Genomic DNA, 144,179 nt, shown 5'->3' with positions numbered 1-144,179 from the left:
AAACCACAATTATTTTTGCACCTACCTAATAAATACTTAAAATATTTCTTAAGATTATCGAAAGTCACATTCAAAATCTGACAATCATTTTTTTCCTAGTTACACATGATAGGACTTCAGTTAATGTGTTTTGTTTGCCAAGGACAAAAATATCAACACTATGTAGTGAATTCTGCTTTGTTCAACATTAAATTATTGTGATCACAATAAGTGTTACATACAATGGAAACTTCTTTACAGACATTCTTCTTAATAACATGGATACTGTTCTGCAATGAAAAAAATGTAGACATGGTACATATTTGTGCATATATTTTCATGTGAAAATTTCCTCTTCATATCTAACTCTCAGACTAACAGGAAAGAATAACACTATACACAGAAAGGTAAACCTAAAGAATGTTCTTCAGAATTAATTAACTACAACATGCAAAATAGAAAACATGCTTTCCAAAACAATTCCCAGCTCTAATTAGTCCAAGAGTGAGATAGAGAGAGAGACTACAATGGAGTAGAATACAGTTTTGTTCTCTCACTCCTTGCTTTCATTCATCTTTCTATTTCATTCCTTGAACAAGCTGTAATAGATGGAATCGTGTCCCCCCAAAAAAAAATTCACGTTAAAGCTCTAACTCTTAATGTGACTGTACTTGGAGACAGGGCCTCTAAAGAGGTAATTAAGGTTAAATGAGGTCATAACGGTGAGGCCCTAATCTGATAGGATTTGTGTCATTATAGGAAGAGACAATAGATATCTCTCCCTCAGAGGAAAGGCCATATGAGGACACAGTGAGGAGCCGGGAAGAGTTCTCATCAGAAACCAACCCTGATGACACTTTGATCCTGGACTTCTGGACTCCAGAACTGCGACAAATCAATTTCTGCTTTTTAAGCCATTCAGTCTGTAGAATTTTGTTATGTCAGCTAGAGCAGCCATATGTACAAACGGAATTCAACCATTATAAAAATGTCATGTAGTCACATAATTAGAACATCAGTGAAAGCAATAATTTCAAAAAAGGTAGGTTTAACACAAACAAATCAATACCCTTAATCTACCACCTAGTGGACTCCTTTGCCTTTGACTGGAGCTACACATATGGGGTCCCCACCCTTGGGAATGTTAATGTTGAATTGGCCATTAAATATCAGTTTTCATAGTTAAGATTCTGACCAGTTTTTGTTATATTCCTAACAAAGTTAACTTTGCCCTGTTCTGAATTGAATTACCCACTTCTCGCTCTGGAAAGAACACTGGTTTTGGAGAAAGCACGACTAGAATTCAGGTTTGTATTTTGCAACTCACTCTCTATGTGGAAAAGCATTAACTTCCCAGAGCCTTAGACCCCTTATCTTTAAAACAGGGGAAATAATACTGGTCTCATGAGATTTGTTGTCTAACCTCTCAAAAAAGCTGGATTTCTTCTCTAATGGAGTATTATTTTTCTAACATTCTCAAAAGGGAGAAACCTCCCCTTTTCCTTATAAAGATATTCTAAAGCCTTTGGGACTGGGGGTGGAGGAAAGCCACTTTTTTTTATTGTGTTGATTACTCTTTCCCCAAATACTGTTTAAAAACAAAAACAAAAACAAACTACAGTTTCAGTTGCTTTGAGCAAGGCTGTTCATTATTCCATTAGAAATGATTCTTGTGCATTTTCACAATGAACGAATTAGAGTGGGATTCATTAGGAATTTTCAAGATTGCCACTTTTCTTTGCATTCTTTCTCTCTGCCCTCTGCAAAGATGCCAACATACTTAGTGTTGTAAAAAGTCAAGATGCCTGTGATTTCTTGAGCCCAATACTATGCAGAACATATGAAACACAAACCATAAATAACTTTTGAAATGACGCTTTTTGAGATAATGCAGTTGTGTGTTTTAACAAATCCAAGTTAGAATAATTTAAAGGTCTTTTCGGACATCCAAGGCCAGCACTAAGCTGGCTCTGTGAGGTCCAGCTCTGACTGAGCTTGGAGACAGGAAAGACAGCATTCATTCATAACAATATTTTTAGAAACATTTTATTAAACTTCCAAAGCCTTCTAGGCACATTTGCTTCATCTCCCACTTGCTTGGTGTGGAAAGGCAATTACTCTGTGGTGACAGTGCAGGGAAATCTGTAAACAGTTATTACATTTCAATTAGAGCTGCAGGAAACTCTATATATTTGGTTTGCAGGGAATTAATGCAAATCTTTTTTGATGTTTCAATTCACAAGGGGTCCTACCCCACACATTTGGCTCTCAGCAACAGTCAGACCCATTCAAACATCAAAGACTCTTTTCCCAGCATAAAACCTTTGGCCTGGGGTTAAATTCTCCTAAAGTATTGATCTGTATTCAAATTCTCAAGTCTTCTAGTTACACCAGAAATTTTGCCAAGGGAAGTCTGCCTTTCTAGTATGGAAGAAAGATCTGGTAAATCTTTTGTCATAAAACATGTACTTGATCACACTTGGTCTTGGTTGAATGCTTATAAATCATTGACACAAGAATTTTTCATTATTGGGTGACCAGGTGGCTCCGTTGGTTAGAGCGCTAGCTCTGAAAAACAGGGTTTGTTGCTGGTTCCATTCCCACATGGGCCAGTGAGCTGCACCCTCCACAACTAGATTGAAGACAAGCAGCTGCGGCTGAGCCGCTGGAGAGGTGTCTGGATGGCTCAGTTGGTTAGAGCGTGAGCTCTTAACAACAAGGTTGCTGGTTCAATTCCCGCATGGGATGGTGGGCTGCGCCCCCTGAAACTAAAGATTGAAAACGGTAACTGGACTTGGAGCTGAGCTGCACCCTCCACAACTAGATTGAAGGACAATGACTTGGAGCTGAAGGGCCTTGGAGAAACACACTGTTCCCCAATATTACCCAATAAAAATTTTATAAAAAGAATTTTTCATTATTGATTACAAGAATGGCAGTGAGATGGAAAGATAGGAGAAAGTAAATGAATATGTATTAAATACCTACAATGTTCCAGTCACTTTTCTTGGATTATCTCTTTAAATTCTTGCAGCAACACTGTAAGGTAGGAATTAGCTACCACATTCTCCAGATGAGAAAATTAAGATTAAGAAACATGCCCAGATCCACTAGGTAGATGGCGGTGCTGGGAACAAACCCAGATCTCTGTTTCCAAAGTCTATGATGATTCTTCTGTCTCCCACTGAGCAGACATGTGCAGAATATGCTTAACATTTTTCCTTTCCTCTTCATTTCTCAAATTTGTCTTTCAGAACAGCTTTGTTGGCATGTCCACTCTTCGTACTAGTATCCCTGACTCTCTTTAAAATTTCTATGTTAGTCAAAAGAAAAAAATGCAGGTAACAAAGCCAAATAGGGAAGGAACTATTTCCCTCACTCCCAAAATGTGTTACATATGGTGGTGGGGGAAGGGAGAACAAAACAGACTGTGAGCAGAATTCATAAGGAGGATTTCACACTTCCATCAGTTACAATGAAAGATAACATACGGACTGAACATTTATTCTAAGCAACAGATTTGTTTCTAGTTACTCTCCAGCAGTTGAATGAAAAAAAAGAAAGAAAGAAAGAAAAAAAATTCTTCAAGAGTCATCTGAAAATATGTCCCAAATGCGAGAAGTAAGGTTGATCTTTTTTCAGACTGCAGAATTAACCTTTAGAAACTTGAGTCATGATGATTCAATTTACATGTATTTATTGAGCTATAGTCATGATGAATCTCTGTTGGGGATGACATGCTGTCTGTCCTCAAAAGCTTAAGTTTTATTTTTTGAAGGAAAGATATCTGTAATAGACTTATTGCACTTTTATTCTGTACTGTTATCAAGTGATGACTTTTTATTTATTTTAATCATTATCTTAAATGGAATCAGCCTTTTCAATATCACGACAAAGATAAAAATTTGTATCAGTAAATTGGGATACCTTCTTGTTCCCCATCATTATGTTTATAACCCATCATTTGCCTCATGTCACCCAAGTCATTGATTTGAATCTGGAAAAATAACTTTGGGCATTGCAAAATTTTTCAGGCTGAGAAAAAATTGAAAAATTAAGTTTAAAATTGAAAAGTTAAGTTTAAAATCGTTCCTACCCTCCAGGCTCCTGGCATATAAAAGTATTAACGACGTGTCTAGGTTAGATTTTTAAACCACATGAGACTTAAGCAGGATGAACCTCTTCAAAATACTGTGATGTTTTGAAAAAGGAAAGCAAAAGAAAATGAAAGAGAAAGCCTATAATTGCCTTCAAAAAAAAATACACATATGAACTTTTCTCCCGTGCTCAGGCAAACCAGTCTTATAAAAGGGCCCTATTCTGTTCCTGGACCTTCCTTTATGTTAGCCTCACTTCTTTTAAAGCTAAGTTGAACATTCTTCACCTTCGAGAAGCAAACTCATTCTCTGACAAACTCATCCTTCTTTCCATTTAGACTTTCTCCTTTTTCCAATTATTGTCAGTATGTGCACATGAGGTTCTATCTTGTTTTGTAATTGCTCCTTTAAATAGCTATTTATCTGACCTTCTGGAAAAAGAAATTTCTTTTGGGAATTCATTTTACTGAAGGTTGATCAAAGGGGGGGGAAGGATTATAAAAATTGCACTGCTACAGTCTGAGAAGACAAACGCTTATCAAAACATAAAGTGGATTTAGGATGAATGTGAAATTATCATAATATCCTGTCATTAAGAAAAATAAAAGAAATCATATTTTGAATGGCAGTAATGGAGGGAGACTAAAATGACATTTTTTAAATAAATACATTTAAAGTTGGAGGATCCAGTGTGGATTTTCGTGTGCTGGTGGATATGTTGAAAATATTCCCTTATCTTGAGATGGCTATTTTCCAGGCAGCACAGCCTTCCCATGCCTTACCTTTCACCTCCCTGAAACTGTATCACAACTCTAATACTATATGCTATGCTTAGTCTTTGAAGACATCTCAGTTTACAAGAGCCACGGATTTTAACCTACCTCATAGAGTTGCTGGAAGGACAAGATGAAATGAGGGATACAAAAGGGCTTGTATGGTGCCTGACGCACAGAAGGAACTCAAAAATGTAAGCTGTACCTGGTTCAATATACCTACTTACATTTCCTAGCTTTGTCTGCAGAGAAGGTCTAGAATCAGCGAGACGCCAGGACCAACGAGCACAACCATCACTCAGGCCTTGTTTTAGAAATATTCTCCAATAAAAAGAACCAGGGCTCCTTGGAGGAAAAAACAAACAAACACACAAACAAACAAACAAACAAAAAACCCAGATGATTCTAAGGCTGAGACAGGGAAAATTCAAGATAAGCATGGAGTATTTTGTGATGTTAAAAAAGAAGAAAGTGAGAAAAAGAGGCAGTGGGGATCATGCCAAAAGGACATAGGCAGCAACCTTAAAGTTTCCAATAGTAAAACCTGGAACAATTTGAACATTAAAATAAATAATAATAGTATTAGATTATAACCCAGATATTAAAATATATACCCATGAACCTATGTTGATATAACTATATGAGAGGAGAAGGTAGAAATTTTCTAACAGAAAAAAAAATCCAATTAATTAATTTAGAAGTAATGAGGAAGATAGAAAGCCACCATCATAATTCCACACTAAACTCCACTGATAGGTGTTAACAGATCATCCTTTAAGGAGAAACAGGATATTTGCATAGTCTCAAAGTATCTCACCCAAATTGTGTATTAATTACTGTGATGTTTTTAACTATGTCCACAAATTCTTTGAAACTCTTCTCTCTAAGAGGTGGTGCTTAATTTCCCTGCCATTCAAGAAGGGCTGGACTGAGTAAAGCACTTTTTTAAGAAAACTTTATTGGGGAATATTGGGGAACAGTGTGTCTTTCCAGGACACATCAGCTCCATGTCAAGTCATTGTTTTCCATCTAATTGTGGAGGGCACAGCTCACTGGACCATGTGGGGCTCGAACCACTGACCCTGGTGTTATGAGCACTGAGCTCTAACCACTTAGCAAACCGGCCGCCTGAGTAATGCACTTTTTAAGAATAGAATTTGGAAAGGGATAAATAGCAACTTCAAAGTGGAAAAGCCTTCCAGAGAGAACCTTCACCAAGAAATCCTGGTCAACCTCACCAGTAATAATAAGGCACAATAACATCATGAAAGGGAATATTACTTCTTGTGGTATTGTTTCCCCAAACCATAACCTCAGTCTGATTATGAGAAAACATCAGATGAATTCAAATTGAGGGACATTCTACAAAATACCTAACCAGTAGTCTTTGAAAGTGTCAAAGTTGAGAGAGACAAGGAAAGACTGAACAGTAGTCACAGATTAGAAAAAATTAAGAAGACAGTAACTAAATGCAATGTGGTATCTGGACTGGATTCTAGAACAGAAAAAGGACATTGATGGAGACACTGGGGAAATCTGAATAAAGTCTAGAGTCTAGTGAATGGCCCTGTATCAATGTGAGTGTCTTCGTTTTGACAATTGCACTATAGTTATATAAGATGTGAACATTAGGGAAAGCTGAATAAAGGCATTACGAGAATTCTCTTTACTATCTCAGCTCTAAAGCTAAAGCCATTTAAAATAAAAATGTTTAATGAAAGTTGTGATTAAAAGAGATAATCCTTATAAAAATACTTGTAAATTGTATATGGTCATCATTATACAGAGGGTGCCAAAAAAATGTATACACATTTTAGGAAAGGAAACATCTGTATTAAAATTGTAATACAATGAATGATGCTAGCATTCATTTGATTAACTCCGTCTTTTGAGCGAACATCATACTACACATTGCTACCATAATTCAATGCAACTTTGAAAAGTAATCCATAGATAACATCTCTTAAAATGTGTACATTTTTTTGGCACCCCCAGTATTAGGCACTATTATTATGTATGAAGTGATAATGAAAAACAGTGCTTTAGAAGGTGATAGTATGCTTCACGATTGGGTGGTTTAAATTGATCGGTCCATTTAGCCAAATCAACAAAATAGTTGAAGTGAAGATAGTTATCAGGCCACCTTGCAAAATCCTTACCTCTATGATCCTTGCCTCTTGGTCTTTACACCCTTCTGGAGTCCCCTCCCACACTGAATAGGACCAACTTGTATCCACAATAGAATAGGGAGAAAATAATTCTGTGTGATACAAGTCTAGGTCATTAAAAAAATTAAGGCTTTCACCGTGCCATGCTGATGTGATCGCCGGGGAGGAAGTCAGGCATGATATTTTGAGGACATACAGTCCACAGAGAGGCCCATGTGGGGAGAAACTAAAGTCTCTTGCCAACTTCCAGCACCACATGAATGAGCCTGTTTGGAAGCGGGTCCTCCAGGCCCAGCCAAATGTTCAGATGATATAGCCCCTGTAGATAGCTTGTCTGCAACCTTGTGAGCGACCCCGAGCCAGAAACATCCAGCTAAGCCCCATCTGAATTCTTTACCCAAAGAAATAATAAACGCTTCTTGTCTTAAGTCTTTAAGCTGGGGGGTACTTGTTATGGGACAACAGACAGCTAATATGGCAATCTTTAAAAAATAAGCAGTAAACATTTGTCTAGTAAATTGTGGCATAAAGCCAATAGTCTGAAAATAGACAAAACCAAATGGACTTTCTGGTAGGGGCTTAATGAGAAATGTATGTAGTGCATTCTTTCTTTTCTTTCTCTCCTATTCTCTCTTTGTTTTATTTTTATGATAATCCAGGTTTGGATTTATCTAGAAAGTAGGTATTTGCCACTTTTCCATTACAGCGATTGCCACATAACAGAAGGAAGTATAGCAAACTGGAAGCAAGAGCCTAGAGTTAATACCATCTGAATACACCAAGAATAACTTTCATAGGACAGACAGGTAGCAGAAAGGATTAGCGGTGTGAGGATTTGCTTCTTTCTGTTGCAGATCTTTTTTGCTGTTGTTTTGTTTTTTTATTGTTTGCAATCATTAAAATATCAGGTGTCCTTTTCTGGAAATATTATTCAGGAATCACAAACATCATGTTTCGACACTGAGACTTTGAGTGGAAAGGGTATAGGTTTGAGATTTAAGGTCTGGTTGCTGCTTTGCCATTTCCAGACATATGGTTTGGGAGAGTTTCAAATTCTTCTATCATAAGTGCTTTCATTTGTAAAATGAGGAAGTAAAGCAGATACTATCTAAGCTTCCCAAAGCTTCCTAAGGTCTCAGGACTATTTTAGAAATTTAAAGTGTCATAGATATTGCTTCTTACGAATGAAATAATTTAGCCTTGCTTAATTCAATTAAAAGCTGTAAATGTCCCTGAAGAATCAGTTCTCAATCACAGTTCTCAGTAAACAGGCATAACCACAGACTTAGCAAATATTTAAATTGAGTGAACCTATCTTTGGTGGGTGCAAGACCAAACCTTTGTCTCATGGAACAGCCTCTGTTTTGTGACACTGAGGTTCTACACTTTATCCTATATAATTCTTCCCGAAATTGGTATTTTAAAATTGAAAAGCAATTTAGTGTGTTGTATAGCCCTGCTATCTATTAGCACAGGCCAACACTAATGACACATTTTTAATAGAATAATGGGCAGTTGGGCATCTAAACTTTACCCTCCTATGCATCATTTTTGGCAGCTGTGCTTTTTATTCATCAGTCTGATTGAAACTGCTTTCCTGACAGAAGCAAAGACACTCTTCTTTGTTCAGGATTTCCATAAAAGGCAAAATGGAAGTCTTTGCAGACAGACTGGCGTGCCTGGATACATTTATTTTCCTAGGCTTCCAGCCACAACAGTGAGCAAACAAACGCGTCTTACCTACGTCTTTCTGTCCACCATAGGATAGCAAATTTATTAAATAATGCTTATTTGCTTTGACTTCTTTCTACTCTGCTTTAAATCATTGCCCAAACTTGTAGTTTCTCTTGTAATTCTTCACCTGTAGCCGTAGGCTATTTGAGCAATGTATGGCTGTGTGTGTGTTTGTCTGTGTTATGTGTGTACACATACATTGTCTATGATGTTGGGAGAGGAGGAGTAGACTTTCTTTTGAATCCTCTTTCTTTATAGAGAACAGACCTCAAAGGGTTTCCTTTCCTAGCTTCTTAACTTCTCTTCCAAGCATAATGATTCTAGACAGACCAAACAACTGACCGGTGATCCATCGTGTTTTAATCATTTACAGTCGGATTCCTACACAGTCGGTGGGGCCTGATATTTGGTTTTGAAGAATGCTTTTCTGGGGAACACATTCAATCCAGCACTTCTGAGCAATAAATTACCTGTATATGGAAGCCCTTGACAGCCTCTATTATTTTGCACGTTGAAAATAACGGATGATTTGGGACAATGCTCTCTTTTGAATTAAAACATAAAAGGTTCAAGTTTTAGAGTTCAGGATAATGAGGAGGCTTTCAACAAACAGACTAGGCCCAGATCTCCCCAAGAGAGGAAAGATTTGGGGGGTGAAGACTTGGGGGTGAGGAAGCATAAGCATTTGTACAGACACATTACTTATTTTTCTTCAGGGTTGGGAAACTCAGTTTGTGTCTTGCACTGTCCCACATGCTCAGTCAACTATATAGTTCTAGTTACACGAACATGAGGCGAAGCAGAGTTCTGTGCAAATATCATAACCCTCCTGCATCACTCAGGAGAAATCTGTGGTCTCCTGTCTAGCTGGTGAGCTAACCTCTACCTATCCCCAACTGGGAGGTGGGAGGTGGAAGGTGGGGGTGCTGCAACTGTTGGCCCTGTGGATAGATCACAAGGGACACTGATTAACATCTGTTTGCACATTGATGTAAATCAATCATCATATATCAAATTATAACACAATTGTTTAAAGGCTTGTAGAAGAAAGAAACAATTACTTTCATCTAAGCAAATATGTACACATAGGCAGCCCCAGAATGGAAAATCATCCCAAAGTAATGATGTGACTTAGAAATGGGAATATCTTTTGCCATATAAATAATGCTTTAAGTAGTGGTTAGGTTTTCAGGCTATCCACAAGTGATCTGAATTTCTAGTTATGTAAAACTAGAGTCTTAAGATTTAAGTTTAAGATAAGAGTTAGGATTACTGTCCAAGAGGCAATATACTGTATGGGTTAAGAATCAGAAATTCTCACTTTTGAGTCTGGGCTGCCCCACTCATTTCATTGGTAGTATCACCTTGGGAAAGTTTTGTGACCTCTCTAAACCCGTTTCCTAGTTGGTATATTACAGAAATCATCAAACTATGGCCTGTGGGCCAAATGTTGCTTCTCAGCTGTTTTAGTATGACTTGCAAGGTAATTTTAAAAATATTTTTAAGTGTTAAAATCAAAGGAAGAATAATGTTTTGTGACGTGAACATTGTATGAAATTTACATTTTAAATTTTGTGATCCATAAATATAGTTTCATTAGAACACAGACAGCTCATTTGCATGCACATAGTCTGCTTTTTGTGCTACTAGTAGAAAGTTATGAGAGGGATTGCATAGCTACCAGAGCCTAAGGTGTTTAATCTATGGCCCATTACAGAAAAAGCTTGTCTAACCCTGCTCTAATGTCTACTTTGCTGAGTTGTCATAAAATTGAATGTTATATGAAATGTTTAGTGCAGGGAATTAGAGTGAGAAAATGCTGGGCTAACGCTGCTCCACAAAGATGAGAAAAAAAGACAAAACTGGGAAATAATTCCAACATACTAGCATTTCCCTTCAATTTACATGCATGATAGTGTCTGAGGGGATTTATAGAAAAATGGAACTGTCCCAATTTTGTCAACCTAGTTTAACCTAACAGCAAATGATCTATAAATTTCCATCAGCTAATTCAGCATTCATTTTCATAAAAGGCAAAATATCACCATAGATAATACTTCTTTGTTAGTTATTATTTTTGTTGTTATTCTTATAATCAAATATTTCATGATGGGAATCTCAATTTAAATAAATAGAAGCACATTAACGTGTCTAATAATGAAAAAACATATTCCAAAGATACATTTAGGCTCAAATTCTTCTTTCCTGAAGTAAGAATGATGAATGAAATGTAAGGATATAATCCAGGGTAGAGGTTATTTACCTCTCTTCTTAACAATATTAAAAGCTACACTATATTGAGTCCTTCCTCTAAGTGCTACATAGAAATTCATCTTTAATTTTTTCCAATATTCCTGTGAGATTAATAAGAAACAGGGAATGAGTATGGTTAATTCCACTGATGTGGAAATTGCATACAGATGTAAGCCAAGGAAGAGCATGATGGCACCTTTTGAAATGTATCCCTACTCTCCCCACTTTTGTGCAACCACAAGGGGCCTATAATTAAGCCAGGACTCATCTCTAATGGAAATATGTGGCTCTGCTTCTAAATGAGTTTCTATTGTAATTGTAATTATTATTATTAAATAAATAACCATCGTAGATGTAGTACGAATGCCACTATTGGTAGTAATGTTCACTTCGTAGTTCATTCACAAATACTTATGGCCCACTATATAGCATACACTGGATGACGCCCTGGGTACACAATAGAGAACGAAATACTCCCCACCCTGTGGATCTTGCATCTTAATAAGAAGAGACAAACCAAAATCAAATAAAAAAGACTGAAAATAAACTAGAAAATATCAAGAAATATTAAGTATTATGGTGGACTACTGTATTTTGCCGGGTATAACGCACACTTTTTGGCCTAAATTTATGAAGGAAAAATAAGAATGTACATTATATCTGGGTAGTGCTAATTCCGTATCTATATAAATGTTTTCAATTCTTTTATTTATGTTTATGAGCTAAAAGTGTAACTCTAGAAATCAATAATGATTTCCGTATGCAAAATAATGCCCTGGAATATGAAAATCGGTCTTGTTGAACTTACAACAAATTTGCAATGACCAAGAGTTCTTGGCCTTCTGTGATGTATAAATATCGTAAATTTGTTACCAGGATATAAAATTTCTTGTACCTTGTATCTGTTCTTGTGTTTTGTAATTATTTGTTACATAAATTTTTTTGTATCATATGTTTGAAAATAAATGCTAAAATTGCTTTTTAATACCAAAAAAAGTACCTAAATGTAAACAAATACAAATTTGAATTCAAAAATTAAAATGGAAGATTACTTTCCCTGAAAGTTTGGGCCAAAAACGTGGGTGCTCGTTATACACAACAAAATACGGTATGTGATGAGACTGACCAAAAATAATATTTTTGATAAGGTGGGCAGATTAAAATAGGGTGTAAGACTTCTTGTTATGACACCAGAGAGATTTAAGATTATAGCTCAAAGATCCTCTCAGCTATACAAAATGTTTGAACAATCTGAAAGGCCTTGTCCAAAGACCCTTATGCTCAACCCAAAGTAGAGTGAAGCCTGTCTCAAAGATATTTGTGGGTGTGGCTTTGTCTAATGGCATCAACTACAGTAAGATTTATAAGAAACCCAGAAATCCTTTAATAGAATTATAACTGTAGAAGCACCTCTAGCTTTGACTAAATAGGACAGAAAGCATTTACATTGAAGAGTTCTCTGGGTCCTCAAACTTTCACTGGCAGAAAACAGACTAAGAAACTACTCAGCTGCAAACACAGGCCATTTCTAAAGAAAAGAAAGATGACTCACCAAGAGATATGGAGAGCCACTTGCAAAAAGGAGAATTGAGCCTAATCAAAGACTGGAAACAGGTGCCCAGTTGTATTTCATAGTTGTTATTCATAGTAACTACTATGGGCCTCTGTTTTGCCCAGTTTTAAATTATAATATCCAATGTCAGGGTGTGTACAAGGGGTGAAGTTGGGGGTGGGTCTAATAACTTGTCTCTTAGCTCATAAGCCTTCAAATCAGGAGAAATCATTCTTGAAAAAATGTAACTGAAGAATTTCCCCTGAGAACCTTCCTCTTATCCCATACCACTTCAAACTAATTTAGGTGATGATACATTCTGGCCGTGAGCCTGAACCTGACCTGATAATGAGAAAAGACTTTTTGGGGTCTTAGGAAAGGGTAAGTTCATTCTGTACATGGGAGAATTGTCAATAATTAGGGTCCAGAATTTTAAAGAATTCATACCCCATGAATCCCCCCAATTCCTAGTAGCCATTGATCTTTTTGCTGTCTCTGTAGTTTTGCCTTTTCCAGAATGTGATATAGTTAGAATTATACAGTCTATAGCCCTTTCAGACTGACTTCTTTCACTAAGCAATATGCACTTAAGTTTCCTCCATGTCTTTTTATAACTTGATAACCCATTTCTTTTTATTGCTGAATAATATTCTGTTGTATGGATGTACTACTTTATTTATCTACTTATCTTTTGAAAGACATCTTGGTTGTTTCCATTATTTTGGCAATTATGAATAAGCATTCATGTGCAGGTTTTTGTAAGGACAAAAGTTTTTAACTCTTTTGGGTAAATACCTAGCAGCACAATTCCTGGATCATGTGGTAAGTTCAATTGTAGCTTTGTTAGAAACTGCCTAACTGCCTTCTAATGAGGTTGTACCATTTTGCATCCCCACTGGTAATATATATGAGTTCCTATTGCTCCACACCCTCATCATCATTTGGTATTGTCAGTATTGTTAATTTTGGGGATGTTTACACAGATAAACATGTCATCTGTGAACAAAAAACAGTTTTATACTTTTTCTTCCTGATCTGTATACTTTTATTTTTTCCCTTTTCTTATCTCATTGCACAGGCTAGAACTTTTGTGATGTTGACTAGGAATGTTGAGAGGGGCATCCTTACCTTGTTTTCAGTCTTAAAAGGAAAGCATTTAGTTTCTCACCATTAAGTATACTGTTCGCTGAGTATGTTTTGTAAATGATCTATACAAAGTTGAAGAAGTCCACCTCTATTCCCAGATTGCTGAAGAGCACATTTTTCTTAATCATAAATGGGTATTGAATATTGTCAAATTCATTTTCTCTATCTATTGGTATGATCATATAGTTTTTCTTCTTTAGCTTGTTGATGTGATGGATTATATTAATTGATTTTCAAATGTTGAAGAAGTCTTTCATAGCTGGGAAAAAAATCATACTTGGTTGTATTGTATGATTCTTTTTATATATTGTTTGATTTGATACACTAGTATTTTATTGAGAATTTTTTGCATCTATTTTCATAAGACATTTGTCCATATTATCTCTAGTCTTTCTTTCTTATAATGTCTTTTTTTGGTTTTGGAGAATCCAGAATTTTGTCCTCATTTATTCCTTGATAATTTCTTTCTTGCTTTGAGTATTTATCTTATGAAGTCCAATTTGAGCCTAAATTATTTACTTTCATATGTTAACTTTTTAATTTTGTTTTTTGAAAAATTTTGCAACTGCTCCTTATTGCCATTATTTTTTAAGTCTCACAGCGGTGGTCCTTGGTATTACCATGTTTATAAAAGTAATTGTGCTGGATAATTTTTAGGCTCTTTTTATTTAGAAACATAGATGCTTTAGCTTTGGAACTTTTTCTTGTATTATTTGTTTACTAATTGCCTCCCTTCTGTTATCTTTTTTTGGAACTTTTTTGGTCAGCCTTTGGACCTCCTGGGCTGATCTGCTAATATGCTTACCTTTCTATGCCTATTGTAATTTCCATTTAATTTTGTTCTACTTTCTATGAGGATACATTGGTTTTATCATCATCTAGTTCTTAGATGAATCTTTAATATCTATTTTCGTATTTCTAATTTTCAAGAGCTCTTTCTAGATAACTGATAGTTCCATCTTTATAGTATTCTATTGGATGCAATGACTTCTCATTTATCTGAGAACATAACTTATAGTTTTAGCCATATTTTATATCTCTGTATCCCCTCTTTTCTATGAGTTCTCTCTCTCTCTTTTTTTTTCTCTTTGTTGTCTTTATTTTGGGGTGGGACTTCCCTCAATAGTCAGGGATTTTTGTTGTGTTCATTTTTAAAGATTAAGGCATTTGAAGCCTGAATGCAAGCACTGTGTGAGGAGATGGAACTTTCCAGCTGACGGGCTTCTCCTTGAGAGTGATTTCTCGGGAATCCTTTTATTTCATAATGGGAACCCCACCCCAAGACTTTCCATTTTCCTCAAAAAAGAACCATCCAGTCTCTGATGGCAACGTATGCCACGCAATAGCAAGAGGCTCGGGCAGTACAGATCAACATGTAGACGTTTACTTAATCTTCTGCTTTCAGTATGGCTCCTCTCTTCTGCTTTCTACTTTGTCTACTGTCCCTGAGCCCAGCGCTTCTTGTTCTACTTCAGAATAAACCTGCATTCCACTGCCAGACTTGCGATGGGTGAGTCCTTTGTCTGTACACACCTAGGGAGGTCTTACATAGCTGTCTCTAGAGGCTTCCTACCATCTTCCTGGTTGCAGCACCACATTTTTCCACCTGGTCTGTGTGATATTGTCCAGGGTTCTGGAGAGGGAAGAACTAAGCACAGTTCCCATTGCCTTTCTCTCCAGCCATCACTTTCCCCACACTTTCTCAGCTCTACTAACTCTTCCATTCACTTTCCATTTACTGCAAATGGTTGCCATTGCAGTCTATTACTGTCCCCTTTTGCATCTTTTTCTATTGTTGTTACCATTTTTGATTACTTTCATTTTAATGAGGTTTTTGGGAGAGAGCAGAAATTAAAATCATGCATTTAATCTATGTTTAATCAGAAAGCTACTGGATCATTACAAGTATATAAAATGACATTTTAGAGGTGTTATATTATTTTATCCCAAATATACCAAGAACATATGATTATTAATCCAGACATGCATGCAGTTAATGTAAATAAAACAAAAATTTGTCCTAAGCATTCATGTTATTAAAGACTTCAATTTCTAAACTATATAATTTGTGTAATTCTCACTCCCTAAAATGGTATAGTAAATAGAGGCAAAATTATTTCCTAGTTGTCTAATATTGATAATTGATCTATTCCCTATAATATCACTTATATGAGGTCTTATGAAAGCATATGGAAGCTGAACTTAGGAATATTGGAGCCCATACAAATCATAAACTGGGAAAATCCTTTTTATCCTTGATTCTACCCAGAGCCTCTCATGGGAAAACTAGAAGTGCAAAAATGTAACAAAGGATATATTTAGATCTCTGGGTGTGCAATTAATTTTTCTCAATATTTTTCCCATATTGAAACCTCTCTTCAATCACAGCCTCTATTTTCTCTTTTGGGGAACTCCTTCTTCCCACTAAGAATATGCAGTCATTCATGTCCTCCTCTCCTCCCCTTTCTGCGTCAGTCAGGTACAGCCCAATTGCAGAGTCATGGGAAGAGTTATGCATGTTGTGCCCTACTTATAAGGGCAATAGGTCAAGAAGGTCAATGGGGACTGAAAATCAACAGGGTTCTGATTGCCAAACCTGGTATTGATAGGGCTGCCTCTCCCCAGATGAGGTGCCATGTTCTAATTCACATGAAGACTCAGTTTGGACGAACAATAGTTGTTGTCATGCAGATCTCGTCTGCATCTTGGTTGTCTCAACTTGTGATAGACAGATTCTGCAGCATCATCTTTGATGTGGTTCCTACTGCCCAGCCCTCAGGTTTTCCTGGGTCTTGTTATTTTTCTACACTTGACTATCATTAAGATTGTGAAACCCTGTAACAGCTCAGTAAATTTTACTTTAGCTGAAAAAGCCAAGGTTGATGACTATTGCTTGAAACCAAAACTGATAAGAAGGACGTATGAATGCATGGATGGAATAGTATTACCTATCATTTTTTGGGGGGAGGTGGGGAGAGGAAGGGGAGAGGTGTGGAGCAGAAAGGGAGTATGATAAATTGTTGATGAATGTGAGCTCTGGTTCTTTGTAATATTCTCTATCTAAACTCTCTTTCCCACTAGCTCCCTACTTACCTGCCCACCCTGATCCCAACTCCCTGACTTGCAGGCTGGTGTGAGAGTACCTTGTGCTTTAGGCCTAGAACAATTGCTTTGGTTGGCTTTATCCTGGTGATGGCTCTGTCAACACCAATAAGAACAGACAATAGAAATAGGAGCATGCAAGACAGTGGGGATGTGAGCATCAAAGCAAAGAGCAATATTCAGCTTGAAACAAGATCACTGGCTTTTGATGTGGGGCCTGGGTGGGAAGGTGGATCTCAGACCACATGTTTTTAAAGGATCAAGAAACCAAATAGCAGTACTTTTTTAAAAAAAAATTGCTTTTTGTCAAAAGGCAGTGAAATGAGAGTTTACAAAATGAAATAAAAGAAAATAATCAAAGTTTTTCCCCTGAAGTCTGAGTTGCCACAAAGACAAAAGAACCTGATCAAAATGAACCATTTTACACACACACACAGACACACACACACACAAAAAAAAAAAAAAAAAAAAAAAAAGGAAAGAAAGAAACGCAATTCAGATGAACACACTAAAAAAACAGTGGCATGGGTGTGGCTTCTTAAGTAGTGCTACCCATAAAGGGAAGAGCAGATAAGCAAATTCAATTTGGAAAATAATGACCCATACTATGAACTGGGACTCATGTGACAAGCTCTTGATACAAAATATAACAAAAGTATTTGTCATAAAGGCTTATGCAATTGGAACCTTTCAAAATGACAGAGCACCTGCTGTTTTCTTCAGTTTCTTCTTCTTCTTCTTCTTCTTCTTCTTCTTCTTCTTCTTCTTCTTCTTCTTCTTCTTCTTCTTCTTCTTCTTCTTTTTTTTTTCCCCTAGTCAGTAATCCTCAGTGGACAATAATATACACCAAGGAATTTATTAAGGAAAAAATAATATTTACAAGTAGATGTAACAGCCACCTGTCTGTATTTGAGAAGATGAAAGCACAAAGCCCGTGGAAGGAATGGAGGATGAGCTGTGTACTGATGTTGGGTGTATGAGGAGGTACTCCCTGGTTGGCCCTTCATTAGATGCAGTAGGAAGATGCTGTGATAATTCACACAGAAGCTAGACTAATGTTTTCTCTACATAATTCAGTTCACCTCTAAGTTATTTGTGGTCCTGTCCATGGATACATGTGAAGTTAGCTAAGTAAATCAATTCAGAAGACACTAGGAAACCACACAGCTGGACTAGGTGAGAATGAAACTGACGACCTATAACACACTGTGATTTAGTTTGCTGAGGCACAGATTTGAATCATAAGATTCATAACTGGAGAGCCCAGAGAGTCACTGGTACATTTTTTTGTTGTTCACTGCACATCTTGAAATAAACAGTACCTCTTACCTTTACATAAAATCAAGATTTTGTTTCACTCCAGGAAAACAGCTGGATGGTAATTGCCTATGTTTAGAGAATAAATTTGGAATGACAGAATTTCAATTGGGATCCTTTGGAGCTAGTTCCAAAAGATAAGTTTTTATCCTCCAGACTAGCTGAAATTGAAGGTAGATTTTGCACTAAATTTTAAGAGTATGCCTGTGTTGGTGTAACTTAAAATGTTGTCTTTCTAATAAACACCACATGCATTTGATGGAGCAAGTGCACCAAACACAGGCATCTGTCCTCCGGAGGAGCTGAAGTAGGAGTCCTGAAAGGGCCCACCAGGGGGACATGGCACATCTACTGTGAGCCCCACATTGAAATTCAAAATGGCAGATGCTTCTATTTGCAGGTGTAATTTGCAGGACTGTGGCTTCTCACGTGACAAGTGGTTTGATATTCAACAGGGATTCATAATTCCTAAGAGCAATTGCAGATACGTCATCTTCGAGAGTGATCAAAATGCTTGGTCCTTTATTAGAAATGGTCAAGACAATGAAAGACAATGGTTAGTTGAGCTGGTGTTTGTGACAGAAGTTGAGATTAAAAAGTGTAATATTGAGTGCAGTAGTAGTTCACCTCTGTGCTGCAATGAATTGCATTAATGATGATATTAGAAATAAGAAAAAAGGGGGTTATTTGTTTTTAGAGAATTTCCTCTAGTTTTAGGGTAAGATTAGGCAGCATGTCAAGGGGTAACCATAGTGTAAACAGCCTTGAAAGGGAATTACTCAGCTATTTTGGGGGCCAAATGAGTTTCAGGTACCTCAGGCATTAGAGTTCACAGACTTGAACTTTGCCAGTCAGACCCTCAGCTAGCATTCCAGCCTGTAACCCTGAGCTGGTTATGTATTTCTGAGCCTCAGTGCTTTATCATTTATATTGGGTTCAAAATACATTCCCTGTCTACCTTACAAGGGTGCTCAGAGTATTGAAAATAAAATAATATCCAAGAAATGTCTCTGCGATCTCCACATTACCATTAAAAACAATGAACTATTATTATTTCATGATGAATCTATATGCTAATTTCTAGCCATTCCTAGCTGTTCCCTGAGACAAATTTATCAACAATGTCTACTAGGCTCATTTTCACTTAGACTCATTCTAGCTGTTCTTTGGTACTCAATGCCAAAATACTGCTTTTACAAACAAAATTCTGTACTTCACACTACTGTTTGGATTTTCCCTCAGTAAGTCCTAATGGAATTAATTATGTCTGTTGAAGGATAGTGTCATGTTTCTTCATTGCCTGAGCTTGGTCTATTTCCTGCCATCCCAGCTAATTTCTGAAAATGAAACATGTTTCAGATTTATTTTCATCTTCCTATGTTATTGTGGTAGGTGAAATAACAGCCTCTCTAAGATGTCCAAGGCCCAATCCCTGGGACCCAAGAATATGTTACTTTCTATGACAAAGAGAACCTTGTCAATGTGATTAAGGATCTTGAGATATGAGAATAGCTTCTGTTATCTGAGTCCATGATAACCACAAAAGGCTTTACCATACGGAGGCAGGAACATCGGAATCAGAGAAAGTGATGTGACAACAGAAACAGTGGTTGGAGTAATATGGACCCATGAACCAAAGAAAGACAAGGGGATGGATTCTTCTGTAGAGACTTCAGAAGGAACATATGTCTGCGGACCCATTTTAGTTTTCTGACCTCCAGAACTGTAAGTGAAATGATGTGCTTTAAGCCACTAAGTCTGGGGCAATTTTTTACAGCTGCAATAGGAAACTAATATAGTTATTTCCATGGGTTATTTTTTATTGTTGGTGGAGGGGTGTTGGTGTTAGTGGCATAGGTTTCATAACTGAGTCGGGAAACAAAAGACAGAAAATATCAGGGTAGGATCAGTCCACCAAACTAAGAGCAGCTATCATGGCTTCCCTATTTCTTACAAAAGTTAACAACAATAAACAGGAACTCAGCAATTTTAGAGACTCAAAGAACCTCAGAAATAATAAAATAATATTTAAATGTTTACTAAGATATTTGTCAGCTGAGAAATTTGGGGAAGGATGTAAATGTCATCTAAATATTGTGAACTTCAAGTTATTCATAACTTTTTTCCTTTGCTATATAGAGCTTCTATCTACACCGAGCAGCCATATCTCATTTTACTCTTCCAATAATTCTGGGTGTATATATGGTTAATATCACCTACATTAATAGGGAAATTAGGGCTGAGACAGAATTAGTTACTTATCTAGGCCACACAGCTCATAAGTACTATATCCCCACCATTGCCCTGATTACAGAAGGTGAAATTGTATTATACTTTTGAAATGTCAGTCATTTTCTTGTCTTCATGAATGCTGTCTTTGTTATTGTGTGTGTGTGTGTGTGTGTGTGTGTGTGTGTGTGTGTGTGTCCCTGGCACTTAGCACAGCATCTGCTACATAAGAGGCATTTAATTTGCTGGTGGAATAACTAGAGATATTGGTATTCTGTGGTTAATTCTTAGGTTGAGGAGTGAACAATTCATTTGGTTTGGGTTCCCTGCTATAGTATCTCATCTAATATGCATCAAACAACTCTTTGACCTGCACTCCATGATATCTTTGGAAATATAAAATACTTTTATTGACATTATTTTTTTAAATGAATCACATAATACATAATAAAACATGTAGCTATTTAGTTTAAAGTAGGTTTCTGGATTAGCCAGAGGCTACTTTTAAGTTAAAGAATGCAATAGCAATGACTCCAAAAAGAAAATAAACTAACATAAGTTCTGCAATAATGTGGTAAAAAATTCACAGGAGTTAAAAATTTAATCAAAAACGTTCAATAAAAGTGGAATTGCTCCTGAAAGCCAGCCTGCATTTTTGGTGGATTAACTGGACAGATTCCACAAACATTTGCCTAAGCCATTATCTGGAAAATCACTTTCAATCCTAATACAATGAAAATATATTATCCATGCTAATAACAATGCCCCATCTGCTTTAAGCACTTTACAGTTGAAAAGCCATACCTGTGGAGAGTCTTATGCCTTTGAATTCAAAAACAGCTGCAAGTTGAATGCCTGTGGCAGTATTACCTGGTAGATAAGCCCTATCAACTTCCTTTTAATGGACTACTGTAGTACTGTGAACCAACCTTTGAAAATAAGTACCCTAAGTCAGCCAGAGACAAAGTTTTGGAGGCAATAGATTATCTCTGGCCAGTGACAAGTGACTGTTCAGGTTTGAAGATATTTAATGTAACTGCTTCTTCTTCAATATTGAAAACTATCTGATATGAACATACAAAGGATAAGCTGACAGTACAACCCAAAATTAACTCGATTTATAAGCCATGATGTTGGAATGCTCAACAAATTTGAATGTCTATCAACCCATTCAGTTAATCAAAGAATACAAAAGCTTGAAAGTAAAGGTGAATGTTTCCTTATAATAAAGACTATTATTTCAGCTGTAAAGCACTTTAAGCAAGACAGGTAGGCATTTCTTTCCTCATGTAGAGAGAATGGGACAGACATATTTCAATTTGGTAGCAAACAGAGAGTAAACCAACATAGAAATATCTAAGGAATAAATTAACCAAGTAAATAAGAATATTAATAAAATCAAAAACAGTGAATTACTCCCATAATATGAAAATATTATTCCCTTTCATAGGGAAAATGACAGTCAATGTGTGAATACTGCATAACTAATAAATGTAGCTGGATTTTTTAAATAACACTTCCAGTTTACAAAACATGTTGAATATGGTATGATTTTTTTACAACTGTGTGTAGTAGGTAAGTTTAGTATCATCTTCATTCTACAGATGAGAAAGCGAAGGCTCAGAGTGACTTAGTCCCTGCCCAAAGTCACACAAAATAGAGACTTTTGGTTCAAAACCTGCTGTACGTTTCTCTATCCTTGCTTTTTCTTCACCATTTCCAACAATCCTGCTATATTTATCACCAGAGATTTTAAAGGGATTGCCTACATATGCTATTTTGTCAAAGAATAAAAGCCTTCATATTTCTTCTAACAGAATCAATTTGATGTCTAAGCAATTTTCCAAAATCAGCTGAAGAAAATAGTAGAAAGGTGATACACCAGGCTGTTTAATCAGTGTTCAATTCACTAAATACACATACACAATGCAATAACTTTTGATAATGTAAATATACAAACACACTTCAACAAGAAAATTAGCAAATATTTCCTATTTTCAGAATACTGAAGAACAGAAAAAGTGAAAATCAAAGAAAGACATTTCATTATTGAGAATCACCTGAAGTCTAGGTAAACCAAAGTCCTACAACTAAGGACATACAGAAGCCACCTCGAGACTGGTAGCAGGGGCAGAGACGGTGAATGGGCTAATCCCACACTAAAAATCAGGAGGGTTATCTCAGGTGCGGAGGTCCCCCCTGAAAGAGCAAGGGGTCATAGCCCCACACAATCTGAGGCTGAACTTAGCCTGTGGAGGGGCCATTCCCAGGAGGTCTCAGGGCTGGCACACAGGGCAGCCAGCTTCGGACTAAGTCAGAGCATCACCTGGCTACCTCCCAGGATGACACACCCAAAGGGAAGACAGGGCAGTCACCAGAGCCCTGCTAAAGTGAATTCTGCTCTATCTTCTCAGTCCCTTCACAGCAGCTCCTCCACTGTAGTCACAGCCAGTCCTAACAACCAGTCAGCCCGAGGGTCAATCCCTCACATTAATGTGCAAACAGCAACCAAGGCACAACTACAACAGGAGGACACACACAACCACACAAGGGAAACACCTGGAGCACCTGGCTCAGGTGACCAGGGAAACTGTGCCACTAGGACCACTTCACACTTACTACATAAAGCCACCGTACTAAGACCAGGAGGCATAGCAGCCCTCCCTAATACATAGAAACAAACACAAGAAGGCAGCCAAAATGAGAAGACAAACAAATATGTCCCAAATAAGAAAACAGAACAGAGCTCCAGAAAAAGAACTAAACAAAATGGACACAAGGAATCTACCAGACACAGAATTCAAAACACCGGTTATAAAGATGCTCAGAGATCTCAGGGAGAACTTCAACAAAAAGACAGGAAACATAAAAATGGAGAGAGAAAACATAAAAAAAAAAAAAAAAAAAAAAAAAAAAACTGTCAGAAATGAAGAATATAGTAATGAAAATGAAGAATACATTAGAGAGAATCAGCAGATTAGATGAAGCAGAAGATCCAATCGGTGATTAGAAAGGTAAGGCAGCTGAAAACACCCAATCAGAACAGGGAATAAAAAAGAATTCAAAAAAATGAGGAGAGTTTAAGGGGCCTTTGAGACAACATCAAGCATACCAACATTCACATTATAGGGGTACCAGAAGAAGAAGAGAGACAGCAAGAAATTGAAAACTTATTTGAAGAAATAATGATGGAAAACTTCCTTAACCTGGTGAGGGAAATAGACATACAGGCCCAGGAAGCACAGAGAGTCCCAAACAAGATAAACCCAAAAGGCCAACAGCAAGACACATTATAATTAAAATTCTAAAAGTTAAACACAAAGAGAGAATCTTAAAAGCAGCAGGACATAAGCAGTTAGTTACTGACAAGTGAGCTTCCATAAGACTAACAGGTGATTTCTCAACAGAAACTTTGCAGACCAGAATGGATTGGCAGGAAATATTCAAAGTGATGACAAGTTATGGACCTACAACCAAGATTACTCTACCCAGCAAAGTTATCCTTTAGAATTGAATGACAGATAAGAGCTTCCCAGACAAGAAAAAGCTAAAGGAGTTCATTACCACCAAACCAGTGTTACAAGGAATTTTAGAGGGACTTCTTTAAAACAAAAAGAAAAAAAGATAAAAAAAATGAATAATAAAATGGCAATAAGTACATATCTATCAACAATTACTTTAAATGTAAATGTATTAAAAGCTCCAATCAAAAGATAAGGTGACCGAATGGATAAGTAAACAAGACCCTTACATATGCTGCCTACAAGAGACTTACTTCAGCTCAAAAGATACACACAGACTGAAAGTAAAGAGGTGGAAAAAGACATTTCATTGAAATGGAAATTAAAAAAAAAAAAAAAAAAGGTATGGTAGCAATACTTATATCAGACAAAATAGACTTTAAAACAAAGGCTATAACAAGAGACAAAGAAGGATCCAGCAATCCCACTTCTGGGTATTTAACCAAAGAAACCCCAAATGCTACTTCAAGGGGACGGATGCATCCATAATGTCATTGCAACATTGTCTACAGTGATCAAGATGAGGAGGCAGCCTGGGTATCCATTAATGTATGAGTGGGTAAAGAGGAGGTGGTACATATGTACAATGGAATATTGGTCGGCCATGACAGGGAGTGGGTTCTTGCCATCTGTGGTGGCATGCATGGACCTGGAGGATATTGCACTGAGTGGAGTATGTCAGACAGAGAAAGACAGATGCAATGTGATTTCACTTATATATGGAATCTAAAGAGTGAAATAAAAAAATGAAATAGAAACAAACTCATAGATACAGAGGTTATTTTGAGGGGGGTTAGGAGGGTGGGTGAAAAAGAGGAAGGGATTAAGAAGTACAAATTGGTAGTTACAAAAAAGTCATGGGGGAGTAGGGTATAGCATAAGGAACACAGTGAATAATTTTAATAACTATGTATGGTGTCCGACGGGTATTAGATTTATCGGGGTGATAGATGGGAGGGGGTTTCAAGGAGGGTGAGAAAGGTGAAGTGACTAAGAAGTACAAATTGGTAATTACAAAATAGTAATGGGGATGTAAAGTAAAACATAGGGAATATAGTCAACAATATTATATAGTGTGGTACAGGGTCAGATGTTTGCTGGACTTATCATGGTGATCACTTGTTTTAGTATACAAATGTTGAATAACTATGGTGTACTGCTGAAACTAATATAGTGTTGTATGTTAGCTACATTTTAATACAAATCTGAAAGAAGGAAGACCTTTCCAAGTGAGCAACAAGTAATTTGCTTGTATCAAGAGGAATACTAGTGCATTCCTACAGCTCAAGAGGAAACGCAAAGTATTGATCCAAAGACATCCAAAGACATTCCAGAAATCTGAACTTTTCTCCACAATATTTAAGGTTGATGAATCGAGCAGCAGAGAATTGTTCAAGAAAATAAAAGTCCTCTGTAAAGTGTTTGGGATAGATGATAGTACCTTTAAGTGCAGTTCTAAGAGTTTGGAGACTTAAAAACTTTTGTGTTTACTCAAGGGAGATACTGACCAAAATGTTATATTCAACCCAACTTTACTAGATTTACATTTTGAGAAATTGCCGCTGACCCATCTGAAGCAGAATGTTTCCCCAAAGAGAACATTAAAAATGTGATGTTCATATTGTTTAGTTTTATTTGATTAATCTTCTTCTGTATTTTTGTCATCAATTGTTTGTATTTTTATGGTATAAAATATACTTTTAAGAATGGACAATCTAAAGTACAACATTTGTCAGTAGAAAATGTAGTCAGCATATGACAACATGGAAAAATTGGGTCATTAGTTGGAGGATACCCATATAACTAAGGCTACAGTAAACCTTTGTTTGGTAAGAATTATGACTAAGATGGCTTAGTCAGAGAGTCCAAACAGGTTATAGAAGTACAGAAAAGGGCATAAAGTGGTGTGATATGATCCAAAATGATAAGAACACTTCTGTGGAAGAAGTGAGACTTGGAAAGGACTTTGAAGAATGAGTAGCATTTAGCTATGTTGAGAGGGGTCAAAAGGTTCGCCAGGTCAGGAGAAGCTGAATGAAGGCTTTGAGTCAGAAATGAGCATGATCCAGAACTGTGAGGAAACCAGCCAGTGTGAAACAATGAGTTATTTTCATTTATTCAATAAAAATTTATTGAGTAACTACTAGTTTCTAGTAACCTAGTAGGTGAGAGAGAAACGTGATAAATAATGTATTGTTTTGTTCTCAAAAACCTCATTTGTCTAGCTAGAGAAACTCTATTGGTAAGGAATTGTGTTCAATTTCCTGAAGAAGCAATATGACTGTTACGGGCTGAGTCAGAGATTCCAAACAGATGTACTGTATAGCACATTCCTATTTTGCCAATGGGTTATAGGTGTGACAAGATAATGCCCACCCCCCATTCCTCTACTGAAAGTGGAGAGAACATTTTGAATATTCAACTTTGTCTATGAGTTGCCTTTTCCTTAAAAGTGTCAAATATTATCATTTTTCTATATTTTGTGATGTAAAAAAAAAATCAGGAACACTGGCTTTACCAAACGTCTGATATTTTGTCATATTCAAAAAATTCATAGTACACAGCCAGAATGATACAGAAGTTTCATAATGTCACAATAGCTTCCTTTTATTTTTTTGTTTCATCATTCTTCATATACGGCTTTATTTCCATGGTTGCCACATGACTTCAAAATGGCCGCTCTGTGTCTAGTCTCTCATCTATAGTCCTAACATGCCCATATTAGGAAACCAAAGTTTATTCAGAAATCACCAATGCTCCAAATTGTTCTCACTGATCAGAAATGCATCATGTGAGTAACCTTAGCTGCCAGAGATTCTGGAGAATATAGGTTTTTAGCTGAATACAGACTACTCAAAATATAATGATACTAATTTTAGTAAGAACAAAGGGGAGATCACTTTTCTCCACATCCTTGCCAACACTTGTTTGTTGATTTATTGATGATAGTCATTCTGACATGTGTGAAGTGGTATCTCATCACAGTTCTAATTGGCATTTCTCTGAAGGTTAGGGATGTTTAGCATCTTTTCATATGTCAATTGGCTAGCTGTATTTCCTCTTTAGAGAAATGTCTATTCAGATTTTCAGCTCATTTTTTAATCAGATTGACTTGTTTTTTTGTGATGTTAAGCTGTATGAGGTCTTTACATCACTTGGATATTAACCCCTTGTAGGATGTATCATTGACAAATATCTTCTCCCATTCAGATAAAGACAAATACCATATGATCTCACTTATATGTGGAATCTAAAGAGCAAAATAAATGAACAACAACAACAAAAAAAAACAGAAACATACTCATAGATACAGAGAACAAACTGATGGTTGCCACCTGAGAGGGAGTTTAGGAGGACTAGGTGACAAAGGTGAAAGGATTAAGAAGTACAAAATGGCAGTTACAAAATAGTCTTGGAATGTCAAGTACAGCATAGGGAATATAGTCAATGACATTGTAATAACTGTGTATGCCAAGTGGGTACTAGATTTATTGGAGAAATTATTTTGTAAGTTATATAAATGCCTAACTACTATGCTATATATCTGAAACTAACACAATATTGAATGTCAATTGTAATTGAAAAATAAGAAAACATTAATTTTTTTAATAATATTTTTAAAAAGACAAATAAATAAATTAAATAAAAGATAAAATGTAGGAATGATAATTGGTCTGTTGGGTCTGCTCCAGAGGCTAATAAATAAGCAAACAATTACAATGGCATGTATTAACTTAAGCAATATACAGAATATCTTGGGGCGAAAAGTGAAGGCATACACTAATTTTGCCTGAAGAGATAATAGATGTTTTATAAATGGCAGAGAAATTGAACAGAGTCTTGAATCTAAAGAATTAACTTAGTATAAACCCAAACTAAGACAGGACATAAATCCCAAGGAAGTGAAATATATGGCTGGAAATTTGAGTTTCATAGCCAAAAAGTCGAAGACATCTGCTAATCTTTGTTTTTTGAGGTCCAGAAGCTTATATCTGCACAAGGATGCTTCCTTTGTATTTCTGGATCTGTTATTTGTGGCTCCAGGACCAATGCTTGGAGAAGAAAAATTTTACAAAGAGAATCAATGGCAGACCTCAATAAGAGTGGCATAGCTCATCCACTGGGATGACTACTATTGACAACATAGAAAATAAGTCCTGGTAAGAACGTGGAGACATTGGCACCCTTGTTCACTGTTGGTAGGAATGTCAAATGGCACAGCTATTGTGGAAAACCATATGGTGGTTCCTCAAAAAATTAAGAATCTGAGATAGCAATTCCACTACTGGTTATATACCAAAAAGAACTGAAAGCAGAGTCTCAAAGAGGTATTTGTACAGCCATGTTTATAGCAGCATATTCGCAATAGCCAAAAGATGGAAGCAACCTTAGTATCCATCAGCAGATAAATGGATAAAAGTAAACAAAATGTGGCATATACATATATGGAATATTATTCTGCTTTAAAAAGGGAGGAAATTCTGAAACATACAACAACATAGATAAGCCTTGAAGACAATATGCTAAGCAAAATAGGATAGTCACAAAAAGACAAATGCAATGTGATTCTACTTATATATGAGGTACCTCGAGCAGTCAACATCATAGAGACAGAAAATAGAATGGTGGTTTCCAGGGGCTGGTGGGAGAGAGGAATCAGTAGTGATGGTTTAATATTTATAGAATCTTAGTTTTGCAAGGTGAAAGAGTACTGGAGATTAGTTGAACACAGTATGAATGTATTTAACTGCTACTGAGTAGTACACTTAAAAAGAGTTAAGATGGTAAAATAAAGAAATTTAAGGTTGAATGCTTCACACTACAACAATTTTCCATTATCCCAGAGCTTTATACCTCTAGAATTTTTGTAGTAGTGTATGTTTAGTCATGATTTTAAAATATTACTTTTTAATATTGCATATAATGTATTTTTCAAACATTGGTACTATAAAAGAAATATCCTAGAAAATAGGGAGAGAAAAAAAAGAGTAGCGGCACATGTTGCATGATTTTCTACCTTGTCTACCATTTTAACACCATGGTGAAACATTGCTCACACAGTCAGGGGTTGCTTTGGAATGAAAGTTATTATTCTAGAGATAAGTTCAAAATAGAAATCTAATTCTTTCCTACTTGTCTGGAGTAGGAAGTGACAAGTACCTGAAGGAGAAATGAATTGTCTTTACAGAGGTACCCGTGTTTTTTTTTGTTGTTGTTGTTTTGTTGTTTTGGTTGTTTTTTGGTTTCTTTTTGCAAGAAGAATGCAGGCAGGACAGAGTATGAAAGGAACACTGTTTCTGGGAAAAGAAAGAGTATGTGCTAAAGCATGGAGACATCAGAGAGGATGGCATTTCAGAATGTGAAAATGATGCAATATGACAAGTCCTTAAGGTGCATAAGAAAGAGTTACTAGAAATGAGATCACAAAGGTAGGCAGAGATGTTGAGTGCTTCCTATGTGTCAACCAGGTACATGTGTTACTTTGATTCATCCTTACAACTCTCCCATGAGAGAGGTACTATTAACGTCCCCATACTACAGATGAATAAAGTAAAACATGGGGAGATAAAGTGACAGTTAATATTATAAGAATGATTTGCCTCAGGCAGTGTGGGATTAATCGGCTTCATCTATGAGGGTATTGTCTTTTATGAAAAAGGCAATTCAATATAGCCAACAGCTAATACATATTTATTGGATGCAAGGTAGTCTAACTAATCCTTTACGTGTGTATCAGTACTGTCCAAAAAGAACTTTCCAGCACCAAGAAATAGATAGTTGAGTGGAATTCTTCCCAACTTATAGGGTCCCATTTAGAGGGACTGAGTTATCAGAGAGCGATGAATGGTAGGGGTATAACTTGAATCTAGGTCTTCTGTATTTTTCTACTAAAACAGCCTCATTTCTCTATAAGTTTGTTTGTTTGCTTGTTTTTTTGTGTGTTTGCTTGTTTCCTTTTCCACATCCATTACCTCTTTACATAGGTAAGAGGGTATGGCATATTGTTTGGTCTCATTAGCAACCTTTCAAAGGATTTATAGTAGTAGATCATATCTCTGAGATGACAATGAAAGCCAAAGATGCTTCTCATGGTGATTTCTATTACTGATCGCAATTCAGTCCACTAAATGCCCAACCAAAGCTAATATGTGACTTGCAATTCTACTTTATTTCAGAAACATCCTTAACTTTACCATATATTTTTTCTATGATTCCTGTTTTGTGTAATCATATTTACTTTTTTCTTACAAGAAATTATCAAAAGGCTTTACTGGAACTCTGATGAAATATGTAGAGAGCTATTGACCCAAGTCATGATTTAATACCATGTTTTCCCCAAAATAAGACCTAACTGGAAAATAAGCCCTAGCATGATTTTTCAGGATGACATCCCCTGAACATAAGCCCTAATGCATCTTTTAGAGGAAAAATTAATATAAGACCCGGTCTTATTTTCGGGGAAACGGTACAGAGGAAAAAAGAACAAAGTGGAATAGGATAATTCATGGATAATTTTAATTTGGATATAAATTGAATTGTTTTAAAGATGAGAAAGCCTTGTTGAGAATTAATGGCTAATGCAAATTATAGAAAATTTTAAAATATTTATATCAGATAATTTAAATCCATCCACAATTAGCAGATTTTAATTAAGCACTTAATTAATATACCAGGTAATGAATAATATTACCAGGTAATATACCAGGTAATCTTTATCCACAAGCCTGGCTAGAACATTGGAAATAAAATGGTAATAGAGGGGATACAGCAGGCATGACAGAAGGCAGAGCACCGGAGGCAACATTAAGCGGGTGAGGGTGAGCCCTCCAGGTCCACGTGCTATGTGACTCCAGGAATACTTGCAGCCAAGCATAAGCCTCTTCTCACCTCTACCCTATGCAAGCACAGGCAAAAGAGTGTCTGGAGCAAACAGAAATGAAACAATCATAAGAGATGGGGCTGGGGGAGTTAAAACAAGAGGAGATGGGTTTTGGGATTAGAAGGAAAAAGGAAGAGAAGAAAAAGAAAGACTGAACAGTAATGTCAGATGCCAAGGTGATCAAGTGGAACGAGACAGGGAAATGGTTTAATTTACCAGTTAGAAAGTCATCGCTGACTTTCATGAGGGCCTTTTTTAGTAGAACAGTTTGGCTAGGAGCTGGGTTGAAATAGGTGGAGAACAAATAAGCAGAGGACAAGGAAGTGGAATGTAGTATGATTCGCTCTTCGAGATGTTTTTGTTAAGCGAGTGAGAGAGGACTGAATTTGTGAGGATTTGGGCTTTCTATGGCCTTCACCTTTTTCATACCTAATGGACGAGGTTATCCGGTGACAGTAAGGATGATGCAGGCAGAGCATGGAAGTCAGAATGGTTGAAAACTGAAGGGAACATGTGAGCAGTGTGTGCTTTAAAAGGCAAGGAGTATGTATATCAAAATGACAGAATTGCTCTGTGTTTATTTCTTAAAAACTGGATCTGTGGACGCAGAGTGCCTATGCTACAATGTATTTTGATGCACTATTTAGTACTCTCTGCCTAGAAGCAGGGAGCTCTTTGTTCCATGTGCCAAAGGATTCCTGTTCCATTAAAGCTGTATTATGTCCAATATTAACACAAAAAATCTGAGATGCACAATTCCCAGACATGAAGAGCACATTTTGACAGACATATATGTAACAGAAGGCAGTATCCACTCAATATTATCAAAAATAAATGTGCACACCAGTTTCCCGAAGGCCAAAAGAACCTTTCAAAGTAAATTGATGGAGTTATAGACACTCTTTTTTAAATGAGGTGAAGAATCCATTTAAAACAATTTTATTAGACTTGTTTGATCTCTAGAACCTTCCTAGAATAAATGAATTCATTCTTTTGTACCAATTATCAAGTCCTAACTTGGGTAACTGTGATGCAGTCCACAGCCCATGAATTGTCTTTAATCTGCCCTTGGAAAAGCACCAAAGCACTACAAAGACTTAAACTGAAATTAAATTGTCTTCAAGCTGCAGACCAGACCAAAGTATGAGCTGGGAAATGCCATGTTAATACAATCTATTCTTTTAAATACTAGCCTAGACTAGAATTGCGTATTGTGGGTTTTCTTACCATTTATAACATGATCTCCAGCTATTTAGTGTAACTTTAGTTCACGAATAAATACTTTTCTTCCCATATGAGTATATCATGCCATCATTTGTGGGCTACAAACCTCTGTCAATCAGAGCATTGTACCAGACAGTCTGTACTTCCATTCTCCCTTGTAAAATTGCCACGGATTACGTCAAGTTGCAATTCCCCTCTGCGCACCAGATAATGAGCTGGCACATGTAGGAAAGATCAATGTCAAACAGAAGGGGGAGATAGTTTTGAAGCTATCACTTTCAGTTGCCATTTGATTCCACTTGCAGAAATCAATCTCCTCCTCCTTGACAACTCTGAATGTGTTATCACTTGCAGCTTTAGTTCATTGGATAACCAAGAGCTCCCTTTCACTCAGGAGAACATTTTCCATTAGAGTAAAATTGAAATGGAAAATTTTTGCAGTGGTGGGAAAAGAAGGTGGAACAAACAAGTAATCTATTGTATGTGTGAAAATGACGTATGCATGAGTATGTATGTAGGTATACATGTGTGGCTACAGAGTGGTTATGCATGAAAATAGCTACGAAGCTGATACCATCAACATTTACTTCTGAAAAACTCTCTGTGCTTGGAGACTGAAAGCAACTGCAACTGGGTCACAGCCTATTGTGTAAATGTTCAGTCTTACCCATGTGGATAATGGATATTAGTCAACTTTTAATTCACTGCGCTAATCCAGGAACAGAAACAAAAAATCTAGTATCTATTTGCTTTCATTTATGGTTGAGTTTTTATATTTGGAGAGAGAAAGTTCCCTGGTGATCTAAAAATGGATAATACTCCAAGAGAAATAATGAGACCAAATACAAACATCTTAACTACTGAACTTGGCCCTAGCTGACAAGCAAAAATAGATTTCAATACAAACTTGAAGGGTCAAAGCTGTAGAAGCCAAAGACCAAGTGGAGAAGGGAAGTATCTGCTGTTGCAGAAACCCTGCTTTGGAACACCCATCACAGAACAGTGTGAGAAGGCATTATGTGTATATTGCAACGGCCAACAGAAAGGAAAGTATAATTAGCAAAGGGATTAACCCATGCCAACTGAGAATTAAGACACTGATACAGGTAGAGAATCAAACCAAAGTGTGTAATTAAGGATAAAAGCTAGGATGCAGAAAGAAAGCATGAGCCATGGATATGTAGCATCAACTTCTGAAAACACTTAGGGAAGCCTAGGACGGTAAAGAAGGCAAATTATGTCTTGTGGTTACATTGGAAATTATCTACCATCAACCCACACTTGTTGGAGTAAAGTCATACCCTTCCTGTTCTGAAAGTGCCCTGTTCCTGTCAGAGCAAATAGCTGTGTTTGTCCTAGAACCAAATTGGTCTAATCACCTCATCACCCCATTCAAGGGGGAGAGATTCTGCCATAAGGTTATGGGGATGGCCAAACACCTGACAGTGGACAGGTGAGATTGACTGCAGTTTGTTAGTCACATATACTCACAGCCCAGGTTGGAGAACTGCACATGCAATGTAGGAATAGATGGGGGTTGCACTCGGGAGCAGAGTGAACCACTGGGTCCTGTGGGAGGTTTGTAGTATCAAGAGGGTGGGAGGACCCTTGGTGCTGTGGGAGAATGAGATTGGCATGTTTGAATAATCCCACGGGCTGGCAGGGAACTAAAACCCACTACTCGGCATAAGCAGACCCTTTACTTGGTCCCCTTGATAAGGAGAGTTGTTTAGCCAGGAGATCTTATCTGTGGGAGCAGAATTGGGTGGGGAATCTGTGATGAGGCCATTTGAGGTCCTCCTGGTTTCACCAGATGTCAAGGTAGCAAACAATACTGGGCTTTAATGTCAGGTCTTACGCCACACACCTAAAGGGGACCAGAGTACCGGCCAACGTACCACTCCTGCTTTCTCCATTTAAAGCTTCCTTATTTCTTATCTCTGTGCTTGGAATATGTAACCTGTCTGACTGAGAAACATGATCTACCTAATCTCCCATCTTTCCCTCTACACTCAACTCACAGTTTGCAGGAGGCTATAAAATACAATGAAAATTTTGGTTTCTAGCAGCTTGCCTGCTGCTTTCATGGCTGTATGAGAAGCAGAAACAGATAGAGGTAGGAAAATAAGACAACAAAGTTCTTAATGTGATAACAGCAGCAAGTATTTGAAAATAAGATTTGGTATGCATGTGTTGCTGTGAAACTGCCTGGAGGGTGTGAGCACTTATTGCTGTTTTGGTTTTTTTTTCTTTCCAATACATCTTGAAAAATCCTCACTTAACTAGACAATATAAAAGGCGATGAAAAGGAAATTGATATCCATTGAATTACTCATTAGATAATATGTTATACAAAACAGGTGATACAACTAATTAGACAAAGTGCTACATGTGTGAAATATTCTACTTTTGGTGCATACAGTGCATTAATTCTTGTTTGTCTCTATTTGTACTTGGGGGTAATTCCCCATGTTGTCTCCCTGAAGATATTTAGCTTTCAACAATCGCATATACATTCAGATCTCATACACATATACATTCAGAAATTTTACTCTAGTAACTTGACATCATTTTTGTACTAAACACAAAATACTATCTACTTTAAAATTTTAGCAACTCCTTTACTAAGTCCCTCAAGCAGAAGTGATTGTGCCGTTATCTGATATTTAAAGTGCTCTGTTCCATTCTTTATCCCAGCACTAATCACACTGTAATGATGCCTTGTTGTGCCTGCCTCCCCTCTAGATGATGAACGTCTTAAAACCAGGCATGACCTTACTTCCTCCTCGTATTAACATCCTCATCATTAACAGTTGTCTAACATACAATATAGTCTAGTAATAAGTTTTTGTGGAATGAGTGAATGAGTTAATAAATGTCATCCGTCTAAACTTTGAATTACATAAACAAATGTCTATTTCACATTTCCACTGGAATATTAATTAGAGACTTCAAACTTAAGATATACAAAAGGCATCTTAATTTCCATTCCCTCACATATTATCAGCACTTCCTTTCTCCGGAAACGGCAGCACTACACACAGTTGCCCAAGCAAAACACTGTTCACCTCAACTAGAGGGACCTGTTCCCCAAGTCCATAATCCCCCCAACAGCACGTGCTGCCTATGTCCAGCGTGTAACACATATCCATGCACATATCTCCATTGCTGGTATCATCCCGTTAGTCCAAGCCACCGCCATTTTTTTGCCAGATCTCCTAATTTCCACTATTGCCCCAGTCTGGTCTCCACATAGCCTCGGGAAGGATCTTTTTAAAACATAAATCATATGTTACTTTTCTTCTTGATGCCCTCCATTAAATTTCCAGTATTTCCTGCATGAAAATACCTTGGCCTAAAGTGCCTTATATGTAGATCCTTTCTATTTTGCTTCCTTCATGTTCCTCTGACTGAATTTCCCTCAGTCTGTTCCAAATCCACTGGCCTCAGAGATCCTCAGATAGGTCCAGCTCATGTCATCATGAATCGATGAATATATAAATGAGCTTGTGAATAAATGCATGGATAAAGGAATTTTATTTCTTGACATTTATATTATTTTGATTATATCACTGCTATATGAAATATTATGTATTACTAATTATGATTTATTCATCTCTATGAACTTTATGTGACCTATATACATTAATAAAATCTGATAAAAAGCAACCTTATAAACTCAGATGTATTGAGATTAAGAAAGACCCTTGACTTACTTTTTTTCCACTGCCATAATTCATAAGTATATTTTTTGAACTTCCTATTGCAAGTAGCTTTATTCTATTCTTCTTACCTTCTCTTTTCTTTATCCTTTATAACTTTCTAATGCTGAAGAATTCTCCTTTCCCCCCAGTTTTCTTCAAGAGTAAGATTATCAGGTGGGCAGTATTAGAGAGTATTTGAATCTTCTCAGGTAATCTAAATATTACTATATTTACTGAAGAAATTGAATTTGAAGTTAAAATCTTCTCCAAAAGAATTCTCCAGGCTCAGGTAGCCTCACTGATTAAGTCTACTAAACATCTAAGAAGCAAATAATACAAATTCTATACGAATTCTGCCAGAAAATTGTAGCGGAGGAAAACTTTCCAACTCCTTATGAGGCAAGTATTATTCTAATATCAAAATCAGGCAAAGATATAAGAAAAGTACAGATCAATATCTCTTGTGAACAAAGATAAAAAAAAATTCCTAATAAAATGTTAACAAATTGAATTGAATAATATATTAAAAGAATACATCATGAAAAAGTGGGTTTTATCTCAAAGGCGCAAGAAGCTTAATGCTTGAAAACAAGTCAATGTAATTCACTCTATTAACAGATTAAAAAAGAATACATACATATATATATATATATATATATATATATATATATATATATATATATATATATATGATCATCTCACTAGATACAGAAAAATTATTTGATGAAATCCAACACCCATTCTTTATTAAAAAATAAACAAAACTCCACTAATGAGGAATGGAAATTATTTTTAATTTAATAAAGGGGATCTATAATAAACTTACATCTAACATCATTCTTGATTGTGAAAGATTGAACTTACTTCCTAATATCACAAGCAAGGCCAGGACATCCACTATTCCTACTTCTATTGAACCTTGCACTGGAGATTTTAGCTAGAGCAGTAAGATAAGGAAAGGAAATAAAAGCAACCAGGAAATTTAAAAACTTTATGACAATATGATATTGGCATGAAAATAAACAAATAACTCAGTGTAAAGAAAATAGAATCCAGAAATAGACCCTCACATACGTGATCATTTAATTTTCAATAAAAGAGAAGAATATTCAGTGGAAAAGGATTGCCTTTTCAACACATATATTGGAATAACTGGATTTCCATGTGAAAAAATAGTAATAATAAAGTTTGATCCATGCATCACTCCATACCCAAAAATGAACTCAATGTGCAGCATAGATCTAAATGTGAAATCAAAAACTAAAAACCTCTAGAAGAAAATACAGAAAAAGTCTTTGTGACTGTGGTAACTGAACAATAGGGAAAACATCCCAGCAACCATGGTTCTTATTTTTTAGTTGGGAATTTAAAATGGCATCAATAAGTTATTTCCTAATAGAATTAATTTACAAATATTAATAACTTACAAAAGTAAACGTTGGAAATATTTAGGTTTAGCATAATGAAGATTCTGCTCTAAGGTTCACTAATAATAAGTTTCTATGTTTTTTCCATTTTCTGCATATATTAAATTGGGCATATATTAAATAAGGGAAAGAAAGACATAGAACTAATTTATTGAGCAGAATAATGTCTATAGTTTTTCAAATAATTTTACCAACATTATTTTTTTTTTTCACCTCAGCTCTTTGCATTCCCTGGAAATCTCTGGCTATTTCTCAACCTATATCTATGACAAGTTCCCTTCAGCTTACAGCTTTTCCCAGTGATATCCAGAACAGCTAGGAAACCAACCATTCAACAATGTTCCATGAGAAAACTCAGAGACACTTGGTTTTCCAAAGCTCTAAGAGGCGCCAACATCACTGAGAAGCTTGCCATCTGGCGGTGGAAGATGCTGTTACAGAACTGATATCAATGGAATATGATAAGATCTCAAAATAATAAAGACCAGCTGGTGGTGTTTAACTGTGAGAAGGCAGGTGGCTGCAATTATAGAAATAAGCAACAAACTTTGAAAGGCAGCCAGAAAATGGGGGTAATGCTGACCTACAGAGAGATATGGAAATGGTTATATAGAATGCAATGCCCTAGAAGCAAGATGGACAGGCAATCCACAAGGGTTATTGCTCAATCTGTACAATAAAAATAACTCAAGGATGGATGTTCAGGAAGCTAGGGGCATCCACTTCAATAAAAAAATATGACCCCTTGCCAGTTTCCAGAACTGAGCTGGATTTTAGACCCAGAACCAATTGGCTGAAGGAGAAGCCAGGTGCTCTTGAAGAGAACTCTGTAACACCATTACAAGTGTATATTGTGATTATTCTCTTGGTCTTTCTCCAAAGAAAACTATAGTATTTGATATAGGTAACTGCACTGGGAGAAGAGGAATATTCAGACTACTCAGACATTTGAAAATGTCTGACACAGAATCTGACTTGATACTGATATTTGGGAACTTGGAAGCCTTATTATGATGCCCCTGTTAGAATGAGGATGTATAGGGACCAACTAACAGAATTCTGATTTAGGTTCAGCTCATCAGTAGGTCCATGGAGCTCATGGATCCACCCAGTGGTCATTTCCCCAGCCACCAAATGAATAATTAGAATGGTCATATTCTCTAGTTGGCAGAACTGATACATTTATTCTTTTGTCTGTGAGGTAAGAGCTATCAGAGTAGGGAAAGATAAGAGGAAGACTGAAAACTTCCCCCCTATTCAATCTGGCTAAGATACTAAATGTAAAATGATATGTACCCTGGGGATTGGCAAAGAGTGGCTCCACCTTTAAAGTACTAAATGATGCAGAGGTGATGGTACTGATGATATCTCCAAAAATAGCCTGGTTCCTACAAATATTACAATGATTTGGGTGGATTGCAGTAGATTACTTCAAACTCTACCGAGTAGTAGCTGCTGTTAAAGATGCAGCGAAGGTTACAGAAGAGATTGAAACAGTCTCAGTACATAGTATGTAGTTCTCTACGTGGCAAATGCATTCATTTTCATCCTTATTGCGAAGCAGAAGCAGAAGCAGGAGCAGAAGCAGACTGCCTTCTTATGGGACAGGAAATATTTTGCTAACTCTCCTACTCTTTGTCATAAGAGAGGCTGTACACACACACACACACACACACACACACACACACACACACACACTCACGAATGAATGGCCTGGAAGCTTCATCAGGGGACTGAAATGAAAAGAAAAAATGATATATACACACACATACACATAGCTAGGATAAGGAGGCCTTGAGAAGAGGCACATGGATGGACATAAAGTAGATGTCACAAAGCAGGAGGATTTTTGTTTGATATGTTAATGCCTACTAAAGACTGTCCATCATTGAAAAGGCACTAAATAAACAATGCGACCAGTTGATGTCAATCGGTCCCTGCATCAACCACCCCAATGTTGGCACAATGGTACCCATGGTAGATATGATGGAAACTACTTATGACCAAAAGTATAGGCTTGTCCTCACCAAATCTGATCAAGTTACTGCGGAATGCCGACTTTGTCAGCAACCGAGCTCCTGATATGGTACCTCAGTGAAACAAACCAGCACTTAGTGGCAAGTAGATTCATTATATGGGGCCCCTCTACCCTGAAAGGAGCAACATATCATCTAAATTATTGACACACTTTTGTATTGGTTTGACTCTTCTATCCACAGGGTCCCAGCTCACAAAATGTGTTCTACCAACAAGGAATTCCACATAGTATCACTACAGTCCAAGGACACGCCTTATAGCAAAGGAGGTGCAGCAGTGATGTCTTATCCTAGGACCCACGGGTCACACCACATACTGTACCACTCAAACAGGCACAGATTCAGGGTGATGACCAAAAAGAATGGGGTCGCATTTTCCAGGTCACAAGAGACACTCTAATTTAACAATAATTGTATGGCGCTGTGGCCCAACAAATAGAGTACAGTATATGAACCCAAGAACCAAGAGATAGAAATAGGAGATTACCCTCATGTTTGGGGAATATACTCTTTTCCTTCTTGCGGCTCCATGCTCTGTGGACCTAGATGTTCTGGTTCCCAGAGAGAAACACTTTCACCATGGGATGCCACAATGTTTCCATGAAATTTTAAGCCATGACTTCCCTCTACTCACTTCAGGCTCCTCCAGTTAAAAAAAAAAAAAAAAAAAAGAAGCAGTCCAGGAAAGGAGACACAATCTATAGTCTGGGGTAGCATCTCTTGGTCCTGTACTCATCAAACTCAATGGTAAATTAAAAAGTGTAGATTTTATATCCTGTACTATGGGTTCAGACCCCAAATGGATGTTAGTGTCACCAAGACCAGCAGACATGCCAGATGAACTTGAGGGGTGTCTAGAATTGGTAGTAATATAGGAAGATGGAGACTATCAGTTGTGGTCCGAAGAATAACTATAGCAAGGACTGTAGTATGTCCCACCAAATTTTCTGGAGATGCTGTTCCTAGATGAGTGAACGTATTTCATGAATTAAGTGGAGTTGAGTAACTGAAGGTGCAGATTATAGTGTAAACTGTGCTGCACCCCTCCCTTTCCTCTCAGGCCTGAGAAACTCATTCTCTCAGTTATTGGCAGTGTTCCCTGTCTGTGACTAACCATTGAGTCCCTGTCTAGAAATTATGCTTGGCCAAAGGGAAGTGCTTCACTCAAGGTTATGCCACCTCCCGGTGTTAGTCCTTGCCCAAAATCTGTCTAGTCAATGTGTTTGTATGAAGGTCCTACCCCATTGCTTCAATTTTGGACATATCTGAAAGGCCATCCTAGCTTCAGAGATCCCTCTGGAATCGACAGAGGCTTTTGTTGAAACTGTATCACGGTTAAACTTCTCCCTCTGCTCAATCCTCCCTCCTCCCTTCCCTAAAATTGTTTGAGAGCCCACCCCAATAAACCTCCTGCACACAAATCATCATTTAAAAGCTTATTTCTTGGGGAAATGAAATTATGAGACTGACAGATAATTTTCGTCCAATCAGAGATACCCTTTTGATCAGTAAATTTAACTTATTTACATTTATTGCAACTACAGTTGTATTATGACTGTCTTTAGCCACTTTATCTTATGTTTCATATTCAGCACATTTTCTATTTTCTTCTTTTTACCTACTTTTTGTTAATTTGAAAGTTACACATTTATTTATATTTTTTTCAATTGGACTTAATTCATTTAAGACTCATATTTATGTTTAATATTTCATATCAATTTTCTAAATGTATTATTATTTATATCTTCCTCATGGGAAAGATAAGTACTTAGTAGTGTATCCTACTTCTACGTCATGTTTGTACCATAGCATTTTGGTTCTGGATTGTCATTTATACACATTTTAGAGCACACTTTTTTAAAGAAAATATTAAATTCCACTAAATTATTTACTCAGCCTTACTTCCCATATATTGTCACATCCTCCTGGAATACTTACTCTTATTTTTAATGAGATACTTCCTCTGAGATTCTTTTTAAATACTATATTTCTGTGGTAAAAATTCTGAGGTCTTATATGCCTCAAAATAAGTGTTATGTTATTCTCACATTTATATAAAATTAGTCAAATACAAAATTCTACGTTACAGTTTCTTTTCTTTCTTTTGTAAACATTATTTCATTGTATCCTTATTTTAAAACTTTTTAAGAAGTTTTATATCAATATAAATCTTGTACCTATGGAAGTAATCTATTTTTTTTTTATCTATAAGATTTTAGAGCCTTCCCTTCCTCCTTCAAAGAATCAATATTCTTAAAATTCAGTTTAATGTTCTTAAGGTTTTTTTGTTGTTGCTGTTGTTGTTAGTTTTACAATGTTCTGTGTATTCTTTTTTGTTTGGCATTTTATATACTCAAAATAATGGTTTCTTCTTTTAATCTGAGAAATTAGGATAAATTATATTTTCCCATTTATTTCCTCCCATTTATTCATTGTTTATTTTGTTCTCTGTCATGGAAAATCCATCTTCTGAGACTTCTTCTAGCCTCCATATGTTTTACCTCTCCAGTTTTTATTTTGCACCTCTCTATATCCCTTATTTATCCCTTTCTAAGAGTTATTAAGAGCTTCTAAACCTAATCTTTCAATCCACTAATTTATTATTTGGCTATTTTCTTTCTGCTGTTCAATCTATTCATTGAGTTATTTGTTCAAATTATATATCTTATACCCAGTATTTTGAATTAGTCCTTGTTTATAACTGCATACTCCCTGCCATACCAGTATTTTTCTTTATCTCTTTGAAAACATTTTTGGTTTAATTCTTCTTTCATCTGGTCAAGGAATTCAGCTTCTTCTCATACAAGCTGTCAAATGTGTTGTCCCTTTTCAGTAGTGATTGCCTTTCTTCAGATAAGTTGTTATGCTCCCTGTGGTCAGTTTTTCCCCTGAACATATCAGCCATTGAGCCGATGACAAGTATGGTAGGAAGTAGCTAAAGCAGCTGAGACCCTACCTGGCAGCCTCCCATAAGTTTAGGACTTGGGAATGGAAGAGCCTTAAGGTAGATAGCCTTCACAAACTTGCCCACACCAGGAAATTCCTTGCATCTCCACCAATATTATCTTACTGGAATATAATTTTCTCACCTTCAGGCTTAGAAAAAGAGGTAGAGGTAGTAGTAAATGGCTGTGTCCAGCTAGTCTACTTTCACTTCTTGTTATCTGCACCTCACCTCAGCTAGGTATTACAATACAATTCCACCTTCAAGTTGAAATGACACTGCTATTTTTCATTCTTGCATTAATTACTGGCTAGGCAATGAAATGATATCGCCCAGGAAATATTGATTGCAGGAAGGGAGCAGGGAGATATTACAAGTAAAAATCTGCCTTTGTACCTCTGTCTCTCTCATTGTACCGGTCCTCTTCCACCTTGGGGGAAAGGCTATTTCCAACATTACACCTGAATATAACCAACTTCTGTTTCCCAAGATTGTTTCATAGTAAATGAATACTAATATCAAGAAATGAAAAGTACTGAATATTTAACAAGTCTGTAATGCAAACATTCTACTTAGATTCATCAATCTCCCTCCTGCTTCTGTGCCTCTCTAGAGTTGGGCTCCGTGAGTGAGGCATAGCAGCTCATGTTAGTATGTCACCCTGTTCATCATTATTTGATCTGTGTCATTTAGACATATTCTTTAAAAATCAGATTTTTGAAAGCTCTTTCAAATTCTGAAAATATATAAATAACACCCATTTTTATATGTGAATTTCTTACCTGAAAATGGCATACATTAATCTATATACTTCATTTAATAGAAATAGAGACAAAGAAAAAACCTGAGGCAAATTAAGCATAAAACACCTCAAGCTTTAATTTTGGCACTATTTCAATTTTCAGTTTTTGTTTATGATTCATATAATAATTTGCTTTAGATAAATTAATTAGTTGTATGTGTCAAGCTAGTTAAATGCATGCTAAATATTTTCCCAAGAGAACTAAGTTGAAACTGGGTGCTATTAAAACCTTCAAATGAACAAAACAAGTCACACATTATTAATTAGAACTGGTTAGTGAGACATATTTTTGGATGCTTGCCAAAGATAATTATGGAACTTCTTTTTTTATTGGAATAAGATGAGTTAATCAAGAAAAGGTAACTTAGCTCACTGTGGCCAAAGCTTGAAAGCATGGCCATAAACTATTCACCTTATCAGTATGGGTTAGAGTTGAAAAGCAAGTGAGGTCCAGAGATAATTCTTATGCTATACCTGATGTCCAATTTCTTCATTTTAAGTAAGTAAAAAATTGGATATCCAGGAAAATGATGTTATTGACCCAAAGTCACACTGCTAGTTGGTGGCAGAGCCAGAATTATGAAATAAATTTTATTCCTACCATGCTAAAAACACTGCTTATTCTGTGAGTTTTATTATACCTCATTCTACATTAAATCTAAATCATACTTTAATTTTGAAAAATTGTTATAAAATTTGTATAAAACTTTTAATAAAAAAATGTTTCCAAATAATTGAGTCATTGCCAGGAAGGACTCATTGTCTTTCATAATGGATTTTTTTTCTGATTTATGCTTACTTAGAATCCACTCCCTCTTCTCTTCTTCTTTTGGTAGTTTAAAGAATTATCTTGCTCCATGATGCACAGCCATGGCAGGACTCTATTCAATATGTCCACTCCCTATTCCCTAACTCAACGAGTTCAATCAGATTCTCTCTTTCAAGGCTTTAAATCTTGAAAAGCATGATATAATGGCAGGAAAAATTATCAGTTGGAGCATGTTCATTCTGAGTAGTTATGGTTATCTAGACCCACAGAAATTCCCCAAGTCTTAACTCTCTGGGAGTTTGATTCTCTGGTCTTGTCATCAAACTTCTAATTAAACTTCTCATTGCTCTTCTCGTCATCCAGCTAATTGATGTCCTTTTTCCTCTGCATACATTAATTAGACTCAGATTCTGTCTCTTGCAATCACTGGGTCTAACTGATGCAATTTCTATCTCTGTGCTTGAGGCAGGATGCAACCCTAATCAGATTGTGTGTGGCCAAGAGTGATATTGCTCTCAATAAGAATTGAGCCGGCACTCTTCATTTGTCCTACTGTTTCATTTGTTTTATTTTTTTGTTAAAAGCACAAACAACATACAATTGACAGAAAATCTTTACTTGTTAGCAAAACCTATCTATGACTACTGGAAATACCTAGCCATTATACTCACTTTAACTCAGTATCCAAATGAAAAGAAGTACTGTCTTAGTGCATGAGGCTCAAGAGAAATACATACGTCTTAAGGGGACTCTCCAAAGAAGACTCATAAAATGAAAATCTTAGACCTAGAAGGATTTAGTAATTCTGCTTTTAGTACTGAATTTTTACATGTCCATGATAGCATATACATATTTGAAAGAAATGGCAAACTGAATACATTTGTTTCAAGCAGATTCAAATAAGCCTAGACTGACCTGGGAACAGTCGAAAAATTATTCCAAGTCTACAACAAGCACTCACTAATTATTTTCAATCAGGGAAGTAGTTGGTAAAGGAGATGTGGGCAGAAGCATGCCAATATGGGAGAGTGAACAATGCTTTTGGAAACTGTAAGACATCCTGTTCTTTCCATTCTAACTGAAGAAATTGAATTACAAAGAGAAAAGAAGGAAGAGGTGGAGGAGAATGAGAAGACAATGAAGAATAGGAAGAAACTAAAATTTATTACAGATATTAAGAATCTACTATGTGTCAGGTACATTCTAGGTGATAATATTAATTATCTCACTTATTCCTAACTACGCTGTGAGACATATTATTACGGTCATTTTATAGCTGAAGAAATCAGGGCTGGAAGAGATTAACTTTCCTAAGGTCACAAAACCTGTGAGTGAAAGATAGTTTTTAGAGTCTGATTAGAGTCTGTCCGATTCAAATTCCATGCTTATGCGACTGTTTCAGCTACTACTCAACTAATATTGCCACCATTACTACCATTACTATTAAGGCATAACTAGAAAGACTTCATATAAAGTGAGTGAGGAGTTGGTTGGAAAAACTTTACTAAAAGAAATGTACCTTCCGTCAGTGTGTCTTATGTACTGTTATGTTTTATCTGCTAGAATCTGATGTGCCAGAATCTGTATACTCTAGCTGAATTCTTGACCATTCTTCTTTCTCTTTCTCTTTTTTAGCACTCTTTTATTGAGCTAAAATTTTTTTTTAATTTAAAATTACTTCATTATAACAAATTTTGGCAAGGTGATTTTTGCTACCAAACCATAATAAGACCCAGTTGTATAGTCTATCTCTCCTTCGTTTTACTGAAACCAACACAGGCAGAACTGAGTCTTAAGAGCAGCATAGGAGTGGTGTGGTAGAAAGGAGGCATAGCAAATATTCATGTCACTTAATTACACTTATCTCCTGAAAACAGTCAAAAGTGGACCCTGTGTTACTTAAACTTTCTTCTGTCAGCAGTATAACATAATGGTTATGAGAGATGGATCAAAATACTTGATTCAAATCTGATTTTAAACTTAAAAAAAAAATTCTGTCTATACCTCAGGTTTCTCATCTACAAAGGATGCATAGGTTAAAAGAAGTCAATACATGAAAAATATTTGATGTTGTAGCTAGCAAATAGTACCTCTTAATAACTGTTACCTGTTATTTAAATTGGGATTATGCTAGCAGAGTACATGTTGCTTTTGGAAAATGTCAGGTATCCTGCTCATTCTATTCTAATTGAAGAATTGAATGACAAAGAGAAAAGGAGGAGGAGAGGGGCAGGGAGAGGAGGATTCTCTTTTCTTTGGGAAACCCTGAGTGGATCTCTAGGAGAGAGTAAAAACAACTGGCTTCCACTTTTTATACCTCTTCTGAGTGGTTATGTTGGACTGAGAATGAGATCGAATTCTTTATTTGAGGCAACATGTTTACTGTACATCAAAAGATGGTAAACAGAATTAAAATATGAATGCATGGAATAGATTAAAATGCGAGATAAAGTTTGGACTAATCTAATAAAAAACACATTTGAGTGAAAGAAATAAAAATAAAATCTGCATCTTCATGGATGAAATTTTAAATGAGTCTTTAAAAATGGTTCCAAACTTGTATCCATTCATCACATCAGGAGATCTTAAAAGATAAAAGGACACACTAGCAATTTACAAGTATGCTTGGACTGGAAGTCCTTGATGATTCTATTAACACAGGCTTTGAAGTAGCTTAATACAAAGCACATACACTGTAGATTCAGCTTATGGTTGGCAAATATTCTAATAAAATTGATTCTGTTCATACCAAGGGAAATGGTCTAGTGATGGATCAAAAGGCCTTTAAAAAAACAGTAAAATATTTTAGTATCTATATCTGCTTTCACAAATGTCAAAATATCAGCCAAAAAAAGTCTAAGCCTTTGTATAACTAAATCTCTTTATCAAGTGTGCCAGTATGTTCCCTGGCAGAAAGAATAGGGCCTTGGGGAGAGAGAGGAAAAAGGCAAGGAGGAGGTGAGGGGAGACAAAGAGGGAGGAGATGAGATCATCCTTAAGAAAAAGTGCAGCTACCAGACTAGCCAGAACTAGATTTTGGTAACGGAGAATGGACGCAGGGTTCCATTTTGTCACTTTAGAGGAACTCTAGTTAATTATAGTGGCTTATAGTATTATTAGCATGGCAGCCAAGAAAAATCTCCAGTCCCTGAGTCACCATGACAGTTCCAACAAGAGCCAAATTAGTACAAAAATCCCTCCTCCCAACAGGAAGGAGTGGTCAGCGAGAACCCGCCTAGGAAGGCCCATAATGCCACCCCTAAATCTTGAATATTTCATGCCCTCACATAAGCCTTTTTGTCCTTTGGGACAGTTGCTCTTCTCCAGACTTGCCCATTCTCCCATCTTGAGTCTACTGAACTTTGTAAAATAAATCTACTGTTTGCTTGGCTCATTTGGTGGGTACTGGAATTCTTTCCTGCGATGAACACCAAGAACCCATTTTTTGGCAACAAGTAGTTATGATATTTTTGTATGTCAAATCAAGTTGCTTGGGCAAAACAAAATCAATGCCATCACAACATCAATTTTCCCAGATTTAAAAAATTACTACTTTTACTTTTAGGACCAAAAGTCAAATAACAGGAAAGTATGCATTACCATGACTGAGTAAAATAACTGCGGTGACTCTGGGGGAGTGGAGGGGCTGAAATATATATATATTAAAAAATCTTTTTGCACTATAATAAAAAACCTAACAAGTATAAAAAGGAAAAGCGGTATTCAAGATTACGCAGGGTGTGAGGAAAGAGCTGAAGAGCCACTCTAAGAAACTATTGGTGAACAGCAAATAGATGAAAATCTTTTGGGAAGAAACTCAACGTCTTCTATGTTTCCACATGTCCACAGGAGGCATTTAAGCAGTCTACAGATACAGGTTTGATAACCAGAAAGTTCCTTTAGATCTTTTAGAATAACTCTCCCTTTTTTTTTTCTGCTAAAACAATTTGGGCCAAAGTTTGGTAAAAGAAGTTCAAGCTGGGTGACCGCCCCAACTTGCCACTTCGGACAGGTGCCCTGTGCAAGGAGAGTGGGCGGGGAGTATCAACTTGAAAGGATTAGTGTGAGGATCAAATCAGATTATCCATATAAAGTGCTTAGCGCGGTGTCTGGCACATAGTAAGCACTTAGTAAACGGTAGCAATTATTTTATTATACTCTATAGACAATGGGTATTCAAAGAAAATTATTGTTAATCATTGCAGTATTGTTTTTAAGCCTAAGATTTTGAAATAATTTAAATATCCTTCAATGGGAGGTAGTTTAAACAAAATCTAGTACAGCCTTGAAATTCTATAAACTTTATTTTTCTCCATTTCTCTGTTGTAAAATACACATAGCACAAACTTTACTACTTAACCATATTTAAGTGTACAGTTCAGTGTTATTAAGTGTATCTGTATTGTTGAGCAACCATCACCACCATCCATGTCCAGAACTCTTCAACTTGTAAAAATTGAAACTCTATAAATTTAAAAAATGAGATGGATCTATAGGTAATATCATAGAAACTTGTCTGTGATGTATTTCTAGAAGGAAAGTTATGGTATACTCTGAGTACATTTTTCATGAGGGAGAGAGAATGAATTACGTATGGGATTATTCTGTCAGTACTATTATTCTGGAAATTTATTTTCCTCCTATTCAGTGGTTAATACAGGAGCTTCTCTGTTAGTTCAATGTGATAGTATAATAATAATAGTTACTATCTCATCATTATATTGATTAAAGGAATTAATACTTATATAGCAGTTAGATCACTGCTGGGCACTTAAGTGTCACAGAAATGTTTCTATTGATACAATGCAAATTTGGGAAAGACCTTTTAAGACAGATAGGAGAATAACAGACACTAAGTTACCTTTCAATTACCTTGATTTTATAAAACTGCTGCTACTATTACTAAGAATAAGAATAAAACAATGACAACAACAATAAAAGTAATAGCTAATATTTCTTGAACACCCCCTGTGTCAGGCACATAACCAGCATTATCTTATACAATGTTTACAAGGCTTTGGGATAGATTCTAATATCTCTGTTCCACATGTGAAGAAATGAATGCTAAGAGGCTAAGTAACTTGTTATATTATCACATAGCTAACAAGTGTTAGAGCCAGGTTATAAGGTCACAAGTGTCCTTCTTCCAAAGGGTCCTTCTCAATTATCACTAAGCATCATGACACCATAATATACTGTATAAGTATATAAATGTCAATACACACTTGTGTGTTTATTGTACGTGTGTGTTCACACACACATATGTATTGTAATGTAACATAGAATCAGATCCAGGTACCCTGTTTCCCCGAAAATAAGCCATAGCTGGACAATAAGCTTCAATCCGTCTTTTGGAGCAAAAATTAATATAAGACCTGGCATCATATCATATCATATCATATCATATCATATCATATCATATCATATCATATCATATTATATGACCCGGTCTTATACTAAAAGACCAGGTGTTATATTAATTTTTGCTCTAAAAGACACATTAGAGCTGATTATCTGGCTAGGTCTTATTTTCGGGAAACACGGTATATGCCAAGTTTTAGAATGTTAAATAATTGACATTTCTAACAATGTGGTCTGAAGATACAAAAGGTTCACTCCATACTTCTTATTGTACTATAGTTATTTATTTATGTGCAGTCTTTCCTGGACAGGTACAGTTTTTTTCATCTTCTGGCTTAACATGTATCCTTCTGGTTTAACAAGTAGTGAGCACATAATAAATTTCACTAAATTTTGTAACACTGAAATAAAATTTAAAATTGGTTTAAAATAGCAAATCCTATAGTCTCCATTGTGCTTACATTTTTAGAGACCTTTCTATTTGGGATGTGACTTTCAAACTGAACTTCCTCTGTCTGCAGCTTCCTCAGGGTCCCTTCCCTTGTATATTTTCTGCACTGGTCCCTTATGAAGTTATCTATATCTGCCCTGTCCAGTGACCAAGACCTGTCTGGACATTTCCTAAGAAATTTCCACTTACTCAATTCACTAATCTGCTTCCCCCAAACTAAGATGCTAGGATTGACACTTTATGACTGAATATCTGTTTTTAATTTAAGACTTATTCTCCATTTCAGAATACCACTAGCCAAAACAGAACTTCTTCAAAATAACATTATAAACTCATTCCTCCATTCACGTCCCAAATTTTAGTCTTTAGTCTCAAAAGAAATCCTCTGTGTTTTCAGATATTCAGGTCCATTTCCAAAGCTTCACTACAACATAAGGTCAAACACTTAGAGATAACTTCTTTGTATCTTTGTTTTTTGTCTGGAATGAGCAAAAGTTTCACAATTTGCTTCTGAAACTTAACCAGAAGAAATGCTTCATATTCTGTTGTAATTTCCCTGCTTCCTCTCTGCTACTTTGTCTACTCTAATATGTAGCAGAAAAAAAAAGAAAGAAAAAAAACCATATGCATAGATATGTGGTAAGCTGGATTTCTGTGAATTTTTGAATTGCCATTTCCCATTTCGGAGGAATCTCACAATGACCTTTATATCTCAACACTTTGGCCATCCTTCTGCATAGGGGGCTCTATTTATATTGTGTTGGTCCCCCAGCGAACATATAAAATAAACTTTGTTCAGAACTTATCATTTTTTAAGCTTATGATAAAAAAGATGCATTCTAAAGCAAGGAAGAAAGTGATTTTATTCAACAGCAGTAAGGGTGACAGTTGTAGTAACCCTCTCTCCTCCCCCTCCTTCCCCTCCACCTTCTCCTCCTCCTCCTCCTCCTCCTCCTCCTCCTCTTCCTCCTCCACCACCTTCTCCACCCCCTCCTTCTCCTCCACTTCCTCCTCCTCTCCTTCTCTTCCTCCTCCTCCTCCTTTCTCTTCTTCTTCTTCCTTTCCTCCTTCTTCTTCTTCCTCTCCTGCTCCTTCTCCTATTTATTGAGAGCAGATGCCAAGACAAGCACATTACATGTAGCGTCTCAATTAATTTTTACAACTTCATTAAGTAAATAGTATCCGCATTTTATTGCTGAGAAACTGAGGCTCAGAGAGATTAATTGCCAAAGTGACACAATTAACTGCTTACCAATACGTGAGCCAAGGCCTCTTTGACTGTAATGCCAACATTAGTACTTACTATGATTCAATATTTTGTTTTTTTAATAATATGGTGGTTCTGCAGAAATGATAAGTAAATGAATCATCTCCAAGGTAAAGTTAATCATAAATCTCCTGGGGGATATGTTGTTACGTAACACGTCAATCGGTTCTGAATTCTAAAGGGTAAAACGAATGTGAAGAGGCAAGAACCAATACATGTAAGGTCAGTGTTTGCTGCTATTTGCTCTACTTCCAAAATTAAATGCTAATAAACTGACCAGGATTTCAAGGTCTTACTTGCCTTTCAATCTCACCTGGCTCCATTTTTCCCTTTACTTGTCTCTCCCCTCTCCAACATAAATGTCTTAATCTTTCTCCAACACAACAGTCTCAGGAATTTTACACACTATTCTCTTCTCCAGTATTCGACCATTCTCCTATCTCCTTGAATATTTAAACAGTTGACTCTTTCTTTAATTCTTGAAGTTTTCATGTAATCGTCACTTTCTGAAATGCTATTCCTGATCAATATACCTAAGAATGTCCCATCTTCCATTGCACACTGTTACACTGTTTGTTTCCCTCATAAGTGATAATTTGTGTTTTTTGTTTTGTTTTGTTTTTCCCCCCTAACTTTTTGTCTGCCTGGAAGCTTATTGGTTGACTGAGTGTCTGTTACCCTCTGTAAGCTTATAACATAGTAAAGAACAAAGCAAGACAAGAACTCAGGACATAAGGATGGTACTGTAGCGTTAGATAGCAAATGGTAAGTCCTGCAATACATGTTAAAAGAGTTTTTGAGCACTTTCCCATTTACTTTGGTGAGCTTCCTATTATTTAATTGTCTTAAATATGTTTCTAGATCAATTCAATATTTCCTGTTTACGTTTATGAGAATATTAATGACTTGTGATGGTACTGGCTTCTGAGTGAAAATGCAACTCTATTCATTTTGTTAACTTCATCTTGAAAATGCAGACCTTAATTGCTACACAAAGAATATGCCATGTTTTTGCCAGAACTGCTATATTTTTTGGTCTACTTAGCATATTGCACTTAAAACTACAACTGGATAATCTATGTTGATATTCTACTTCACATTGTGTCAGCAATAAAATTTTACGATGTTTTGTTTTGCCAATCAATTCAGTAGGGTAGTCTTGGTAATAATTTTTTTAAAGTTAATTAGGCCTGTGATGTGTCTGTGACACCTGCAAATATACCCAACTAATTTTGTCTTCAGATTGTCCTATTTCTCTCTAACATTTCTAATAGTCATTGGTTTAAGGAATGAATACACAACATTTTCTGATGTTAATTATCTTCAGACTGTGCCTATATAAATCAAGTACAACTGATATTTGGGGTATTTATGTAGATAATTACTGAGACAATTTGTTTACATAAAACTTATCCAGATAATTCAAGTTTAGGGCACATTTGTATGATTTGTTCTCATGGAAAAATACATATCTCAAACATATGTTATTTATGTGTGTGTGTGTGTGTAACAAAATTCAATAATTAATCCATTAAGTAAATAGTTATTGAGCACCTATAATATACCAGGTAGTGTTATAAGTCCTTCGGATAGTGTGTGTGTGGGGGTCGAAACAGACAAAAATACTCTTGGAACTTATTTTCCATGAAGGAAGAAGTTAGATAAAACATGTTAAATTAATAAAATATAAAATATGTTAAATGGTGATAACTGCCAAGGAGAAAACATAGAGCTGGAGAGAGGAAGACACAATTTAGGTGGACTGTAATTTTAGGGAAAATGGAGAAAATTTCACAGCAAGGGTGCATTTTGGTAAACTTATGAACAAAGTGAGCGTTCTGGGGTTTCACAATTCTGGGAAGAATCACTCTTGGCGGTGGAAACAGTGAGTTCAATGGTCCCAAAGGAATGTGCCTGGGATGCCAAGGAACAGGGCAAGTGGAGCGAACTGAGGTAATAGAGGAGGTCAGAGAGATGGGGGAGGGGTGCTGCAAATAGAGGATAGGGAAATGACAAAAATTAGTTAAAGAGACTTGAGAAGTGTGTCTATAAAGGTAGGAAAATACAGCAAATATGTTTCCTGGCAAAGTCACCACCATGGATAGATAAAATGAAGCCTGAGAAATGACCACTGAATGTAGCCATATAGATCTTATCTTCTGCATAAAAACTGTTATTTCTCCATAGTACTCTACATAGTCGTATAAAAATGAATCTCAAAAAAATATTGTAACAAGAGGAATGTAATCATTTACTTAAATTTTTATTATGTCTACTACTGCCTCAAATTGCTCTAGATTGAACTTTGAACATAGAAGCTGGTAGAAGAACAATTTCATACACGCCACCATCTTTAAAATAAACTAATATTTACAGAACATTTAATATCTATAATGGTTTATAAGTACATTATTGAATGTGTGATATTCTCCATGTGGGAATAGTAAATATTATCATTATTGTTTGTGTCGTTCTACAAATAATATTATCTGTAGTGTCATTCTACAGATACGGGACGAGAGCCTCTAAAGCAGGCAGTAGGCAGTTTCACTTTGCATGTATTGGAAATGGAGTTAAATTCCTGTCATCTGACTCCAAAAGCTCATTTTTTCCTCTGATACCATGCTGCTTTTGGTGTAAAAATGCATCCATTGACACAGAAAAGTAGAATATATATGTGTATGTGTGTAAGTTTATACACATGTGTATGTGTGTGTAAGTTTATACACATATGTGTGTATATATGTATGTATGTGTGTATGCACATACACGCTCGTATGTATATTCATATATAGTTGTCATTGTATCTGTCTTTTTATTGATCTGCTAACATTCTCTTAATCATTTTCCCCATCACCATCAGCAAGCAAGCATCTTGGAAGGAGACAGGGATTGCAATCTCTGTTGCAGGAGATAGAGCAAGTGCTTTGGAACCAGGGGCTAAAATTCCAGCTATTGCAATTTCTACCATTTGACCTCGGTCCAGTCGCTTATCATTTCTGGCTTCAATTTCTTTATCTGTATAATGAGGATTGTCATGTCTACTTTAAAATATTTTAAGCAGTCAAGACACACAATGTGTAAATCTATCTACTTACCCCTTCTAAAAGCTCTTCTAGTTACCATCAGTGTGTTTTCCCATACCACCCTTTCTCAGCATTTATCCCCCTTCATTATAACTATGAGCCTCCTGCATTGGCATTTGGAAGACAATCACTGCCATTTTCCCCATTTCCTCCCAAGAATATGGTAAAATGAAGATTACATAATAAGCCCATAGCATATGTTAAGTGTACAATAAATGATGATCAGTGTCATTATTATATTATCTAGATTCACAAAAAAATCAAACCCCTAATTTTAGTCGCAATGATAAAAGAGCTGATTGACAGAACTGCATTGTCATAGCAAGCATTTTGTATCCAATTTGAACCTTTTATCTACCATATGGCCGTGTTCCTGAATGACCTCGTAAAGATAATTGAGCGCTGCTGCTAGAACAAATCACTTCTAAACTAATCCTACAGAAAGCAAAACTCAAATTAAAGGTATCTAACTTTAGCTAGATATTCACTATTCGTAATATCTTCCAAGCTTCCTGGGCCACCATTCCTCTAAATGTTCCATGAATCTATCTGTCAGCTGCTCTTAAAGCAGAGCTGAATACATACTGCTGAACAAATGCTTGATGAGAAAATTAAAGAATAGGGGAATGAATAAATAAATGTGACAGTGATAATTTTTAGCAAAATCAAAATTAAAAAATAGAAATATTTGATATTTTTCTATCAAATTCCAGAAGAAGGACATTCCTGCTTTTTTTCTACAAAGAACATAATCTTTTTCTTCTAAAGCTGTGCATGCATGGTATAAAATGTTTTTCTCTTATTAATTTCCTTTCTACACCCAGTTTTTAGACAGCTGAAAATTATGAGTTTACAGAACAAGATGTACTGTCCATTCTTATTTTATGGCCAAGTACTATGGCCTGCACTATTATAAAAACAATTCTCAACTGTGCCTTATTAGACTATATTGTGCAATTTATATTCAGAAGATACTATCAGCACCAGGAAACAGACAAATTTAATGAAAGACATGGTGTTCCTGTTGTCCTAATAGTTATTAAAATGGAACTCTTCCCAGAAGACCTTTACAGTGTCTTTTCAAAGATATTCTGCATGTACTTTGATGGATCAATCGGGGACTCCAGATATGAATAGCAACATCAGAGATCTTAGAAACATACTGTACTTAGCTGGAAGGAGCCCTTATATTCATCCAGGCTGACTCCTTCATTTTACAGGTGAGACACTGAGGCTGACAAAGAATAACTATACAACCTATTTCATGTCTAAACTGTGGCTGGAATGGAGGGCCCCTGACAGCAAATCAAGGGTTCCTTTCATTTGTATTGTCATTAATGATAATAGTCTGGTAGGGCACATAAGCATTGCCAGATATATCCATGTCATCCTTAAAACAGCTCCAAAGGGCAGAGAGGAAAGATCTAATTTTCACCTTTTCTCAGATCAGAAACCACAGTCATAAGGGGAGAAGTAACTTAGTTACTATCTACTATTATATTCATGATTTATCTGTTTATGAATTTTTGTCTGTCCCTTGATAGACTGTAAGTTCCATGAGAGCAGGAAGCATGCTCATTCGGGGTACTGCTCGAACATGTCTAACACATAGAATTTATTCAATAAATATTTGTTAAATAAATGAATGTAAATTTACTAGATATGATAGGGGTTACAAAAATTTGTTAAAACTTAGGACTGACCTCTAAGATATAGACACACACACACACACACACACTCACAGCATAAGACAGAATGTACTAAATGCCACACAAATGGCATAAAAAAGTTGTAAGACAGTTAAAACAGTTACTGGCACTCTTGCACTAGGGAGTGTGTGAAAATTGCTAAGTAGCTATGAAGCTTAAGTAACGCTACAAAGTAAGACAAATGTAGAAGACCCCTCAGAATTTGGTGATACCTTTCAGTTAAGCTCACTGACCCTGGGTGCTGGAGGGTAAGGATGGGCAGACTTGATGTAGGGAAACTGAGCCTGTGTGGAGCCTACAGAGAGAGTAAAACTCATGATCAATTGTGACGGTATTTGGAAGGCTAACCACATGCAGCCTAAGAATGATTAAAACATGTTTGATACATAAACCAACATTTTTTTCAGGGCTGTAGAGCAAAACTGGTAGGCAAATATTAAATAAGAGACTATTGATAATAAGAGTCTGGTTATGATTTATTGCCACGTCTTTGTGAAGAGAAGGTAGAAAAAAGGGAAAAGAGGGATAGGAGAAATGAAGGAAGGAAGGGAGGGAGGGAGGGAGGGAGGCAGGGAGGAAGGAAGGAAGGAAGGAAGGAAGGAGGGAAGGAAGGAAGGAAGGAAGGAAGGAAGGAAGGAAGGAAGGAAGGAAGGAAGGAAGGAAAGAAGAGAATAATGGAGGGAAAGAAAGAGAGGAGAAAGGAAGAAAAGAAGGAAGAGAGGTGTAGAGGGGGAGAGGGAGGGAAGGAGGATGAGGAGAGCAAGAATAAGGGAAGAAATCAACTATTTTGGGGACACCTACTCTACACCCAATACTGTGTACACAGTGCTTTTACGTATGGTTTTTATTTAATCCTCACTACAACTCTCCACATTTAGATAAGAAAATTAATGTTCAAAGTAGTTAAGTCAACCTTCCAAATATCCTTAGAGTGAAGTAGAAACAGTATTCAATGGGAGTCTGTCAGCTCCAAAACCATTTCACCACATGCACTTTCCATCCACTTTGTACAGTTGCATTATACAGTTTTACATTAAAAAAAAAAAAAAGCTTCAGCAATTACAGAGCCTCTTCACATAATAGCCATATCCCGACTTTTTAATAACCCTTAAGATGGTGTGTTCTTATTATAGGTGAAGAAACTAAAGATCAAAGAGGTGGTTTAAAGGCACATGCTTACATATAGCTACACGGGGATCAAAGCCATGGTTTGTGACTCTCACTGGACGATCTTTCGTACCATGACATGTATTGAAATCCATTACACATGTTCATAGCACGTCCATACCCACAGAGCGCCTGCTACAGGGCCTTTCCAAGTCTGGTCCTCGCAAAAAACTCAAAAAGAAGCCAATTCATTTGCATTTCATAGATGACAACACTGGCACAGATCTCTCTATTCATAACTACTCTATAAAAACAGAAAAATGTAAAGTAAATATTGAAATTCAAAGACAGAAATAGAGAGGAGGAGGAAGAAGAGGAGGAGAGAAATTCTCAGGACATAAAGGGCAATGTTTTACTTATCATGCCACATCGTGCCTCGTTGTCAAGTTAACTAAGATAATACTTTAAGCTTTTCTCCACCACTCATAATCATCCTTTAGCTACATTCAAAAAGTTATCAAATCTCGAGGAGTCCCTATAGAACAGTAATAAACCCAGAGTTGGTGAGTCTTAGCCTAAGTCGTTTGTTAGCTCTGAGATAATTCCTTGACTTCCTTCTCCCTCATCAACCTACTGCTGCTTGCCGAGATGCTCAGGAAATATAAGGAAGAAGCAGAAAGATTGTGAGACTCTTCATTTACAAGACGTTCTTAGAAGATCTCTATGGAGTCTAACATCATCATGAAATTCTTTTAATAATTTGTTTTTAAAAGTTAAAAGCAGAACTAGGTTCATTGTGCAAATTTAGAAGATAAGACTTTTGTGCAAACACAAACCAAACAAACATTTTACTGAGACTTCATTGGGAGTTCCCATAAATTCACAGACATAAATTTAAAATCTTCACCGACACTTGCCTGGAAGTGCCCTTCCTTCCCACTTGTGCTTCTCAACTTCTTTTTAGTAAAGTCTTTCCAAGCTCCCCAGAGTTAAACATTTCCCTCTTCAGCTTCCAGAGAACTTTAGATTCCAACCATGATAACGTTTAAAGCATATTTTGTATTTATTCGTTGATGCATTTCCCACGTAGATCACAAATTTCTTCAAGTCAGGGTTCAAGTCCTTTCGCCTATATAAAATGTTTAATAAATGTCTGTTTAACGAATAGATTAACTTGAGCATTATTTTCTGTGGTGGAAAGCAGTAATGAATTCCAGAAAGAGCAGGAAGTAGCATTGGTTAAGTTGAATTTTTTAAACTGGCTACCTGAGTACCAACTGGGGATTCAGGTTCAGAGAAGCACACAACACCAATGTGAGAGTTTTGGTGACAGTAATAATAATACCTATATTTAGTGCTTGGCAAAGTCCGAACAGCTGATAAGCAGCAACATTTATTTGTTAGAACTCTATGATGTCATTATTAATGTATTATTTTAAATATTTGTATTAATATATGTATGTATTAATTTTATGTTACATAATAATTATATAATTAACATGTTAAACATTGAACATAAAATATGTTCTTCATATTATCATTCCCATTTCACAGATGGGGAAACTGAGGTACAGAGACGTTAATTTAAATACTTTTCCACAACATCCTAGCATATCTAGGACATGGTGCCACCTGCCTTGATAAAGGTTAAGTTTTCAGACTATGAAGCTAACTCAGGTAGGCCTCACACTGTCCTGTCAGGGACTAGCACGTGGGAAAGCACCTTCCAGTGCCTGACGTGTATGTACCTCTTCTGGAAACAAGAGAGCAGCGGTCCAGTATATCGACAAGTTCCTCCTTGTATGAGCTGGCAGGATTCTTTAGTGGTTGCTTTTCTTTACATATGGATTTAAAACCAAAATGCTGTCTGGAGACCACAAATTATGCAGAGTGTTGAGTACCCAGTGTCTGTTCCATCCAGAGGTGAGGTGTGGGCAATGCAGCACTGAGGAGAGGTGAGAACACCTGTGCTCCATCCCAGCAGTCTGACCTTAGCCTGCTGATGACGTCAAGCCTGCCTGCCCTCACTCCTCCCAGGCCACGGACTTGACCTGTTTGTTTCTACTCCGACATTTGGATGGAGGGTTGAAATTGAATTTCATTATACAATTGTATTTCTGATATAGGAGGACAGTATCCCATCATTTGTTTGTTCATTCATTCATTCGTTCATTCATACTTTCACTCTTTCAGTGTTCTATGCCCATACAGTTAGTGAAGAGTGTTCATTCGTCACCGATTAAGAACATTAACACGTCCATATTCTGTCCCCATTCAGTTGATTAAGCACATTCATTATTGTTGATTAAGAGCATTTGTTCATTTTGGTAAAAAGCATTTCTCAGTATTCTGCCTCCATACAACTGGTTAAAAGCACAGGGCTTGACTATTAGACACTTTCTCATTATAAATACACAATTTCCTAGTTGTCTTACCTTGAACAAATTTATTTCTGTCTGTCTCTAAAACTCATTGTCTCACTGTAAAACCAAGTAAAATAAGACTTTTTCATAAGATGGTTCAACAACTAAAGGAGATGATATAAATAAAGCTCTTAACACGGCAACCTAGGTAGTGCTCAATAAAGTGTAGCTGGGAATATTAATTTTATTATCTACTTTCGTAAGAATGAAAACAGTAAAGACACTCTATAAAAAAAAATAAATAAAAGATAAATTGAGACATAATGCCTAACTATAAGTCATCTACGTCACCAGAAGCCTAGTGGTTTTCAAGACTGGAAAAAAACTGGATAGGAGATTAACTAATTAGAGACCATAAATATTAACCCAGCTTGCAAGTATTTGACAACAAAATACAAGATAACAGAAAAATAGAAATAAAATATTTTTACATATAAAGAGATAAACATACAAATGGCAACATTGAAAATGTTAATAAAGACTATTTTTTAAATTGGTTGATAATGGTAAAAACACAAAATATACATTAAATGTGATAACTCACTTGATTATGAAAGAACACATTCTTCATTAAAAATAAGTCATGTGTGTTATCTGTCCACTGATGTGCAATGTCATTTAAGACATTCCATCATTCTCTGCTTGAGCACTCTTCTGTAATCTGATGAGGTGTCCAGGGAAGAGACAATGATAGCCAAGGCATTAAAATGTAATCAAGATATGCAAATTCATATCTAAATGTGATTTGCTAGGAAAAGAAATTAATCTAGGCATGGTCAAATAAACAATGTGTAATATGGATAATTAATCACCAAATTAGCAGCTGCAGTCCCTTGAGGAAATTATGCAAATCGAAAAGGCCCCCATCTACTGACACAATTAGACCTCGTAATGGCAAACTCTCAACAAAATAGCCCTGGGGAACATCGCAAAACAAATAGCCCAATCAACCTGAGTGTCCCAAACTCCAATGGAACATTCAATATTATTTAATATTGTTTCTTCCCAGTTTAAGCTTATCGGGAAAGACTCCATCCTATTTTGCTGGAAAATATTCTAAGATTTCACACTATGGATGGCTCATTATGTGGTGCCCTCAAAGTTTAGCTTGCCTCTCTCCATCAAATATCTTATTAATGAAATCTGAAATCATGCAAATGAGAAGCCTTCATGAATGAGGAAAGGCCAATTATGTATCTCCTGTCAGTAATAGCAAAATCAAGGGAATATTGATGCACCATGAAAATGTGTGCCCTCTGTGGCGTGATGTCATCCATTTATTATATCAGCAGCAAAGAAAGGATCTCTACACTTTCCAGATAATAAATATTGTTATCTCAAGTAAGAGTATTTTACTTGATCTCCAAGAGTGCCGTCCCATGCCTGTCCCGAAAACATATAGCAAAGTAATTCTACCTTTGTTCCTTCTACTCCACCTACACAAAAACAGGTGGCAAAGTTATTCCTACAGAATTCTCTTTGAGATTGGGCTTAACAGAATCCATGAGACTCTACTGTTAAATCCCCCACCACCACACCCACCAATATGACTACCTTTAGAGAAATACCAAAGCTTTCCGAAAAGAAATAAAAGATGCCTCACCCCCAGAAAAGGGTTTATTAGGTACTTTCTTATTACAATTTTTCTGCTTAAAAGACTAGTCACAGAGAAGGAATCGTATTAGTGCTATGGTTGCTGATGGTTAATATTGCTTGGCAATATGTTTAGTGCTGCCACTTACCTCATTTACTCCTCCAACCACCCTAACATGTCCAAGGTCAAAAACCTAAGAATTAGCAAACCTTGGATGCAGATTCTTGGTCTCCTGACTCTGCAGGTGGCATGCTAAATGCCACGCTCACTGCTATGTCAAATGATACAACCAAGGTCCCGCAGTCAGGAAATAGCTAAGTTGGGAATAAAATGCAGCTGTCCTGTCCACTCTGCTCAGCTTGTCCATGTTCAGAAAACCGTACCTGATGTGACAGCAGATGCCACTTATGCTGCTCATGTCTGGTTCCTCAGGCTGTGTAGAGGACAGGATTGAGCCTCCTGGAAGGTAATGAAGGCCCTGACCCTGAAAAGAGGGAATTATAGCTGTGACTTATACTTTTGCCTGTTTAACCCTCATTTCTCTTTTATATTTCCAAATTTAAGAGTCCAGTAAAAGCCAGACGGGGGCTGGCATCATCTTCCCTGTAAGAGAGTTATGTAAGAAGCCATAGATAAGCATCATAAACTACAGTAATGACATACCCCCTACTCTCATTAGCAAATGTAAAAGCCTGCATTTCGAATCACAGTCTCCTAGTATTTTGAACGGTGGAAGTATGATTAGAAGTCATCTCATCTAGTGGTGTTCAAACAATGCTCTGTAGAGTGTGAGGGATTCTGAAATGTGCCACAGGGGCCATGGTGGGGATGAGTGGGAGAGAGAGGGCAGAAGTCGGGCCCCCCATCAAGCTTCAACCAAAGCAAGTCCACATCTTTCTCTCTTATAGATTGGATAAATACGTGTGATATCCTTTGAAGAAAAGGCTTCATGGCTCTTTATACTAATAAAGTATTTTATTAATGTCCTCCTTGTCCAATGTTCTCTAGTTATGTGAGAATCATCCGATGTAAGTGAACTCCCCAAGGCCACACCTGAGTGACCGGTGTCCCAGCACTGTCAGTGCCTACTGCCATCTTGGTATTAAATCTTGTATATGATCCAGCAGTGTCTGTGACTCTCTCTACAAATTCCTTCCCTGGTCAGCATTATTACTCTTTTCCTAATTTTCATCTTTAAGAGTTTTAAGAGTCAGTTGGGGTCAAATACTGATTTGACAAGTGAATCTGATGACCAAGTTCTTCCTTTCATAGTCAAGAATTTGTATAGAGAGAAACAGCCTTGTCTTTTCTAGCTCTGTACCTTTATAACAGCATGATCCATTGACTTAGCACACCCCCAATTCCTAGCCCCCTACCACTTTTCCATAATGACCCAGGATTTTCCTGCTTGTCTGAACCATTCTAGCCTGACCACTGGCTCCACTGCCCATGTGTGATCTCACTCTAGTCCTTTGGATCTCATCTATATACCTGATTTCTCCTTCTGAATCTTAGTTCTACTCAAGAACGTTGGCTAAGAATATGAGAATCTTAGTTGTACCTCTTACCAACTGTATAACCTTGATTAGCATTGTTGGAAATAAATTAGATTAGATTATTTGTAATCATAAATCCACTGCTAAAATACTAGTTATTTAAACTCTTTGGATCCTGATTTTATAGTTGATACAATTAGGATAATAATATCTGCTTCACCTTCCTTTAGAGTTGCTACAGATATAACATGAGCTGATATATATGTATGTTCTTTGTAAACTGTATTCTATACCAAAGAAATATATCATGATTTCTAAACCTGGTCTCAGTTACAGCATCCCTATGTGATAATATAAAACTGTAAGAAACACCTTGCCTTATTCAAATGTTTCTTTTAAGTTTTCCTAAACTGCATAACCTTGAATTTTCTATATACTCAGATACGAAATCCTTGGACTTTATGACATTTCTTTGATGAGGGAGAAGAAAATAACACAAGAAATCCTACCTAAGGAAGGAGTCAGAAACATCAAAGCAGGTAAGTATAATATGAGAAGAAGTGCTCATACCCCAAACATGTTGACTGAAAATTTGTATTATCACAAAGTAGGGACATCAACCACGTTCTTTCAGAACAAAGTCTAAGGGTAAGGTTCTAAGTCAAGAAAAAACAAGCTGAGCAGGAAAACTAGAAAACTAAACTGGAGATTTGATTGTGTCTAATCTCAAATTAATTTTAAATATTGTTTTGCGTCAGACTCCATACACACAAACATATATATCAACACACACGCATACCCTGTACACTCTCCCACATGCCAAATAAATCATTATCATAAAGTGTATAACCCTGGTTTTGCTATCTGAAAGATATGACATGAGTAAGAACCAAGCAGCTTACTTAATACCGCCTGTTGGACACATTCTTTTGGAATAAGTTGTGACGAAGAGAACCTCATTAATTGGGTCAAGCCATGTCCTTGATTCCAAGAAAACTTAGTACAAAAATGTCAACGCAGAGTATGTTTGCTGTTTTAGCCACATGATGACAAACATAAATTTAATTTTTTCCATTAGCTGATTAAAGCTATTATTATTATTTTAATATCAAGCAAGGAGATCCAAACTAGAAGGTAATTGCTGCAGTCAAGCTAGGGGAGACTGGAAAAGTAAAGAAAGACCTAGAAAACCACTTGAGTAATTGATAGTAAACTCCTCTCTTTAATTTTTGTTATTTTAGCAGCAGTTCCTTTGTCCTCATGCTTCCTAATTGTTCTCCTTTCTTTCTTCCTTTCTTCTGGGGTTTCCACCAATTCTCTATCAACTGTGGTTTTTCAGCAAAGTTCACTATTATTATTATTATTGTTGTTGTTGTTATTATTAGGTTGGTGCAAAAGTAATTGCAGTTTTTGCAATTATTTTTAACTTTTAAACTACAATTAGTTTTACACCAATCTAATATTATTTAGTTGTATATTATTTGGGAGAAAGATAAACAAGAAAATTTCAAGCATATCTGGTGTTTGGCTTAGACTTGGAAATAGCACAAGACTCATGGAAAGAAGCCACTTTAAGGATAGAAGTACACATGTTTTCTACATTTCTACATACAGAAGTATGATGGATGTTTTGCATGGGAAGGTGACATAGCAGCATCATACTTTGTGGGTAAACGATGGAATAAGTCCACGTAGTACAAGTTTTTGTTTGTTTGTTTAATTCCAAAATGTGTTTTTATGGAAAAGGAATATTGGTAAAGAGGCTTGACTAGGCCTCCAAAATGACTACATGATGGCTGAGTCTACTGTGGACTTTTAGCTTGCTTAATAAATAGCTTAGATGGCTTCTTAATTAATACAGACTCTATTGCAAAAATGCCTGAGAATCCCTAAAGAAACAGCCAATGTGTACAGGTCATCAGTGTAGGGGGCAAAAGTCATAGGGGAGTCATCTAGAACTGAGGCATAAAAACAACAGCCTTTTTTATTTTCTCTCTTTTTTTTTTTTTTTTCATTTAGGCGAAGAACATAGGATAAATCCCCAAATAAAAAACTTCCTCATATGGTCAAAAAGCACAAGCATCTGTTTGGTTTTCTAGCTTTGGTACAACTTATTTTCCTACCTTCTTTTCACTTTTCAAATGTCAGCTATCATATTGGAGATGTTTAGGGCTTGCCAAATATTGCTAGTGTTCCTCTCTATCCCCTGCCAACCTTTCAAGATGGAGAGTTTGAAATACCCTACAAGGTAATGAACCATGACCTGCTGACGTGCTTGCTGAAGCCAAAGAGAATACAGAAAAAGTAGCGGAAGAAGGCAATAATAAATCCTAGCTACAACTATGTGACCAGTTACAGAAACAAGGACTATAATTGTCAAGAATATTTTCTCCTTGTTTTGTCATAAATATGTTTGTGTGTGTATACAACTTTAAAAATATATATATTTTTTAATTTTATTCCCTTTTTAGTTCCTTGTCATGCAACATAAGATGTTGATTGATTTTATATCATAGTATTTAATTTACAGGATATGAAGGAGAAAGGTAAACATCACTCAAGGACTTTACCTCCTCTTTTGAGGAAACAGTTAGTGCATTTTTGGTTGTATCATGTTAGGTGGAATGATGAGCTTGGTATTGTCTTTATTTGACAGTTAAGTATGTGTAAAGGAGACATGTATGGATGTCCAATTGACAAGGGGTAAACTTACGATGGTTAATTTTATGTGTCAACTTGACTGGGCCACAGATATTTGGTCAAATATCATTCTGGGTATTTCTGTAAGGGTGTTTTAGATGAGTTTAACACTTAAGTTGGTAGGTTGACTGAGTTCAACAGATTTTTCTCCCTAATGTAGGTGGACCTCATCCAAACAGTTAAGTAGAGGAAAAAGGGTGACTTTCCCCAGAGTAAGAGAGAATTCTTCCTGCCTGACTGCCTTCAAACTGGAACGCTGCTTTTTTTTGTACTTTGTTTGTTTGTTTGTTTGTTTGTTTGTTTGTTTTTGAACTGGAATTGGCTCTCTTGGACTCCAGCTTGCTGATTTAGTTTGCAGATTTGGGTACTACCTCAGCTCCATAATCATATAAGCCAATTCCTCATAATAAATCTCGATAGATGATAGATAGATAGATAGATAGATAGATAGATAGATAGATAGATAGATGATAGATAGCTGTCTATCAATCAGTCTATCTATATCATATTGATTCTGTTTCTCTGGAGAACCTTGATTAGTATAGATTTTGAAAGAGAAGTAAGGCACCTCCTACATCCCTTTTCCCTTCTGCTGTAGTGAACATAGAAATCATGGCCTTCCTGTGGCATGACTCAACATGGAGGACACCTGACCTTTATCAGACTTCACCTAAGTAAGGAACAAACCTTATGTCACATCACTGAGAGAGGTGACACCAAGTATCCTAATACAATATTTTGAGATCTAGGCTTTATTCTATGTCCAAGGAAATGAGATTAAATTAAGATAGGCTAAGATGTACAACCCCAAAATCAGATCCTATCATCTGATGGGTACAAATAACTATACAATGAAATCAATGAACTAACACTCCTATCATTGTTCTCACTTATAAGTTGCAGAACCACTAGGCTCTTTATGATTCCTACAGGCATTCTAGGATATCCACAAGGAATGCTACAAGTGTATTTGCAACCCAAATTATCACTATAATGCATGTGTGGTACCCATCATGTTCTGCTTCTGCTCTGGATCTCCCTTTTGAAGAATGATGCCCAACAAGTTGCTTGAACAGCCTGTTCATTTATGCTATCCCTGATAACACCATGTGTAACAAGAGGGCTGCCTCTCATTGTTATCAAAAACACATTTTTGGTTTTTCAGCAGAGGTCGGGACAACTCACATCTCCAAATGTTTGCTAATTTTTGTCATTTGGATACCAACACAAAATGTGCTATATAAAAATTTTTGACCTCTTATCAAAATAGGTTCTTTAACACTAACTGATGAAAAACAATAATAAAAGCAAAGAGTTTGAAGGAAAAGAAATTATACCATTCCCCTCTATTCATTTCCCTCTCTATTCCAACAAAACTACTTCAATTTTCTTGACCTACAAAATAAATCCCACATATATTTCAATGAATGCGCACATATAATGATGTATGGTACAAGTAAATACAAGAAAGAAAATAACTATTAAAAATTATCTTTTAGTGATGTTAGAAACATGGAACTATGAGAGGGCACCTTGATCTCTCCCCTGAATTTACAACAAGTTAAACAGCTATAATTCAACACAAAAACATCTCTGAGAGATCTGCACATCAAAACATCTAAAGGTGAGCAAATCAGGGCAAACAGTGGAGACGGGAAGGAAGAAGAGCAGATATGGATACCACGGACACAGCCCAGGAGATCACTGTGGGTCTCGGGAGAGGGGAGGACTTGGGCTGCAGGAGCACTCTCTATGGGCCTGAACGTTCCTGCCTGAGTGATCATTGTATAAGATAGTTGAACCCGGTGATCAGGGCAGAGACCTCGGGCCAGAGACCCAATATAGGAGAGTGACAGCTGTGTTCTAGCAGCCACCATTGCCAGGCAGAAAACAAAGCCACAGAGCTGGCCGCCTCCCCCGAACCTCCCAGAGCTCATCTTCCCACACCCTCCCACAGGTAGCAGCAGGCACCAGAAGAAACTGTAGTAGTGAGTGTCAGGTTAAAGAGCAGAATATCTATAACCTTGAGAACTGGACAGACAGTTCCTGAGTGGCAGACACACACTGCAGCCAATCCCAATGACAAGAGTGGAGATACAGAGGCAAGACTGGTGAAGTCTGGCAGTAGCCATTACTGGGAGGAGAACAAAGCCATAAATACACCAGCCACCTCTCTCAGCCCACCTTGCCACCACCTTTCATGGCTGATACAAAAGAGGGCACTGGGACACTTCAAGCAGTGCAGCACGACATCGGGCTGCAATGGCAGCACTGGGATTTCAGGGGCTCAGAGCTCCATTGCTCACCACACTCTTCCAAACTCTTCCCTGAGAACAAACTGACCTGGTCAAAGAAGAGAAGCCTATCTTTCCAAGGAATGTAAGGGATCTCCCACTACCCAGCAGAGATCTGAAAACCCAGCCAGAGGAGTGCAAAAGAAAATAAAACACTCCAGTGCTACCAACTGAAAAACAAAAGAAAGACCGCTTCTTAACACACTGCTGTGGAATTCATTCCTGTAGATGCTTAAGAAGATAAATAATCCATCAATTACCAAGAACAACCAAGGTAACAAGGCAGCTCAGAAAGAAAATAAAAAATCTCCAGATAATAAACTTAAAGACATGGAAATATGTGACTTAAATGACAGAGAATTCAAGACTGAAGTTCTGAAAAAACTCAATGAGATGCAAGAAAATACAGATAGACAATTTAATGAACTCAGAAATAAAATCAAAGAAGAAAATGAATATTTTACCAAAGAGATTGAAATTTTAAAAAGGAAACAAATCAAAATTCTGGAGCTGAAGAACTCAATAAAAGCAGTCAAGAATGAAATAGCCAGCTTAGGAAATAGAGCTGATCAGACAGAGGAAAGAATTAATGATATTGAAGATAGAAATCTGGAAATGATGCAGATGGAAGAAGAGAGAGACATGAGAGTTAAGAGAAATAAAAGAACTCTACAAGAACTAGCTGACTCAATCAGAAAGAACAATAAAAGAATAATGGGCGTACAAGAAGAAGAAGAGAGGAAGAGGGAACAGAGAGTCTATTCAAACAAATAGTTGACAAGAACTTCCCAAACCTATGAAAAGAACTGGATCGCTGAATCCAAGAAACAAATGAACACCTAGTTATCTCAATTCAACAAAGCCTACTCCAAAGCACATTATATTAAAATTGTCAAAAATTAATGACAAAGAAAGAATCTTCAAGGCAGCCAAGGAAAAGAATATGGTAATCTATAAAGGAAAGCCCATTATACTATCATCACATTTTTCAGCATAAAATCTACAATCTAGGAGGAAGTAGAATCAAATATTCAAACTGTTAAAAGAGATAATTATCAGCCAAGCATCAGATATCCAGCAAAGTTATCCTCTAGATAAGAAGAAGAAATAAAGTCCTTACCAGACGATCAGAAGCTGAGGTAATTTTCCTCCACAAGGCCTTCATAACAGGAAATACTGAAGAATGTTATTATACCTGAAACAAAGAGACAAAAGGATACAAAACTCTGAGTCAGGGATACAAAGACAAAGAAACAATGGAGATATGGAAATACCAGAAAACAAAAGATAAATTGGCTATAGGAAATCTTCATATATCAATAATCACCCTAAATGTAAATTGACTGAACTCCAAAAAAGACACACAGTAACAGACTGAATCAAAAGACAAACCCAACCATATGCTGCCCTCAAGAGACACATCTCATTACAAAGACAAACCCAGGCTCAAAGTGAAACAGTGGAAAACAATACTCCAAATAAATGGCATTCAGACAAAAGCAAGAGTAGCCATACATACATCTGTTGAAAGAGACTTCAAAATACTAAAGATAACAGAGACAAAGATGGACATTTCATAATGATAAAGGGGAAAATACATCAAGAAGACATAACACTGATCAATATGTATGCTCCCAGTCAGAGAGCACAAAAACATATAGAGCAACCACTGACAGAACTAAACGGAGAAACTGACAAAACACAATTATACAAGGGGACCTAAATACTCCATTGACAGCTATGAACAGATCATACAAGACAAGAAAATCAGTTAGGAAATAACAGCCTTAAATGACACAGTAGACCAATGGATGTAATTGACATTTACAGAGCCTTTTATCCCAGAACACTTAATTATACATTCTCTACTGCACATGGACCATTCTCAAGTATAGATCATATGTTGGAACACAAAACTAGCCTCAGCAAATTTAAGAAGATTAAAATCATACCAAGCATATTTTCTGACCTCAATTCTTTGAAATTGGAGATCAACTACAAAAAGAAAGCAGCAAAACGAACAAATATGTGGAGATTAGACAACAGGCTACTAAAGAACAATTGGGTCAAACAAAAAATAAAAGGAGAGAACAAATGATACATAGAAACAAATGTGAATGAAAATACATCAAATAAAAATTATTGGAATGCAGTGATAGAAATATTAAGAGGCAAATATATATTACAAGCCTATCTTGAGTAACAAGAAAAATTCAAAATAAACAACCTAACATTACATCTTAAAAAACTAGAAAAAGAAGAACAAGTGAAACCCAAAGTCAGAAGGAAAAAGGAAATAATAAAAATTAGAGTAGAATTAAATGCAATAGAGAAAAGACAAAAGAAAAAATTAATGCAACAAAGGGTTGGTTCTTTGAAAAGATTGATAAAATTGACAAACCCTGGCTAGAAAAATCAGGAAAAAAGAGAAAGACATAAATAAACAAAATCAGAAATGAAAGAGGAGATGATACAACAGATACCACAGAAACACAAAGGATCATGAGACTACCATAAACGGCTATATGCTACCACATTCAATTATCTAGAAGACACGGACAAGTACTTAGAAATATATAACCTTCCTAGACTGAACATGAAGAATTGGAAAATCTAAATAGACTGATCAACAGTAAGGGAATTGAAACAATCATCCAAAACTTCCTCAAAACAAAAGGACCAGATGGCTTCGCTAGTGAATTTTACCAAACATTCAAAGACGATTTGATACCTGTCCTCTTCAAACTCTTCCAAAAAATTGAAGAAGAGGCAATACTTCCTAAATCATTTTATGAGGCCAACATTACCCTTATACCAAAATCTGGTTAGGATAACACAAGAAAAGAAAACTACAGACCAATATCTCTGATGAATACAGACACAAAAATCCTAAACAAAATACTAGCAAATGGAATACAATACATTAAAAGGGTTTTACATCACAATCAAGTGAGGTTGATTCCAGGGTTATAAGGATGATTCAATATATGCAAATCAATCAGTGTGATACACCACATAAACAAAATAAAAGATAAAAATCATATGATCACATCAATAGATGCAGAAAAAGCATTTCACAAGACACCATCCATTTATGATTAAAGCACTTAATTATTATTTTTTGCCGATGACATGATTCTTTATGTAGAACACCCTAAAAACTCTACCAAAAAACTATTAGAAACAATAAGCAAGTTGCAGGATACAAAATCAATGTATAAAAATCCATTGAGCTCCTATACACTGACAATGAAGTTTCAAAAAAAAAGAAAGAAAAAGAAAAAATTCCTTTTGCAATTGCAACAAAAAGAATAAAATATGTAGGAATAAACTAAACAAAGGATGTGAAAGACCTATACACCGAAAACTATAAGACAGTATTAAAAGAATTTGAAGACACAAAGAGATGGAAAGATATTCTATATTCTTGGATTGGAAGACTCAACATAGTTAAAATGGCCATATTACCCAAAGCACTATACAATCAAAAGTAATCCCATCAAAATTCTAATGGCATGTTTCAAAGAAATAGAACAAAATCAGATTTTTATGGAATCACTCAAGACTCTGAATAGCCAAAGCAATCCTATGAAAAAGAACAAGGCCAGAGGTCTCACACTACCTGACTTCACCTTGTACTACAGAGCAACAATAATCAAAACAGCATGGTACTGGCAGACAAACAGATACACAGACCAATGGAATAGAATTGAGAACCCAGAAGTAAACCAACATATGAGGCATGATCAAACAATACGGTGATATTTAAATAAAATGAAAAAATTATTACAGTAAAAGACACATTACCATTAATCGCCTTCGAAATACTTCCCCTCACTTCCAAAACACTTATTCCATCGTTCTTGCCACTTTCTGAAGTAGTTCTGAAACTTCTCTTTTGTGAGTGTCTTTAGTTGTGCTGTCCTGGCTGCTTCGATGTCCTCAATCATTTGACTTTGGGGAAGAACCAGAAGTCACACCGTGCCAGATCCAGTGAATAAGGTGGAAGAAGACACATGCTAATGTTTTCATTTGACAGAAATTGTCATACCAGAAGCAACGTGTGACACAGAGCACTGTCATGATGGAGGATGATTTACGACACACTTTAAAACTCACCTTTTCTCAACCGTGGCTCACACCTGACTGACTGCACCAAACAAGCTGAAACTTGTCACACACTGTTACTAAAGTTCAACATGCCGCTTCCCATATTGAAGATCCCTGCCTTTCTGTTGGATGGCACTCGCCAGCAGCATTCACCTTATTTTGTGATCACAATGGAAAGACTCCCTGACACACATTGTTCTGGTATTGCAATTTGTGTCAAATAAAAACATTATGGTGTGTCCTCATCCACCTTATTCACCAGATCTGGCACCTTGTGACTTCTGGGTCTTCCCCAAAGTCAAAATGACAATGAAATGTAAATGTTTTGAATTGATTTAGGACATCAAGGCAGCCATGACAGTGCAACTAAAGACATTCATGAAAGAGGACTTCCAAAACGGCTTCAGAAAGTGGCAAGAATGATGGGGTGAGTGTGTTTGAAGTGAGGGGGAATATTTTAAGGGGGATCAAAGACAATGCGTCTTTTACTGTAATTTTTTTTAAATTTAAACATTCACCTTATTTTCTGATCATACCATGGCCAGATAACTTTTGACAAAGGAGCCAAAAACATGGACAAAAAAAAAAAAAAACCCACACCAAAAACCTCTTCAATAATTGATGCTGAGAACATTCGAAAGTCACATTCAAATAATGAAACTAGAATGCTGTCATCATACACCAAAATGAATTCAAAATGGATCAAAGACCTAAATATAAGACTTGAAACAATAAATTCCATTGAAGAAAGCACAGGTACTAAACTGTGAATTTTGGGTTTAGAGAGGATTTTATGAATTTGACCTCAAAAGCAAGGGAAGTTAAAGCTAAAATAAATGAATGGGACTATATCAAATAAGAAGGTTCTGCACAGCAAAAATAGCCACCAACCAAACAAAGAGGCAACCAATCAAAGGGGAGAAGATACTATCAAACACACATTTGATAAGGGACTAATATCCAAAATATATGAAAAACTCATACAACTCAACAACAACAAAAATAAACAATCCAATTTAAAAATGGTCAGAGAACCTGAACAGACACTTCTCCCAAGAAGACATACAAATGGCCAACAAATATATAAAAAGATGCTCAGCTTCACTAGCTGTTAGGGAAATGCAAATCTAAACCACTATGAGACACCACCTCACATCTGTTAGAATGGCTACTGTCAACAAGAGAAGTAACAAGTGCTGGAGAGGATGTGGAAAAAACAAATCTTCATATACTGCTGGTGGGAATGTAAACTGATACAGCCACTATGGAAAACATTATAGAGGTTTCTCAAAAAATTTAAGAACAGAATTACCATATGACCCAGCAATCCCATGTCTCAGTATCTACTCAAAAAATCTGAAAACATTTGTCCCTAAAGATAAATGTACCCCTATGTTCATTGAAGCATTATTCACAGTGACCAAGACATGGAAACAATTGACATATACATCAATAGTTGATTGGACAAGGAAAATGTGGTACATATATACAATGGAATACTACTCTGACATAAGAAAAGAAGAAATATTGCCCTTTATGAAAACATAGATGGATCTTGAGATTATCACACTAAGTGAAGTAAGTCAGACGGAAAAAGTTGAGAACTGTATGACTCCACTCACATGTGGGATATAAAACTGAAAGCAACAAAAGAACAAGACAAAAAAAGTCATGGAACCCATAGACACAGACAACAGTTTAGTGGTTACCAGAGGGTAAAGGGGGAGGGGCAGTGATAGAAGAGGGTAAATGGGGTCAAATATATGGCGATGGAAGAATTGACTTTGGGTAGTGAACACAATGCAATATATATATGATGCATTATAGAATTGCACACTTGAAACCTATATAATTTTACTAACAAATGTCACCCCAATAAATTTAATTAAAAACATTTTAAAAGAGAAAAACAATTATTTTACAATGTTAAAAAGTAAAGCTATTTTTTAAATTCATATGATTGCAAAAACTCATAATTATTTTCCCCAATTACTCTAAATTTTATCTTCTTCATGCCTGAGTATCATCATGCACTTCTCACCTTTTCTATCATTGTTCTATAACATATAAAAGATGTACATTTTCACCTAGTCATGTAAATAAACTAAGCTACTGAAGCATTAAAATAAATGCAAATTACAAAAAGCATCAAAAGAACCGGTGATATTTAATAGCTCCAAACATCAGAAGACAACACAACTTGAATTATATCCTGCAATAGTTATTTATAATGGTTCAGATCAGAGTAGTTCCAAAAGAAAGACAAAATCTCAACAGAGGTAAGTGATTCTATATGCATCCTATAGTAAATGTTTCCATGATACGATTATAATGATTGCATTTTCATCTAATTGTTATTGAAAAGATATCATCCAGCACTCAGAAGCATTGAATTACTTGAAAGTAAATCTCTTCAAAAAAATATTCTAATTAAGATAAACTTGCTATATTTTTTCTCAAATTTCTGAATGATGCCATTGTACACTGATATACAGAGGCTGCCAAAAAAATGTACACACATTTTAAGAAAGGAAAAAATCTATTAAAATTACAGTATTTAATATATACCGATAACAAAAGATGAATACAAGTCAGGTGTATACATTTTTTTGGCACCCCCGGTTCATACCTTTTATTTTCCAAAACACATATTTATGTAAAAAACTACATTAATCCTTATTAGTTGCTATGAATATGAAACTCAGACTTAGAATATTGATGTTTTGTTTTATTTTCTTAAAATGTGTTCCTGGGCCCAGTTCCAACTCGTATGTGAAGGCATCTCCGCACCAACAAGCTATTCTGAGACACCATCAGGGAGTTCAAAAATTCCGCTCAGTTCTGACAGATCTACATGGAGATGGCATCAGATTCCATAAGTAATGTGCTCAGTCCCCTAAGACCACCCTCCCCTTCAGATGCCAATCACAAGCCCAGGCTGTTACCTGCGGCTCTGACCAGTCCACTATACATTAGAGGTTCCAATGACCCCTCCAACTCAGGATGCCAATCACAAGCCCAGATCATTACCTGCACTTCTGACTGACTGGCTATAAATCAGAGGTTTCCAAGACCACCACCTCATGTGCTTTACAGAAATCAGGAAACCTGTTTACTCACTAGGTTACTTATTTATTATAAAAGAATATGACTCAGGAACAGCCAGATGGAATAAATTGATAGGACAAGGTGGGGGGAAGGGCCAGGAGCTTCCATGCCTTCTTCTGGGAGGCCAATGTATCTAAATCTCCACATGTTTACCTATCTGGAAGCTCTCTAAACCCAATCCTTTTGGATTTTTATGGAGGCTTCAGTTGCATAGGCATGATTGATTAACTCACTGACCATTGGTGATTGATTAAACCTCCAGCCCTCTCCCCTCCCAGGAGTTTAGGGTGAGACTGAAAGTTCCAACTCTCTAATCACATGGTTCCCCTGGCAACCAACCTCCATCCCTAGGTGGGATCCAAAAGTCACCTCATTAACATAACAAAATACGTTTTGTATTACTTTCTACATTTAGGAAATTCTGGGGGATTTGTGAGCTATTAGCCAGGATTGGACTAAGAGGAAATGTATATGAGAAATATCTTTTGATTATCTGAGTGACCAAATATATATTTTTCTTACAAATCACAATATCACAGTACTACTTCGCAGTTAACACATAATAGTGTACCAGAGGGTACAGCAATGTGGAGATAAACATTTCTCAAATGTGTGTCCTTCTCAAAGGATTTACCAGATGATTTAAAGCACAAAGAGCATTTTTTTTATTGGTTTTCTCTCATTTACTCTCAAAAAGCATCAAGAACCAGCACCTGCAGAAAGAGATCGGAAATGATAGACTATCTAGAAGTTAACAGGAAAGTACACAGTGACAAGACAAGAATAATTTATTTTTAATGGTGGTTGCTTAAATAGTTGTGATTTCTTTAGATGACCTCTCCATGCTATAATGTTGTCATCCTTCCAGCTCCTATCTGTTGCTTCTCAGGAGAGATGTGGGCATGAGGGCTGATGGCTGTGTTTAGATTTGACTATGCATTAATGTTGGCATCTGATAGCCTAAGAAAATCTTGTTCTGACTGGCTACAGTCACCTCCAAGATTCTGTAAGTCAGCAGTTGTTTCACTGAAGTACATCTTGAGTATTCAGATTTCTTTTTTGTTCTTATATGTGCTTTTGTGGAAGTTCTTTCCCTTTTAGAAACTAAAAGTTTTCAGAGTAGGCTTTCAGGTCACATTAAAAATATATTACTTATAATTATTTTCACTTGATTTTGCTTGTGTTTTCCTCCTTGCACTCACCAACACTTAGGACAACCTAGAGATCATTTCTATTTATGCTCTAAACTGATGATCTTGATTTTTATTCTGAGCTGTACTGAAAGGAATGATTATCTCCACTGGGAAAACTAGCTACTGTTTTGGGGTAAGCCATTCTATGGTTTCACTTAAAATAACTGCAGTATGATTTGCTCATGATGTGTTAAAATTTTCATGGCAGCAGAGTTTAGTATCTTTAAAAGTGAATGGCAGTTGTTTAAGCATGTTATGGAAAAGTTGATGACCATTTTTCAGAAGCAGAAAGTAAAAGCAGAAATTAACAAAATGGGTAAATACCTGGAACTTAGATTTTTCTTAAATATGCCCCAAGAAAGGAGAATTGACACACTAATTTCTTTTTCTCCATACACCTTAACAGAAAATGACACAGAGATATTTGTTTTTGTTTCCCTTATCAAATGAAAATATCATGTCCTTTGGTAGTCAGTTGAAGGCTTAGTGGGAGAACTATGATGATAAAAATGCTTACTACTTTTAACTCAATTCGGGGTTGAGTGTCTATATAAAAGTCTGCCCAAAGTAGATATGCATTAATCTTTCCAATACCATCTAGCTCCTAAGCACAACTCTGAAAGATTTATAAACTTAAAGAGTAGAAGTCAGGATATGGAAATTAATTTTGTGAGAATATCGGAAGTTTGATTCTTTATACATATATATACATATATGCTCACATTTATGTATACACATATATGCATATACCATATACATATATATATGGTTGAGAGTAAAGCAAATGCACTCTCTGCCTACCCAATTGTAATTGCTTAAATCTTACTCCATTTTATCTTTTTCTCTAGACTTTCCCTTTATAGCTTACTTTAGTCAATGTTTATATTGAATATTTTATTTAGAAATTTTATGTTTATAGAAAAAACACACTTGATAATGAAACCAATGATTTATGTTTTACTTCCTAATCTATGACTAGGAAGATGAATAGTGAAGTTAACACACTGTCCCAAATGGAGATAACAATTTTTATTTCAGGCAGAGTTCCAACAGGTCATGGCTTGTTTGAAAGACTTAACATATTTTCATACAGATATAATATATTTTTTAAAAAGACCTACAAATGTATGTTGGAATAGCTTACAGATGCGGTGCAATAAATATAGCCCAGCAGCACATCAGCGGGATGGTCAGTGCTGGGGAAGGAAGATATTGTAAATAAAATGGAAGATCCTCAAGAGGAACAGCCCTTAAATGAGTGTTCAGAAGCCGCGAAGAGCAGCAACAGAAGCTAACATCCTGGGTCAAGGTGAAACTAAACCTTTAATATTGGAAAGATAAACTGAGGTAAGCTTGAGGCAGTACATATATAAAGTTACAATCTGCTTAGGTATTATAGGAAGTTTTGCACCCAATTTGGCAATACTGTGTTTCTCCCTTAATAGCGATTAATGTAGAACAGTTATAATTATAACAGTTATGTTACTGATAGTTTTGTTATATACTGATACAGATGATTCTGTCTAGGGAAATGTGATTTAGGGGCTTCTGAAGTCATGCAAGTTCCATTCTGAGTTTTTGTCCTCTTTGAGGGAGCCCATTACACATTTTGAGAGAACCTTTGTTGGCACAGTGGAGACAGGGTTTTTTAGCACACAGTATTTGGCCCTAGATGAACTGTATGTTTGCCTATTATGTTCTCACATGGGGTTCCTTTCAAGAACAGCACCTCATCACCTCAAGTCTTGTTTCTCTAGAATCAGAGAGAGAGAATCAGGGCCAATTTCATGTTCTAGTTCCACCTCTCCCTCCATTCATCAAACTGCTCCCCAATACTTAATATATACTTATTGTATTTCAGGACATATAAAACAGAAGTCTTCATCAAAACATAGCGTGTTTTGATGTGAGTTCTCTCTGTGCAGAGAACTATATGGAACCTGTTTCTCATAGACATGCAGCTTTTGAAATGAAAATAGGACAGAATATCAGCTATAAAAGATACACGTCCACCAGTCTTGAGATAACTCTAACTTCCCTTCGAGTTTTCCCAAATATTTTGGGGAATTCCATCTGGGCTTATTCTTATTGTAGCACTTATTACAAATGAAGTAAAAGTGCATGTTTCTGTGATGTTTCCCATTATACTCTAAGCTCTTCGATGGAGAGGTGTCATACATACTTCATTTATTTTTTCATTCTATTCCATCCTCTCTGCTTCCAAAATATATCTCTTTTCTAACTCCTTTTCACCAGCTTCTCCACTACAACCCTACACCAAGTTCTCATCATCTTTTGTTTGGATTCATACAGTAGCCACCTAAGTGGTCTTCCTCATCCTGTTCTTATCCCTGTATTGTCTTCCCTACAAAATGCAGCTGGAAGGATGTTCTAAAACTTATATTCAAATCATTGTCCTTAATAAGTCCCTCAAGTAACTTCCAGTAGAAAGAATGATAAAAGCCAAGCCCTTTACCCGCTTTTGTCTCTAACATATTTTTTTTCATTTTTCTCTTAGTTTGTACATGTTGGGAAAAATGGCGTTCATTCTCTTTCTTAAACATTCTACATGTATTGCCAATTAAAGTCTGTGCCCTTGCCTGCGCTGCTTAGATTCTCCGCTACAAGATTTTTTCATGATTGCTTCCTTCTAGTCACTCAGGTCTTAACTCAAATGTCACCCTCCAGGGCGATCTTCCCTGACTCTAGATAAAGTTGCTCACCTGCCTCCATCACTCTTCCTCATATTTCCCTACTTTATTTCTTTCATAGCACATTTTGGCATCAGAAATCACATATTTTAATGTATTTATTGTCTATGTCATTACACTTAAATTCCTTGAGAACAGAGACTTTATTCTGCTCATTACTGTATTCTCAGTTCTTGGACCTGTGCCTGATAAATAGTAGATGCTTAATGAATGTTTTGACTGACTGGTAAAGAGTTTGTCTCATTAATCACTCTACCTCCAGTGGCCAGCACAACACTAGACACATCAGAAGTATGCATTGATTGAATTAGTGCTTTCCCCGAGAATTAACTTTCTTGAAAATGATGTGGTATTGTGGGTTGAATTGCATTCCCCCAAAAGCATATGTTACATTCCTAACCCCTGGTATCTGTGAATGTGACCTTATTTGGAAATAAGGTCTTTGTAGCTGTAATCAAGTTAAGATGAGGTCATTCTCTATTAAGGAGGCCCTTACTCCAGTATGACTAATGTCCTTCTAAGAAGAGAAAAGACAGAAACAGACACACAGGGAAAACACGGTGTGACAGTGGAAGTGGAGATGAGGATAATGTGTCTGCAATCCAAGGATTGCTGGCACCACCAGAAGTTACAGGAAAGGCAGGAAACTCACTCTTCCACAGTGCTCTCCAGAAAGAACGGAACTTGCTAACACATTGATTTTAGACTTGTGGTCTTCAGAAGAGTGAAAGAATAAATTTCAGTTGCTTTAAGGCAACCAGTTTGTGATACTTTTTTAGGGCAGTCCTAGGAAACTAACACAAATGGCAAAGAGAAAAAGAAAAGGTTAGGAAGATAAATAAGGATTAAAATGAAAGGTGCCAATTTCCTTTACTATCGTTTCTGTTATGAGATGTAAGGTGTCCTGGTTTTCATTATGTGCTAGTCATGTAATTTTAGGTACACATTTTAACTTCTCTGAGCCTGTTTTCTCATTTATAAAATATGGTTTATAATGTGGTTATAAAGCTCATTTTATAGGATTATTAATTTCAAAATAGTTAATGTAGTGCACGTAGAACAGTGTCTAGTATGTGGTAGATGTTCAATAAGTATTAGTCAACATTTTTACTCAGGGGCTGAAAACTGTGACTGTGAGTAAAGACTGGTACCATATCAGCATTTTACTCAACAATTTATTCCTCTAGAAAACATTTATGACTTGCAAGCGTTGTACTTCTCACTTTGTCCCAATGCCAGGTTGAGTTCTTTGAGCACCTTCTCTTTGCAAGGACTAAGGAATTTGGACTCAGATTTCAGCTTAATACCAAGGTTCAAAATAATATCATAAGAATTATTTCTGTCTAAACTTAGACAGAGATATATGAGGTAATGCCCGAGTCTGCAAGATCAGGATGTAGATGAGATTCATCAATATGTCTGGTGAAGCAGGTACATTACTATCAGTAGTAGATACTGTAATATGCTGCCCAGGTTCCCTGTCAGGGCTGCGGAACATAATTATCTGGTGGCTTCAAGTGCTTTTGGCCATTAGTGCGTCCTGGAACTTGCTTGTCTAAAGAAAACCAACTCACTTAAAGCTGTGTCCTCTTCCATGGGCAGCCTGCATCCAAGATTGGCTGTTGTAGAGGTACAAAGACTCAGTCTCTCCTCCCCCACTCAACACTACTCTGAAGGGTCATCCCACTTTAGAGTTCTTCATAAGATCAGCTGAGACCTTTCCTGAGTCTGATTAAGGCCACCTTTCCCCTCTGCCCAATCCTACTTCTTTTTCTTCCCCACAGGTATTGAACCCAAGAGCAGTCCCGAGTACACTTCTAATATTCAAATCTCTGTCTCAAAGTCTTCTTCAAGGGGAACTTAACCTATAACACCATCTGAAACTAACCAACCAACCTAACACAAGTCAATTAGCTCACATGAACTTTTAGAGCCTAAATACTTGCCAGAAAGAAATTTGAAACTTTGGTCTAAATATGAATAAGATGAGCTCATTTGCCACAAGGGGGGAAAAAAACAAGTAAAAGGAAAAACAGTTGTCCATAATTTATGCACATAAAATAAAATGTGAATGCATCCTCTTTTCATTATATCATTCAACTGTTGAGTCTAAACAGTAAAATTTGCAAGTCAAAAAAGCATTGCTTATTATGTTGATAGACACATAAAAATGGATGAATAGAGAGAAAGCAGACAATGTTAGAACCTTCAGCTGATACCACCTTTACATCTCTGTGGCACGTTGGTGGTTATAAAGCCTTTCATATGTGTGCTTTCATTTGGATTTTATTTTAGTGCTGACAGAGATGAAGAACAGGTATCATTATTCCCTGTTCAGAAATGAGAAAACTGAACTTCTGAGGTGTTTTCCTCAAAGTCCAGTGGAAGAGATAAGAATTTCTTCTAAGCTTCTAACAAAGAGCCCATTGCTTCTTGAGTCTCCCTGTATAAAACAACCGAAACAGTAGAGACAACATATTCATTCATGAGATAATTAGGAAACAAAAGGTTTCGATCACATGGACAGATACTTGCTAGGTGGTACTGACTCTGAATTCTTTAGTGTCCAAGGAAGGTAAGGGAAATGTTGGAAGGGGATTAATAAAAAAGTTACCTGGGGGGTGGGCTGGTTGGCTCAGTTGGTTAGAGGGCAGTGCTCATAACACCAACGTTGCCAGTTCAATTCCCACATGGACCAGGGAGCTGTGCCCTCCACAACTAGATTGAAAAACAACGACTTGACTTGGAGCTGATGGGCCCTGGAAAAACACACTGTTCCCCAATATTCCCCAATAAAAATTAAAAAACAACAAAAAAAGTTATCTAAACGACTTTGTTGTTCTTGTTGATGTATCCTGGTGCTAAAGCTAGCATTTATTTTCAGGTATCAGTGGCACATGTTTTGCATGCATTATATAAATTCATCCCAGGAACACTCCTGTGAGGTAGGTGCTAATTAGCATACTGGAGATAAGTGCTGTAATAAAGGTTAGGTATTAAGGAGGGCTTGCTTTCAAATCCCGCCTCCATGCTCATGTGACCCCTGCTTATGTTTTTTTGAAATCTCTAAGCATCAGTTATCTCTTCTCTAAAGGAATGAGTGGGTGGATAATTATGCTTATTGCATAATGTTATTGTGAAGATTAAGAGAGGTAAACCATGAAAAGTACATAGCACATAATATAACCTCAATAAATGATAGTTGTATCCAATTTACTAATGAAGGAATATGAGCACAGAAAGATTAATAACTTGCCCTAGATCATACAGCTTACTAGTGGTAGTAGATTTTCCAGATTCCCTTAGCTTAATATTTCTTTTGTGACAGAATTTACCATCAGCTCATTTTTCTGACATCTTTAAATGAGACATTGTTGGGACACACAGGAGGTGGTCCCTGTGGCCACATTATAATTGAAACTCCGCTCAGTGGGAAATAGCAGGTGGCCCTTACTTCTGTGAATTTCTCCTCCAGTATGGTGAAGAGCCAGTATTCTCCAGGGCCTCTCTCTCAATGATGCTCTAGATCTCTGGTTGGCAGCCATTGTCTTAAGCTATTGATGTCCTAGGTATATGCAGAGGCATGGGAATGCTGGGAAACACAAGAGGGAAGGGTCTTTTGTGGACGGACAGATGGATTCAAATTCAGGAAATATAAAAATCTAGTTCAGAAGATATTTCATATTCAGTATATTCACTTTCCAAGCACTGAAGCTTTTCAGAATTGAAAGGTGGTGCTCGGATTAAACTTTTTTTTTTTTTTAAATCCTCCCAAAACACCATTATTAAACTGATCTTAATACATTTTCTATTAACTAGAATGATCTGAAATTCTGAATCCATCATGCAAGACATGAATAGAATTGGACTGCACACTAAAAATGTGCATACTACAATTTGTTATATACATTTGCCTAGATCACTTTTAAAACAATTAAATGGTGAGCCAGTGACTAAATTACCACACAGTATTCTCCATTTAATTTCAAGGTTGAAGTGTCTTTCTATCATAAATGTGGGTAAAACCCTAGAATGCTGAGGGACAGAATGGGAATTAATGGCTCTTTCTGTTGTTTTGATTTCCACATATTTGATGGCTTTGTGTCATTTGAATAATTGTAAGCTTCCAGCATATTGATAAGATTCACCTACCTTATCATTTGTGTTTGAAGTGCTGATCAATTAAAGCTTCCCTAAAAAAAAAAAAAAAAAGAAAAGAAAGAAAAAGAAAAAAGAAAACAACAAAAATCATCCCACCCAGCATCAACAAAGTGTAGGTTACTACTAGTTGTCTCTACTCTCCGTTGATTCCATGGATGTTGTTGGTTCTCTGATTTACCGGCAGCACTAAGAATGCATATCTCCTAAGTCACCTACAAGAAATACAGATTTCTTAAAATGGGAAAATTTGATTTCTTCTTTTGTCGTGTCCTATAAGAAAACTGTGATGGTTAATTTTATGTATCAAGTTGGCTAGGCCTTGGTGCCCAGTCAAATGTTATTCTGGATATCTCTGTGAGGATGTTTTAGATGAGATTAACATTAAAACCAGAGGATTTTGAGTAAAGCAGTTTGCCCTCCCTTGTGTGGGTGAGTCTCATCCAATCTGTTGAAGGCCTGAATAGAACAAAAAGATTAACCACCCCAGAACAAAAGGAAATTCTGCAACAGATGGACTTTGGACTTGAACTGAAACATTGGCTATTCTGTGGGTCTCCAGTCTGATAGACAACCCTGTAGATTCTCTATAATAGCCTGAGCCAATTCTTTAAAATAAATCTCTTTCTATATATGTACACATCCTATTCGTTCTGTTTCTCTGGAGAACACTAATACAAAAGGTAATTAACAGAGAATGACTGCATCTATTTTACAACTATAGAAAGAAGGACTAGGGTCACTTAAATGTCTAGAACGTTATCCTGAAGAAGATAATAGACATTTCATGTAAAAAGTCTGTGGTCAAATATGTTTAAGAAATATGGAATTAAACAAAATGAATCAAGTTTCTTTACAGTAGGAATCCAGAGTTAAAAATGAAGAAGATTAACTGGGAAAACTGGAGAGACAGGGAGAAAAATCCAGGCAGGGGACTATCACAAATAAAGGCAAGTGAGTGTGCATGAAGTAAGGGCTTCTGTAGTTAGTTCAGTCTCCTCAGAACCTGGATGCAGGGGTTAGATCAGCATCACCCCCTTGGCACCCCCTCCAGAGGCTTCCTTCACATGTGGGTATACTTCATACTCCTTGCTGTGGTCTATAAGAGCACAGGCACTTTTCCATGATTACCTCTCTGACCTCTCCCTCTACTGCATTCCTCTCTGGGGGCTTGTTTTCTGTTTCCCCCAGGGCACCAAACTCATCCGCATCTTAAGGTCTTTGTACATCTCTCCACTGTCCACTGACACCACTGAAATGAGATAATCGCCTTATTGGCTCCTTCTCATTACTCAGGGGTTCCTCTGTTAAAGAGATCTTTCCTGTCCATCCTACCTAGAGAACAAGAACCTTTTTTATCTCTTCCTCTCTCATACTTTCCTCTGTTTTCTTTTCTTTTATTTTTTGAATCAGTATCAGTATCATATTTATTTGTTCACTTTTAATGCCTGTCATTTGAGCACTTAAAAGCCACCTAAAATATATTGCTTGCTCTGAAATCACTGATTAATGTACTTATCAATCAAGCGTTTTACTGACACCATGTCAACAAGAGGCATTACGATTGAGGGTTATTCATAAGGTGGTCACATTCAGAAGTTGAAGTGGGAGGGGAGCTTGTTAGGACCAGAAAAGGTCCCAAGTTCATGGGTAAAACTCAGCTGGAAATGAGAAGCACAGCAGCAAAGTGGAAAGAGGGACAAGTCAAGTTACTGAAGAGAGAGGGTGACCCAGGCTACACCATAAGGAACGCAGCGCTGACCAAGCCAATCCAGTAAACATGATGGCTTGAGATTATGCAGACATGTCCTAGAAAATAGTGCACAGACAGCCAATAGAAACAGGCATCAACCTGGAGCAGAAGATAAAATTGGTAAAAGTACTATATCCAAAGTTCAGTACACGTAGTACCATTGGCAGGATGATTCTAAATAGTATACAGATAGATTTCTTAAGAAATTATTAGTTGAGTATTTGCTAATGTGTACTAGAATACCTGAACATATGAAAATGATGATTTCATGATATAATGAAATTTTTCTTTAAATTCATCAATTTAACACAAAAAAAAATGTTGAGAGTGAAATTTTGCAGTGAATATGCAACTATAGAAGAAAATATTCATGAAGAAAGCGAATAAAAGATGATTTTAGAATATGAGGTTAAAGAAAATGGAACATATTTTGCCTTCCACACCATTTTCCTGAACAGTGTCTTTATCTCAACATATAACAAATTTAAAGCCTGGATCCCAAGCCACAAAGCCTTCTAGCTATAATCTGCCATCTAGATTCTAGCACTTTCCTAACTCTATAGACTTAAGCATGGCACAAAGAAAAGATCCTTGAACTTAGACGTGTAAACCGTGGCTCTACCACTTATTAGATGCATAACACATAGAAAGAGACCGAACTCCAATTCACAGCTCCCAGAATGTGTGTGCGGAATATGTGCCTGTGGAATCTGACCTCAGTCCACTCTCTCCCAGCCACCTTTTCTGGTCTGTCACTCCCTTTCGATTCCTTCTATTTTCCACTGATTCCTCCCCCATTCTTGTCTGTCAGAATCACCTTGGATCTTGGGAGAATGCAGCTTCCTGGGACCATGCCTAGACATTCTGACTTCCGTAGGTCTATGGTGGCCTCAGATAATCTGCATTCTAACAAGCACCCTTGTGTTTATGAAGCAGAGGAGACATATTCGGAAATACCCCTCAGATTGCAGTATCAGCATGAAAGCTCTACAAAGTGGTACATAGTTATCATTATTATTGTGAATCGGTGTCCTTTTCCTTCCCTCCTCTCTGTCTCCTAACTTTCTATACCTTCCTGTCTATTGCCCCACTTGCTTTTTTCTTTCCATGGTTGTTTAGCCCAGCTATCCATCTTGGCTTCCCCAGCTCATCTATCACACTTTCAACCCTGTGGCTGCCTTTGCCATTCCCTCCAGATTAATAAACTCCCAAGAGAAAGACAGGTCATTACTATTGAAAAAAACACATAACTAGCTACACAGTACACATCTGACTTTGGATGGAAAAATAAAAGATACCTCTGAAGTCAAGAGCTCCAGTCTACCGAATTCTATGTTCTCAGAGTCTGGAGAAGATCCAGCTAACCCCAGATAGTAATTGTTCAGCTGCCCCTTGCAGCTGCTCTCAAAGCCTGTGAGTAGGTAATCAGTGATGCACTTCTCAAAAAAGCTAATAAGGTTAATATCTATTTTAGGGGAAAATCTAAGAAAAGGAAAGCGGAGAAGAGCCATAATTAGAGTACTGAGGGTTCCTCTTTTCTTTCCTGTGACAGAATCCAAAACTGATTACGGACTCCTCGGCAAGTGCCAGCTGAGGTGGTGGGTTTTGAATAGTTGTTATAACACCACACATAAAGGAAGACAGAGCTAGCCTTCTCTTCCACATCCCCTTTGCTGAAGCATGTTCTCCTCCCCCAAGTCCTCCCAGAAGATCTGAGCACAAGCTCTTTTATGCACACATATCCTGCTGAGGGCTGCAGAGTCACAAAACACCCCAGAAAAACAACACCCAGCACACAATATGTGCATTGTTTTGATTGAGACATTGCTGTTTGAAATGCATTTATAGCTGCCTCTTGTAAAGACTCCTCCACATTAGAAGAAAAAAGTAACAGATATGTTGTAAATAGAGGCCCAGACATCTTTACACTTAAATTACAGTCACGTCATCCCAGTACTATCCGATCTTTCAATTATAGTCATTAATTGAGGATGTAACCCAGAAACAATTACATCCATGAAATTCTAATGAGTCTCCTGTAGTTAATAAAAAAAAGAAAACAATGGGAAATGAATGCATGCTGATGCTGAAGTCTAATCCAATTCTGTCGATTAAAACAAAGAACAGCATTTTTGTAACATATAAATCTGATTCCTTTTCCTCTACCCAGTTTCATTTCTCAGAGAGTGACAGACTCTCTGCATAGATTTGCTTATCTAACAAGTTTATCGAGTTGCTCTCTCAATTATATCCAGAGCAAATCTTGAAAACTCACCAGTGGGGAATATATTTTGCTCAGGGATCCATTTTAGAGAGTATCATATTTCCACATGAAAAGTCCATTCTTTATTTACCTTACTTAAGTAAGGTAATATTTTCCATATTTTTAGTATGACAAAAATATTAATTATGATTCTGGAAGAACATGGTGGCAGCTGAATTCTGAATATTTCTCCTTCTCCTAGAAATAGAGCAATAGAATAATGAAAAGAAAAAGAACAACAAAAAAATCACAAACCCCATTTGTATTTCAAATAGGAAACAAAGAAAACCCACAAATTTCAAATTACTATGTGTACCTGGTGCCAAAAACAACTAAAACCACAGAGCCAGGCAGGAAGGCCCCAGAGCAGTCATGATGCAGTAGTAGGGAAGATCGGGGAGTGCTGACACTGCAGAGACCAATCCCAGAAACCAACAGCAAAATAAATATCTACTCTCCAAAAGGTGAGGGTCCCAAACTGTGGGCCAAGTGCTTTGAACAGCATTGAAAGACAATTGAGCATGAGAACTGGGGATGGAAGACTTAAAAATTGCCCAGACAAGAGCAGAGGAGAATGTATTTAGAAAATGTTAGTAAGACTCTACTTTGGATAGAGGGCTAAAAAAGGAAATCCTCCAGGGCCAAGTTATGTTTCAAGAGGCAAAGGAAGGATGTCTACATATCTGTGTCACACTATAAGAAAGAATATTTGAACCTAGGGCTCATTTGCAAGAGAAACTCATTTCTGAATATTTTTTATTTTTTTCTGTAGATCTTTAATGGTTGGCTGAGACATGTGTTTTAAATTGATCAGTGTCTATACAGATGCCCATACCATCCTATCTTGAGTTATGAATCAGGAAATCTACCCCTGCCCATCCTACTCCACCTTATACTTCCAAGAACACTTTCTCTCATTTACGAGTATATATGAGAACCAAAAAAGGAAAAGGTAAAGACAAAGAAAATAAACATAGTGTAAGAAAAAACTGAAAATAATATAGAAAAAGTTTCCAACAGAAAGGAACACTCACCAAAATTATCTTACTATATAGTAGATAAAAATTGTAATCCAGTATTCCAATAAGAATTTTTTAAATAACAGTGGATTATTTACAGCTATAAAGGAAAATCACAAAACAAAAATACAAGAGTTTTGGGATAACAAATTCAGGCAGTAAGAGGTAATGGCCAGAAAAATGGGAAAAGAAAAAAAGGAATTGATGAAACTCAAGGGGAAAAAGTATAAAATTATTTCAAAAAATGGAAGAGAATGATGACAAATAACTATAGTAAAAGTTCTACAAATAGAAGTAAAAAAAACAAAGAGGGAGATTCAAGATGGCAGAGTAGATAAACACTGTGCCTGTGTGCTTCTGTGAACACATTAAAATTACAACTAAATTATGGAACAATCAGCCTGGAGAACCATCTGACTTCTAGCCAAACAGAAGTCCTGTAATTAAAATATAAGAAGAAGCCATGTCAAGACTGGTAGGAGGCATGAAGATGTAGAATGGGCCGTAAACCTCAGTGGGGTGGTTGAGAATCTGGAAGAATATCTCAGCCACAGAAGTTTCCCCTGAAAGAGCAAGGACTCCAACCCTGTACCAGGCTCCCCAGCCCAGAATACTGGTGCTGGGAAGAGGAGTCCCCATAAAATCAGTCTGTGAAACACAGTGGGAATTCTGGGTGGGATGGAAGGCTACAGGAAATCCAGACGTCCTCTTAAGTGGCCCATGCACAGACTCACTAGCTTGCAGGCACTCACCTTGAGTTCTGGTGGAGAGACAGTCACTCAGGGAGTTTAGAAGGCATATGGGGGGGCAGACTGAGGTGTATGGCTTCTCTGCAAGAACTGGAGAACAGTAATTATTTTCCCTGTGACAGGTCTTCCTCCATGCAGCCAGCAGTTGGGCACCATCTTTCCTGTGTTGACTCCTCTCCTTTACAGCCAAATCTGAATCTGATTGGTATGGTGAGCTCCACTGCTCCACCCTGCTGACTCACTGGGACCCCACCCCACCCAACTCCCCAAATGTGGCAGGTACTTTCTCAGCCTGCAGGCAGCCCTGCCTGCATTGTCTTTTCAGAAAACTATTGGGAGTCCGGCAGGCCCTAGGTGAGTGGTGACTGGCCTCCGGTGTGCTGAGATTTTTGTTTAGTCACTCCAAGCTCAGCACTGGCACCAATCAAAGTCTACATTAACTTGATGACTACAACTCTTCCCACTCTAGTGATTCCCTGACACCCTGACTCACCCAACTTGTATACCTCATGAGTCTCTATCAGTGACTGAACCTTAAGGGAGCAGGCAGATGGCAGGGTGTCCTGGTTTTTTGTGAAGCTACGTAGTGCCCTGTATTGGTGGCAGACATCTTCTGTTCCCAGCATAGACTCTCCCACATGCCACCAGGATTAGCACAGACAGCAACCAACTCTGGATCACTTTACAGCTGCCACCAGGTAGCCCTGGCTGATCACAGCAGTGGGTGACCTGGGCCTGCACTGTAGCCCCACCCAAGAGGACCCTGAATCAACATACTTGGAGGCTGGCTTTAGGCCACAACAGAGCACCACCCCATTAACCCCACAATTGGCTTACACAAAGGGCAGTCTCAACAGGCACAAGAGCCTGCTGGGGCTAATCTCACTCAGTGGGATAATCTTCCTGCACAGCAGCCCATAAGTTATGAATGTGGCCAAACTCCATAGTCAATTGGCCTGAGGGTCAATCCCACCCACTAACATGTCAATAGCAATCAAGTCTCAGTTATAACAAGAGGGCAAACACAACCCACACAAGGGACATTCCTGGAGCACCCAGAACAGGTGACCAGGGAGACTGTGTCAGGGTCCCACAGGGCACCCACTACTTAAAGCCACTCTGCCAAGAGTGGGAGACATAGCAGGTCTACCAAATACAAAGAAACAAGTACAGAGAGATAGCCAAAGTGAAGGAACAAAGAAATGCATCCCAAATGAAAGAACAGGAAAGAAACTCCAAAAAAGAGCCAAATGAAATGGAGGCAAGCAACCTACCAGAGGCAGGGTTCAAAACAATGGTTAAAAGAATGCTCAAGGAACTTAGCTGGAACTTTGACAAAGAGATAACAAGCATAAAAAAGACATAGGAACCATTAAAAAAAAACCAGTCAGAAATGAAGAATATATTAACTGAAATGAAGAATGCACTAGAAGGTATCACCGTCAGACTAGATGAAGCAGAAGATTGAATCAGTGATTTTGAAGACAAGGAAAGAGAAAACATCTAATTAGAATAGAACAAAAAAGTAGTTTAAGAGACCTCTGGGATTACATCAAGCATAACAACATTCACATCACAAGGTTACCAGAAGGACAAGAAATAAAGCAAAGGATTAAGAAAGTATTTGAAGATAAGGGGAAGGTGAGAGGTTTTGGGAACGTACAGAGGGATAGTGGATGGGGGGAGGGGGGTTCACACAGTGTGAGGGATATAAATGATAAACGTCTAAGTTTTGCTTTGTCTTGTGCACCTGAAACTAATTAAAAAAAAAAAAAAAAAGAATTTGAAAGCCAAAAAAAAAAAAAAAGCAAGTATTTGAAGAAATTATGACTAAAAACTTTCCTAACCTCGTGAAGAAAATAGACATAGAAGTCCAGGAAGTGCAGAGAGTCCTAAACAGGATAAACCCAAACAGTTCCACACCGAGACACATTAAAATTAAAATGGCAAAGGTTAAAGACAAAGAAAGAATCCTAAAAGTAGCAAGAGAAAGGAAACTAGTAACTTATAAGGGAGCCCCCATAAGACTGTCAGCTGATTTCTTAACAGAAACTTTGCAGGCCAGAACGGATTGGCAGGAAATATTCAAAGTGATGAAAAGTGAAGACCTACAACCAAGACTACTCTAAACAGCAAGGCCATCATTTAAAATCAAAGAACAGATAAAGAGCTTCCCAGATGAAAGAAAAAGAAAATGCTAAAGCACGTCATCCCCACAAAACCTCTAACATTTATTGTAATAGTGGTTTTGTGGGGATGACGTGCTTTAGCGTTTTCTTGTCTGAGAAGCACTTTATCTGTTCTCTAAGATGGAAAAAAAATATTGAAATTATGAATAATAAAATGGCAATACCTACACATCTATCAACAATTACTTTCAATATAAATGAATTAAATGCTCCAATCAAAAGACATAGGAAGTCTGAATGGATAAGAAAACAAAACCCTTACATATGCTGCCTACAAGAAACTCACTTCAGATTAAAGGACACACATAGACAGAAAGCAAAGGAATGGGGAAAATATGTTTCATAAAAACAGAAATGGACCAAAAAAAAAAAACACACAAAAAGCTTTGGTGGCAATACTTATACTAGACAAAATAGACTTTTAATCAAAGGCTATAACAACAGACAAATAAGTACCCATTAATCCCACTTCAGGGTATTTATCCAAGGAACCTCAGAACACTACTTCGAGGGGATGTGTACATTCATATGTACCTTGCAGCACTGTTTACAGTGGCCAACATATGGAGACAGTCTGAGTGTCTGTCAATGGAAAATGGATAAAGAGAAGGTGGTGCATATATACAATGGAATATTGCTTGGCCATGGAAGGGAATGGGTTCTTGCCATCTGTGGTGGCATAGATGGACCGGGGGCAGGGGGTATTGTGCTTAGTGGAACATGTCAGAGAAAGATAGATGCAATGTGATTTCACTTATATGTGGAATAAAAAGAACAAAATTAACAAACAAAACAGAAACAAATTGATAAATACAGAAAATATTTTGATGGTTGCCTGATGGGAGGGGGTTTGGAGTGTGGGTAGAAAAAGGGGAAGGGATTAAGAAATATAAATTTGTAATTACAAAATAATCATGGTGTTATAAAGTAAAGCATAAAGAATATAATCAATGATATGGTAATAATTATAAAACAAAGAATTCATAGGAATGTAATGTAGAGCATTAGAAATATAGTCAGTAATATTGTCATAACATGGTACAGTATCACATGGTTGTTCTTGTGGTGATCACTTCTTTAGGTATATAAATGTTGAATAACATGGTGTACACCTGAAACTAATATAATATTATATGTTAGCTATACTTTTTATAAAAATCTTTTTAAAAATAAACAAATAAAGAAATTAAAATAAATTATTAAATGATGATATTGAAGACAGATAATTTAGTACATATGTAATTGAGGGTTCCAAGGAAGAAAATAAATGGAAATGTATTAATGTTTTAAAATATCATTTAAAAGTTATTTGAACTAAAAGAAGTTATGAATCTATATATTGAATCCATGTGCCAAGACAAATTGGCCCCCACACATATTTAATGAAATTACTGGGCTTTAAACATAAAGAAAAATTTCACTGGATAGGCATAAACATCAATACTATTTGGGGAAAAAATATAAAGTTAGTATCTGATATGACCTGAATGTCTGTGTCTTCCAAAATTTGTATGTTAAATCTTAATATCCAACCTAATGGTATTAGGAGATGGAAACTTTCTAAAGTGAGTAGGTCGTGAGGGTGGAGCCTTCGTGAATGGAATCAATGCCCTTATAACAGTGGCTCCAGATAACTTTTAACCCCTTCCCCATGTAAGGATACAACAAGGAAGGCTGCAACCCAGAAAAGGGCTCACCCTACCATACTGGCACCCTGATCTTAGATTTCCAGTATCCAGAAGTGTGAAAAATACATTTCTCTTGATTATAAGTTACTTAGTCTCTGAAATTTTATTATAGAAGCCAGAACAGGCTAAGACAGTATCAGACTTTTCCTACAGTATCTTTGAGTGCCAGAAGACAGTGAAGAAACACCTACAAGATGTTTAAGGGAGGAATGTCTAAGCCATAAAAGAAAATCAGGTTTGGTAATCTTAACATCAGATTACACAGAAAGTAAATCAAAAATTGTTAGAAAAGAATAAAGAAAGCAAGAAAGAGAGAGAGAGAGAGAGAGAGAGAGGGAGGGAGGGAGGGAGGGAGGGAAGGAAGGAAGGAAGGAAGGAAGGAAGGAAGGAAGGAAGGAAGGAAGGAAGGAAGGAAGGAAAAGAAAAAAGAGGGAGAATGAAAGGGAGAAAATAAAGAAAGAGAAAGAGTGAGGCACTTTAAAATACTTAAGATTGCAATTAACAATGAATATATAATAGTAATGATTATACATCAAATACTAAAGTGCAACTTTAAAAAGGGAAGACCATAGAGAATACATTCTCTTTTCAATTGCACTATTTTGATTAATGGAAACACAGAGAAATTTGCCTCAGTCAGAAATAAGGCAAGGATATCCACATTCACCATTACATTTAACATTATACTGAGGTTCATAGCCAAGCCTTTGTGCAATAGTACAAAATTAGAGTAATAATTTTTTTAAAATCCCCAAAATTAGAAAAGAAGAGGTAAAACTTTTTTTTTGCTGACTATCTGATTGTATAACTGGTAACCCAAAAGAATCAAACACACAAGAAAAGGAAGTGAGAGAATTCAACCTTTAGGTTTGCAGGGTATAGTAATAATATACAGAAATCAGTAACATTCATTAAACCGTAAACAACCATTTGGGATATAAAATAAAAGACCAATTTATAAAGGAAACAGAAAAAAATGTCTAAGAAAAATACTTTGGCACATTGTATTTTCTAAAAAATGACTTCAGCACTATCTCTTATTCCACATACTCTTAAAATGTGACTTAGACACACAATCAAGATGTGGGATCCATGTCCCTCCCCTTGAAAGTGGATGGGCTTGTGACTATGGTGTAAATAATGTTATGTGACTTATGAAGTTAAGTTGTCAAAGTTGATAGAGCTTCCATCAACTATGAGACACTTGTCTTTGGAGCCCTGGCACCATGTAAGATGTCCAACGCCACCATGCTGAGAGGCTTCTCAAGCGACATAGAGGCCATTTCTAGATGTGTAGGTGACAGCCCCAGCTGATTCCTGACAACAGTCAGTATCAAATGCTAGAAATGTGAATGAAGATTAGCTCCAAATAATGTGTGCTGCCAGCCCCAGTTTTTGATTCATCTCCAGTTTTCAAGTCTTTTCAACTTATATGGAGAAGAGAGAGAGCAATCGCTGTTCTTTTCTTTCTAAAAGTGGTTGTTTTACACCACAAAGTTTCGGTGGTTCTGTAGCATTAATGACTGTTAGAAATACTTAATAAGACCTTTCTGAGAAAAATTTTACATCAGTTCTGAAAGACACAAAAGTATACTAGACAAAGGGAAAGATAAGCCATGATTTTTTCTGTTTTCAGGTTTGCTTGTTTTGCTGATAGGGCAGTGTTTGTTTATTGTTGCTGTTGTTTTGTTTTCTTTTGGAACTAACAAACTTGATTCTAAAATACATATGAAAGTATAAAAAAGTAAAACTATTTTGAAAAACTATGAAAAAATGACAGATAAATTATTGGTACAAACACTATCAGATATTGAATCATATCACTAAGCTTTTATAATAAAACAATAGATTCACTAACAGATAGAAAAACCAATAAAACAGAATATAAAACCCAGAACTAGATCCAAATATCTAGTCCAGAAGTAGGAATGTAGCATGTAATAAAGGTGACATTTTCAAATAGAAGGATAAAAATACATGGTATTGAGCCAACTGGGCAGCCAGCTGGAAAAAAGACAAATTGGACCCATACCTCTAATCAAACACCAGAATACTCTCTAAATATATAAAAATGGAATATCAGAAGTAAAACCTAGAAGTACTAGACTAAAACAAGAATAAATTCCTTTATAACGTTGGGGAGGCAGGGGGTGAAGCCTGTTTGTGAATAAAAAGACAGAAATCTTAACAGAAAAAATAAATTTAAATATGTAAGAATAAGAAAATCTCATGACAAACATATCAATTCAAAGACAAAGGTAAATAAAATAAAATAAATATTTGCAATTTACACCAGAGACACAGGGTTAGTCCCTTTAATGAAAATAGTATTTACAGACCCCGATCTGGTATTGGGGTACCTATAGTAGTTGTTGTCATTGCTTTCAGGACTTTTTAGTGGATGGACCTAATACTTATATAGATAACAAATATAAAAGTATATTAGAAAAATGAGAATTAATGATGATTTTATAATGTTTGGCAGTTCACATTTCAAATTACAGGTTTTTAAATTAATTTGATTTTATAATTTTTTCATGTACTAAAAATATTGATTTCTACAATACTAGCAATATGTTTAAAATAACAATAATAATGCACCTAAACAAGTCTATTGAATTCAGTTAAATATTTTTTTAAATATGTGTTCGTAGAATATATCTTATTAGGCTTATACAGTAAAAATGCTGCATTTTTCAATCACATGATTGTTTTTGTCTGTGTGGTTATTCTACACACTATATAAAATTAAGACTATTTGTTTAATCTTTATTCAATGTTTAGTGATTTTCGTTTATTTTTATTTTTTTAATTTTGTGAAACATTAATTGATTTCAGAATAAAAACATAATGCAGTGTATATTCAGAGTCTTCCTTCTACCCTAGTTCCTTTGCCTTTTATTCTCTCTCTCCCCTTATAAGAAAGAAAGAATTTTCCAAAACTTTTTTTTCCACTTAAACAAATACTCTGGAGTCACCTCATATCAGTTAATGAGATCTCCCTCATTGCATTTTATAGAAGATTGGTACTGTATTATATAGACATAATTTGTTGAACCAGTTCACTATAAATGGACATATAGGTTGTTTCCAGGCTTTTGCTATTTTAAATATTGTCAGAATCAATATACTTATACACACATTATTATGTATTTTTTGCAAGGGGATCTTCAGGTAGATTTCTAGAAAAAAATTGCTAGATAAAAGAATAAAGACATAGTTTGCTGGATATTTCCAAATTCCTTCAGAATGACATTTTGCATTCCCACCATCAATAAATGAAAGTGTCTGTTTCCCCAGAGCCTTGCCAAATTGTCTACGGTCAAAGTCCTCAATGTATTATTTCACTGGTTTTTTTCTCCTGCAAATCTGTCATTGTGAGTAAATTTAAGCATCTCGCTCATAGGTTTTGTGTCTGTTTGCATTTTTTTTTTAAGTTGTCCATTATTAGTATTTTTCTCCTCATTTTTAGGAAACTAATATGTATTAGGAATTTTTTATCTTTATGTTATAAGTTGAAGATGTTTTCCAATGTGCCATTAATAATTATACTTTGCTTATTGTTTTATTTTTTTACATAAAAAGGTTTGTCTAAAAAACTATTTTGTGGTACATTCTCAAGTTCTCAGTACAATGATAACTTCCAGTTATGAATCTCCAATCCAGGCTTTGACCCTGAACTCCAGACATGTAGTTCTAGCTGCCTACTCAGAGTCCCCACTAGGATAAAACAGGACATGTGATTCTCTTTTTCCTCCTTCAGCCTTCCCAAATGGTTCATGGCAACCCTATCTTTCTAGTAGTCCCAGATTTTTAAGAGTGGCTCCCTGTACTTTCCTTCCTCTGTCTAATTGGTCAACTAACCTTCCTGGCTTTAGCTTCAAATTAGCTTCAGAATTTGCCCACTTTTCAGAGTCTTCACTGTAACATCTTGGTCCAAGAACAGACCATCTCTTAAATCGATTACTGCAAAAATCTCCTTACTCTGTTTCCACATTTGCCCTCCCAATTGTATATTCTCCAGACATTAACTAAAATAATCCTGTTAAAATATTGATCAGATAATTTTATCTTCCTTCTAAAAACCTTCAGGTGTACAAGTGAAAGCAAAGTAATTCCATTGGCCTAGAAGACCCCACACAATCCAGGCTGTTTCCACCTATCTCTCAGACTTCATCTCCTGTTTACCTCCCTCCCTGTGGAGCTTGCTTGCAAAATGACTGGCCTCCTCGGTGTTATTGGAATGTACTAGCTAGTGTTCCTCGTCAGTTTCTACAACTGCTTCTCATTCTCTCTGGTACTCTTTTCCAAAGATACCAGCACCATTCACTCCCTTGTCTCTGTGAGACCTTTACTCTAAATGCACCATAGAAATGAGGATTCCCCTGTCCACTCTGGGAGAATCACACCACCCAACTCCAAATTCCCTCTCTCTGAACTGTCTCCTCCTTAACATGAATTACCAAATGAATTTAATCAACTATAGATTTACTTACTTTGCTTCTCATTGTTTTCTATACACACACCCACAAACAGCACACAAAACATACAGGGTTCTAAGCCCTGCCAAAGGTTGTGATTTCTGTGTATTTACTAACTGCTGCCTATAGTTGCTGCACCTAGAGTAGTGCCTGTCAGAGAACCAGGGCTTAATACATATTGTTAAATAAATGAATGAATGAGTGAAGTAGATGGATAGATGGATAGAGGAAATCAGGTAATCTTTTCTCTATAAAGTACTATTACATTGAAGGGTTATTTTTCCATCACCACTCCTAGCCCTAAAGCCCTTTTATTTCACATTTGCCACTTGACTTGACTGATGAATCCATATTTTACAACTCTTACACTGCAATTACTTATTTTCCTTTTCCTTTTAAACTAATCACTGTGAGAAACAAAGAAAACCTCATTTGGTTCAAGAAAGAAAAAACAGTATTATGCAATGAAAATAACTGGCACTTTTTCTGAGAGTTTACTAAGCCTGAGGTGCTGTAACTTTATAAGTATCAACTTAACAAATCCTCACAAAAACCTTGAGTAAAAGCACATAGCTATTCTGTGTAGCACATGGATTCAAATAACAAAATCTATCCCCAGAACCCAAGTGCTTAGCACTATCACAAAACTGTCTCTATATTCTTATGCTGTGGAAAGTATTACTACTCCCATTTTAAAGATGAGGAAATTGAAACACTAGATTTTTAAAAACTTCCACTTTTTTAAAGCCAAGAAGTATAATCAGAGCTAAAGCCACACTTTTACCCATAATGTGTACTAACTTCCACTATGTTGTTCTTTAAGGAAAAATGAATATTATAATATGCTTTAGCACTAGATAAATCCATCCATTTATCCATTTATTTATTCATCCAGAGAATCATCATATATTTACCGTTACCTGTTATGGCAACAGATTCTATACTCATCAATGGGAATACAAAAGTGAACAGGACATACAAAATCTTCACCTTCAGGGAGTTATTAATCCAGGAAGGTAATATTTGGGGGTATTTAGGAAAGTAAGCACATGACAGCCATTCCAAGCACTCATGGTAGGCTATTTACCATGATAGATATTGGTGCCAGAGAGACTTATTCAAATTTATAACTATTCTATAAATTTGAATTTGTTTTTTACATTAGCAACCACACTAAAAATGCTGTGGGCAATATTAATTGTCTTATCAATACTTACAGATAAAGGATTAACATTTACAGAGAATGAAACAGTAATTAGGAAAGACAATATATCGTGTGTGTGGTTTTTTTTTTTTCTTTTTTTTTTTTTTCTGGTTAAGAAATTCCTAACTGGAAGCAACAGACTTCTGAGAAATTGCATTTTCAAGCTCCGAGTACATCTATTTTCAGAGCATTTTCACTCATGGAAAATTAGCTGCCTTTCTTTGGAAACCTCTGAAAATGGACATTATAAATATAGTAGAATGACACTTATGATTCCTATGAAAAGAAAAACAAATAAATAATTCCCCTTCAGCTAAGGGACCAGTAAGTAAACAGTTCACATAAATCCATGTGCAATTATAGCTCTTCTGGTCTTTTGGAACTCTTCTGAATGTTTGTGTTCTTGCAGGGGTCAGGAGTTGAACAGGAATTGCATATGCTGTCCTCCTCCATAATCATATAGAGGCAATGTTATTTCTAATGCTGCCCTACGGTTTGGTGAAATGTGGAGGCTAACCATCTGTCATCAATAATGCTGTCGAGAAGATCTGGAAAGCGTTTGATCGGGGGGTTGGCAGCATGTCATCTGTTAAAATATTGTTGGAGGCAAACTTGGGAAGTTCTGATGCATTTAAAGGAGACACAAATGTCTCAGCACATGGGCGGCCTAAAACTGGTATGGGGAAGTGTTTTATTTAATAGATGCACAGATTTCAGTGCAAATCAATAAAGAAAAGCAGCATTGCTGTGTTTGTATATTCAAGCATATACGCTAGGCTCCACAATAGAGCACTTTTCAAGACTCTGAAAAGATGGTGTGGGAAGGAGCATCTGTTGAACACATTAAGGAAAACTTCTTTGGCACTGAAAGAGAAACTGGAGCATATGAGAGATCAGAGGAAAGGCCTGCTTGAAAATTAGGCATCAAGAGACAAAGTAGGATTCTGCTTATCAGTCAAAGGCAAATGGGTTTGATAAACGTATGCCATTTCAGACCCCAACGTGTTAACATTAGGTCGGAAGAAAAGAGAGAAAAGTCAGGGTGGGGTCGGGGTGGAGATAAAATGCAGGGACATGAAGGATGAAGAGTCCAATTAAAGAGAAGACATGGGTCATTTATAAGAAGGGCTTGATGGAAATATCAGGGAACGTTTCTCATTCCAGGTTCTGGAAAGCAGCCAGACTAAGCTGACCATGGATATCAGAAAATTACCTCAGGATCTAGTGGGCTCAGCTTTCAGAGGGTTTCTGGGTATGTTTCTCAAGTCCTTTGGAAGCTGTGGAAATTCACCAGATGCATCTATGTTAGTCAGAGAGCCTAATAAACACCCAACAGCAAAGATTTCAAACCAAACCGACTTACATACAGAAATACTGACAACAAGGGTCTAAATTAATCTGTGGTTACCATGTTGTATCAGTGGAGTGTGATTATAAGCACTTTTGATTAAAACATTAAGGACATTTTTTGGTGGAAAAGATAAGGTGTCAGAGAGAAAAATTATGCCACATGAGGATTTCCCTCTATTCAGAATAGTTTTGTAAGAAATGATTTAGACTTTTTTAAAAGATGGCTTGGATTGACGGAAGAATCCTGGCTTAAATAAACAAAAAGTAAAAACCTTTTTCTTTTTTTCTGTTAAATTTCTGTGGAATGTAGGTGAATCTGTGCCTCACTTTTTTTTCTATAAAATGGGGGTAACAATGTTGATTTCACAGGACTATAGTAAGGTTGTGCTATGAGCAGCCAAAATCAACCAATATTTAATACAAGGTCAAATCAAGTCAAAACTTAATTTGCATTTTCTTAAATAGCACATGATATTTATATATATATATATATATATATATATATATATATATGTATATACATATATACGTGTATATATACATATGCATATGTATGTATCATATATACATACATATATATGCATATATGTACATATATAGGTAATGATTACCCCTTAAATGAGGCATTTTCTTTCATGGAAATTTATAAGAAAGAGATAAACACTCATCAATCTGTATTGGTTTAATGAAGTCTGACTGGAAGACAGGTGATGACTTAAATAACTTCAGGAATATGGCCCCTTCTAGTTTATATCGCTTTATGTTCAATTTATCATTTATAATTATACCTCTTTTATATAGTTAGTAATATATCTCAGTGAAGTGTATGTATGTGTTCTTAAGCCACCTGTAAATTAGAAATTCTTTTACCATTGATAAAAAGAATGAAGATTGTTTCATCTACAACTTTAAGTACATTTGATTGCCAAATTATTATCTAAAGAGAGAACTGCATGAAAGAAGATGGGAAGTGTCTCCATCATCAATGTTTCACATACTCAAAGAGGAGCAAAAAAATGTTTTCTTTCAACATTAGTATGTGCCTTAGGGACATGATGCTTTAACAAGAAAGGGCAAGAGGAATTCAATACCAAAACTGGAAAACAGAAAGTAATGAGGCAAAAGCACTGTCTTATGGGATTTGTGTTTGATACACACCCACAAACACACACACACACACACACACACACACACACACACACACACACACATTCCTCTCTCCCTGATTGACTTCCTCATCTTATTAACACAATTCTGATACACCTTCCTAAATAATAAGCAGGAATGTGCTAAGAAATAAAGTTTAATTTTAGTCTTGCTTTTGATTAAGGGTTAAAACATATGTACATACTCACAAATAAATCCATTAATTTCCTCTACAACATGTGGTACAATTCCAGACCAAACAAAATATATTTTGAGATTCATTTTTTTTTGAATCACTGTTTTCTTTCATAAGTAAGAAAACCCAGAGTTGGCTCTAATTATGTATGTATTTGCATATGTTACAGCTCAACACAGAACTCTAACAACCCCTTGGCAGGGAAGAATAGTTAGCAAACTCAAAAACATTTTTGTTCTCTTAAGTAATGACTTAATTAATGCATCTGTCTTGATTATAGCTTTAATAAATGAAGTATCTTTCATTTTTACCAGTACATTTGAACTTTCCACATCTTATACCCTAGAATTAAACCAGACAGTTTTGTTTAAATAAGCAACCAAAAAATATCACCCTGGGAATACACACATCAAATCACTATATCAAGCAACATTAGTCATTCAAAGAAATAAGTGCTGAACTTTATAGTAATGAATACATTATTGTATATCACTTTTTAGGCTGTAAGAACTGAAGACAAATATAATCCTTATTTTTCCTCAATAATAAATTAACAAGGGGAAGTGGGTGAACTGAAGCAATTAGGCAAACAGAAGAGGCTTCATAAACATGACAGTTAACATTCTTTGAGCACTTACTATGTACCAGGCACTGTTTTAAGCACATTACATGATTTCATTGATGTGATTCTCACAATAGCAATCATGTAAGGTCAGTAGGGTAACCTCATTCTAAAATGAAATCACAGAAAGCCAAGAGTCTAAGTCACTTGACCATAGTAACCAAGTTGCTGGAGCCAGGATTCAAACTCAGGCTCAGGGTGACTCCAGGCCTGGGGGAGACACACATACACTTTCACAAACATTTCCAAATCTAAATTCATAGATTTTATTTATAACTTGCTTTGTGTTATTGTGTTTTAAAAACTTCTGTGTAGAGAGAATCAACGAAATGTTGACTGTTGTATTTGTCAGGGTTCTCCAGAGAGATAGAACCACTAGGAATTGCATATATAGAGAGAGATTTATTTTAAGGAATTGGTTCATGAGATCGTGGAGGCTACCAAGTCCAAAGTCTTCAGAGTAGGTCAGCAGACTGGGGTCCAGGGAAGAATTGCAGTATGTGGCCCAAGGCTGTATCCTGGCAGAATGTCCTCTTCCTGGGGAAGTTAATCTCTTTCCTATTAAGACCTTCAGCTGATTGGACGAGGCCCTCCCATGTTAGGAAGGATAACTGCTTTACTGAAAGTCTACTGATGTAGATGTTAATCTCAACTGAAAAATACCTTCACAGAGACATCTAGGATATATTTTGACCAAATATCTGGGTACTAGGGCCTTGCCTAGTTGACATATAAAATTAACGATCACAGCTCTACTATTTATGTGTTTGTATATTGATAAGTTATAGCTGAAAACAAATAAAAAAACTCTTCAACAGGGAAAAAATAGTTAGCTAACTGTGAAGCAATACTTACTGAGCACCTGCTCCTTGTGACACAAGTGTGCGAGGTATTGCAACTATGAATAAAATCCCAAGGTTCAAGGTTCTCGTAATCTGAGTGGGGATAGGTCAAGGAGAGAGCGACAGAAACATATAAAACCAACTATATTACATTGTGCTGAGTTTTAATTAAGGGGTTGGGACAGCATTCTGAAGGAAGATAAGAGAAAGAGGAAGGTACTTCCTCACGCCCACTCCATGAGCTGAGAAGAATGCCAAAGATGAGACAATGCTTGAGCCTATGGAGGTGGAAGAAGGCCACCAGGAAGAGAAAGCCAAAGAACAAGTATGTGAAAACACAAACACAGGCAGGAGGTTAAGGATTTGTACGAAACATCATGAACTTGGAGCATGACATGCATGATGAAGATATTGGAACAACTTTATAAGTCCCAGGATAAAGTTTGGGCTTTATCCTGAATCTTAAAAGAAGTTGAATTTTCCAACAGAGGGGATGCCACGATCATAGAGCCATTTCAGAGCTTCCATAACAAATTACCATACACTTTGTGGCTCAAGGTGGCAGTAAGGCCACACTCCCTCTGGAGGCTCCAAGGGAGAATCTTTCTTGCCTCTCCCAGCTCCTGGTGGCCCCTGGCATTCCTGGGCTGTGGCAGCATCACCCTGACCTTGGCCTCAGTGTTCACATGTCCTTCTTCCCTATTTGTATCTAAGTGTGTCTTATTCTGTCTCTTATAGGACACGCTCACCTTAATCCAGTATGACCTGATCTCGATTATTACTTTAAGTACATTTGCAAAGACCCTATTTCCAAATAAAAGCGAATTCTGAGGTTCCAGATGGACACACATTTTAAAAAATCTTAAATTTGAAGGTCATTAGTAATATACAAAGGAAGAAGTAGAACATAAGGTAGGAAATACGCCTTTGGTGAAAAGGAGAACGGACACTGTTACCTGTTTCACAGCAGGAGGCAGATATCTCATAGGAGACTAAGACACATGGACAGCAACAGCGAGAGAGCAGTGTCGGTGGTGCTAAGAAAGGAGTTTCAATCAGGGAAGGCGAGTAGTGTTACAAACTTCAACAAGGATGAGAACTAGAGCTACTCTCACAGGGTGTTACATTTGCTTTAACCAAGTGGCTGGATTGTAGCATTGGTGCCCACATCTGCTGCAGGGAGATGAAGAACAAATAAAGACTTAGGAAGTGGAGATACACAAAACTGTTAAGTGAGAAATCAAGTTGTTAAACAATTTGCATAGCAAGATCCAGAATAAAAATCTATTTAAGTACGAGGTATGACAAGTTCTCTAACTCATCCTAGAAAAATGCATACCTCATTGCTGAATATCACTACAGTCACCTAGGAGTACTCCCCTTGGGAAGCTGTGCACCGATGCCAGCACCTAGTACACTCTTCAAAGCAATCTTGGAACTCTTTTTCTGGAATGGCCATCAGAGTTGTCATCATATTACCCTTGATGTCCCGAATGTCATCCAAATGTCTTCCTTTCAATATTTCCTTTATCATCAAGTAAAGAAAGAAGTCACTGGGGGCCAGATCAGGTGAGTAGGGAGGGTGTTTCAATACAGTTATTTGTTTACTGGCTAAAAACTCCCTCACAGACAGTGACGTGGGAGCTGGTGGGAGCTGGTGCATTGTTGTGATGCAAGAGCCATGAATTACTGGCAAAAAGTTCAGGTCCTCTAACGTTTTCATGCAGCTTTTTCAGCACTTCCAAATAGTAAACTTGGTTACCTGTTTGTCCAGTTCGTACAAATTCATAATGAATAATCCTTCTGATAGCAAAAAAGGTTAGCAACATCTTTGCAACAAGTTCGCGAAATTCATTGTCACACCTTGTACACCTCAACCACAAAAAGTACTAACATATTTATTGCTTATTCGCTAGTGAAACTTACTATAAGGTCTTAAATGCACTTATATTAACATGATTAATTTTCACAGAAATTCACTGAGGGGTTGCTCTTATATATTTTGCACAGGGGAAATGAAGGCAGAGAGAGGTGAGTTTACTTAGCCAATGTCACATACTTGATGCATGACAGAGCAAGCATTTAAATCTTGAGTCTAACTCTGGATGCGGTTTACTTAAGCCAATAGTATACTGCCCTCCATCATTTCAACAGTTTTCTCTAGGTGATGGGATTGTGAGTGGTGTTTATTTTTCTTTTCATAATTCTTAAGTATTTTTGCAAATTTTCTACATTCATTTTATAATAAAAAAAAGATTTAAGTAATATATTTATAAAGAAAGTGGAGCTAATGAGTATATATCTTTCAAAGATATGGAAGGAAGAGAAGGTTGCAGTAATTTGATGAGTGAGTAACATTAAAGAAGAGCATTAATTTTTTTTCCACTTTTTTTCATTAAGATGGCTTACACCAATTTGAAGGCAAAGACTCAGTGGAGAAAGAGAAATCAAAGATACAACAAAGAAGATAAGGGAGGGAGCAGAGGGCAGAAGGGAGCAGAATATGGGTTGTAAGTTTTGAGAAGTAGTGTTCCTGCAGGGCACATGTGAAAGAATGGTCTAGACCGAGTGTCAAAGTTGGAGAGGCACTGAGGTATGAAAGAGCCAGCTGTTTCCATGGATTCCAAGGAGTCTGGAGCATAAGCATGAGGGCGAAATTTTTTAAAACGAGTAATAGCTTTGCAAGGGATAAGGAGAGCATCAAAGGAAAGGAGCTCTGGAAAGTTAGTCTAAAATACAAATTTTGAGGTTCAGAGAACAGAAGTTGAGGAAATCCATGAATTGAATGTCTATTTTTTTTCCAGTGGATAAATTCAGTTGTAAAATTTCTTGATAAAATTGAGGAGGCAATGGTTTGGTTAAAGATAAGTAAGTGTAAGATTTGGGAAACCTTCAGGTGGAATGGAAAGCTTGGTGATGAATACATGTGAATAGCTGATTGGAAGGAGAATCCATTTTTACCACTGTAGCAGTGATCTGTTCACTTACGTGCAAGCTCTCACAGTGCAGGAATTCATCCCTGTGGCTCAATGCTTCAAACACAATCTAGAAAAAAGGTAAATACTCTTAATTATAAAAGCTTGGGATGGGTTTTCTCCTACCATTATCAACTTATGGATAAAATGGGGCATAGAAATTGCAGTGACTCTAAGTTCACTGGATCTTGCTCCCACCCCCTAAATAGAACTTTCTAGCCTCTAAATGCTCAAGCTGTGGAAGTCATGAAGCTCACCAAGAAACGAGTGGGTGATGGAATCCTGGCTTCATCATGAATCAGGTATGTGACATTGGCCAAGTAACCTCACCTCTCTATGCCTTCATTTCCCCTGTGCAAAATGTATGACAGCAACCCCTCAGGGGATTTCTTTGAAAATAAAAAAGGTGGATGATGCCTATAAATATTCAAGTTATACATCTGTGAGGTAGAATAAGCCCTGTCCCTGTTCTCAGGACAGAAGCCTGAGCTAGCAATTCCTTGTTTTTTGACAGCCAAAGATGTCTGTAAGTCTATCAAACAGCCTGGCTGGCTTAATTTGATTTTCTACTTCTTTTCCACTGTGTGTAACATGATCAGCCTCAGGAAAACTTGTTCACTTCTATCTGATTCCACTGCCACCAGCATGTCTCAAAATTGTTGAGTGCACCAAAATAATATTTGATGGCAAGGTTGATTTGACATGAAGTCAAAACAAATGACTTAAAATACTTCTATTTCTTTCTCCACACAATATCAAACAACCAATTAAACTGACTACAAGTTCAGACACTTAAGTTCACGAACTTGCCACCGTGTGTTTACATCGGCAGCACTGTACAAACAGCTCAGTAAAGTTTCATAACCTTGGTACATCAGTGTCTCACAGCTGTGTTCATGTTCACATGTGGCGGTGTCTTGTTGAGTGGTGGTCACTATTGTTGTTGCATTTTTTGTGTGTGCTGTCTCAAGAACGTCTGAGCTTGAATTAGAGCACTGGACAAACATTAAATTTCTTGTTAAACTTGGCAAGAGTGGAAGTGACATCAGGGACATGTTAGTCCAAGTTTAGGGGGATAATGCCATGAAGAAAATGGCAGTGTACAAATGGATTAAACGTTTTACTGAGGGGAACGAACATGTCACTGATGAAGAGAGGTCGGGGTGGCTGGTAACAAGCAGAACTGACGAAAACATTGCAAAAATTCATCAAGTTGTGCATCAAAATCATCAGCTGACTGTGAGAAGCACAGCAGACCAAGTAAACATCAATAGAGAAACAGGAAAATCTTAACTGAAAATCTTGGCATGAGAAAGGTGTGTGCAAAATGGTCCCAAAGGAGTTCTTGCATTACGACAATGCACCAGCTCACACAGCACTGTCTGTAAGGGAGTTTTTAGCCAGTAAACAAATAACTGTGTTGGAACACCCTCCCTACTCACCTGTTCTGGCCCCCAATGACTTCTTTCTTTACGTGAAGTTAAAGGAAATATTGAAAGGAAGACATTTTGTTGACATTCACGACATCAAGGTTAATATGACGACAGCTCTGATGGCCATTCCAGAAAAAGAGTTCCCAATTTGCTTAGACACTGGCGTCGGTGCATAGCTTCCCAAGGGGAGAACTTCGAAAGTGACCGTAGTGATATTCAGCAATGAGGTATATAGCACTTTTTCTAGGATGAGTTCACGAATGTAATCGTCAGAACTCGTATGTCAGGAATTATGTATCTGTTGGTGGTGGTTTATCAATCATGTTTTTTTATTGTCTTTTTCTATAACTAAATTGGTGAAATTGATGATCACATCACTGTTGGGTGTTTAGGAAAGCCAGGCTAAGTGGGGAAATTTAATTTTGTGACTCCTGGACCATGTAGCTTTGTCTCTTTAAAAGGCAATTGTGAGGTTAGGAATTAATTAAACTTTGTAGGACAGTTTTCTGAGCAATGTGGAATGCTATGTATAGTGTAACGTTCTTGTTTTATTACAGATGGCCATAAAAGCCTTCTTTAATAAAGATTTATGGAATTTGACTTATTTGAATTTGTAGCCAGGGCCCCAAACTTAAATTGCAAACCTTCAAGGGAAATGCTGGAAAAGATGTTGCAATTAAACATGCCACTTCAAGAATTCATCACAGCATGCCTCCAGGAGTGCATGTGTCTGAGCATCACAAGCTTCCAGAGACAACAGGAGCTTCGTAAGCATACCATCTCTCTGTGTCAGTGTGTCAGTTACATGTGACTTAGTCTCAAAAAAAAAAAAAAAAAAATTAACTTTAAAAAGTTACAATCTCCCTTAGAAAAAAAGATTAGTGTTTTCTATAACAAGATTCACAGACTCTGGGCATTGATTGATGCCTTTTTCCTCTCAAAACGCGCGGGGGTGGGTGGGGCTGAGAATGCAGGGCTTTACTTTGGAAATGGACCCAAGTCCCATGCGTCACATTTATTTCCCTTTCAGTCTGAATTTCTCTGACCGGTCATAAAAGGTACAGTCAACCTTTCCTAAATAACTAATGCTGGGAACATGTATTATACCTAGCTCCTTAAATTATGAAAATGACAAGTACATAAAATTTTCTATGCAAGCACTCCAGTAATTTACTTAGCAAGCGGCCTGAGCAAAAGGAGGAGCTGAATGAGTTCTACTGCTGGGTTACACACATCAAAATTTTATTAAGTTTCTGACCTAATATCCCCCTTGTTTCATTGATTAGGAAAGTCATGGGTGGACCTCGTCATTCTCAGAAGAACTGTAATTGTGAAATCTGAGCAGTCTACATATTTTTTTTTGCCCAAGTGTTCTTTTCAAGTCTCATTAGATTATCATGAGTGTTACAGCTGAGCTAATTTTTTTTCTAAGAAATGAACTTTTAAAATTGCACATTATAAAAGTGACTTCTAGAGTTACCACGGCAGTTTCATGATCATACACAGAGATGAACATTATCCCAGCTATGGCTGACCTACCCAGGACTGTCAGAAAATTCCTCATAAAGTGCATTCTCCAGTAGGGCTCACAAGGCTTGCTAGATCAAGTGCCTAGACTTTTAGTCACAATTTTAAGTGAAAAGCTTCTATCATATACTGCACATATCTCTGGTGCCTTAAATGTATTCTTGATGACTCTGGGTCTCTGCTATCAATAGCTTATTGTACTTAGAGTTACACACAGTACTGTTTGATTTTTTCAGTCTCCGTTTTCATCTCAGTTTGCCATCTGCTTAGGATGACCAGGGACATTAAAATTTATTTCAGATCCTGAGAGAGTAAGTTTTTGCCCCCACCTCCCAGAAAAGGTAGATTTATATAAAGATGTCACTTGGACAATCCAGGTCCTTTGTTGGGGGGCTTGGCAGGCAGAAATGGCAGATCTGTGCAAACATGCAATGTAGTTGGTCTCTGAACCCTCTTTCTATAGGCAGGATTGGTATTTTGTCCTGGCTTCCCAACACTCATAGTCCAAGGTAAATCACTCCTACCCCTTTAGATTTCTGGTGGATTATTTCTTAATGCCCCTGTACCTCATACCTTATGTAGTTCCTTAAAACGTTTAGAAGTTCCTTAGAAGTTTCTAGGGCCCTGAGCTCGGGGTTGAGGACACAGATCCTGCTTAACCTCTCTAGGCCTCAGTTTTCTCATCTTTAAAATAATGTTATGAAGATGAAATGCAATTATATATTTGGAAGATAGAGTACAGTCTCTAACTCTGAGGAAGAGTTCAATCAATGAAAACTATTATATGTATGGAACATGATAGCAGTTGTAGATAAAAAGTGATAAAAATTATTGTAAATACAATAATTTTTAGTACCTTGAACTTTATTTTTGTTGAAGTATTGAGCTGCCATGAAATGATTTATTTACTTGTCTGTGTGGTGTCTTTTTGTATTTGGGACTATATGAAGTCTGTAATAAGAAATTATAGTAGTCTATTCTATAAGGAAACTCGTAATGAAATTAGAGATTACAAGTGTCTGACATAATGCATTAGGCACAAATTGTGGGGGTGGCTTAGTAAAAAAAATTGTGACTTTGGCTTCAGAGAGAACTAAGTTAAATTACTGCCTGAATCACTAGCATAGCTCTAGACCCTCGGGGCTTTACTCATCATCTCTGCCCCTGTGTTTTCTTATCTCTAAAGTAAGGATAATAATATCCCCTTCCTAGATTAGAAAAACATTGTACATTGTAAGTACGTAATAAAGTTGTTGTCATTATTTCATTTCTAGATATAATTACATTTAAAATAAGAATCTCACTTTTCTGCATGCGGATGCAACTGTAAAATAAAATCTGAGTCTACTCCCTGCTGAATTATGGCTCACCAGAAAGAATTACATCTAAAATTACAGAGTGGGGTTCTCCACTATTACTAAAGCAGTAGATCATCAATCATATTTCAAGTTAGGCAAAACACGCTTCCCTCCCCTATTCTTTTCAAGTGTAGAAAAATAGTAAATACATGGAAGCAATTGACATTTATCATCCACTGGCCACAATAATTGGGCCTTCCTTTACTTCCTCCTGCTTGTCTCACTTCCTTCAAGTTTTGCCCAAAAGTTACCTTTACAATGGAAAGTCTTATTTAAAACTGCAACCCTCTACTCACTCCCAACCCTGCTCTCTATGACACTTATCACTTCCAACCTGCTGCACAATTTACTTTTTAAAATATTCATTGCCAATGTTTGCACACAAGACCATAAGCTGCACAAAGGTAGACTTGTTTTTCACTGGTTATATCTCAAATACTTAAAGCAGTTACCTGACGTTCAATAATATTTATTAAATATATGAATAAAGTTTTAGTATTGCTTTCCAGAGCCTCTATTTAGAAAGAAAAACAACAACAACAAAATTAGTATTGTTATGTTGGGACTAAATTTATAAAAGTTATTAAAGACTAATTCAAATTAATAATAAATTAAATTAACAATATATTATGCAAAAACCAAGTGAGCCTGTTTTTATTCATTATTTTGAGCCTTTAATTTTTTTTTCAACTAAAACTCCTGGTTTTAGTTGAATCATACTCTTATCCTCATTTGATCATTCTGCAGTGATGTTTTCTGCACATGGATCTTAACATAGCTATGAAGACCTTGGTATGTATTTGACATTCTGTTTTCAATTATATTTCCTCAAGGACATGCTCTTCCATACCTGTCCTGCTCTGAGAATTAACTAGGTAGTGTAATCTTAAGAATCATAAATACCTATGGAAGCTGGCATCAATCATACAATGTTGTATTTTAATGAATGAAACATTTTGTGTCTCTAGGAAGATTCACAAAGGTGGTCTAGATCCGTGTTTTCTCAACTTTAGTGTCTGCAGGTTACCCGGGAACCTTCCAAAAATGCCTATTAAGAGCAAGTAGATCTCAGGTACGGCTCTAAATTCTGCATTTCTAATCAGTTCCTAGGTGATGCTGATGCTATTGATACAAAACAAGGGCCTAGATTAAGTTTTTGTTTTTAATTTACATTGACCACATTCACATTTCCTCCTGAGTTGAACTTCAGCTTTATTTCTAAAAGGCAGTAATGAGAGAACTTACACACTCTTTTTTTTTTTTTTTTTTAAGTTTAAAACTCAAGTCTGGTAACAATTTTACTCAACAATATTAATTATGGATTTCAAGTTAGCATACAAAAGCATTTAGTATAAAATAGGAGAGTGTTAGTTTTTAGGAACGATTTAAAGACAGATGTAGGTTTTATTCTCTAATGAGGTTCAAATTTAGGACTGTAATGAGCCTCACTGAAAGAGTGAAGCAGGAAATGGCAGATTTGTTTTGATAGAGACCAAGAATTTTAAGTGTGTGTTGGCTTTACACTGTCTTTGAAACTCTGTGCTATGAAAACACAGGAGCCAGGAAATGAGCCCAGCCAAGTGATTCCACTCTGTAAAGATGTCAAAGTCAGTTCTCAGCAATATTCAAATGTGCCTTTTTCAGAAGTGAATGAGGAAAGTCTTCTATCATTTGTAACTGAGAAAACTAAGAGCACTATTTTCTTGTAACTCATCCACTGTCCCTCAACAGAAAGCATCTTTCTTCCTGAAGGCAGCTGAAACTTATATTTCTTGTTCTAGCTCAGGCTTTGTTTTGTGTGTGTGTGTGTGTGTGTGTGTGTGTGTGTGTGTGTGTATGTGTGTTGTGTGTGTGTGTGTGTGTTTTCTGAAATTGGGCAAAAGGACTGATTAAACTAATTTTTCTTTGTTCCTTTAAGACAAATAAACTCGCTTAGAAGAATCGGGGGTGTATGTGGAGGAGCCTGACTGATGCTGGTGTCTCAGCACCTCACAGTTCCTTATTTTAACTCAGAATTATAAAAGAGTAATTGCTTTGACCCAACTGCCCTGTGGTGGACTGGTCTGAGTTCCCAATTAGTTGCCGGGAGATTAGGTTCTGCATGTCTGCTGACCAAGCATTCTCCTAGCTATTAGTAACTGTCTTCACTTGGAGTTCTAGTTTATGACTCAGTGCAACTCTCATGTTTGGGCTGGGCAACATTAAAGTTCTTACTTAATCCAACATGATGCAATCTAACTGGAAACAGACTATGTTCCCCTTTTCTTAAAATATTTGCTAATGGACATCAGAAATATGGCGGCATGATCGGTGTTCCTTGATATCCCCCCTTGAAGTTACAACAAATCAAACAGCTACTTATATAATTCAACAAAAGTTTCCCTACACAGCACACAAACACATCACAGAGATCCGCACATCAAAACATCTGAAGGTGGGTGAATGGGGCAAACAAGGGAGGGGGAAGGGAGAAGTGCAGAGATAAGGGCCACACGATGCAGCCCAGAGTTCACTGTGGTCCCCGGAGGGAGGGGAATTGAGCCTGCAGATGCTCTCTCTGTGGCCCCAGCCATTCTAGCTGAAGGATGATCATATAATAGGGCTGGGCACAGTGATGGAGCAGAGACTTCAGGGCAAAGACTGAATGCAGAAATGTGACAACTGCAGTCTAACAGCCCTCAATGCCAAACCAAAAAAAAAAGTGCCAGGGAGCCTGGACACCTCCCCACAACCTCCCAGGGCTCACATCCCTCACACGTTCACAGTGTTAGCAGTGGACTCCAGAGAAAACCTGTAGCAGTGTCAGATTAAAGAGCAGAAAATATCTACAGCCCTGAGAACTGGAAAGACACTTCCTGAGTGGCAGATGGCAGTGTGCATAATTCCTGTGACAAGGGAGGAGCTATAGGGGCAAGGCAGCTGTGGTCTGGCAGTTGCTATTACTCGGAGGAGAACAAAGCCACAAACACACCAACTGCCTCTCCCAGCCCACCCCAACCCCACCTTTTACTGCTAATCACAGTGGGGGCACCCAGGGATACTGAGGCACACAACCCTGAATCTGGCTGCAGGGGCAGCACTGGGATTTCAGGGGTTCAGAACCCCATCAACAACCACTTCTTCTTATGGGGGTGGGGCCCTGAGACAAAGGCAACCTGTACACAGAGGAGAAGCCCTCCTCCCCAGGAAATCTCCCACTATGCAAGAAGCCAGAACAGCCCAAGAAAAAATAAAACACACCAGTGCAAGAGAAAATAAAACTCTCCAGTACTACCTACTGGAAAACAAAATAAGACCTATTCATATAAACCTACGGCAGAATTCACTCCTGTAGATGCCTAGGAAAAGAAATAATCCATGAATTGCTATGAATAACCAAGGTAACACGGTAGGTCAGAAAGAAAATGAAAAATATCCAGAGAATGAACTTAAAGACATGGAAATATGTGACTTAAATGACAGAGAATTCAAGATTGAAGTTCTGAAAAAACTTAATGAGATGCAAGAAAACACAGATAGACAAGTTAATGAACTCAGAAATAAAATCAAAGAACAAAATAAATATTTTACCAAAGAGATTGAAATTTTAAAAGAGAACAAAATAGACATTATGGAGCTGAAAAACTCAGTAAAAGAGATGAAGAATGAAATAGCCAGCTTAGGAAATAGAGATGACCAGATGTAGCAAAGAATTAGTGATATCAAAGATAGAAATCTGGAAATGATGCAGCTGGAAGAAGAGAGAGATTTGAGATTTAAAAGAAGTGAGAGAACTCTACCAGAACTACCTGACTCCATCAGAAAGAGCAATATAAGAATAATGGGTATACAAGAAGAAGAGAGGGAGAAGGGCACAGAAAGGCTATTTAGACAAATAATAAATGAGAAGTTCCCAAACCTATAGAACAAACTGGATCCTCGAATCTAAGAAGCAAACAGACCACATAATTACCTCAATCCTAATGGGCCTCCTCCAAGCAGCACATTATATTGAAGCTGTCAAAAATTAATGACAAAGAAAGACTCCTCAAGGCAGCCAGGAAAAAGAAGGAGGTAACCTACACAAGAAAGCCCATTAGATTATCATCAGAATTTTCAACAGAAACTTTACAAGCCAGGAGGAAGTAGAATTAAATATTCAAATTATAGAAAGAGAGAAATTACCAGCCAAAAATTATATATCCTGCAAAGTTATCCTTTAAATATGAAGGAGGAATAAAGACCTTACCAGATATACAGAAGCTGAGGGAATTTTATACCATTAAGCCTGCTTTATAGGAAATATTGAAGGGGTCTATTCAACCTGAAACAAAAAGACAAAAGGATACAGAACTATTAGCAAGGTTACTAAAGACAGACAGAAGCAGGAAATGGCAACCCTTATAAAGAATAGGGCAATACACACTTAAACATAACATAAAGGGTAAAGAAGATAAAAAACATTAAAAAAGAAAAAGAGAAGACAGTTTGCTATGCAACTCAGAAATCAACACACAGCACAAATAGGGATAATTTGTGACAACAAAAACAGAAAAGGGGAGGGAGTAAAGGTCTGAATTTGCAAAGGGAAATGGAGATAAGAGCATATACTGTATATATGAAACTTTCTTTTACATAAACTTATGTTAAACACTCAAAAAAAAAAAAAAATCCACAACTGAGACACATAACATAAAAAAGAGGAAACAGAGGGGAAAGAAATCATAGAATAACATCAAGCTAAAATGACAGACAGAAACACAAAGGCAAAGAAAAAATGGAGATACAGAACTACCAGAAAAAAAAGATAAAATGGCTATAGGAAATCCTCATATAGCAATAATCACCTTAAATGTAAACAGACTGAATTCACCAACAAAAAGTCACAGAATAGCAGATTGGATCAAAAGACAAAGCCCAACCATATGCTGTCTTCAAGAGACACTTCTCAGTTACAAAGACAAATATAGACTCAAAGTGAAAGAGTGGAAAACAATATTCCAAACAAATGGCATTCAGAGAAAACAAGTGTAGTCATACTTATATCTGATGAAAGAGACTTCAAAATACAAAAGGTAACAAAAGATAAAACTGGACATTTCATCATGACAAAGAGGACAATACATCAAGATGACATAACACTAATCAATATATATGCTCCCGATCAGTAAAGTTGCGGGATACAAAATCAATGTATAAAAATCCATTGCATTCTTATATATTAACAATGAAATTTCAGAAAAGGAAACAAACAAAAAAAATATTCCTTTCTCAATTGCAACAAAAGGAATAAAGTATCTAGGAATAAACGTAACAAAGGACGGACGTGAAGGACCTATACACTGAAAACTATGACATTTTTAAAAGAAATTGAAGAAGATACAAAGAAATGGAAAGCTATCCCATGTCCATGGATTGGAAGAATCAACATAGCTAAAATGATGATATTACCCAAAGAAATATAAAGAGTTAATTCAATTTCCATCAAAATGGCCAAAGGCATTTTTTTTCCAAAAAATAGAAAAGAAAAAACAAAAAAAAAACATCAGATTTGTATGGAAATACGAAACTCCAAATAGCCAAAGCAATCTTAAGGAAAAAGAACAAGGCTGGCGGTATCACACTCTCTGAATTCAATTTGTACTACAAAGTGACAGTAATCAAAACAGCGTGGTATTGGCAGGAAAACAGACACACAAAAATGGAACAGAAATGAGGATCCATAAATAAACCCACATATACATAGGCAGATAAATTTTGACAAGGGAGCCAAAAACATAAAATGGAAAAAAGAAAGCCTCTTCAATAAATGGTGCTGGAAAGATTTGAAAGTCACATGCAAAAGAATGAAACTAGACTGCTACCTGTCACCATGTACCAAAATTAACTCAAAATGGATCAAAGACCTAAACATAAGAACTGAAATAATAAATTGCATAGAAGAAAGCATATGGGTTTAAACTTACAGATCTTGGGTTCAGAAAGAATTTTATGAATTTGACCTTTAAGGCAAGGGAAGTAAAAGCTAAAATAAATGAATGGGACTACATCAAATAGAAAGCTTCTGCACAGCAAAAGAAACCATCAACAAAATCAAGAGGCAACAAACTGAATGGGAAAAATATTTGCAAACAACACCTCCGATAAGGGGTTAATATCCAAAATATATAAAGAACTCATACAACTCAAGAACAAAAAGACAACAATCCAATTAAAACATGAACAGAGGACATAAAGAGAAACTTCTCCCAACAAGACATACAATCGGCCAACAGATACATGAAAAAATGTTCATGTTCACTAGCTATTAGGGAAATGCAAATCAAAACCACAATGAGATACCACCTCACACCAGTTAGAATGACTATTGTCAATAACACAAGTAATAACAAGTGTTGGAGAGGCTGTGGAGAAAAAGGAACCCTCATACACTGCTGGTGGGAAAGTAAACTGGTACAGCCACTATGGAAAAGAGTGGAGATTCCTCAAAAAATTAAGAATAGAATTACCATATGACCCAGCAATCCCTCTTATGGTTATCTACCCAAAAAATCTGAAAACACATAGTCGTAAAGATATATGTACCCCTAACGTTCATTGCAGCATTATTCATGGTTGCCAAGACATGAAAATAGACAGTTTCCTTCGATAGATGATTGGATAAAGAAAATGTGGTACATATATACAATGGAATATTACTCAGCCATAAGAAAAGATGAAATACTGCCATTTGCGACAACAACATGGATGGATCTTGAGATTTTCATGCTAAGAGCAATAAGTGAGGAGGAAGAAGTCGAGAACCATATGACTTCACTCATATGTTAAATATAAAATTGAAAGCAATGAACAAACAAGGCAAACAAAACTCATAGAGACACAGAAAACAGTTTAGTGGTTACCAGAACATAAGGGGGAGGGGAGATAGTAGAAAAAGGTAGAGTGGGTCAAATATATGGTGATGCAGGAGTGCTGACTGTAGGTGTTGAACACACAATGCAATATACAGATGATGTATTATAGAAATGTACACTTGAAACATATAATGTTACTAACCAATGTCACCGTAATACATTTAATAAATAAAAAAACATATTTACTAATGTCACTGTGACTGGAGAAGTTAGGGAAAAATTAAGGAAGGAAATAAAATTATGGCTTAATTTGGGATTTTAATATAACAGAGTTTGGGAATTCTTATTGTCGTATTACTGCATTGCCACTGAAGTATTTGCCTTTGAAATTGGGTAAACTAAGCTTAAAGTTTGCATGATACAAATTAGGTGTAACATGTCAAGATCTCATAATTCTTCTCTGACAGAACATCTGTCTTCTGATTGAAAGCTGGAAGACCATGTTGCAACTGAAAGATGAGATTATTTACGACAAAATCAACCTCAGTAGTTAATGTAACACTCAAAGCAGGTGTTCTTAACATAGGAGTTACACCTAGACGCTTCTGAAATTGTATAGAAGTGGGTACATTGATTTCCATCAGATTGTCAAATGGTTTTGTGCTTTCTCCCAAGGTGAACAACCATTTCACTTGTGTCTATCAAAATTTAAAACAGTCATGACTTTGAGCACAGGTTCCATTTCCAGGAATCTATCCTACCTAAATATTCACCTAGTAAACAAATCTGAAGTACAAGAAATTTTTTCTGAGTTCTTTGTAATAGTGAAACAATATAAAGATTTTAAATATCTGTCCATAGAAAATAGTTTGAAATATTATAGCACATTTGTATTGTGGAATACTATACTGCCATTAAAAATAAAGTTCACATGCAACACTGTCTAAGATGTACTGTTATTTTAAGAGTCTTGTTCATCATATAATCAATTAAGCATCTATAATATTCTAGACACTGTATTTGGTACTAGGGATAAAAGTGAGGAAATACTGACCCTCCTCTATTTTCATTTTACTTGAGGCCTAGATGAGATCAACATGTATTTATAATATTTGGATAAAAATATTAGTGTTTCCTTGTAGTTGTGTTTTTGCATATACGAGGTCTGACAATTAAGTTCACAAACTCATCCTAGTAAAAGTGTTACACACCTCATTGCTGAATATCACTAAGGTCACCTTCAAAGTATTCCCCTTGGTAAGCTATGCACTGATGCCAGTGCCTAGTCAACCCTTCAAAGCAATTCTGGAACTCTTTTTCTGGAATAGCTATGAGTTGTCGTCATATTATCCTTGATGTCCAGAATGTCATCATAATGTCTTCCTTTCAATATTTCCTTTGTCTTTGGGTAAAGAAAGAAGTCATTGGGGGCCAGATCAGGTGAGTAGGGAGAGTGTTCCAATACAGTTATTTGTTTACTGGCTAAAAACTTCCTCACAGACAGTGCGGTGTGAGCTGGTGCATTGTCATGATGCAAGAGCCATGAATTGTTGGTGAAAAGTTCAGGTCATCTAACTTTTTCAAAAAGCCTTTTCAGCACTTCCAAATAGTAAACTTGGTTACCTGTCTGTCCAGTTGGTACAAATTCATAACAAATAATCCCTCTGATATCAAAAAAGATTAGCAACATCGTTTTGACTCTTGATTCGGACTGATGGAACTTTTTGGTAGTGGAAAATTGGCTGACTTCCATTGAGCACTTCGACACTTTGTTTCAGTGTCATATTGGTACACCTAGGTTTCATCACCAGTGATAACACAACCCAAAAACATCATATTGCCTCTCCAAAAGGTCTTGACAAACGTTGACTCTCCTTTGCTTTTGCTTGTCAGTGAGCTCCTTTGGACCATTTTTGCACACACCTTTCTCACGCCAAGATTTTCAGTTAAGATTTTCTGTTTCTCTATAGATGTTTACTTGGTCTGCTATGCTCCTCACAGTGCAGCTGACAATTTTGACGCACAATTTGATGAATTTTTGAAATGTTTTCGTCAGTTCTGCTCATTACTTGCCGCCCTGACCTGTCTTCAACAGTGACGCATTCTCTCCCCTCAGAAAAACATTTAATCGACTTGTACACTGTCATTTTCTTCATGGTATACCCATAAATTTGGACTATCTTGTCCCTGATTTCACTTCCACTCTTGCCAAGTTTAACAAGAAATTTAATGTTTGTTCGTTGCTCTAATTCAAGCTCAGGCATTCTCGTGAAGGCACACAAAAACACACAATAATTAATGCTACTCAGCAAGACACTGCCACATGTCGACTGGAACACAGCTGTGAGACACTGATATACCAAGGTTATGAAACCTTACTGAGCTGTTTGTACAGTGCTGCCAATGTAAATGCATGGTGGCAAGTTTGCTAACTTAATTGTCAGACTTCATACATATCAAAAGTTTGGCAGGATATATATCAAGAAACAAAATTTGAATATCTGGGATTTGAAAAGGAGAACATGAGAAAAGATTTTCAATTTTTCCTTTTATTTTGTTTGAATTTCATTTAAGAGCCTATATTGCTTTTGTAATATGTAAATATTTTTAACCATCTATTTAAACCTTTAGGGAGGGAAACATATTGCTTTTAAACTGAGTACATAACTAGTTATTATAGTCTTCATACACTAACAAAACAACCTGTAGGCTTTTTTTAAACCAATTTTTTGACTGATCTTTAATAGTTAGTTGAACTATTATTTTGTATTTAAGACAATTTTTAAAGCTGTCCCCTGAATCTCAATTCCACTCTCTTGGTTACATTGCAGACGTATCAGATAGTTTCTCAATCCATAGTGTTGCTTGGCATACAAAATACCAACCTCAATCCTGGAAGAATAAACAATTATTTAGGTTAAATCTGCAAATGTTTTGACAAGTATCTAACCATGAACCACATGCTCTTCTTGGAGACCTTTTCTGCTATGTGTTCAATTTCCTGAATACATTTTTTCACTCTCTACAACTCAGGCCTCAATATTTGAGTACGATTTATATCATGTTTCACTAATGTAAGTCTTTGTGGAGACGTCTATAAAGATATTGTGCCTACTATGTGATTTTGTCATCTACTGACTCTTCCATGAAAGCAGTACATACTCATATGTGTTGGTTGAGCTCTACTGGGGACCATGCCAAGGGAGCTGGAATAGAGGATTTCATGAATGGTATTTGAGCATTACCAAAAAAGTCACACACAGAAAAATTAATCTTATAGGTTATCCCCAGAGATAGAGTTCCCTAATATTCATCATTATCAATTCTCCTCTTCTTCTGGGGACATAGGATTGTCACACACTTCACCCACCTTATCGTTTTGTGGGGCCACAAGCTAGTTCTGGCCAGTGGATGGGGCAAAAACTAATATGCATGAATTCCAAGCCAAAACCCTTAACTGATAGGAAAAATCCTTCCAATACGCCTTTCCCTCCAATGATGAATTTGAAAGCCATACTACAGCTGGAGTATGCCACTGCAAGGTGAAGGTGCATGATGGCAATGCCTTTTTCAGCCTGTATCCCTGAATGTCCTTCATGGATGCTAGCTGCCTTTGGAGAGTAGCCAGGACCATAAGCATGCAAAATAGTCCTGTGTTAACAATTGAGTCGTCAGCGGTGTTTCTTCTTGCTGCACAATCCGGCCTGTCTGGACTAACATAGCCATGCCCAGGCCCAATCAAATTTTAGTTTCCTTTAATTTAGTTTTGTTTAAAAGATTATTTTTAAGAGTCTGCTATGTACTAGGCACTGTGTTGGATACCAGGAATACAAAGATGAAAAATCTCTAAGCTGAAGGAGCATTTGCATGAGAACCACCTGAAATGCTGCTAAAAATAAAAATTCCTAGAACCTACTTCCGATTTATTAGAAGAGAATATGCAGGCATGGGGACTCAGAACACGCTTGTCAGATAAGTCTTGGGCCCCTCCATGTTGGGACTGATCTAATGGTAAATAAGGGCACATGGGTTCTTTTTATCTATTTCTGTAGGTATAATGGTAAGGTATTGTGCCTACCTATGAGTGCTGCCTAACAAACCTAACGGAACCATTCAGCCATGTGTTCTGGGCAGGTCTATTTCAATGACCGTACAAACACATCTTTGCTTAAAACAGACGTCAGATCTCCATTTCCAAAATGAATGGAAGAATTGAAGGGATTTTCATTGTCATGGACCTTTTGCTAATTTAAATTTTTTAAAAAGCCACTGATTTTTAAGCGACTATAAATTGCTAATCTTAATTTATAAATGCATAAATTTTAAACATCAATAATAAGGTAGTGGTGCCATGGCTGAAATGGTGATAAATATTTTTAAAGGAGCTTCTTGAATCTGGATGTGGGTATGAAAACAGAAACCCCTTATTTTTAAACATCCATTTGTTGAAAGAAATTGAAACCAAAAGACGTCTCACTCTTCTAGCAAGACCATTTATACTCTGACAATGGTAGGGAGATGTTCTTATCCATATGATAATTACAAGCTTTCCACGCATTCGTGTCTTTGTTGTAGTACTGATCCAAACAGAATGTACTTTGCAGATCAATAAATAATTATCATATACAGTATTTGTACAATTCCCATCACTTAGCTGTCTGCAGCCTGTCAACTACATTTGGGCAGAACTTAGAATGTGAATGAACACAAATAGCTTGTCATGACCCGTAAAGAGTTTCATGAGATGGGGAGGCAGGAAAGCTCTCTTTTTACCATCCTGATGACAACAGAAACTGGAATAATCTGGAAGGGACACAAAAATTTAGCTCCACAGTCTCGATTTCCAGACCCACTATAAATTGATTTTCTGTCAAAAAGATGTACAGCTCTTGGAGCATGCTGCCTGGATTCTTATTTATTTATATATTTATTTACTCATTCATTCATTTTGCGGTGGGGTAGCTGTGGCTGCCAAGTGAAATAAGCTTCTGGGGTACTAGAATACGACAAAGCCTTTAAAATTCACACCCTGTATGGAAAACACTCCTTTAAGAATGAGGTAAAAATCATTATGGGAGTTAGATGGTTCATGTCTACTGTGAACTTTGCATGGATGTGAACATACATATTAATAACTTACTGAAAAAATGAAGGTTTTGGAATTAGTCAGGATTCTACAGTGGGTGAGACACTCTATAGGTACAATCCAGTGGAAATAAACCAGGAAATCATATATTACTATCTAAATCCCATTTGATCACCTTCCCTCATAACATTATTTTTCCCTCCAGGGAAAGAGGGAAGTGACAGCTCCAACGTCTTATGAACAGCTAGAAAAGCACAACAATAATTTATGTAGTGATCGCTGCTCCCGATTAGTCACTAGCCGGGGGATCACTGCATAAATTATATAAATGTCTAACCATTATGCCGTACACCTGAAATTAATATAAAATACTATTGAATGTCAATTGTAAATAAAAAAAAATAATTAAAAAAAATAATAAATAAATAAACACAATAATAGTAAGACAGTAATTTATTTCAAGAGCTCTAAAGAGATTTGTGGTGCATATTAACATAGGAAAAGCTCTGAGAAGTCCTGTGGGATGACACGTTTCCTAAGTTTATTCAACTGTTTCTCTTACCATCTATTAACTTCCCACATAATATATGGAAAATAAGGCCTGATTATCATTCCGTATCTGAAAATAGAGGTAAAAGACACACACCTCTCAATCACCATAATTTGTACACATGCTGTTCTTTTTACCTAGATTTTTTTCTCCCAAATCTCATATTGCTATCCCAGCTTTAATAAGCTCAAGCTTACCTCTACCCTAGGTCACAAGTTAGTTATCACTTTGCCTGGGAAGTTGGGCCTCACACCCCAACTATACACACCTGCGCTGTTTCTCCACTAACCCAGTACTTCTGCCATAGCTGCAATCACCTTCCATTACAATGATGTGTTTAATGATCTTGCTGCCCTGATGGATGATAAGCTCCATAGACTCATAAGCTCTTCTGTTTGCTCAATATTTTAGCTCCAGCATCTCATATGGTTCTTGGCACATCACAAATATGAAAGAGATATTTATTAGATTTAAATGAATATCTTGAACCACTGGTTTAGAGAAATGTTCCTGGAGGTTTTAGATGAAGAGAGCTACAGATTCTCAGTAAATTATTAGGTTTTTGATGTGAGTCAGTTATATTGGGCCACATAAATGGCTGTATTTTATTTTACTTTATTTTATTTACTTTTTATCTTTTGTTTTACTTTACCTTATTTAATTTAAATCTATGCTTATCCTGAGGTAACAGTATAGTTTACCAGCTAAAGCCAGCTGTTCCCCGTCTCTGAGAGCTGCAACACCATATCCTACTTGGCCTGATTCCATGCACTCATCTCTCCCTCAAAATGCCACATGATGTGTATTTCATATTTACATTTCAATAAACTTACTTGGACATGTTTATGCACTATAGTTACTCACAAACTACTGAGATGTCCACCGGAATGGCATCTAGTAGAAAAAGCATCCAGTAGACTTGAGGCTGGTTCCTGCTTCTTACTATGGGTCTAATACTCAGGGAAAGTAGGTTTTGTTGTATCCTACGTGACTCTCTGAAGACACATTCTCAAGAAGCATGTATTATAGCATAACTATATTGACTGATGTTTCTTAAATGTTTTAGTGGCACTGCTATGGAGTGGGGTCCTGGCTGAACAGTCTTTGTTCTTGGATTAGTTTGGTAAATCTGGTATCCTTGAACCATCTGTCACCATGCTTCAGTTTCTCTGGACAATGTTTAATACTGAATCTCCATGCTAGTTAATTTTATGTATCACCTCGACTGGGCTAAGACATACCCAGATAGCTAGTGAAACATTTATTTCTGGGTATGACTGTGAGGGTGTTTGGAGAATCGATTATTAGCATTTGAATTGGTAGACTGAGTAAAGATCACCCTCAGTAGTGTGGGTGAGCATCATTCAATCTGTTGATGGCCTGAATAGAACATAAACATGGAGGAAGAGTGAATTTGTTCTCTCTACTTGAGCTGGGACATCCAACATCTCCTGTCCTTGGACACCAGCACTTCTCTTTCTTGGGTCCTTAGACTCCACTCACATCATTGGCTCCCCTGATTCACAATCCTTTGGGCTAGGACTAGAACTGGACTACTGGCTATGCTGGGCCTACAGTTATGGAGGGCAGACATGGGACTTTTCAGCCTCCACAGTCATGTGAGCCAATCCCTTATTATAAGTTTTTTATCTATCTATCTATATATCTATCTATCTATCTATCTATCTATCTATCTATCTATCTATAGATCTATCTATCGTCTTATCTCTCTCCCTCTTCCTCCCTCCCTCTTCTGTCCTCTCTCTATCTATCTATCGTCCTATTGGTTCTATTCTTTGGAGAGCACTGACGAATACACTCTCCTTACAAGATAAACTAATTTATTTAGTCAATAAATATTTTGACTAAACATGGTGCTAGGTGTTATACCTATAGAGTTAAGGTTGATAATCTCTAAGAAATGTGGATATAGATACTGTGAAAAAAGAAAGCAAAAGCTATAAGTGAAAATGACATGGGTGAGAAGAGAGTTTACATTTGGTATCGACTTCTTAGATTGCAATTATAAAACAATGTCTGCCCTTTAGTGAGGGACAAAGCAGAGCATGTATTTGGGAGTTAGTAGAAACCTTTTGTCTTTGGAACTGACTCATTAATGCTTTCCTATGATTATATCTACACATTTGCCTCTGCATAGTGAGAGGAATTGTCCAGAATAATTTTTATATGGCTTAGAGAAATATATGGCATTGTCTGTGGGCTATTTGGAGCCCCAATTTGATGTGAAAATAAAATTGACTTAAAAGAAAATAGACAGAAACAACAGCAAAACAGAATTTAGAGCAATTATATAGTACAACTTAGAAAAATTGAATAAAACAAATTGAAAACAAAATGCATAAAATTATTCCGAGTGGCTGTTTGATAGGCTGTTTCTTATTACTGTTATGAATTTTCAAAATTTTGTATAGTGGCAAGGACTTATAAATTTTAAATTTTATTTCATTTATCTCAATTATACAATTAAAACATGCATTCTTTCTGTACTTATACAAAATTATAATACTTTGCTTTTTAAAAAAATCAGGATGCACTGGTTAGACCTAATATAGAGTGTCATGCATAATGTGAGACCTTCCCTCTGCATTATCCCTGGACTATGTGCCTTTACATGAAAGAGCATTAATTAAGGAGTCTACAAGTTCCAGCATGAATGTCCTGAGAGCGTCCTACATCGCTTACCCATCCTCACTGCACCCTGACCCTGCACACACACACACACACACACACACACACCCTCTGTCAGTACCCTGTTGTGTCATAACAGTCTCCTTCCCTCAGTTATCCTCTCTAACATCTCTGCAGCCTTGCCCATACAACTACCTTTCTCATCTTTTGAACCACTCTCTCGGCTCATGTAAACACACTTGGAAACATAATTTTCACCCATTGTAATGAAGCACACTACTATGTTAGTGGTACATTTTTGCATATACATTATGATCTCTCACTATGAAACAACTGTTCATTTAGACTTAATAATGGAAAATGATTTATCCAGTTTATTCCCAATATTCATATTTTATTTATATTGTAATTAGCTTGATGCATGTCAGAAAGATGGAGGGCCATTTGCATTTTCTATGGATAGGTTTCTGTTTTCCCTGTACCTTTCAGCTACCCATTAATAAGTTTTAGTAAAAAATAAAAGGAGGCCCAAGTGAAAGGTGGAATCTCTGTACTCTCCATACAAGTCTTTTGCAAATATAAAATTACTGCAAAATAAAACGTTTTAAAAAAATACCAGAAAGAAGAGAAAGAAAACCAGAAGCATAGATAGGAGAAAGAAAAGAGCAAGGAAGAAGGTGAAGAGAAAGCAAAGAGTGTGGTTTTATGGACCAAGGGACAGCAGACCTTCGTACATTAATGATAGTCATTACGCCTGCATTTGTGTGTGTCTGATGATTTGTGGCAATCAGTTTTTAGTATTGAGGCATAGTGTTAATTAGGGCTTATGCACCTCTAAGTCAATTAAATTTGGTTTATTAATGCATAATTCAATATTGTTATGTATAGCAGAACACTTAAAAGGATTTTAAAATTCTATCTTCTGATGTGGACTGAAATATTTCAAGGAAACACCCACTATCAAGTGAGTGAAAATGAATAATTATGAAAGCCCTAACACCCCACAGTTGAGCAGACAAGACAGCTGCTATTATTAAGCACTCCAGATTGAAAGTATGGATTCTATCATTATAAGAACAAAGACAGTGCTGTGATAATTACGGAAACGCTCCAGCTTCCATTTTTGCTAATGTTTTTAGTAGAATATTTAAAGCCACAAAAGGTTAAGATAGAGAGTTCAATATCTGTATCTTGTTACTCATTTAGATGAATGCATTTTTCTACAAATTGTAATCATAACAGAGCTTGAAATCTCTGTAACATCATGTTAAGAAAGAGCCGATTTGGACAAGAAATTAAAAGATAATAAACAGTGTAGACTCGGTGAGGGTAATACTGTTTAATGTCAGTGGTGATTGAAACTATCTTCTAGATGACTGAAGCTTTGTTGGCCTCGTCTGTTTATATTAATTTCTGCTTTTCAAAGGCCATTATCTTAAATTGCATGTTATATAACTTGTGCCGCCTCCGTCCAGCCCACAGCACCACTTCTAAAGCAACTTGACGATGCATATTATAGGAAAAAATCTTTCCTAGGCTCAGCATTCAAGGAGATTACAATCTCGAGACTGTAATGGGAATGGATTAAACTTTGTACAATTTCCTTTTGTCCCATGAATTCAATCCCGTTGTGCTATTTTCTATACTTCTTTCAATCTTTGTCACAGAAATGATCTATGAAAGTGTTAGCACTGCTTAAAGGACCCTGTCCTGGTTTTAACCCAGTCAGGATCTTACAGTTGGATTGGGTCTGAATTTTTCCTCCCTGAGAAAACAAAGCAAGAAGACTGGGACAAACCCACCCAACAGATGAAAGAACACGGAAAAGGTTATTGTCCTTGAGCTCAGGCAGGCTTAACAAGGACAATCAATGATCTTCATGTTGATCTCAGATGGAAAAAAAGAAAACAAAGCAGAAAAGTCACAACATAAATCCAATCTTGTGACTGCAATTGAACTCATCTGTAAGAGGGAGACTGACGCAGTAAAAAGGTCCTTCATTCTCAGCACAGCTTCAGGTTTTCAGATTCCAATCGCAGACTCTTCCTCAGATAGAAGCCTTTCCATGTTTTCATTAACTACCAGTCTTACCTCTGAGATTAAGATGGAATCATTCTAATGTTGATGGTGTCCATATTGCTTTGAAATGACCCACACCACCAGAGAAAACAAAAACATGCATATTAAGGAGAATAAGAGAATTGCTCCCTCAGAAGTTGATTTTGTTTTGATCTTTAGAAGGTCTTTGATGTCAGGCAAAGATGTTGCATCCAGTGCACGTCTTTGGTACTTTGGTTGCATGCAAATTAAACTCATTTGGTTGAAGTTAAAAAGTAAAATATTTACTACTTATTTTTATATTGACTTCAAGTAATTCCATGACCACTGATAAATAACTAATTCCTCCAAATAAAATCCACACGAGTTACCACATTAAAGTATGCAGAGATAAAGAACTACATGCTATGATTTGGCTGAAACCAAAAGTTGTTCATCTTTTATTATGTTAACTGTTTGGTTTAGAATAATTCATTTTCAGGCACATGTTTTTCAAGTGGCACCTGCTTTCCAAGTAGCTACATGGAGCATAGGATTAGGGATCAGGAAACCAAGCCTATAGGTGAAAAAATCTTGGATGGGCTAGCGATTTTCACCACACGTTATCAAGGATCAGCATTATCTATTGGACCAGAGATTTGGTCTATGCTTCTTTTCAGGACCAATTCAGAAATAGGACCATTAGACTTCAGTCCTATCACAAATCCATACAGGGAATCAGTGAATCTTTCTGAGAAGAGATTTACCAACAGGGAGACTCGCCTTCACCCCCACTTTATCCTGATTTACATTCATATGCCATGTTGCTCCAAAATCTTCAATAGACATAGATTACACAATCATACGGTATGCCAACCAGTGGCCACAGACTGGAATAATGGGTCCTCCATTCAGACCTTATCCCTTTTCTTCCCCCAGGATTTTTCCTAAAAATAAAAATTGGTGGAACTGAAGAGCCAACTAATAATATTAATTCATATTTGCTGAGTGTTTATTTTGCGTTAGGCACTACTAAGTCACTTTACATTTGAATATCCTTACAGTTCTATGTCATTTCTGAGGGAGATACTATTATTATTGCACCATTTTACAAAAACAAAACAATACAAAAAAAAAAACTGAAGCTCAGACTAGATACATAATTTACCGATGTTAGCACAACTAGGAAATAGGCAATCTAGGTCCAAAATTAATGCTTAATTAGTAATTTTACTGCCTCTGTACACTTCTCTTGCTGTTTATATTGAGCTATCTTATCTTGTTAACTGACTAATAGGAGGAGTTGCCAAGGCTTCCTAAAACTTAAATTTGACTAAACTTTTATTTAAAAAACTATATCGTTGAAAAGGTATTGAGGCATCATGATTGAAGACTGTTGCTATATCTATTCTGATAGGTAGGCCATTTTTGCTTATTCCAAGCATAAAAATATCTAATGAACTGCCACTAGAAAAGAAAATAAACAGTTATAAATACAGGTAGGGATAATGATATACACACAGACATCAGGTCAACCATCTAAACTAGAAGATGAGAAATTACATTTTTGCAATTACAACCAAATCAGAGACTGAAAACAATCTTAATTTAAATGCACAGCTTTTAACCTTATAAACTACTCATTATGCTCCATTATTTTACGTTGTAATGCAAAGCACCTCCTTGTACATGTGAAACAATTCTCCTTTTATTAATTTTCTGATGCTAGTCCATTCGAATTTTATTATTATCTCTTATGTGTGGACTGCACTGATGTTCTTAATATCAGGGCTATCTGGAAACAGGACTAGCCTGAGGCATGGAAACAGGACTAGCAAGGCATGGAAACTCTCAGTTGCAACCATTATTTCTCTGTAATAGTCCTTGCCCTTTAATATCTTCTTACATGCAGTAGTACATCAAGAGTTGCATAATTTCCCAAAGTTTTGTAATAGAGTTTAACATTTCCTAAAATAACAGTACGTACATTATATTGTTCCTGTGCCTAAAACCATTGTCAATTTCTCAAAAAAACAAAATAAAATAAATGCACCAATTCTTTAGAAATAATTGTTTCCACATTTTGGAGAGCTGGAAATTACTGATAAAATTTAGAAAGATAGTAATGCAATTTAGTAAACAACATGCATAATAAACATTGACAATTAAATTGTTTTATTATAGACTAAACTGTTGTCATTTGGAATTATGGTTTAATTCCCTTTTAGAAACGGTAAAGACTATGGTTAGCAATGAGAGTAGTACTGGCTATTAAGGGGAGTTTTAGAATGCTATGGAGGGCAGTTTTTAGTTGTATCAGTGATGAGTGTGCTAAGAAATTTAATAAGTGGGGATGATGCCCTGTGAATATGCAGAGTTGTCCTAGCCAATTTTTAAATATCTTCCCAGACTTCCAAATTCAGGCATGAGATGGAATAATTTATCTTCTAGTCATGCATATTATTTTAATAAAATTACTTTCCTTTTATTTCTTAAAATTATTAATGCTAGGATATTACATTGACTTTTAAAATTACCATGGTTGAATAATATTGAATGTCAACTATAATTATATATATATATATATATATATATATATATATATATATATATATAGTCATGGGATATATAAAGTACAGCATAGGGAATATAGTCAATGGTATAGTAATAGCTATATACAATGTCAGTGGGGTAGTAGACTGGGTGGGGTATCACTTTGCTAGGGGTATAAATGTCTAATTATTATGTTGTTTATAAACCTGAAACTAATTTTAAAAGCCAAAAAAATAAATAAAAGCTTTTGCACACACAAAGAATTACATGGTTGATAGTTTTGTCATCTAATTTGATTTTAGTCAAGTAAAGAGTACATTACAAAATATTTGTTATAAAAAGATGTTTTACCTCATACAGCTAAGATCCACAGGGTAAGAAATGAAGAAGGCATTAGGGTAGAAAAGCATAAGATTAAATCTTAGAAACTCCTAAATCAGAAAATGTCCAAAAAAGTATTATGATGGCAAGTTATAAAGGGTAAAATCTACTGATATCATGTTGTAATGCCAAAGTTTGATTTAATATCTTGACTTTCTCAGCTCTCTTAGTGAACCAGGAAGCAAATGTTGATTTCAGTGATATTTTCAGTGGCTTCTAGGAATACCATTTCAAACTGCTCAGGAAAAAGTTTTTCACTGATATTTGTTTATGCCAGATTTTTGTTGTGTGTTGATAGTGGTGGTGGTGGCTTCATGTCCACTTTAGCTTCTCTTGAGACTTACCTATGACATTTCCAAATGGAACCTCCTAAAGGTAAAGCAACATCTAAGAAAATCAATAAAAAATCCTTGTATTCAGCTCAAACTTTGAAGTATTTACATTGCTTTCTATTTTATCCCATTAGGGCTATATGACTGAAGTCTTGCCCCAAAATGTGGCTTTTGGAATAAGCTTCAACTACTCAATGCACCAGGTGCGAGAAATGCCCATGGGTATCAAAGAAGGCTCTTTTTAGAGAACAAGAAGGATGAAGGAATATGTAACCATCCCTACTGGGATTCTATCAATCTTCTTAATAATTCAATCACCTGAGTAATAATAATGCTTAAAATACACTCACCTTTGCATCTATTTTACTCATTAAACAAATATTGACATCTAGCTATATGCTACAGAATCATCTTCAAAGGACATCTTTTTATGAATTTTTTCCTCTGAAGCCAAAGGGTGATAAATGCAGATAAAATGTAATGCAAAAAAAAAGCATCTTATTAATTAAAACCCTAAATTGAACAACATAATAGGATTGCTTCTAAACAGTATATCAGTTCTAGGGAATTAACATAAAACTAACTCATAGGGGACAGCTAAAAACAAATAAACAATAACAACAGCAAAAAAAAACAAAAAACAAAAAACAAACAAAAAAACACTTTACCTCTAATTTAATATAGTGAAAAGTAGGCCTGAGTCAAGAATCAGGACTGATCCTGCATGTAAGAACTCTCAGGAGACTAAGTCATAGATCAGCTGCTTGATAAAAACAGGTACAATCATGTCAGATAATCATTGGTAGGTGGTGAATTGTCCTTTATCTAAAGTAAGGACATTTCTATTCTAAATAAATAGGGCAGACCTCAATGATAAGGGAACAGTTTCCATTAGATAGTATAGAATAAACACTGAATAAATTCTTGTTCCTTTCCTTTTTGTATACAGTCAGCCTTCTCTGAGTAGCAATTGTTTTACCTACATCCCAGACCTAAGGATGCCATCGTGACATTGTGATCTTATTGGAGTATTTCCTAGGCTTCCTCAATAAAATGTTTCCAAACATCTTTTGAAATAGGTAACTTTTCAGAGGGACCTTCTTGCCTTTTTTATTCTGGCTTTTACAAGTTTTACATCAAAAAGTGTGTGTGTGTGTGAGTGTGTGTGTGTGTCACATGAAATACAGTTTGGTTACTACCAAGAACATTCTGTAAACAAAGACTAAAATAAGAGATGTAGTCAAGAGTCAGGAAGTGGATGGGATCAGAACCAAAGTGCAAGTATAAGTGAGCATGGCTCAGGATGTGTGGCCCGAATACTACTGGTAGAATGTTGTCATCTAATGTGCAAACTTGTATGTCTGGAGATGTCAAGCTGGATAAAAGTGTAAGCTCAAGATGTACCTAGGTGACTACAGCATAGTATGGGATGGTCCAGAACCAAACAGTTGCAATTATGGGGAAGCAATCATATACAATCTACCAAAATAGTTACATTTGGTTGTATGAGTGGTGCACTGCACAGGTCTAGGGGACACTTCACATGTTAGCTGCGATGTGTTTGTATATTTATTATAAATGTATGGCAGATAATAAGAACATATCAAATTCACATAAAGTTGCTCTATATGCTAAAGTGGTACTAACTATCATTCTTGTATATATAGTATGCATGTAAGATTAAAATTTATAAAGGAAACCCAGTTACCTTAACCTCTGACCAATATTAACAACTATGCTCTTCAAAAATGGACAATACATTTGTGGTTGTCATGAAATTGGACATTTCATCTTTTGTCCACAAGAGATGCAGACAAGCAAGTTACCCATGTAGCTATAGTAACCAACATTTTGTAGTTTATGATTTAGGTTAAATAGATTCTCAACCTACAACCTGATTCACAAGAGCTAAAATTTCTATTCTCTTATTAAAAATGTTCCTCTCTTAGAATTGTATTCAAAATTCTAAAGAAACCTCCCAAATTTCTTTCATTTTCTCTCTCTCTTTCTTCTTCTTCCTCCCTCCCTCTCTCTCTTCCCTGCCTCCCCTTTTCCTTGAGATAAGTTGTGAAATTTGAGAAGTTCTTTGAATTTTCTTAAAATACATGATTTGTATGATAGAGAGAGACCAAAGAGAGAAAAAGATCACAAGGGAGCACATTTTAGTAAATGGACTTCAGATGTTGAGGAAAGGAGGCAGAGGATGCCTCTATTAACAGTGTTTTAACAACATGGTTCCTGTCACCCCTATTGTGGGATTGATTAACAAATGGTTTATTTTATAATTTGAAAGCCAAACTAAAGGTGAAAGAAAACTCCTTCTGTCTTGCCAATAATTCCAAGCTTGGAGATGTACATATTCCCATGGGAGGCACACAGCAGGTGTGAAGCATGGGGCTATTGCCTTTGACTGTTGATTACTCTCTGTGTAATTTGAAAGCTTTCTATTCCCACAGCTTCATGTAATATATCAACAGTAATAAATTCTTAACTATTATCAGGCCTACTAAAGGTTTGGCCACTGTAACAGATGTCTTCTCAATTTCATGTTGTGGGCTCTTATTCACCCCTTCTTCTGGAAAATACCTTACATAAAAATCTACTATTAGTGTGTCTAATGTGATGTTTACATCCAATGGTGACATTAGTTATCAATCTCTAAATTAAATAGTTAATTAACCATAATGAGTCAACACATCAGCACTGAGTCAACATACTTTATCCCCACTAGAGTTTATGGCTAAGATTACTAAATGATGCACAATGAAACTCTAAGGTATACTTTTGTTTTTAGTATTTGGAATGACCCATTTTCTGATTATGCATTTAAAGACTTTTTTTTGTCTTAGAGTCCTAGAGATTTTGTCTTAGATTTTTGTCTTAGAGATATTCCATCACTGGGCAGAAAATGTAAATATCTTCACCAGATTCAGCAGTAACCCTGTTGGCCGGCTTCGGACCAAGCTGGGGACATCACCCAGCTGCATCCAAAGATGATACACACAGAGGGCAGACTGGGCAGGCACCAGAACCTGTTAAAGCAAATCTGGTTCTAAAGAGTCAGCCCTTGTACCACAGCTCCACTACTATAGTCATGGCCAGTCATCACAACAAATCAGCCTGTGGTTCAATCCCTCTCACTGATGTGCAAACAGCAACCAAGGCTCCACTACAACAGGAGGACACATACAACACACACAGTGAACACTCCTGTAGCACCCAGCTCTGGTGACCAGGGAGACTACACTACTGGGCCTCACAGGACACCTACTAAGTAAGGCCTCTCTACTAATACAGGGAGGTATAGTAGCCCTATCCAATACTAGAAACAAACACAGGGAGGCAGCCAAAATGGGGAGACAAAGAAACATATCTCAAATAAAAAACAAACAAAAAAAACAACAACAACAGAACAAAGCTCCAGAAAAAGAACTAAACAAAATGGAGACAAGCACTCTACCAGACGCAGAGTTCAAAACACTGGTTATAAGGATGCTCAGTGATTTCAGTGAGAACTTCAACAAAGAGGTAATAAACATAAAAACTGTGACAGAAACATAACAAAAGAACCAGTCAGAAATAAAGAATACAATACAAGAAATTAAGAATACATGAGGGAATCCACAGTAGATTACATGAAGCAGAGGCTTGAATCAGTGATTTGGATGATATGGTAGCATAGAATACCCAATCAGAAGAGCAAAAAGAAAAAAAAAATCCAAAAACATGAGGAAAGCCTAAGGGGCAACATCAAGCATACCAACATGCACATTTTATGGGTACCAGAAGGAAAAGAGACAGAACAAGGAATTAAAAACCTATTTGAAGAAATAATGACAGAAACTTCCCTAACCTGGTGAAGGAAATAGACATACAAGCCCAGGAAGCACAGAGAGTCCCAAACAACATGAACCCAAAGAGGCCCACATCAAGATACACCATAATTAAAATGCCAAAGATTAAAGACAAAGAGAGAATCTTAAAAGTAGCAGGAGCAAAGCAGTTAGCATCCTACAAGGGAGATCCCATAAGGCTATCAGCTGATTTCTCAACAGAAATCTTGCAGGCCAGAGGGATTGGCTGAAAATAATCAAAGTGATGAAAAACAGGGACCTACAACCAAGATGACTCTATCCAGCAAAGCTATTATTTAGAATCGAAGGACAAAGAGCTTCCCAGGCAAGAAAAAGCTAAAGGAGTTCATCACCACTAAACCAATATTATAAAGAATCTTACAGGGACTTCTTTAGGATGAAAAGAAAAAATCAAAAATATTAATAGTAAAATGGCAATAATTACATATTTATCAACAATTACTTTAAATATAAATGGATTAAATGTTCCAAACAAAAGATAGGGTAACTGAATGGATAAGAAAAAAAGACCCTTACATATGCTGCTTACAAGAGACTCAGTTCAGATCGAAAGGCACACACAGATAGAAACTGAAGAGATGGGAAAAAGATATTTCATGAAAATGGAAATGGAATAAAAAAGCTGAGGTAGCAATAGTTATACAGACAACATAGATTTTAAAACAAAGGCTATGAGAAGAGACTAAGAAGGAACCACTAATGCCACCTCTGGGTATTTATCTCAAGAAACCCAACATGCTACTTCAAGGGACATGTGCATCCATATGTTCATTGCAGCATTGCTTACAATAGCCAAGATACAGAGGCATCCTCTGTGTCCATCAATGGAAGAATGGCTAAAGAGTAGGTGGTACATATAAACAATGAAATATTGCTCTGCCACAGAAGGGAATGGGTTCTTGCCATCTGTGATAGCATGGATGGACCTGGAGGGTATTGTGCTCAGTGGAGTGTCATCAGACAGAGAAAGACAGATGCAGTGTGATTTCACTTGCATGAGGAATCTAAAGAACAACATTACCAAACAAAGAAAACAGAAAGAAACTCATAAATACAGAGAACATTTTTATGGTTGCCAAATGGGAGGGGGATTGGGGTGAGTAAAAAGGGAAGGTGATTAAGAAATACAAATTGGTGTTACACAGTAGTCATGGAGATGTAGGGTATAGTATGACGAATATAGTCAATAATATAGTAATAACTATGTATGGTGTCATATTGGTACTAGATTTGTTGGGGTGATAGATGGGAGGGGTTTGAGGGCAGGATAATAAATGTGCAGGGATAAGAAATACAAACTGATAGTTACAAAATAATCATGAGGATGTAAAGGAAAGCATAGGGAATATAGTTAATAATATAGTAATAAGTATGCATAGTGCCAGATGCGTATTAGATTAGTCAAGGGGATCGCTTCTTAAATTATACAAATATCTAACCACTGTGCTATATACCTGAAATTAATATAAAATAATATTAAATGTCAAAATAAATAAAAGTGTAAAAAATCTGTTTCCCTTATTTGAGTTTGAATGCTTTTTAAAGAGCTTACAGTATTTCTTTTTTCATTTGCATGTTTTCTTATTTCTCTGACAGTAAGTGGAAGGTGAGCTGGAAAGAACTGTGAAAAATATATACTGGGTTTGGCTGAGTCTGAGATCTCCATAAAAAGTTCCATTTTCTAGCATCTGAGATCAATTTCTTATAATGGTATTGAAAAAAACACCTGTTGATGGATAACTAGGAAGCTTTAAAGCTGTCTATTCTACCAAGTTATCTCCCATTGACTTACATTTATCCTTTACTCCATTAGGAAGTATATTTAGTTGTATTAAAACCAATTTATCAAATAACATGGCTTGGACTGAGTCCAACTTGTTCAAGGATGTGTGATTGAGAAGCTGCAAGCCTAAAGAACCCACCAGGTGGGACATAGGTTTAATGACTTACCGAACGGGGAGAGTCTGGTGGTGGCCGGCCGGTCAGGTAGTGATTTGCACCCAGGCAGAGAAGAAACAAGGTTAAATAGGTACAGCAAAAGAAGGAGCATTCCCTGAGAAAAATCATCTGGCAGGCCCTATAGGCCTGTTCTCATGCACACAGCATCCCAAGAAGCCGGGAGGCCTTGACAGCTGGCCAGTATACAGAACTGGGTAGCTGATAAGCAGCGTTTCCATGGAGCCAGGAGACTTTGCCTGCCTGCTAGGTTACCTGTCTGTGGACCAGGTCCCTACAGACATAAAGAAAGATGCCTAAATATTAACATTGACTTTTTGTATGTATCAAAGATCCTGGGTTTAATTGGAGAGCGAGTGGCCCTTTTCTATTAGAAAACTAGAAATATCCAGAGGATAGGGAGGACATAGAAAAGCATTTTCTATCAGCAGATCAAAGGTCGTTTGCTTAGTGGTTAGGTCCCCAGCAATAAGACTACCTGGCTGCAAATACTAATTAATTCTTATTTAAACCCCAAGCAATATACTTTATATTTCTATAACTGAGTTTCCTCATCTACAAAATGGGTATCATAGCAGTACCTCGCATTACTGTGAAGTTTTAGTGCAAAGTTCTTAAACAGTAAGTACTGAAGGGCATTAGCTATTAATACAATATAGGATGAGGATACCCAGCATTTAGAAAAGTCAGACTTGATCCACCAGGAGCCTGCATGAATTCCACTTTCTCAGAGGTGGGAGGAGGATTTTTCACTTAAATGAATGTTTGAACAATAGAACTGTGTGAAAACTGAACACAGTCAGAGCTCCATCACCAAAAGTCTTCAGGAAGCCTGACTATACCTTTAGCATGGATAATGAACAGATAAACCCCAAATCAGATCAGCTGTTTTCTAGTTGACCAGGCACCCCTTCTAACTGGAAGATTTGATGATTTTCTCCAAGTTTTGAGATTGTTGGAAGGGAAAGCCAGAGGACTACTAGGATACATTGGTACATAGGGGACATTATTTGATTGTAAATTCTTAAAGAAGAGCTGCAGTTGTGTTCCTTTTTCTATAGGGAATCCTAGCCAGAGAATGTTGGCTCTGACAGCAGGTTTAGAAAGACTCGTATATCTAGTAAGATTTTGAGTGCTACCACATTTGATAAAATCTAGCTAATATGCTCCCGGTGACTATAGGGTTGTCAGATTCTGAAAGAAATCAGTCTTCATCCTCAACATTACCACACAGGTTACTTCTCAGGCAACAGAGAGTCAACCCCTAGCTGGGTGCCTGGAGTCCCATAAGCTCCTTCATTTCTTTTCTTTGCTACTTTTTCTGCAGTCTCCAGATTTCATCCTGCTGTAATACTTCGTGATCAAAGTCCTATCCTAGAAGGAATATGTTAGATCCTTACACCTTCAGAAAGGATCAGCTATATATCAAAGTCTCTGCTAATATTGAGTGCCTCTTCTAGCAAAATCCTAATGCTTGAGTATGATTTTAAAAAGAAAAAAAGACTGTCCATTGCAACAGTGAGGATACAAGGAGCATAGGCAAGAGAACCACATCCTGCCACAAACTGATAGAGAATTAGGAGAGCCTCTCTGAAATCACACTGGATTCTGATATCCCACAATGCTCTAACTCCTTTCACCAATCTTGGAAACTGCAGCTTTGTTTCTGCTAAACCAAGGACACTCTCTAATCAGATACAGTTTGCCCAGAAATCAGTTGGTAAAAAAGAGATCAGTGCTTCAGTCAATTTTAAGAAAATTTGGGTGATCTAGAAGTCTAGATTATAAAGTAATAATGGTAAAGAGAAAAAAGAGAGTGAGGAGGGGGTAGAAAAAAATTAAAGAAAAGGAAAGGGAAAGGGAAACTATAAAATAAAATCTATAGCCTGAATAAACACAGCCTATTCAAAAAGTGCAGAGAACTCAACTTGCTATATTTAAAGTAATTTCTATGTTTCACGTGAGTGACACTATTTAGCACTGTTCCTTTTTCTTTAAATTGTGTATCAGTGATTTTAAAAAAAATGGAAGAAAACCTTCTGATTTTTCCCATTTTAGATTAAATAATTCAATACAGTGTCTCAAAAAGTGAAATCTAATCTCACATGACCTCTAAGGTCTTTTTGATCTCTCCTCCTCAAGATGCTACGAGTCTATGAAATGCTTAACACGCAACCCAAATCTGCCATGACCAAGTTGATTTCAGATTTCCATTGTTACCAGGCTTGTGGACTAGATGGATACAGGCTCCATAGAGTGGTTTATAATTTATCTGGTTGTCTTTCTGTGCTTAATCCATCTGTGGGAGTGACAGCTTGACATAATCACTAGCTTCAAATAAGCAATTCCATTCACTACCAGTTTTTAATTTTATTTCCTCATTCCTTTATTGATGCATTAAAATGCTGGTTAATCTGTAGAGCACAGGCAAGCCCAGTGTTGTCAGTATTAATTTCACACTATTGCATCTTCATGTTTGGTCCTACCCAGTAATTAAAGGAAATCATTATAAAGTTGAAATTAAGCTGGAAGTATAATCCTTGCACGAAACCAATAGATGATTCATTGCAATCTTTATTATTTTCTTCACATAGCAAAGATTTTCCTTCTGTGCTAAAATATTTAGCCATATGCATTTCTTTGTCAGTGTCTCTTTTGTTTTATAATGTGCAACCTCCCCCCAAAAAAATCTATGAGGTGTAATAAAAAAATACAGTGAATGTTTAAATAAAAACAATGTATTACAGTAAAAGACACATTGCCATTAATCCTCCCCAAAATACTACTCCCTTACTTTGAACACACTCACCCCATTGTCCTTGCTACTTTCTGAAGCAGTTCTCGAAGTCCTCTTTCATGAGTATCTTTAGTTGCACTATCATGGCTGCCTCAACGTCCTGAATCATTTTGACTTTGGGGAAGAGCCAGAAGTCACATGATGCCAGATCTGGTGAGTAAGGTGGATGAGGACACACCGTAAGTGACAAGAATGATGTGAAAAGTGTGTTTGAAGCAAGGGGGAGTATTTTGAGGGGAATTAATGGCAATGTGTCTTTTACTGTAATAATTTTTTTTTTTTTTTAAATATTCACCATATTGTTTGATCACCCCTTGTATCCTCTATGCAGATGGGAGTTTTTCTTTTAACTTTGCTAAGATTTCAATTTGCTAGGAGCAGTGGTTCTCAAATTGTGGTCCCTGGAGGAGCAGCATTAAAATCCTATGGAGTGTTAGTCATTTTGGCTGTTATAACAAAATAGCATAGACTGAGTGGCATATAAACAGAAATGTATGTCTCACAACTCTGAAAGTCCAAGATCAGAGTATCAGAATGGTCAGGTTCTGGTGAGAGTCCTATTCTAGTTTGCAGACTACCGACTTCTCATTGTATCATCACACTGCAGAAAGAGGGTGAGAGAACTCTGGGGTTCTTTCATAAGGGCACTAATTCCACTCACGAGGGCTCCACTCTTATGACCTAAGTACCTCCCACGGGCCCCACCTTCTAACACCATCACATTGGGGGTTAGGATTTTAACAGATAAATTTCAGCAAGGGTAGATTGGGGGACACAAACATTCGGTTCATAACACATGGGGTCTTGTGAAAGTGCAAATTCTACCAAATCAGTAACTCTGGGGCTGGGGCCCAACAATCTGTGTTTCAGTGAGCCTCTTAAGTAATTCTAATGTATGCTAAACCACTGATTTAGAGTTTTTAAAGTATTTCACACACTACACCTACTTTTCTCCTCATGACAGCCTACAGAGTGACATCATTAACCTTATTATATAAATAAAGAAAGGGAAGCTCAGAAAACCTCAAAGACTAGCTTAATTCATGGAACTAGTAAATTGTACAACCACGATCTAAACCTGAAATGTAACAATGTTCTTTCTATCACCAATATTCTTTCAGGGATTCTAAAAATATCTCAGAGGAAAAATCATGTGGCGGTTCAATGTATAAATTAGATAAAAATCATATATATTTTTAATTGAAGTGAAGCAGGGAAATTCAAAGCCATATCCACTTTACTCTACTCCCTATTCCCACCCTCACCCCCATATACACACATTGTCATCTATTCCCATGATGGACACTCAGCCATCTTTTGCTAAATACTTCAAACCATAATACACAGGCTCCATTTTAAATCCTGTCCAGATTGGTAAATGCCTTGAATGTAATGATAAAGAATTTGAGCTTTACCTGTGAATCAATGGTTTTGCTCTTTTGGGTTATGGATTTTTTTTTTTTTTTTGAGGGAGGACTAGAATTTTGCAAGAGGTCTACCAATCTAGAAGTATAGTAAGCAGTGATTTTAGAGAGGATGAATAATATCTCTTTCAAATTTGTAATATAAATCTTCAAATGGCAAGTGATTAATATTATATTTATCTAAGAGTACACTAAATTCAGAGTAATTTTATGACATCCTGGATTTTCTCAAGCAACAGACACCAAAATTTCAACTACTAGTACATAGGGGTTTGCAGAATTATTGATGTTAAAAGGGAAATTCAGACTCAAAGTTAGATAATTTTGCCATATATGCTTCTTCCTGGTTCTCTATAATCTATGCACCACCCCTCCTGTTCCTAGTCAAATTCAGGGTTGCCTTTATTATCCAAATAACTTAGGTAGCTATATAATTTATCATCCAGACTAGGATTTTTTTAAGAGTGAAAGAGGGCACTGTTAATATTAATAATTACACTGGGATGGCTACCATAAAGCAGGGCAACCCTAAGCAAACAGGGAGGTATGGGGTCCCAGTTCCTTTCCTGCCTCTGGGATCTCCTACATACAGTTTGCTTGGTTTATGCACAATGCTGGTCTTGTCACTCTCTTGCTCAAAGTCTCCTCATTCCCTGACACAATAAAACTCAGATTCTTTATGCTGACATTTAAGATTCTGCAAGATCTCAGGGTGTTTATTTTAACCATTTTCTCCAGTCATAACAGGCTATATAATGTTAGAGGCCTGGTACAAAATAAAAAGTAGGGTTCCTTGTTCAAAAGTTATTAGAATTTAAATATGGCAACAAAAGAGCAATAAAGCAAGCCCTGTGGAACTGCACAAGTCACACACCCATGGACTCTGGCCTGTCCTCCAATCAAACCAGACCCTCCACTAGCGCCATAAATATCTGGCATTTCCCCACCTGTCTCAGGTCCTCCTCAGAATGCTTCATCCCTAATTTCTCTCCTTTGAAACTCAGTTTGTGTTTTAAAGTCCATCTTAGAAACTATTTCTTCTTTCATAAAGTATGTCTCCATTCTGCTAATTTCTTCTTCCTTAAAGCCCTATTCTTATTTTGTTTGCATACTTCTCTGAGGTTTTGTTATATTGCCTTAATCATCTTCTTATATTATCTTAATCACTCTCACCAGCTAGTTTCCAGTTCAATTTAGTTATATAAACATAGAAAGAATTCTAAGCATGTTTGCTAAATGAATACATTGGTAAATTTTTAAAATTCACTTTCTTTCCAAATATGTAGAATATTATTGAAACCGAGTCCAAGCTCATACAGCTCGCCACATGACAGCCAGTAAGTTGAGTGACAAGGTGTTGAGGCAAGGAAAAGTGACTTTATTCAGAAAGCCAGCGAGCCACGAAGATGGCAGACTAGCATCCTAAAGACAGATCTCGGGAAGGTACTGAATTAAGGCTTCTTTTCTGTGAAAGGAAGGGGAAATGGGAGGGGCAAGAGGTGACGGATGGCTGCAGACATCTGGGCTCCAGCAGGGGTCTGAGGAAGATTGTTGAACTTCTTTGTTCTTAGTCTATTGGCCCTGGTTGATATGAGTCTGGTCACGAGATTATTGAATCTCTGACAAATAATTATTATTTTTGTATATACTTCCCTTATCTTCTTGGGAGAAGCACCTTCTGGTAAGCAGCAGCATTCCTCTAATGATTAGCCTGTCTATGTGCAAGACTAAGTAGGCTGAAGATGATGGCAACAAAGCAGGCTTGGAATCACAGAGGCTGAGTATTTCACTCTTTCACATTATTTGCTGACAATGTCCCAATTTCATCATGCATTTTTCAACATTACCTAAGTACGAGATCTGACAATTAAGTTTGCGAATTTGTTGCAACGATGTTGCTAATCTTTTTTGATATCAGAGGAATTATTCATTATGAATTTGTACCAACTGGAAAAACAGTTAACCAAGTTTACAACTTGGGAGTGCTGAAAAGGCTGCATGAAAAAGTTAGACAACCTGAACTTTTTTCTAATAATTCGTGGTTCTTGCATCACGACTACTATGTACCAGCTCACACGACACTGTTTGTGAGGGAGTATTTAGACAGTAAACAAATAACTGTGTTGGAACACCCTCCCTACTCACCTGACCTGGCCCCCAATGACTTCTTTCTTTATCCAAAGATAAAGAAATATTGAAAGGAAGACATTCTGATGGCATAAAGTACATCAAGGGTAATACAATGACAGCTCTGATGACCATTCCAGAAAAAGAGTTCCAAAATTGTTTTCAACGGTGGACTAGGCACTGGCATCAGTGCATAGCTTCCCAAGGGGAGTACTTTGAAGGTGACTGTAGTGATATCAGAAATGAGGTATATAGCACTTTTTCTAGGATGAATTCATGAACTTAATTGTCTGACTTTGTATGTATTGGTTTATCCTCAGCAGAGAAAAATTCTTTAATTTATATTTTAATATATACATAATACTATCCAAAATTCCCCTTCTTCTTATGCCTTATAGAAAAGGGAAATATTATTCCCTAGGCACATATCAAGTGTCAAACAATGTAATAGAAACTCACAAAATGTATCTAATTTACTGCTTGCAAAATCCATGTATTAACATGCCTATGTTACAAATAAAGAAACTAAGACTTGAGTGACATCATAGGAATGGTGGCAGTGAGGTGGTCTTCTTGAGTTCTCCTCTGGAACTTACCACAAATTGAACATTTATAACCCATCAAAGGACTCTCTGCTCATCACACAGAACAGCTAGGAGTCTCATTCGAGGATTACTTGAAGGTGAGCAAACTGAGCAAGCAGGGGAAGAGGGAAGGGAATGAAGTGGAGACACAGCTGCATCCATGGTTGCAGAGATGCAGGGGGTCCCAGGACAGAACAGAGACCACAAGAGCCAGGAGGTGGGCTCTTTCCCTGCGTCCCACAACTAATCTCTCCTGCCAAGAGAGCAGCATATCCAGCTTTTGAGGCAGTAACCTCAGCTGAGCCTTCCAGCTGGGCCCTAGGTCAGACAAAGGAAATAAACACCATACCTGGGCCCCTCCCCCCACTCTCCAAAATCCTACCCTCACCCTTCCAGAGACTCAACCTGGCCTGTGAACTGAAGAGTAGTGTCAGATTACAGAGGAGCAGTAGTACTCAGGATCTGGGAAGACCCGGTTTGCAGGTGCTTTGACCCAGGGAAGAGGCTGGGAAGAGTGTGACACAGCTGGGCTGAGAAAGAGAAGACTCCTCCATCCCCAACCCCCACCTTGGCAGGGCAATTATAGCTGCACACAGGGGTCAGCAGCAGGTGGCAGAGGCAACTCTGGGCTTTCAGCAGCTCAGAAATCTCCTGCCCGCCACACACACACACACACACACACACACACACACACGGAAGAAGTGCCCTAAGACTCAGAAGACCTGGACACAATGCTGGTTGTGTTACTCCAGTGCGAATATGTGAAGGCAAGAGCACATATCAAACTACCATCCAGACCCCAAAGCCCCACTCATCTAGAACTGCAGTGCCAGGATCACTCTGGGCACCAGGTGGCCAGTCTGCCTGCACAAGACTCAGAGGACTCTTTGGTACAGCAGAGGACAACCTGGAGATTACTTGGTAGGCTTAAGCCAAGATTGGTGCTGCTTCTCTTTTTTTTTTTTTTAATTAGTTTCAGGTACACAAGACAAAGTAATACTTAGATGTTTATCATTTATATCCCTCACACTGTGTGAACCCCCCTCACCCCCTCCACTATCCCTCTGACATCGCATACAGCTATTACATTTCCACCATCTCTATTCCTAACACTGCACTCCGCTTCTTGTAAGTATATACATACATATATATATATATATATACATATATATACATATATATATATGTATATATATATATATATACATACATATATATATATATATATATATATATATATATAAAATTATAGTTGGCATTCAGTATTGTTCAGCTTCAGGTGTCCAGTACAGTGATCAGGCATCTACATCATCCCTGAGGTGGTCTCCCAAAGGGGACACATGTCCATCGGATACCTTACAAAATCTTTACATTATTGATTACGTTCCCCAACTTAATTTTCAAAACCCCTTGGCCATCTTGTGGTTACCGACTGTTTTCTAATCCCCTCACCTTCCCCCTTATCCCCAGCCCCGCCCATCTAGCAACCCTCAGTTTTTCCTCTATATCTCCAAAACTATTTCTGATTAGTTCATTCACTTATTCTTTTCTTTAGATTCCACATATAAGTGAGATCATATGGTATTTGTCTTTCTCCGTCTGACTTATTTCATTTAACATAATGTTCTCTATGTTCATCCATATTGTTGCAAATGGTAAGATTTCTTTCTTCTTTATGGCTGTGTAATACTCCATTGTATAAATGTACCACAGTTTCTTAATCCAGTCATCTAAAAATGGGCATTTCAGTTGTTTCCATATCTTGGCTATTGTGT

General features: G+C 36.7%; 1 long non-coding RNA gene across 2 annotated transcripts; it reads right to left on the bottom strand.

Moving 5' to 3' along the window:
- Positions 1-56,664: 56,664 nt before the first annotated feature.
- On the bottom strand, positions 56,665-113,293 carry LOC141568512 (uncharacterized). 2 transcript variants are annotated; one of them, XR_012491669.1, is made up of 6 exons: positions 113,173-113,293; positions 104,916-104,972; positions 68,266-68,340; positions 61,039-61,139; positions 59,606-59,722; positions 56,665-57,767 (listed from the first exon to the last, which is right to left on the bottom strand). It is a non-coding gene; the product is annotated as an uncharacterized LOC141568512 (long non-coding RNA). The 2 variants fall into 2 exon arrangements; XR_012491666.1 differs by having other exon boundaries at positions 56,665-59,722.
- Between the last annotated feature and the right edge of the window lie 30,886 nt (positions 113,294-144,179).

This window comes from Rhinolophus sinicus, linkage group LG02 (genome assembly GCF_036562045.2).
Source record: "Rhinolophus sinicus isolate RSC01 linkage group LG02, ASM3656204v1, whole genome shotgun sequence".
In the NCBI taxonomy this organism is placed as follows: Eukaryota; Metazoa; Chordata; class Mammalia; order Chiroptera; family Rhinolophidae; genus Rhinolophus; species Rhinolophus sinicus.
The sequence above is the reverse complement of the archived record's forward strand: the minus strand, read 5'-3'. Positions and strand labels throughout refer to the sequence as shown.